Source organism: Mytilus galloprovincialis, chromosome 12, assembly GCF_965363235.1.
Source record: "Mytilus galloprovincialis chromosome 12, xbMytGall1.hap1.1, whole genome shotgun sequence".
Classification (NCBI taxonomy): Eukaryota; Metazoa; Mollusca; class Bivalvia; order Mytilida; family Mytilidae; genus Mytilus; species Mytilus galloprovincialis.
Genome location: NC_134849.1, coordinates 41,770,749 through 41,914,927, shown reverse-complemented (window position 1 = coordinate 41,914,927; position 144,179 = coordinate 41,770,749). Strand labels below are relative to the sequence as shown.

Below are 144,179 nucleotides of genomic sequence, written 5' to 3'. Positions count from 1 at the left end.
AAAGCTAGTTAAAAGCCAAAAACAATTAATAATTAAAAAATCATGCATCACAGACAAGAATCTATTAAAACACATCGTAGGGATTTAGTCCTTTAACGCCATGGACAGTCAAGAACGACATGACTTGTGCAATTGTTCATCTATTCGCTGGTCCTTCGGTCGGTCGTTATTTGGTCTGTCCATCAGGTCGTCCGTTCGTCAGTCCGTATCAGGAGAAAATTTATCTTTACTGTAAAACATGTACATAAAACTATCGAGGTGTGATATCATTGTCAATGAGACAATTATGCACCAGAGTTTAGTGTAGTAAATGTAAGCAGTTAAAGGTCACTATACGACCTTCATCACAAAAAGTGAAAATGTCTCATGTCACTTTTTTGAGCAAAGAAACCGGTTCCGGGAAAGATCTTTAAAATAAATCACGACGGACAATGGACGAAAAGTAAATGATAAGAAAATTTCACACAAACCACTTTGTCGGCTGACATAATAGAAATGAATAAAAATAAACATACAAGTACTTTGTTGTGTGTGGTAAAACAGGTGTCACAACTGTTTCGGAGAATTTCGAAATTATAAGATTAAAAACAATAACTTTCACCAAAGTAAGGATGAAAGACCCTCTCTAATCATAAAATTTGTTGAAATTAGTTCATCTAATTAAAATAAATTAAAACTTGTATTCATAATTTGCATCAATCTACGAAATCCGCATCTCCCGATGATTCATTAGTATGACATAACAAATGTTTTTATTAAAAATGTGTGCTTATTACATTATACCAACTAGTTACAAGATGTATTTAAAGTAAGTGGTTAATACAATGTATGGCGTTAAGATATTTCAGTTCATTTCAATTAATTATAACTTCAAACAGAGGAAGCCTATTAGTACACAGGCGGTTGGGGAATGGGTCCCCTTTTTGTGTTTATTTAAAAAAAAATCTATCAAAGCATTTAAACTTTGTAATTTCTAGCTGGTTGAGTAATTAGCTCTTAAATGTGCAATTATTATATTATAACTGTTTTAAATCAACTTTATCATTACAACTAATCTTTTGTCCGTCTTCTAAAATGCTGAACAGAAGGAATAGATTATTTATCAAACTGAATATGAATATGACGCTAAATATAATCAAATAAAAAGTTCATAATGAAATATGAACCATATACTGAGAATATTAAATGTAATTACCTGGGTCTTTTTGTCTTGATCAATTGACGTATTTGAAACTTATAGACAACTGGATTTTCTGTGAATATAAATTGTTTTAAGTATCTCGATTAACAGAGGAAAAGTTTCAGATTGATCTTTAATATAGATATTAGTGTTGTCAACGGTTAACCGTTCGAACGACCGAATACCGAATACCAAAAACCGCTAACCGGTTAACCGGACTTTTGTTCAATTTGAATAGATTTGATATAAATTTGTATTGAAATCATTTAATCGTTGTTTTCTTTAAAAAATGTCGTCGAGGTAATTAATTTGACGAATCAATTGTCCAGTATATTGATTGGTATTGTTAAAAATCCAAAAATATTAATTTAATTAGAACTTGTCTCTCAGCTCGGGGCAAGATATTAAGGAAACATAATTAGTTTCATGTTTTTTAACAGTAATTTTTAATAAGTAATACGATTAAATGTTACGATTTACTTCATTATTTGATATATTTGATCTTATATTGTGTAGACCTACATCTGAGTGTGCAATCTCCGTCGTGCAAGTCTTTGTCATACTTTAAACTAAATGGTAACTCAAAAACTGTAAAAAGCAAACCAACGTGAATGTAATCAATGTATACATACTTGATGGTACGAATATCAGGATTAATCAATTTTAATTGAAACACCTCACATTATTTTCAGAGACAACAAGACATAATAGTAGAATCATCGGTTTCAGGCATATTCAATTCTGCGAGATCAAGACGGGTTTTTTTTTTATTTTTCAATTTGAAGTTAGTACAAACGCCATAGTTGATACCGTGTATGTGATTATTTAAAGTCAAACTTCGACAGGAATCTTCACAGACAAGCCTTATAAAACCAAAAGGCCAAACTTCAATTCATCGTATTATAAAAACGTAGATATAGTACGTGGATGGAATGTAGTCAAATTGACACTCGGTCGAACGATTATACGAGTAACCGGTTAGGCAAACGTGTACGATTCGACAACACTAATAGATATATACATTTATTCGGCATTTATAGTATACCCATTGTAGTTCGAAAGACACTTCTTTAACATGTTTAAGGAAAATCATTCTTAAATGTGCAACACAATAACACAATGGTATCAAATTAATTCATGGATCAGTTATACTTCTTATCAAAGCATGTGTCCAGAAAACATGGAGTAATCGGCACCAAAAATCGATCCGGAATCTCGTGGATGTTGTAGATTTATCGTGTCACCTTTCTGTAGTTCCAGTATTACTTGGAGTGTTCCAGCAACGCCATGTGTCTTTGCACAATGAGCCCGAGCAATAATATGTCCATTCTTCATTAAGTCTATTGCAAGCCACATGTCACCATTTGTAATGAAATTTGCAGAAAACTCATATACACCCGTCTGTGGTGAATTAAAAATGCCAGTGTTGACGTCGTAACCATTTCCAATATTGGTTACTACGTTTGGAAATTTTAGCACGTCATTTCTCCCAAGGTTTTGAGTTGTCTTTAATGTTGCAAAGAAAGCTGGCTTCATTTCTGAAAGTGAAAAAAAAAACACAATGATATTTATCATAGCTTTACGTGTGTTAGCATTTTGATAGTCCTTCTAGTATTTATTGATACAATAACCAGACATTAATAAACACGGTCATTATTAAAAGCTCTTACATTTACTATAATACTTCCCGTGTATTCATTGATAATGAATCGATTAAGTACTATCCTATGATCACAATTAATGCCTCCTATTTTCGTTGTCGTCATAGTAAACTTTTAATCAGAGAGTTTTATTATTAACGTTTATTTCTACGTGTTGTTGTGGTGAAAATGAAAGAAGGGAGTTGAATTAATCTTTTGTATGCTTTATTCTTACTGTAAGTGGCTAGGCCTGGTGCCAAATGGTAATATCTACAGTTTTCGAAATATATTTTGCCTTGTCTATACAAGAAAGTATGTGTTTTGGCAAAATCATTCAACTGGGATCGATTAGTGTCCTGTTTCTAAATTTCAAGTAGATTCTGGCACTTATACTAAAAATTGCAAAATTCACCCCAAAAAATACAGAAATCGTTAACAGGATATATAAATTTGAGACAAAACATTATAGAAAACAAATAAAGGAAACTTATTTTGGTCTGTAACCTTCTAACTGTTAGAATCTGGCTTAGGCCAAAAAAGTAAGTGTGTTAATTGTACCCCTAACTACCCTAATTTTTATCCCCTACCCAAAAGTTTGTTTGGCCGTTTTTTTAATAAGCACCGTTAAAGTCACAATGTTGCTCCTATAGATTCAATGTAAAAAAAGATCCCACCTACCTAATTTGTCATTTTTATACATTTTTGTTTGGCCTTATCAAAATCAATGAAACCACGTGCAAAGAACAAATAAGGACATGAAACGTTTTAATGCTACGTCTTTCAAACGGGAAAACATGCAATAAAATTGAGAATAGAATAGAAATGGTGAATGTGTCAAGGGGACCATAACCCGACCGCATAGCAGAAAACCGCCGAAGTCCATTAATGGGTCTTCAATAACAGCGAGAAAATCCCGCGTTGTCTACCTGTCATTCAATCAACAATCAAACTCACCAAACATACAATGCTTACAATTGTGTACGCATGACATGCAATTCGTCTACAATAGACTGACGCCAAAATATATTAAAATAATAAACTTAAGTACAAAGTTGAAAAGAATTGAGGACCAAACATTCAGCAGATTATGTCAAATTAAGATAATATAATCTCTTTCCTGGGTAGAAAAACACATTCAAAGTTTTATAAAGCGCGGGTTGTGATACCATTTGAGGCGAATTCAATCCATTTGTTACAAATAAACGTGTAATAAAGACGTACTAGACCCAACTTAAAAAATTTTGGCCGAATACAGCTACCGGAACCCATTGCTTTGGTAAAATATTTTAAGTTTAAAAAAAAAAATGTTTTACACTTTTGTTGACTTTATCATGTTTATACTGAAGTCTCAAGCAGATTAAAACTCTTCTTGTGTTAACTTTTTGAAAATTATTATAACAACCGATTAGCGAAAGTGTCGTCGGTTGCGAAAGCATCGTCTGACAAAATATTCGATCCATGACTTTATATTATATAAAAATAAATCCTATGTGACTCTGAAAAAAAAAAGAACGACGTATACACCTTGATCATTATGAAACTTAGTTTACTAAGAAACTTAGTTTATGCTGGAAAATCATTGTATATCAATAAATGGGAAACGCATTAAGATAAGTTATGGTTAGGTGTAATGAATATAATTTTTTATACAAAAGAAAATACACACACTAGGAACTTTCTTCAATTACAGAACAAATGCTTTAAGTTACATACGTTTTCGTTCATGAACCTCCTCTATTATTCGTTTAATATCGTCCGTGATATTTAAAGTCACATTTTGTCTTACTTCGTCAACATAAAGTTTAACATCTTTCTCAATCTTTAATGATTTGAAAACATCTTCAAGTTTCGTTTTAACTAGATTCGCCATTTTTGTTTCTAAAGCTGTGTTGACATACTCTTTGACGTGTGCATCAGCTTTTGACAGGTCGATCATCGCTACAAGAGGTGCGTTTTGGTTATCAAGCAATGGTGCTGTCATTTTGTTGTTACATGCTTTTGTTAGACATGAACCGTCGTCTCTGCATACAACAGAAATGACAAATCCAGCTAGACTGAAAAGTAAAATGGCGTTCATTTTCTCGTTTAAAATTTTGCTACGTGCTGTTAGTTCTAAATCCAAGTGCAAAGTGATTATAAATTATATCACATTTTTCTGAAGTGGTCGGAAATACATACATCCGAAATTTGCGTGATATGAGGTAATGTAAACACACTTCTTGTGGGTAAATACTTTTTAATAATTCATATTTTATGAAGGAAATCACACCCTTATACAAAAACTGAAATCAAATGAATGAAGATTCGAATGTATATAATTTTTTTTTAATAAAGATAAAAAGATACACAATACATAGATGCAGTAAAATAAATAAGACAACGTCAGATTGATTGCCATATTGTTGTTTTGATTGATAAGTGTTCGTTGGCAAGTATTTCATGTAGGACTGTCTTTCTATTTACACAAAATTTGATATGTACATATTTAACGCGTATCTTTGTAAATATTTTTACGAAACGCTTATTTAGTTTAGTTTAAACATATTTTATTTGCTGAATTAAAGCAAAATGGATTAGACACAAGTAAATCATACTTATGAAGTCTTCTCCATAATACAATATAAAGTTACAATAATAGTATAATATAATGGACATGCATATAAAACAAACAGTTTATACAATATAATACTAGCTTTCATAGGTAAACAAAGAGGAGAGAAAGTAAAAAGAGAAAAAGAAAGTTTGAAAAATCGTATAATTCTGTGACGATGACTTGTGAATTTATGACAACGATGACGTTCCGTGTCAGTAATAATAACGCTCTATCAAGGCATAAGAAATCTGTTTGACCTTTTTATGAAATTTTGAACATGTTTGAAAATTTGAATATTTTGTTCGTTCGAATGTTCCAAGTGTCCGCAAATTAATAGTTTTGTATCTAAGACAAAGTTTTCAGATAGCCAGTTAAGGTTATGGAATAAGGTTTTTCTACATAGTGTGTAATTTGGGCAAACGAAGAAGTAATGGTAGACATCCTCAATATCGGACCCACAATGGCAAGAAGGATCATTTATAATGTTAGCTCTAAATAGGTCATTGTTTAAGAATGAAGCGAAACATCGCAATTGCGTTAAGATAATATTTAATTTCCTTGGGCCGTACAAATAAAACGTTTCAATTTTGCATAATAGACTTTCGTTTTTTAATTCTTTCTTCAATTTAGAAATAGAGTCGACACTGCGAATTTTTGGATCAAGTTTATTCCATTCACGTGTAGTAGAGGGAATAAACGATTCAGTAGTAAGGGAAAGTCTACAAAATGGAACAATAATATCATGACCATTTCTCAACGGGTAGTTGGTTGTACTTTGTACACAAGGAGGTACAAGATTACATAGATATTATGAATGTTATAGATAAACTCATCATAGATACCAGAATTTAAATTTTGTACGTCTCATCTACAATAGACTCATCAGTGACGCTCGAATAAAAAAAAGTTAAGACGGTCAAATAAAGTACAAGGCGAAATGCTTTTTTCGAACTTTGATCGAAAGACCTTTTACAAATGACATTTATTCAATGTTATTCAATGTTAAGGGAATGACAACATTTGTGTCATCTGTTCCGCAAAGTTGTTGATCCAACGTTAACTCGTATTCTGTGAGACTCTACATTTTTGCACTTGTACTTCGACAATTTTTATGAAACCTTATATGAATGATATAGATAAACTCATCATAGATACCAGAATTTAAATTTTGTACGTCTCGTCTACAATAGACTCATCAGTGACGCTCGAATAAAAAAAGTTAAAACGGCCAAATAAAGTACAAAGTTGAACAATATCGAGGACCCACAATCCCTAAAATTTTCACTTTGTTTTGCCTATTTGTAAAGCTTGGCTGTAGAAAGAAAAGATGTTGATTCTACTGCCATTTTTAAGAAATCACCTGTGAGTTGCTTCTCTCAAAAAATGATGCCCGCGGCAATCTTTATTTTGTTTGGCCAATGTAAAAAAAAATTCCAAAATTGCATCGCAGATTGTTCGGAAACGGTAGAGGACAGCTGATTGGAAGATTTGATATAGTCGAGCATTGCATATTGTCCGCATTTATGAACTTACCTTGGAGTTTGGTGTTTTTGTTAAGACGTTTTTACTAGGAAAGACGTATGTTCTAATTAAAAATTATCAAAACTCTTCTCTTCTGCAACTAAAAGGTGAAATGTTTTTGGTAGTTTGAGGACATAGAAGGCAATACAAACAGCAGCTTTTGTCATAATTGAATTTCTTTTGATAAATAAAGTTAATTTGTCTGGTTAGCGATCCAGGTTTATTCTAGTTTGATCATATTCCCTTTCTATAAACCGCTTTTGTCTTTTGGTAGCCTGTACTTGTTGACAATGTACGATAGTCGATACCCGATGTATGTTAGTTTTAAATAAGAAGATGTGGTACGAGTGCCATTGAGACAACTCTCAATCCAATGCATAATGAATAAAAAGTTAACAATTTTAGGTCAAAGTACGGCATTTAACGTGGAGCCTTGGCACACACCAAACAGCAAGCTATAAAGGGCCCCAAAATGACTAGTGTGAATTCGAAACAATTTAAACAGGAAAACCACCGGTCTAATCTATATAAAAAACGAGTAACAAGAAACACTTATGAACCACACCAACAAACGACAACCACTGAACAACAGGCTCCGGACTTAGGATAGAGGAGTAACAACGCAGCGGGTTTAAGCGTTTAACAGGCGCCAACCTTCACCCCAACCAGTAGTGTAACATTACAACATAAAAAGACACACTATAAAATATCAATTAAAATGTCTTAACTCATGAGTCAATCAAAAAGAGATTTAAACAAAAACAAGTAAACATACAACGAACAAGTTTAATCTATGACACAATATACATACAATATTAATGAAAAAGAGATGTGGGAACCGTGTCAAAAAGACAACTCTAACCTGGGACAAAATGGCATTAAACAACGTACACAGGTAAATAATTTTGCTGTTAGGAGAACGGATTACAATTTTTTTTAAAATAATTTGTTGTTCACAGTATGAGTACAGAAGTGAAAATTTATCGTCATACTAAATATTTATCAAACGTGGTACATATTTAAACAACGAGTTATAACAAACAATAAGTAAACTGTGAATAACATAAATGCATTAAAAATTGTGTCATCAGGTCAAATTAACACGAACGTACGATTTGAGAGTACTTGCAATTACTGAAAGCTAGTTAAAAGCGAAAAACAATTAATAATAAAAAATCATGCATAAGGGACAAGAATCAATTTAAACACATCCCAGGGATTTAGTCCTTTTTTAGTTTAGTTTAAACATATTTATTTATAGTGGATTGGGAAACAAGTTTTGCAACTTATATTAATCCCTTTCCACTTTGCGGGTGCGAGTGCTGCCTTGTAGCGGCATTAGCCTGCTCTTTTTCGAAATCTACAAGGGTGTCTTTAACGTGCAAGAGATATGGCTCTCTCTTAACACGGGTCAGCCATTTATCGTCCCCTTCCGACGGACTATCATCGTTTCCTCAAGACCATACTCGCAAATGGTGTCAAGGGAGAGCCGAAAATTCAGTCCCTGAAATTTTCATCCCAGACGGGAATCGAACCAGGAACCTTTGTGTTAGTAGTCCGATTCACTAACCACTACACCACGTCTTTAGTCCTTTAACGCCATGGACAGTCAAGAACGACATGACTTGTGCAATTGTTCATCTTTTCGCTGGTCCTTCGGTCGGTCGTTATTTGGTCTGTCCATCAGGTCGTCCGTTCGTCAGTCCGTATCAGGCGAAAATTTATCTTTGCTGTACATCATGTACAACATGTACATTAAACTATCGCGATGTGATATCATTGTCAATGAGACAATTATGCACCAGAGTTTAGTGTAGTAAATGTAAGCAGTTAAAGGTCACTATACAACCTTCATCACAAAAAGTCTCATGTCACTTTTTTGAGCAAAGAAACCGATTACGGAGGAGATCTTTAAAAAAAATCACGACGGACAATGGACGAAAAGGAAATGATAAGAAAATTTCACACAAACCACTTCGTCGGCTGACATAATAGAAATGAATAAAAAATAAACCTACAAGTACTTTGTTGTATGTGGTAAAACAGGTGTCACAACTGTTTCGGAGAATTTCGAAATAATAAGATTAAAAACAATAACTTTCACTGAAGTAAGGATGAAAGACTCTCTCTAATCATAAAATAGAATACAAGAATGATGAATGCGACATTATGCAAATTTCAGAGAATTTAATCAATATAACAGTGTTACACACAGTTATATGCAAATCAATACTTATATTATAGCCCTTGAGAAATAGCATAGCATAGTACTTATTTGAATGCCATCATCCAATCGAATTTGAAATAAATGACACCACCCAGATATGACTGTTTTTTCTTGGTTTACTTTTAGATATTGTACATTTTTTTGGTTGAAAACACAATTTTACGATACAAGGGATGATTTTTGCTTTCGCATTTCAAACTTTCCATTTCTATGTAGCAGCGATTGTATATGCTGTATATATCTTCAAGATGATACAATGTACATGTACTAGTGCTTTTGTAACCTTTTATCATCAATTACTCATTTTGAAGATTGTATCCTTAATACGATCATTCTATGTAATTCAGTACTTGTATTCATAATTTGCATCAATCTATGATATCCGCATCTCCCGATGATTCATTGGTATGACATTACAAATGTTTTTATTAAAAATGTGTGCTTATTACATTATACCAACTAGTTACAAGATGTATTCAAAGTAAGTGGTTAATACAATGTATGGCGTTAAGATATTTCAGTTCATTTCAATTAATTATCACTTCAAACAGATGAAGCTTATTAGTACACAGGCGGTTGGGGAATGGACCCCCTTTTTTGTTTATTTTTAAAAAATTCTATCAAGCATTTAAAATTTGTAATTTCTAGCTTGTTGAGTGATTGAACATACAAACCATCTACCAGAAAAAAAAGAAAAAAAAAAACAAAAACAAAAACGAAAAGGTATGTATTTTTGGAGTTGATAAATTATCTGATTTATTGGAAAATTTGAAATAAACGGGGAGGATCTATTCCCAATGCGACTGTATATTAGTACATGACATTATCAACACAATATATTACATTACCTGCGATAATTCTTCAGAAAAGCATGCATTATATATGAATATTAAAAAAAAGTGTTTGTTTTTTAGCACATAAGTCCTCCGATAATCATGTGAATATATTGATAAACAAGATTTAGCCAAAATTTCACAGATCATTGACATTTTCAGCGCTAAGTAGATGAACTAATTTCAACAAAGATGGATGTCTTTAATAAAATGTTTTAATATACTGCCTCATTTTACGCTTGTAAGAGCGAAGGCATTTTTCTAACCAATTTTCTTTACAAATATTATTCATTGACAAATAATTAGCTCTTAAATGTACAACAATAATATTATTACTGTTTTAAATCAACTTTATCATAACAACTAATCTTTTGTCCGTCTTCTAAAATGCTGAACAGAAGGAATAGATTATTTATCAAACTGAATATGAATATGACGCTAAATATAATCTAATAAAAAGTTCATAATGAAATATGAGCAATATACTTAGAATATTAATGTAATTACGTTGGTCTTTTTGTCTTGATCAATTGACGTATTTGAAACTTATAGACAACTGGATTTTCTGTGAATATAAATTGTTTTAAGTATCTCGATTAACAGAGGAAAAGTTTCAGATTGATCTTTAATATAGATATATACATTTATTCGGCATTAATAGTATACCAATTGTAGTGCGAAAGACACTTCTTTAACATGTTTAAGGAAAATCATTCTTAAGGTTTGTTCGAAAAAAGTTTAAAGTCAAAATGACAAAATGATAAAATGCTTTAGAGTAAGTCAACAGCAGGTCTAAATAAAAACAGAATATGATCAAATATATCCGCAACCTCAGTTTTCAAACAATTCCATAACTCATCAAATGAAAAATTACAGTTAAATCATGCCAGTACCAATGCGTTATATTATAGGCAATGACAATAAAATAAATGTGCAACACAATAACACAATGGTATCAAATTAATTCATGGATCAGTTATACTTCTTATCAAAGCATGTGTCCAGAAAACATGGAGTAATCGGCACCGTAAATCGATCCGGAATTTCGCGGATGTTTTAGATATATCGTGTCATTTTTCAGAAGTTCCAGTATTACTTGCAGTGTTCCAGCAACGCCATGTGTCTTTGCACAATGACCCCGAGCTATCAAATGCTCATTCTTCATTAAGTTTATTTCTAACCAGTTGTCCCCATTTGAAATGAAATTTGCAGAGAACTCATATACACCCGTCTTTGGGGCTCTAAAAATTCCCGTGTTGACGTCATAACCACTTCCAATATTGGTTACTACGTTTGTAAATTTTAACACGGCATTTCTTCCAAGGTTTTGATTGGCCTTTAACGTTACAAAGAAAGCAGGCTTCATTTCTGAAAGAGAAAAAAGACACCTTGTTATATCATAGCTTTAGGTGTGTTAGCATTTTGATAGTCCTTCTTGTTCTTTATTGATATAACATTTGTATAATTACCAAAACTTTACCAGCACGGTCATTATTAAAGCTCTTAAATTTTACTAAACATGTACTTTAAATAGTTCTCGTGTATTCATATATGATGAATCGATTGGATACTGGCCTAAGATCACAATTAATGACCCCTATTTTCGTTGTCCATATAGTACCCTTTAATCATAGTGTATTATTTCTAATTTTTTTTTTTTTTTTTTTTTTTATTAATTTCTACGTTTTTATTGGCTGTATAAGAAAGAAGTGATTTAAAATAAACTTGTGTATGCTTTATTTAAACTGTTCAGTGGTTAGGCCCGTTGCAAAACGGTAATATTGTTTTGCCTTGTCTGCACCAGTAAGGATGTGTAATGGCTTAATTAGTCAACTGAGTCAGTGTCCTTTTTATATAGTATACAAATGTCCGGCGTCCGTCCGTCTGTCCGTCTGTCCGGCGTACACATGCCACACCGTAATTTGAGAACAACTTATCAAAATTTCATGAAACTTAACATATTTGTTTCTGATGACGGTCAAACGATCTGTATACGTTTTGGTGAAAATCAGATTTAAACTTTTTGAGGTACGGCACTTTGTAACTAAAACAGGGGTGTGTTTATTTCACATGTCGCGCCGTATCTCAAAAACGATTTATGAATATTGTTTAAAACTTCACACACTTCTAAGTTATATTAATTTAAAGATATGTATACTTTTTGATGATGATTCAAAATTTTATTTTAGAGTTATTGAGTTTTTTGTAAAAAAAAAAGGGGGGGGGGGGGTTCACATGTCGCGCCGTATCGCACAAACCATTAATGAATATTGCATAAAACTTCACACACTTGTTAGTTATATTAATTTGAAGATCTATATACTCTCAAAAACGATTTATGAATATTGTTTAAAACTTCACACACTTCTAATTATATTAATTTAAAGATATGTATACTTTTTGATGATGATTCAAAATTTTATTTTAGAGTTATTGAGTTTTTTGTAAAAAAAAGGGGGGTTCACATGTCGCACCGTATCTCAGAAACCATTTATGAATATTGCATAAAACTTCACACACTTGTTAGTTATATTAATTTGAAGATCTGTATACTTTTTCGTGAGGATTCCTTATTTTAATTTAGAGTTATTGAGTTTTTTTGTTAAAACAGATGAGGGGGGGGGGGGATTTCACATGTCGCGCCGTATCTCAGATACTATTTATGAATATTGCATAAAACTTCACACACACTTGTTAGTTATTTTAATCTAATGATCTGTATACTTTTCGTGATGATTCTTTTTTTTTTTTTAGTTATTGAATTTTTATTGAGCTTTTTGGTTAAAAAACATATAAAATATGTTCTGAGCAAATTTTTTTCTGTCTCTTATACAAACTTCCTATTGAGCAGGAATAAGGAATGAGTCAGGATATACTTCCTGTAAAACCCCAGTGTTATTTTTTAAGTTTTTTATCACAAGACGACGGGCGTATCTTGGTGCAGCTGTTTATTCTAAATTTCGGATCTATTTTGGGACTTGTACTAAACATTGCACATCCCATACAATTGGCAGAAACCAGTAATGGGATTTTCAAAATGTGACACAACGTAATTAATAACAAATAGAGAAAATTTATTTGTCTAAAGCCTTCTTAATGGTAGATTCGGGCTTATCGAAATGAATGAAACCACGTTCGATGAAAAGCTAAAACACAATGATGAAACGGATCAGAATTAAATACATCAAATACAGATCAAAACAAATAAGGATATGAATTCCGGTTATGACCGATACTATCACAATATATCATCTGATATTCTTCAATGATCATGTCATAATTCTGAAATTTTATCCCAAAACCAATTTGAGAATAAGCTTCGTTCCTGGTCATTTACGTTTTTGGGAGATGATTATTTGGTCAATAAATAGACAATACTAGTGTATTTACTTGACATAATCACGGTATAAGAATACGGCTTTGTAACTGGGAAAATGTGATGAATTTTCTACGTTTCATGCCGACACCTTATATTGTTATTATGTCAATTAATAATTAAACTCACCATCGGTATTATGCTTACAATTTTGCACACAAGACACGCGTGTCATCTACAAAGGACTCACAAGTGACGCTTGAATATAAAAAAAATAAAAGGTTATATAAAGTACGAAGTTAAAGAGCATCGAGGACCCAAGATTCTGAAGGTTATGTCAAATAAGGATAAGGTATACAATTGAGAATGGAAATGGGGAATGTGTCAAAGAGACAACAACCCAACCATGGAAAAAACAACAACAGAAGGTCACCAATATGGAATCTCTTTCGGGGGAAGAAATCAAGAAAAAAAGTTTTCTTAACAGTTAACTTATAATTATTTCCATATCAATGATAGTTCTAGTCAACACAGCAGGACTGACTACTGGGGTGGTGAAACCATCGGATCGGAGAGGAAACATCTACCAGCAGTGGCATTGATCCAGTGATTGTAAATAAACTCATCATAGATACCAGACCCAACTTCCGAAAGGCTTTGCCAAATACAGCTATGGTAACCTATTTTTTGGGGTAGAATATTCTTAGTATTTCGAAAAATACGTTTTACACTATTCTTGACTTTATACTGCAATCTCAAACAGTTTTATACCCCTTTTTATAGGTTAACCTTAGAAAACGCCTCTCAGTTTGCCAGAGTGAAATTGTCATATTTTAAAATTCGATGTTAAAAACATGCAACTCATGCTGTTGGAAGAACAAGTGCAGCGGATTTCAGATCAGAATATCAACAAAAAGAAATAAATATCACGAAATTAAACAACTTTATCAAATAATAAAAAAGAAGAAAATATATTCTTGTATGATTGTTGTAAGGAAAAATGTGGATAAACGGGTTTGTGTCAGTGACCGCCTAGCGGAAGTGTATACATTTCATTATAAATTTCAAAGTGGTAGGCGTGGCCTAACGAATTATACGATCAGTGACTTTATATCACACAAAATTAAACAGTCAACGCATTTTGCCTCTCAAATAAAACAAATGAAGTATACACCGTGGTCATAAAAATATGCAGTAAGAAAGTTAGTTAATACTGGAAATTCACTGTATATCAATAGTTGGGAAAACATCTTAGATAATTTTTTTTTCTAATATAGGATTTCGCTATATTTTTTTTTAAATGAACCTTATCAAATACTTAGAAGAAAAATGAAATAAAAACATGGGGTCACCGTTCATTTAAGCTCACAATCTGCCTCAGGAAAAAGCATACATTTTTGTTAATGTCCTTTTTTTCTGTTGAGCTAATAGGAGAAATAGAGGTAATATCGAAATAAAAAAGATAACCTTATTACAGAAATCGCTTAAATTTTACAATTATTTAGTTTATGTTCAGCTTATTTGAAAACAATAATAAAAAATATAGGTCACCGATGAGTTAAAAAAGATATTTCAAATTTAATGCCAAAAAATGGCATTTTTGTACCAAAGGGAGATAATTTGGAGCTTTTTCAATGATTTAAACATTTTTAAAGGCATCTGGGACCAAACCGAATCGTTTTGTTGGGTTGATTTTTGTACCATATAATTAAGTAATAACTAATAATGTAATAAATAAAATTTGTAATTTAAAAATAAAGGTTTAATTTTTTGCTGTAATTTTTGTACCCACGAGCCACCTTAACTTATTGTTATGTGTATATAACTTTGTACAAAAAATTCAAAATAAGAAATATTTATTTAAATATCAAGACAAAAAAACTTTAAATTACATACGTTTCCCCTGTAGAACCTCCTCTATGATTAGTTTAATATCGTCCGTGATGTTTAATGTCACATTTTGTTTAACTTCGTCAACATAAAGTTTAACATCTTCCTCAAGCTTTAATGATTTGAAAACATCTTCAAGTTTGGTTTTAACGAGATTTGTCATTTTTGTTTCTATAGCTCTGTTGACATATTCTTTGACGTGTTCGTCAGCTTTCGACAGGTCGATCATCGCTACAAGAGGTGCGTTTTGATTATCAAGCAATCGCGCTGTCATTTTGTTGTAACATGATTCTGTTTGACATGAACTGTCGTCTCTGCATAAAACAGAAGTGACAAATCCAGCAATATGGAAAAGTAAAATGACGTTCATTTTCTCGTTTGATATTAGCTGTGTCTTTTAAGTTTTAAGTTCGAATGCTGGTTATAAATTAAATCATCTTTATAAGAAGTGGTTGAAAATGTATAAGTATTTACATCCGATCTTTCCGAAATCAGAAAATAATGTAAACAAACCTCTTGTATCTAAATACGCATTAATAATTTACGTAATATAAAAATCATACTGTCATACACGAACGGATAACGAATAAATTGTGATAAAGATGGATAAATAAAAAATTTAATGATTACAGAACAAATAGATATTCAATAAATAGATGCTGCAGCAAGTGAAATAAATAAGACAAAATCAGTTGATTGCTTGATTATTGCTTTGATTGATTAATATCCATTGGCAAATATTTCATGTTTTTTAGAACACTAGGAAATCAGTATTTATATTTTAAAGGTTAGAAAAGTAAATAGGAATGTCTGTCTCTTTACCTAAAGTTTGATTTGTACATATCTCACGATTTATCTACTGATGGTACGATCTCATTTGTTTAAGAGCATTTTTGCAATTCTATTGACGAAAAATGTAATTCGATACCCCATGTTGTAAGAATGCCAATTTGTTTTCACGTCAAGGTACTCTCTCAGGTAATAACTTAAATAGGAGGTACGTAGTGCGCTTGCTGCAGATTAATTATGGCCACTATATTTCCCGTGCCAATAAAACATCCCAACCTTCATCCGGGTCGAAACATTTGTGTAAAACCTTCATGTATTTAACCTAGTTCTAATTATGCTTGAAGTGTTCTCGATTAACCTTTAATCATTTTGAAAAACTAATCAGTATTGATTATCTATATCTTAAACGTTAGAGAAGTAGATAGGACTGTCCTTTTTTACACACATTTTGATGTGTTCATATCTCTCATTTATGTACTGATGTTACGATTACATTTGTTTAAGAGTATCTTTGTAGTTGTATTGACGAAACGCGTAATTAAATACCTCATGCTGTACGAATGCCATTTTCTTCGCGTTAAGGTACTCCCTAAGGCATTAACAAACGAAAAGCTTTATTTAATGTTATGGTTATAGGATATAATGAATTATATAAATTGAATGCATTTTGTTTGTCTTTTATACAGTAAAACTAAACGCGTTGATTGTGTGCACATTTTAGCATGACGCGCTTCCACAAAATGTGCTTCAGGCAACACTTATACGCCGCACAAAAAAAGCTGAGATTCTTTTATAAAATCTAAAACAAACGAATCATTTTTTATATTATTAGAAAAAAAGGCGAAATAACAAGAACATTCAAACTGATAAGTCGAAAACATACTATAGAAAACATGGCGAAAAATGATTTTTCACCGGAAGTGACATTGAAGAAAACTAATATTGCTCATTATCCCCTCATTCCATAAACAGGTAGCTGTATCTATGTATTTTTTTTTTTATTCGTGTAAAATAACATACCTTCTAAAACCAGAAGCTCATATTTTCGCCGAGATTTTCTGATCGAATATGATAATTATGATAGATCATTAATTGTTTTCTGAACATTTAGTTATTTTTACGCATATTTTTTTCTTGTTTATTTAATTTTTTTTGCAAGATCTTACTCACATATTTCGGTACATGATATCAAACTGTTAATACGCTTTAAGAATCAGCACTTCTTAATGAAAAACTTTTAATTGTAAGAGGTATCTTCCAAAACACTGTTCCTATTCTTTTTATTACCCCTCTACAACCATGACAGATATTGACAATTTGGTGACCCGAATAAATCGCCACAGCCTTAGGGTGTCACACTTACCAGTAGTTTTGACTGAAGCGATCACGAGGTTCCATATGAGAATAATGTACCTTTATGTATATGACATAAGTGAATTGAAATTTTTAACTCGTAAATTGATTATTATAGAGACCTAGATCTTTTGATTTGGGACTGTTCGTCCACAAAAAAAAAATAATAATATTTTCGCTAGTTATATTTAGTGCTCAGAAACCTATCGATAGAATGTTTACACAAATGTTATTTGCAACAAATCGTTTGTGAAAAAAATAGAATTGGAAGGAAAGGGTTACCTCTAATCCCAGGATATTTAAATTAAACTTAATGACGATTTTACTCATAAACCATACAAAGCAAATTTTTATGGTCTTTCGATCGGAGATAACTGCAGTATAAACTTGAATTGAGAACAAGACCTTTCCAAAAATTGAAACTGAAAAAATGTTTTAAAATGTGGAGATGTAGATATAAGCTCATTAAGACAGTAAACCCCAAAACACAAAGATACTCCAGCAAAAATCTGAAATATGTAGATATATGAAGTTGTAATATGATTGCTAATGAGACAACATTCCACCACCGTTCAAATGAAACGACGGATATAAGCAGTTTAAGGTAATCGTACAACCTTTACCAACGAGAAAAACCCATACCATATAGAAGGCTCCGACATGAAAATATGAAATAATTCAATCGAGGAAACTAATGCCCTAATTTTGACAAAACAATACGAAAATCAAATATGAAAGATTGAACCGACGACATCCACTAAACTACAGTCTCCTGGCTTGGGACAGGCATATAAAGAATAAGGTGATGTTAAACATTTTTGAAGGCACCGTCCCTCCTCTTACTTGAGACAGTGGTGTAACAGAACAACATAAAAACAACCTATAAAAGTCAGTTCAAATGTGCTTAATTAATCCGACCGATAAAAAGCAGAAAATCACAGATCAGACGTTACAGGGTATTTATACATCTCTCATAGATCAGACGTTACAGGGTAATTATACATCTCTCACAGATCGGACGTTACAGGATATTTATACATCTCCCACAGATCAGACGTAACAGGGTATTTATACATCTCTCACAGATCAGACGTTACAGGGGTAAATTCAGTAAAAAATCTCCCATTGACTTTAATACTAATCTATGTATGGAAATAAATTTATACCTGATTTACCTTTAGAAATTAGAAACTTTCATATATCATTCATGAAAGTACAAATGTAGCCCTATCTTTTGCAACAATAAAAACATAGGATCATGCGGCATTTTTGGGCATTCACATGGCCTTGTTTACAAACAATGTAGATTCGCACTGAATTCCTATACTGACCCCCATTACTTTTCAACCCTGTAGGAAAAAAATTAGTACATTCAGCATTTATTTTTTTTCAACTCTAGTTTTGATCCATCTACCAAAAGATATTTATTACAAACATTATCTACCAATTAGAAGAGCACATGACTTCAGTTTTGTACAGAAAGCTCTCCCCCCAAATGGGCGGTCCCTGATGACGTATATTTTTTACTTCTTTTCCCACTTTTTTTGTAATAAACATGTACTGTATCCAATTTTTAAGTTCCAGTTTCAATACAACTTTCATAAATGCTGAATTTGTAAAGATAGAGCAAAATTTATACTACAGCCCATACTGCGGCCAATGTATATTTGGTATATAAAGTTGCACATTGACTGTTTTTAAAAAAATTGTGTAAAATACTATGTTTTATAAATATGAATTGTTTTCTGTGTTTACTTTGACCAGTATTGCAAGTATATCTAAAAACTAAAGTGTTGGTGTACTCTTAGTTAAATTTTTCCTAATATGGAAGTTTTTGATTAAATACCATGAAAAGACCACACAAAGACTTTTCAAAGGCTTTTTAAAGCAGTTTCATACCAAATAAAACAATAATTATGTTTCATTATACTAAATCTGTGTTTTAATTACTTGTAAAGTTCACAAAATGTCATTGACAATCACTCTGCAGAAATTCCTGTTACCCCAACATCAGAATGGGTTCTTCGCCAAAACTAGACGACCAGAACTGAAGTAGAAAAAAGTGCCAAATATGAAAAAATAAGACTAGATATGACAAATGTATGACCAAACTTTGCATTTGGAAGATTAAAGTAACAATTTAGAATATTTAAAAGCAATTATTTAACATAAAAATCCAATTACAAAATTTCAACACTAGTTTCATAGATGAAGGACATGTAATCATGAAAAGTTGTCTAGTATATCTTTTAAATAAAGAAACACAATGCGTTATGTAAAAATAAATGAATACCTTCATGCGGTCAGATTACTTGAGTGTTAAAATACTAGAAAAGTGCTTATTTACCACTTGTTCTACAACTTAACAAGGGGAACACAGCTAAAAAAAAAACACTATGTCAAAGGGAGGTGATGCATTTTTTTCATATAATTTTATACATTATGAGGAGAAATATGTGCAAAATGTGATGTAAATTGTGAGAATATTTATGCCTTTCATTGATATCATAACTCTCAAGTGTAATTTCTATTGTTTCTCTCAATCTGGACACAAAAACTGTTTTTTACCATATACCCCATGCTTCTCTCACGGGACACTCAGTGCATCCTGGATAGCCGCAGTTAAAGATAGAAATTTGTGTAAAAAACAGCTTCAAATGGTTCCAAAATCCGTCCATTACATTAACATTTACAGGAAATGAGTTTTGTGATTATTGTGTGGCCTTGGACAAGTGCAGTGAAAGAGTGCATATTTTCCTATAGGGGTTAATTCAGTAAATAATCTCCCATTGACTTTAATACTAATCTATGTATGGAAATAAATTTATACCTGATTTACCTTTAGAAATTAGAAACTTTCATATATCCTTCATGAAAGTACAAATGTAGCCCTATCTTTTGCAACAATAAAAACATAGGAGCATGCGGCATTTTTGGGCATTCACATGGCCTTGTTTACAAACAATGTAGATTCGCACTGAATTCCTATACTGACCCCCATTACTTTTCAACCCTGTAGGAAAAAAATTAGTACATTCAGCATTTATTTTTTATTTTTTTTCAACTCTAGTTTTGATCCATCTACCAAAAAATATTTATTACAAACATTATCTACCAATTAGAAGAGCACATACATGACTTCTGTTTTGTACAGAAAGCTCTCCCCCAAATGGGCGGTCCTTGATGACGTATATTTATTTACTGAATTTACCCCTACAGGGTATTTATACATCTCTCACAACAAACAAGACACACAGTACAGATCTAAGAGTACTCGCAGTTACTGACAGTTTTCAAGCTTCAAATCAAACAATATTAGTGTGACCATATTTCATGAAAATACTAGTATTTGAATTATATCCATTTCCAATGTTGGTTTTCATACCTGTAAACACTAGGATGGTGTTGTGGTAAATGCTTTGTGTAGCTTCTAAGGTTACGAAAAAGGCAGATTTTTCTTAAACAAAACATGTTAAAAGATCATAACAATGTCAATAAATACATGTTAACCTAATAAAAAAGTAAAACCATGAATCGTAAAACATGCAAATATGTGTTTGTATTACCTAATACAAGACAAAAGAAAAAGAATAGAAAAGATAAGACGATGACATGTTTTTTTAGATGTTTTATATTTGGTTTGTGTATTAACTTAATTGGTGTTATAGCTTAAGTTCCCTAACGCTACCAAAAGTTTTCATAATTTATATATCGAAACATGGTAAAATCAGCTCCCTTTTTTATGCTTGCTATGAATAATGGCTAAGATATTTAGTGCCTTTCTCATACACGACAACATTCAATTTGAGAAATTGTAACTCTCTTGGAAGTCTGCAAAACCAGCAGTTAGAAAATATATATTATGATATTTTTACCTCACATGAAATATTTGATTTCAGGCGGATAATTTTAAACCTCATGTACATAGTGTTTGTAATATATTGAAGAACATATTTTCTGTGATTGACCTAATTGACATCTCGTTTACCGTTTTGGCGATATTTTTTACCCATTTCGTTTTTGTTATGAGGTCCTCGTCCTAGTGGTCAAAACAAACTCAATGTCTTGTAAATCATATTTGCTGTTTATCCATTTAAGTATAATTACATTATTAGTACAAATGAGAACAACTGGGCTAACATTTTAAGAGTGAAAACACCAGTTAGGAGTCGATTGGTAATTGTATTCATTTGTAGATCTTGTGCTACTGAGTACTTTTACTGTTCACAATTTCGGTCTCTCTACTGCATTTTCAAAATAAAAAGCAATACCAATAACATGAATAAGATTTGGGAAATACATTTTTCTTTAATAAACCTAACAATTACAACGAGGATTCAACTGACGATTTTGGAAAATAAGAAATGGTAACTGACTATAAAAATATCCTGTAACAAATCATTTCAAACAAGAGGCTGCCAAACTACAGAAAACTTGGTTATCAATTCAGAAAAGGCTTGTACCAAGTAAGGAATATGGCAGTTGTTTTTCACTTGTTCTGTTGATTAAGGTGTAATACCACCAAATCATGGTACGTCACATCCGGTTGTATACGAAAGTAGGCCTAAAAAAATATTCCCTTGAATTTGACAGTGTTAGAAAATTAACCCTGCATTTCAATGCACTTAAATTTTTCTGAGTCATAAACATGTATGCGTGGTGTCTGAAAGCATCATTCTTTTTTTATTTGATGGTCTTATAAAATATTTTGGAACGTTAAGGTTACATAGTTACCAAAGCAGGTAACCAGTAAATAACAGTGTAAAATTTAGGTTGTTTACTTCCGGTGATGGTTTCTTTCTTATATGCAATGAAATGTAGTGTGAAATTTTCACTGTAACTCTGGAAAGGATTAAAATTTATACATGCAAAGTATTTCTTTGGTTGAAATAAAGGTAAATCTGTACAATTTTTTTAAAAGTGCCAATTTAACAAAGACTAATATGGAAAAATCAATGGTGGTATTACACCTATTTAGGGAAACTACATGTGCACTCGTGACCTTATTGTACTTTCATTTTTAAAAATTATTACTAAACCAGTTCATACATTGTAAACATGGACTATTCAGAATGGATTGAGACACAGAAAGCACGTTTGAGGTAAAATTGCCTTGAAATGGGGGTTGATGGGTGTTTGCTAAGTCAAATGGGTGGACTGATGAAGCTGTATTCAGTTTACTGTGTCAAATTTTAAATCACCCTTACAGTTTTGTTTATACAACATGTGAATTTTCATTTCAGTGTTAACCATGTTCTGAAGAGCATTATGTTAAAATTTATATGTGAATTGGTCTGCAGATGACACTTCAGCATTAAAGTATGTATCAACTAATGTCATGTTTTTTTTGGTTTTGGCCGCAAAAGTTTACAATTTGCCATTGTGCCGTCGGCATTTTGCACTGACAATAAATCATCTTAACACTTATTTGCCCTGGATTTATACACATCAGAATCCAGTCTCACATACTTAAACTTTATAATGCTTACCAATTTATGTTTGTTACCAGCATTCAAAGGGACATAACCCTTTTTAAAAACATTTTGAGGTATTTTTTTATTACTCTTTCTCCCCATTTTCTAATGTATAATACAAGAAAGTGGATTGTTTGTGTAAATCTATTAGAAATCTACTGTTATGAGTAAATAAAAAGACTTTGATACAAGTAACAATAAATGATTGACTGAAAGGGAAGCGTTATTTGTCACACTAAGGGAACAGACCAAAAACTCAAGTTACACATAAGGGCTTATAGAAACTTCCGTGTAGACTGTTAACATTTATAGAGACAGTTTTTCAGCTAAAACACTTTAATTATTGATTTAACATTACATTTATTTCATTTTTTTGGGAAAATAATCACATTTGTTTTATTTTTTAGACAAAAAATATCAAGTTTTGATGAAAAAAGAAGGAAGAAGGAAAAATGGACCAAAACAGACCAAAACAGACCTTCAAATGAACTCTAAAAGGTGCAATAAAATTGTTTATCATCTTAAAGTTGTCTTTTGTATTCTATTTAATTGTTTGAATGCATAGATCATGAGTATATTATCAGATATTAGTCAACACTGCATTTTATAATGATACACTGAAATTAGGATTTTTCGAAGAAATTAGCCTAACAGCATGAAAACTAGTAGAACAAAAAATACCCCGATTTTGTTTTTTGTCCATGGATTTATGAGTTTGAACAGCGGTATACTACTGTTGCCTTTATTTAGACTGAAATTGCCTTACATTATAGTGATTTTCTCTGAAACTATAGCTCTGACTGAGACAAAACTTGACAGTTATGCTTGAAATAACTTGCAATTGGAGAGAAAAAATTACATTAAGCTTATTTGACGTTTAAGTGTTCTTTAGGTGTAATACCACCAAATCATGGTACGTCACATCCTGTTGTATACGAAAGTAGACCTAAAAAAATATTCCCTTGAATTTGACAGTTGTAGAAAATTAACCCTGCATTTTAATGCATCTAAATTTTTCTGAGTCATAAACATGTATGTTGGTTGTTTGAAAGCATCATTCTTTTTTTATTTGATGGTCTTATAAAATATTTTGTAACGTTAAGGTTACATAGTTACCAAAGCAGGTAACCAGTAAATAACAGTGTAAAATTTGGGTTGTTTACTTCCGGTGATGGTTACTTTCTTATATGCAATGAAATGTAGTGTGATATTTTCACTGTAGCACTGAGCACTGGAAAGGATTAAACTTTATACATGCAAAGTATTTCTTCGGTTGAAATAAAGGTAAATACTGTACAATTTTTTTAAAAGTGCCAATTTAACAAAGACTGATAGGGAAAAATCAATGGTGGTATTACACCTTAAGAGTGTTTGAGTTTGTCAGTTTTTATGGACTTCCCCTTTTTTAATTTGCTTTGAAGTTCGGTATTTTGTTAAACTGTTTGTCAAATATCAAAATTTGAAAAGCAATATGTGAACACTTACCAAGTTATCGAACAGAAACAGCTGGTGCTGACCGACACATTGCCCTCCTTACCGCAATGCTATCCCGACTTAATCACTGGATTTTCATTAAAACTAACCCTTGATCTAATTGAATTACAAGATAACGATTCTATGTTTTGTTATCATTTATAAGTGGATGACTATTTCTTTTGAATTTGATTCATTCGGTGCCTAAATCCTGAAATTTGATGAAACCTAGTGGAATTTAGCCTAAGGAATTAAGCAATAATTTCTCCATAGTTGAATAACAATGAAATTAAAAAGATTGTTAAAAATTGCATCTGAAGACTACTTTTAGAAAATGTACTGGTAATTTTTTTACTAAGGATTGATTGATTGGGATTTGCATTAACACCCAGTGGCAACACTGTCATATATATATTCAAGACAAATATTAAAGACGCTGTAAAGAAAACTTATTAAAAGTCTAAAATACACAGAGTTTTAGCCCTTTGCAATAGAATATTTTTACCTTTCGATTCAAATCTATTTGGCTTAATTCATCTTGTATCGTACATTCCAAAGTTCTCCTTCGTTTATCATCTTCGAGAAAATTTCAATTACATGAATGCGCAGATCTTTTGGTAAAAAAAACAATATAAAAACTGTTTGCATGAGAAAAAGATATATATGAGAGTACTACATTTACAGTAAATTTAGGAGTTGTAAGTGCAGGGGTGTAGAAATATTATTGACGATTTGCACCATTCCTCTGCTTTATTAATCACTTAAAACTCCTAAATTGTATTGTGATTTTGACTTTTTGTTCTTATTGTTTTATCTCTTTTTTGCTCTTTATCTACTATCGCTTTTTCCTCAATAATGTTAACCTGTAGAAATAACACTTATAAAAGTCCACTGATGATTTTGCAATGTTGACTTTACATGTATATCTGAGGATTAATGCTATATATGAATCTCACGGCATTGTAGCTTCCAAAATTATAGCTGAATGAACAAAACTTGATTAGAATTGTAAATTGAGACCCCAAAAACAAGAGGCGGAAGATACCAAAGAGATATTCAAAACTCATCAGCCAATAGAAACTTAGAACACAAAACTCATCAGCCAATATAAACTTAGAAACAAAACTCATCAGCCAATATAAACTTAGAACACAAAACTCATCAGCCAATAGAAACTTAGAACACAATTAAACAGAGGTTTGCTAATATTTGAATGACAGTTAGGGTCATTTTTATTTATTTGTAGATATTAAAACACGGGTGAAAGACACAGATGAATCAATTAACATCAAACAATTGAAGACAGACAGTCACATCAGTGGCAAAAAATGACAAATATATTTTTTTGTGACGGTTTAATGAACAATTTATTATCCTTTTTAAGTAACCCTTTTTCTAAAAGACATATAATATTACATAAACCAGTAAAGGTGACATATTGAATACACGTAAAAATTGAAAACGATGCGTCAATCCTTGATAGCAACATACTAAGTACATCATGGACATCTATTACATGTAAGCTGGAAAAAAAATTAAGTCAGTATTGCATACAGATAGATCGCATGCAATACGAGGATCATCCATGCAGGGTTGTTTTTTTAGCAGTTGTTCCAATTGTTGAAGCATTTGTTACAAATGTTGTGGCAGTTGTTTCAATTGTTGTAGCAGTTTTTCCAATTGTTGAAGTAGTTGTTCCAATCGTTGAAGCAGATGTTCCAATTGTTGAAGTTGTTGTTTTCCTTGCTGTAGTAGTATGCATAGGAGCTGGAGTCGTCGCTGCTGAAACGATACATCGTGAATATAATAGTGTTCATTTTTGTTCATATATCGATATTTTTTTTATATCGGCAAAAGGAACAACAACTGGGTATTTTTTTTTGGTAGACAGATTTAGAAAGGACCGAAATAACACCATGCTTGTTGCAATATTTGTCAAACATGGCAGAGAGGGACGAAATAACAACATGCTTGTAGCACTTTGTTTTATTCAAATAGTTTAAGATAGGAAAACAATTCTTTTGAAAGATAACACTTGCTTGCTCAGAGTGAGCTCATGTGAAAATGTGTAAAATGTTTAGTGATTTTCTATTAATTTATTGGAAAACGTTTTTAAATGTATATATATAGGTTTTTTTTATAGATTTCTCTGCTTTAGCTTCATCCGCACACCTACTGTATGTTCTTGTGATAATTACTATACACTATTTTTCTTAGAAAGGATGGTATTCATGAATTTTGAAGGATGTGAGCTAACTTTGTTGACTACGAAAATGGTTGTCATGGTCAAAATAAATGCGACGTCATTATCGTCTAATCAATCTCCCATGCAGAGTTATCGGTCCTTGCTCTCTCTCTCAATAGAGCGAGGACCGATAACTCTGCATGGGAGATTGGTCGTCTAATCTGTAATTTAAATGATTGTGTCTTATTCCGGATGGTGCAATTTTGTTGATTGGAAATTATCATGCAGGAAGATGCAAAAAGTAAAACCACAAAAATACTGAACTCCGAGGAAAATTCAAAACGGAAAGTCCCTTATCAAATGATAAAATCAAAAGCTAAAACACATCAAACGAATGGATAACAACTGTCATATTCCTGACTTGGTACAGGCATTTTTTTTATGTAGAAAATGGTGGATTGAACCTGGTTTTATAGCTAGCTAAACCTCTCAATTGTATGACAGTCGCATCAAATTTCATTATATTGACAACGATGCGTGAACAAAACAAACAGACATAATATGATTTTTGTTATAATCTAAATCACTAAAAAACAAACAAATATGTAACACAGAAGCACAAAATGGTATATAGACCAAGCATATAAGCAAAAATTAAGACAAGAATACACAAATATACCATAGTACAATAACACAATGACGGGATGTTTAAGACAGCAACCATTTAATTTTCGGGGGAGAAGGGGGGGGGGGGGGGCTATGGAATTTTTTTTGGAAAAAAAGTTTGTTTCCAGTTTTTGGAGCAAAAAATAATTTGTTTTTGACCCTGAGAAAAAAAAATTGTTTGTTTCACTCTCAGCTGCCACTTTATGTAAATTGAAAGAAAAAAAATGTTTTCGACTCTATTCGCCAAAAAAAATAGATTGTTTTTCGCCAACAAAAGTTGTCCGGAAAAAAAATCCATACCCCCCCTCGGTAATCTAATGTCGTATTAATTATATACCTGATAAAAAAAGCTTATAAAACATTTATAAATCATTGCAGCGTCGATGCAATTGTTCACATGGTCAGCGTGTTGGATAATTAAAACTTAGCTATAAATAAAGGCAACAGCAGTATACCGGTGTTCAAAAGTCATAGATCGATTGAGACAAACAAATCCGGATTACAAACTAAAACCGCGGAAACGCATCAACTATAAGAAAAAAACAAGAAACATACATGGAAACGAACTATTTGATGACAACTGCCATATTCCTGACTTTGGTCGGGACATTTTAAGAAAAGTACGGTGGTAGGAACCTGGTTTAATAGCTAGCCAAACCTCCCTCTTTATGACAATGTTAAAAAGTAATGGCTAGAATGACAACACTACGTGACAGAAACACGACACAAGCACACGCAAGAACATTCATAACAGAGAAACGCACAAACAAATAATATAATAGTCAACACAACATGCAAACCACATTTCCTATATAAGGAAATGCCTATACCAAGTCAGGAATATGGCACTTGTATTCCATTTGTTCGATGTGTTTGAGCTTTGGTATTTTTGTTATTTTAATATTTAATCAATTAAACCATGTAAAGGAGACAGCTTTTAAAAAAATTTTGTGAACCTATAACCGAAACTGATTGATATTTTCAATTGCTAGTTTGAATGGACCTCATGTACCCGAATCGCTTTTCTGAATCAAACTTGTCATTTGGTCTCTAGTGGAGAATTGTCTCATTGGCAATCCAACAACATCTTCTTTTTTATAATCATCAATTACTTTCATACTTTAACATTTAAAACCTATGTTGTAAATAGAAGTATAAACGTTTTTCATAAAATCATCACTGAGCTTCATGTTTGAAGAATATCGTAATTCATCCAATTTTATGTAGGAAGCTGGAACCTTATTTTCTTCATGCTTAAAATCTATTCACATTTATATATCTTAATTTTAGTTCATTAAAACATATATGCATGGTTTTCATATTCACAAAATAGAGAGTTTTGAAAGAGGATAAGATATATGATGAGTTTCTTCTGTCTTGTATTTTGTTTTAGAACAATTTTGTAAACGAAAACAAAATTGTAAGGTTATGTTCACAAATGTTATAACTCACCACCATTGTTTCCTCCATAAACTTCACCACCTCCTGAAACAAGAGTTCCGACTCCTAACGTCATACTTCTACCACCTAAATCTAATGAAATTGAAAACAAACTTATTCTAGATAACATGAGAGACAAGAAGTTCTAATGCGGAAAAAATATCTCAGCAGCAGCGATCAAATGCAAATATAAGTATGAAGTTTACGAGCATGGATGAAAAAAATCTACAGACGTCCAAACTAATCTCATTTGGGCATAAGGGTAAGAAAACATATCATTGGATATTTCTTTTATTTTTATGAAGAGTACTGACAATTTGCTGTGATGGCCCCGGAACGTAACATCCATCAGTAGCGGTTGTGGACCCAGCAGTTGTAAAACATTGCCAGGCTATTATTTGTAGTCACCATGGGCACAATAAAAATGAAAGAAGCCCAACGTTTTAATTACTACTCATGCAAAACATTTCTTTGAATGGTCATGGAGTATTTGAACTTGGAATAATTATCATTGCATTTTATTGAAATTTTTAGTAAAAGTTTTTTTTACATAGTTTATTAAAATGGTGTAAGCTGGTGGTCAATTTATACACTAAAACATTCCTTCGGACTTTATTCATTTTGTGTCTGAGTCAATCAATATACACCTCAAGGAACGTATTTTATTTACACACGAAACATTCTGTACCCAGATCATACATGTTTACAAATTGTTTAATGAATGGCTATTATTTATTTTGAATTTATTGAACCATAAATTTAATTTTTGACTCTTCACATTGAATATTCCGCGAAGCGGATTATGTAAAATGTGAAGAGTCAAAAAATAATTTTATGGTTCAATAAATTCAAAATAAATTATTGCCATTCATTATAAATAAATATCTATCAAAAATAAGGCTCAAAGAACTTTTTATATTACTTATATTAACAATAACAACGTACACACATGGAACCGTCCATACTGTTTTTGCGTGTTTTCGTTTTAAATTGTTTCTCATTTTGTCACGATGGTTCTCTTTATCGCTTTTCTTTAGGTAATGAGGCTTTGTCATTAGTGACGACTGTACAGTGACCTGTAGATGCTTTTACCCTCGTCGTGTGGTCTACGGTGATTAGTTTCATTATCAATAATACTACATCTCCTCATATTTATATTCATTATCTGTTTAAACATATAACAAAAAAAATGTTTACATTCTAGGCTTCAAATACAAATGTAGGATATACGTCAATTGGAGAGAAAATCAAAGACATAAATAACTCCAAACAAATCTAGAAAGATAGAGCCTTGAACAATTAAAAACAAAAATTCAAAGTTTGCCTTTTACCTTCAATCTACAGAAATAACGAGAAAAGTCAATCTCTATATATACAAAGTTACTGAATCTCCAACTCAAAGTATTGTTTTGTATTGATTGTGAGTCACATGATTCACATAAATTATGAAAATAATTTTGCGTGATGATAAATCAATCTGAAAGAGCTCTACGTGCGATAAACCATACACATTTTGTAGATAACACATACCACATTGTCCGCCAAACGATGCACAGTTATCTGTTACCCAAGAGTCGAATTTCAGGTCTATACACACGGCACGGCCGTACTTGTTACAATTCTGTATTTTGTCATGGCAACCTGTGGGAAACATTTTGCTGATATATGTATACACGAGTTGAAATAAGTTAAAACGATAAGAAAATATAAACTAACTGTGCACCACTTATTGTAGACCTGTTTTTGTATTGCTATGAGTTACAATTTATGACAAAAATCAGCAAAGACCCATCTGATGCACAAATTTAATAATACTTTTATATATTTGGATGATATTTTGGCTCTCAATAATGACGACTTCAGTATGTATACTAAGGAAATTTATCCTGTTGAACTTACTTTTAATAAAGCTAATACTAACAATGACCACTGACCTTTCCTCGATATTGATATCTATATCATTAACGGAAAGCTTAATACTAAAATTTATGATAAAAGAGATGATTTCTCATTTCCTATCGTTAATTATCCATTTTTAGATGGTGACGTTCCCTTGTCACCATCTTACGGTGTTTATATATCTCAACTTGTACGATTCGCTCGTGTATGTAACAATGTTTTAGATTTTAACGAGAGAAATTTATGTATTACTGAAATATTATTACACCAGGGTTTTCGATATCACAAACTAGTCAAAACATTTAGTAAATTTTATCATCGGTATAAGGACATCATTCGTAAATATAGCTCAACATGTAGACTTTTTATACGTTCAGGTATTTCACATCCAATTTTTTATGGAAATATTCTTTATAAAGCACAAAAATTGTCAGTATTCACCTCAGAAGCTAACAAAACCTTTAAAGGATATGATATCAGAGAATAGCTTAGGGATGGTAATTGTTGGTGGAGATATGAATGATACGCTATCAATTATTGACAGAAAAAAATACAGCACAAATAAAAAAACACAAAAACCAGTTAACAGTTTAAAAAATCTAATTAAAACACTAAAGTTGATAGACATTTGGAGAGAGACACATAGTAACAATACACAATTTACATGGAGACGCAAAAACAATATAAATGAAGCCTCTCGCATAGATCTCTTTCTTATATGCCCAGAAATAAGATCACATATATACTCAGCAGATATAAGACCTGCACTTATATCTCACACAGACCACCAAGCTATATCACTAAAGTTGAAAGGGAGATCACAATCAAAAGGAAAAGGATATTTTAAAATTAATAACAGCATTTTGGATAATATTGAATATAAAAACATAATAAATGGCCTAATTCATAAATATAAAAACAATCCAAAACTTACCAAAAATATTGGACACCATTGGGACTTATTCAAAATTCAGGTCAAAGAATACACCATTGAATACTGTAAAAGAAAAGCAAAACAGAATATAAGTGAAATACATGTATTGGAAAATAAAATTAAAAAATTAAATGAAAACATTAATAAACATTGTAAAGATGAGGTAATAAAGCATTTTCATGAAGAATTAATTAACAATGAGAATAAATTAAAGAAAATATATGAAATAAAAACAAAAGGAGCTCAAATCAGGTCACGAATTCAATGGGTAGAAGAAGGGGAAAAAAATACTAAATTCTTTTTAGGTTTAGAAAAAGCTAGACAAACAAGAAAAACTATAACTGCACTAAGAGATAAAGAAGGAGTGATACAAACTGACTCATCCAAAATTTTACAATTAGAGACAGAATTCTATAAAGATATTTATAAAAGTACAAATCCAGATATAAAATCTATAAATGATTATATTAATGATACAAATATTGATCATAAATTAACAACACAAGAGAGTGATATTATGGAAGGAAAATTAACTATAGATGAATGTACAGATTCACTATTTAAGATGAAATTGAACAAAGCACCTGGAATTGATGGTTTAAGCGTAGAATTTTATAGAACATTTTGGGAAGAATTAAAAGAATTCATTGTATCCACATTTAATTTTTCATATAAAAAAGGGGAGTTAACAACTTCTCAGAAATTAGGAGTTATCTCTCTTATCCATAAAAAAAATGATTCACTGAGTTTAGATAACTATAGACCAATTACTTTATTAAATATTGATACAAAATTAATAGCATATTCATTAGCTCAGCGCATTAAAAATGTCTTACCAAAAATTATCCATGAAGATCAAAATGGGTATGTTAAAAATAGATATATAGGTTATAATATTAGACAGATCCAGGATATAATTGATTATGCAGAAAAATTTAATATAGAAGGAGCATTATTATTTTTAGACTTTTCAAAAGCATTCGACTCTTTAGAATGGGATTTCATGTTCTCAGCATTAAAAAAATTTGGCTTTCAAGATTCTATGCTCAAATGGATAAAAACTATGTATACAGATATTAAAAGCTCAGTGATCAATAATGGGTGGATATCTGAACCCCTCAACATTTTACGAGGGATTAGACAAGGATGTCCGTGCAGTGCTTTAATTTTCGTTATTGCTGTCGAGATATTAGCATGTAGAATAAGACAAGACAATAATATTAAAGGATTTGAAATCAAAATAGATGGGAAAACACATTCTTTAAAAATCAGTCAACTTGCAGATGACACCACACTTTTTTTAAAAACAAAACAAGACATTTCAAAAGTATTAAACATGATTGAAATTTTTGGCACTTTGTCAGGGCTTAAATTAAACAGATCAAAAACAGAAGGAATTTGGTTAGGAAAACACAAACATTGCAAAGAAAAATATGAAAATATCAACTTTACAAACAAACCAGTGAAATGTTTAGGAATTTTTTTCGGTTGTAACAAAAATGAATGCCAAAAACTAAATGCAGAAAAACAAATAGAAAAGTCTGAAAATATCATAAAAAATTGGGAGAAAAGACATTTAACAATGATCGGTAAAATAACAGTTATCAAATCATTGATCATACCAAACATTACCTTTTTAGCGTCTGTTTCACATATTGAAAAAGAATATATTGTTAAATTTAAAAAAATTATCTATAATTTTTTATGGAAAAGCAAAAGAGAAAAGGTTAAACGCACAGTACTAAGTTTTTGTGAACTAGATGGGGGTTTAAAAATGATTAACATAGATAAATATATAGAATCTATCAAAATTGGGTGGATCAAAAGGTTAATTAATGGAGATTTAAAAAATTGGAAAATTATTCCACTTTTTATTTTAATAAGTTTGGAAAATATTTCCTTATCTTTCACATGAATATTGATAACACTGACTCTATTCCAGAGTTAAAGGAGCTGCCAAAATTTTATTTCAACATTGTAAAAGCATGGATAAATAATAAAAAAAGTACAACAGCCAAAAAACTTTAGATCTATACGTCAAGAAGTTATTTGGGGAAATCGTTTCTTAAAGATAAAAAATAAATGCCTTTTATTCCAAAACTGGATAAATAGTAATTTTATCTTTATTAATGACATCATTGATGAAAATGGTAATATAGAAGAAAATTTTATTTTACAAAAGCTTAAAATAAAAAGTAACTGGATGTCAGAATTTTACCAATTAAAGAAAGCTTTTCCAAGAGAATGGTTAAAGATTTTAAAACAGGAAAACTCAAAGAAAACTAAAGTAAAAACGCCCTATGCAATACATATTATTGATAATTGCAATAAAAAAGAAAAATTAGAAAATGTAGATACCAGAAAAATTTATAATATATTAATTGAGAATGAAATTGAAATACCTGTTGGTTTTTATAAATGGAAGACAAAGCTTAACCTTGTATACATTAAGAGTCTTTCATGTAATATGTTAAAGTTTGTTCATTATTTTTTAAAAGATAATAAATACAAAGTGTTCCGTTGGAAATTGCTACACTTTATTTTACCTTGTAAAGTTTTATTGAAAAAGTGGAAGATATGCGATATTTCAAATTGTCATTATTGCAACACCACAGAGGATTATGATCACATGTTTCTAACATGTCACTATCTTGATAATTTCTGGAGAAAAGTAAAAACACTCTTAGAAAAACTGAATATTAATAATAATATTCTAACATTAAAAAATTTAGTTTGGGGTTATAAAATAAATGATGAACAATACTATGAAATTAATTATTTGATTACAATTATAATGTTTTGTATATACAAGGCAAACTATATGTCTGAACAGAAAACAAAATCTTTAGATGTATATACTGTATTTAAAACAGAATTCATGTACAGCTACAAAATGCAGGCAACTAGTAAACATACTAAGAATAAATGTCTACTTGATAAAGTTGTCAAATTGTTGTAATAATTTTTATGTTTGCAAATGTATAATCTAGCAAAAAATAAGAATAGAAAAAGATAAATAATTTAAAACGTCCAGATCAGGAACTGATTTCGAGAAATAATTTCACCTTTCACCGATAAGCGTGGAGATAACGGTATTGCTCTCCACTTTTTTTATCGTTAAAAAAAATGGGAAAAAAATTAATTACATTCTATTTTTATCAGAATCGATACACATATATTGTAATATTTGTTTATACATACCTGTGAATTGCTTATATTAATCATAAATCATTATTAAAACTGGTATTTCCAAACCAGGAAGAGATATCAATTCAATAATAGGAAACCGATAACGGCAAGTGTGAATTATTTCCGGAAACTTTTTATTTCTAAACAGACTAGATATACATATTGATAAATTAGAATTTCATATATAATTATTTATTTTACGGTTGAAAATGAATTATATACACTATAGTCTAGATAAATTGTACTTTATCATTGTTACACAGAGAGAAATGATATTAAAATGCAGGTACTCTTCACTAGGAGGCTGGACTAGTGGAGTCAATTGTTAACAGCAAGCAATATATTGTTGAATAAAAAAAAAAAAATAAAAAAAAAAAAAAACAAAACCTTTAAATAGACTTATTAAGAAGGGATATAGTTACGATACTGTTGTCAGGTCATAAAAGATTGCATATTTTGGCGTTAATATTGATTCACTTATAGGGTCTTTCCATCGGAACTAAACACATTTATTTAAAAACCAGTTGTTGGCATGACACGGGTTATGTTCTTCTCATATATGTTATGATGGGGTTGTGCCTGATATTCATATGATGAAGACATAATCTTTCAAACAGTTTAATTGAAGTCTGAAGCTGGCATGTCAGTTAACTGCTAGTAGTCTGTTGTTATTTATGTATTATTTTCATTTTGTTTATTTTCTTTGATTACATCTTCTGACATCAGACTCGGACTTCTCTTGAAATGAATTTTTATGCGTTTACTTTTCTACATTGGCTAGAGGGATATGGGGAGGGTTGAGATCTCATACACATGTTTAACCCCGCCGCATGTTTGCGCCTGTCCCAGGTCAGGAGCCTCTGGCCTTTGTTAGTCTTGTATTATTTTTAACCTAAGTTTCTTGTGTACAATTTGGAGTTTAGTATGGCGTTTATTATCACTGAACTAGTATATATATTTGTTTAGGGGCCAGCTGAAGGATGCCTCCGGGTGCGGGAATATCTCGTTGCATTGAAGACCTGTTGGTGACCTTTTGCTGTTGTCTGTTTTATGGTCGGGTTGTTGTCTCTTTGACACATTCCCCATTTCCATTCTCAATTTTAAAAATATGATTAAAATGTACTGTCGTTTGAAAACTTTAATAACCTCACATTAGTCGTACCAATTTACAACTAAACCACAAACAATATATATTTTTTAGACTAAACTAGATATCATTGAGATGGAAGCCATCTCTGTGGGCCCCGCTGTGAATAATGTGTTGTAAAAAAATTTGAACTTTACCATTGGACATGGGGTTGTCAACTGAAACCAAAGTTTTTGGAACTTGACCTTTCACCTAGGAAGTTTTACGTACATTATGACACACCCTCTGGTGTTGGTTAATATACATGTCAAGTATAAACTTGGAAATCATTACGGTTCTCAAGATATAAGCGGACACAATCTTTACCATAGGACATGGGTTAGTCAACTAAAACCAAATTTTAACCTTGACCTTTGACTTAGGAAGTTGCACATACATTATGACACACCCTCTGGTGATGGTCAATATACATGTCAAATATAAACTTTGAAATCATAACGGTTCTCTAGATATAGAGCGGACACAATTTGTTACGGACGGACAGGGTTGTCAACTGAAACCACAGTTTTTGACCTTGAACTTTGACCTAGGAAGTTGTACATACATTATGACACACCCTCTGGTGTTGGTTAATAAACTTGTCAAGTATAAACTTTGAAATCAAAAACTTACCAAAATTACTCTATACTAAACGCTGTTTTCTATTTGAAATGTCAGAAAGATGATGATAAAATACTGATGCTGGTTATTTTCTTGTTTGGCGCGAAATATGTTTACTCCTATTGCTTGACGTAACAAAATGTGTATAGAATTAAATTTAACTAAAGTTCGGCGAAAATAAAAGTAAATATGCAGAAGCATGACAATACATTAATGAAAAAAATGTGTATATATTTCTGTAAAAGAATATAATTTTACTTTACCAGTATACTTCACTTAGAATTACTTTTGAGCGCAAGCAAATCTCTGTTCGTGAATCGGTTGAACCTCGGTTGAACCCGGTGTCGAAGTTTAACATATTAACGGACATTTTTGCGTTGCTTTACATCAACGAGGCTAAAGCTTTTCAACCAATCAGGGAATGTGTAGTTGGGGCATATATCTATTGTTACTGCAGGTTTTGACATATTTAAATCGGAATTATAAAAAAATGGAATGTTGTTAGAAGTTATAAAACAAAAAAATGATGAACACTTGAGCATTTTTAGCAAAAGATAAATTGGATCGGGGGGCTGTGTATTCACATTATTTGTACAACTCTCCTTATTCTCGGGAAGCGTGTGCTTTACATCGAGGCTTGTGTTGCTTTAGATCGACGCCGAAGTAGTTCAACCAATCGGGGAATGTTTATTTAGGTTTGTGAATTTTATGGATCACCTCAGTAGTTCAACCAATCAGCGGATTGGGAATATCTATTTTTAAAGCATTTTTTTTAACACTTAAATAGGAATTAAAGAAAAATGGATTTTTTTTTAGAAAAATACAAAACAGAAAATGATGAACACTTTTGGCAAAAGATAAATTGGATCGGGGTTCTGTGTATTCACATTATTTGTAGAACACTCCTTACTGATGGTAAAACATGGTCTTTTCCGAGACCTAAATGGTTCGCGATAATTAATATTTTTATATATAGTATAGTAACAAATCCATAAACCTTAAACATTTGAAATTACGATTTGCTGATTTAAAGGTATTTAATGCTCGGACTACTTTTATATATGTTCACATCGATTTAAGAAACATGAGGTGTATAACATTTTTTATAATTAGACATGTCAACAGGTTATTTTTGTTCCTTTATATTCTAAAGAGAGATTCATTTAAAAAGGGAACATTTGTTCAATTTGTTATTCCATGATAATAAATTGAACTCTCTATTTTTTATATCCATTATAGATGAAATCTCTAAGCTGTAGAATGTTTCCAGTCTAATGAATATTGATATATATTAAGGTCTTGCGAGGTCGTATTTCCATTCGACTTTTGCCTAGTATAATTTCTTACGAATTTTACATAGTCTTATTTCTATGTGAGGAATGATAACCGTAGACAAATTTCATCGATGATTATAAATTTGTATAAACTCAAAACGTGTATTTCATTTACCAACATTAACCGTACCCTGTCCATAAGTCGCTGCAAAACAATTGCATTCCATAATTTGATTATTATTTTTAATTGATTACTGTCACTATTGTTGTGTCAAGATGTGGTTTGTAGTGTTTATAATGTTACATGACCTGCATAATATCCGATTTCAAATGTTTAGATTTTTGTTTGATTGTCTGTCCGTACATGATACTATCGAATAATGTAAATAGATATAAGAAGATGTGGTATGAGAGCCAATGAAACAACTCTCCATCCAAGTCACAATTTATAAAAGTTAACCATTATAGGTCAAAGTACGGCCTTTTACAATGAGACGGCTCACACCAAACAGCACGCTCTAAAGGGCCCCAAAAATGACTAGTTCAAACCATTCAAAAAGGGAAAACATACTTTTGCGTAATAATTTACATGATAGTTCAATCTAAAACACCTTCACGAGAGCTGAATTATTCACATTTTTAAAAATATCAAATACCACATTTTCCACAAAACGATGCATAGTTATCTATTACGCAAGGGGCATATGTCGGGTCCATACATACAGCACGGCCGTAGTCATGACAGTTCTGTAATTGTCCTGGCAACTTGTGTAATAAATTCGTTTTATACAAGATCTATAATAAATTTAAAACGATAAAATCAATTATAAAAAAACTCAACAAAGAGTAAATGTATCATAATTTGCAAACTTTTGAAATTTCAAAAAAGGTGACAAACTTTCCTTCAGATTAACAAACAATACATTTTTTAAACTGATACAAATAAATTAATAACATATGAAAGTTAGAATTTGCTAATATGAAAGCATTTCATATTAAAGTAACACTATAACATTCTCTCAACGAAAAAACAAACAAAACCAAACTGATGTTAACAGTAATAGATACAACGTCCTTCCCTATGCCTATATCACCCTGCTGACTCGCTCCGTAATTCACGTATCACGACTTTGAGACGACAGCAGGCATTATCAGTGACGTCACAATGTCTGAGGAGAAGTTATCAGCGACGTCAAAATGTGTGAGGAGACGTTTTCACGCTTGCTTTCGTCAAGCTTAAAACTGTCTTTGGGAGGGGGAAGAAACCAGTTATAGAACGATAAGCAGATAATCGGGTTTTCGCCGTATAGATATCGCTGCGCTCACTGACCAACAAGGTTTACAGTGTTGCTCGCGGCTGATATTTTACGATATCAATTTGTAGAAAACCCGATAATTTGGTAATGATAGATGCAGTTTAAACCGTTTTTATTATTTCAAATTTTAAAGGACAAATCTCTTCTTTGTAATGTAAAGCAAAAATCTCGTTAAATGTAACTCTTAGTTCAATCCATTATTTCAAAATAACAAATTGAACCAACTTTATTAACATCATAATAGACGATCCCTCCCAGATGCGGAATGGATCGAGTCTAGCGAATAATGTGATTATCATGTCATGCGTGGTTATTTCTATTTTTAAGGTTCCTTGCATTGGAATTTTGCATGGTCACATTTGTAATTGAAGAGAATTTTTAGTAATCTAATTTGAGATTTTTGGTTATTAATTATCGATGATGTAAATTGTGTATAAACCCATAGTACACTTAACACCATTGATAGAACCCTGTTCAGAAGATGCTAAAAGAACAAATCACAGTTTTGAATTATAATCTTAATCAGTATAAAACAGACAAATATGTCAATAAAGAAAAACTAAATGGCATATAGACAAAAAGCTTAAACAAACCTAAAAGACAGGAATTCAAAAAATGACCATAGCAAAAAAACACAATGTAGGTATGAGTAAATATCCAGTCAAGCCAAAAGGATATTACTAAAAATGAACTAAAGGTTCAAAATATACAAAGATAAATAAAAAGTACACTATAACACGTAATAAGGTTAAAACCAAGTTCAGTACCTAGAACCTGTTCTTCAAGACCATCATGTATTATTTGTGAAGTTGATACAGAATATTTATCAACAAGGTTCTGATATCTTCTGATGAATATTAGAAAAAAGACGAGACGTTCTTTGACATAACCCTGGTTTATCAACTTTCTGCTCAGACGCTGGTGACGTTTTATAAACATGCTGATAAGACGAAGGGTTCCTCATGTGGACCAGGAACAGCTAATCCTACCGGATCACCTCAGTTTGTAAAATTGTTCGTCCTTTCATTCCCTTTCGATTTTTAAAAATATTGAATATGTCATTCGAGAGTTGCGAAATTTTGACCCTTCAATGAAAGGCATTTTTCCATAAATCTCGCACTAAATCCTGGATTCCTGAATTGATTTCCCCAAACAAAAATCAAGAAAACCGTTTCGGACGCATGCAACTTATAACGTGTTGTTTTAATTTTTTACAGCACTGAGTCGATACCTCTGCTGGAGGACTACAACATAAACGGTACCAATTTTTCTGCACCAGATGCGCATTTCGACAATCAATGTCTCTTCAGTGATTCTCGAGGCCAAAATATCAGTCCCCGAGGGTATCATCAGCTCAGTAATCAGTACTTCCTTACTGACATGATTTATAACAAACTTTCTAAAATTGCCAGTTTATAAATTTTGAATTATAAAGAAACTTAAGTTTCAACTCCCTCAGGCAAAGTTCCTCCACGTTGTTGGTCCTTATACATCCTTGGCTCACAAATATTCGGATTTGTGCGTTCCTGATGAAGATAAATCTAGAAAAGCGCTTCGGACGCATGGAATTTATAACGTGTTGTTTTTATTTTTTACGTTTTTGTGGGGATTGATGAAAGGAAGCTCCCTTTTTTTTTAATTTTTTTTTTCGGTTTGTCGTTAAGGAGTTAAGGAACTTTGACTCTAACATTTAAGATAATTATTCACAAATTACACACCTTTTCCAGTATTCCTGGATAGATCTTTGCTAACTGAATATATTGATGTCATGTACACGATAAACTTTACCTTCAGTAAGTAACTTCTTTCAAGCACCTGTAGTATCGAATTTTAGTCTTTTTATGTATGGCTGATCGTTTGAGAAAATAAAGATCACTTCAGTTACACTATGCTAAGTTTCTAAGTCAGCCAATGAGTGAATATATATTACTTCATGCAATATCACTTAAAGGAACTAGTTGTTTTTATTTTTTACGTTATTGTGGGGATTGATGAAAGGAAGCTCCCTTATTTTTTTTAATTTTTTTTATTTTTCTGGTTGGTCGTTAAGGAGTTAAGGAACTGTGACTCTTACATTTAAGATAATTATTCACAAATTACACACCTTTTCCAGTATTTCTGGATAGATTTTCTCCAAACTTTACTTTATTGTTGGGATTGATGAACGGAAGCTACCTTTTAATTTATTGAACTTTCTGGTTTGTCACTCCAGAGATATGAGACTTACGTAATTGTTGGAATTGATGTACAATCTCAATATGCAGTATAAAAACGTATCATTTGTCTTCCTTTGACAAATCAGTTTTGAATCTCCCCTTAAAACCTTCAGCCTCTTGATTTATATTTCCTAAAACTGTTCAATTCCGTTAAAAAATAATAAGCGATCTGCATTTTGAATATATAATTATTGTGAAATTTAATGTATATCCCGTCTTACAATTCATCTATTGTTGACCCTATTTTCTTTTGATTATTTTCGGAATTATTATAAAGTAATGAATTAACAACAGTTGGAATATATTTTAGGAATACATGCGTGCTTGTCGGCAACGGTTCATTTACATTGTCCATTGATCAACTGAAGGACAGGTTTTCATGATAGTTATTACAAACACTTGTTTGATGTCGATATTTTTGTGTTGTTTTCATTTTATTATCTCGATCAAATGTTTTATTTTGCAGTAAGTCCGTGACTCGATAGACTCTAAACATAACATTTAGTCATTTAGTCATAGACAGCAAAACAAGCTAGACATTTCAACTGTGCACACTTGTTTTGCTGTTGGATTGGTGTCTCAATTATGTACATGTATATCGTGTGTAATATCTCTTGTACGATAATTATATATCTTTGGTTGCCAATTTTTTGTATCATATGAGCGATCCTAACCGAGGTAAAACAAGAAAAAAGCTTCGAACACAACACATTTGTAAAGTGTTATTTTATTTTTTTAAATTTTATTAACTTAACATGAATGTTATTGATTGCTGTTTCCAAACGATGATAAACTACTGCTACAAGAATATTTTTTTTCTTTTTTATAGGTTCTTCGTTTCTACGACGTACTTAAGGAAACCTTATATTACAATCACAATGTCATGAGAAATGTAAATCAATCTTTGCTATCTGAATATATTGATGTCCATATGCTTGGTGAAATTCTAGAATCTTGAGACTTGAAACGACATTTATTCCCGACATTGTTGCTAATTTTGTACCATAAAGACCTATCAATGCTCCTCTGATTTTGTCGAAACGAACCAAAGTTGTAGTGTCTGATTTAACATGTACACGATAAACTTTACCTTCAGTAAGTAACTTCTTTCAAGCACCTGTAGTATCGAATTTTAGTCTTTTTATGTATGGCTGATCGTTTGAGAAAATAAAGATCACTTCAGTTACACTATGCTAAGTTTCTAGGTCAGCCAATGAGTGAATATATATTACTTCATGCAATATCACTTAAAGGAACTAGTTGAACATTTTTTTAACAGCGCAGCTGTAGAATTAGATTCAAAAGAACAGAATGTCATACATCAGGTGCATTGTTTATCAAAAAGAAAGTTAAAAGCAAACTGTATTAAAAAAAAAATGTCACAGACAGATATTTATTCAAAGATACGACAAATTTACAATTCACTATTTCGGGACACTATCTTGATCTGCATACAAAATATTTTGACCTTTTTCATATTTTACATCATACTTCTTTACTTCACTATCGAGGTAAAATATTATATGAATAAATTATACAGCGGACTTCAAACGCTAACTAGTACATGTTGTAAGTAATCATTTAAAATGTATTCTACCGGAAACTTGTGGTTGCATTTGTTTATTTAATTGCACTGCCGATTAAAAGACAAACATTTTTACAAGTCAAAATATTGGATCATTCATTCAAAATAATATACCTGTCATGAACTAGTCAGATACGTAAACATTGTTAGTAGTATATCATCAGATGTGCTGGTGCAATCAATGGTGCAGCACACCGACGCAAATAATTGTGTGCTTGAATGTTATTTGTATATATTAAATGCTTAATTAATTAGACGATCTTTCTTAGGAGGACAAACGATACTGTTCACAATAAATACATTAATTATACGCCTTATATATAATTACACGTACGTATTATAGAATACAAATACAATTCACGTATCAAGGAATCGACCATTTAATATTGGGGGAGGAGGGGGTGGATTTTACCGGATTGATCATTTTGTTTTAACTTTTGTACACATTTGTTTCATGCATTTTGTGTTGCAGAATATTCAATTTCATTCTGTCTTGTGCAAAGTTACTTAAGTGTTCTTACCAAATTTGGTCATAATTTCCATATATGGTCATAGGGTATTGTGGTCGCTTTCCATATATGGAATTCATCATATGGTAGTCCAAGAGGCATAATCCAACATCTGGTGCTTCCGTTTTGATATATAACCCTTCATACTAGAATTGGCAAAGATCTACGTGAGTCATACTGTTCATATGACGTCAGCGCCTTAGCGCCTTGCGTTTTTGTGGTTGCATAAAACATCATAACGAACAGAAAAAATACTTCTCAAATTTTCATACGTACATCATGGTATTGTCATGTAGTGAGTCATTTCCTGATCTTGCATCCTGATGATTCATGAAGTGAGTCATGCCCCGATCTTGCATCCTGATGACTCATGGTCGCACCTCGTCATGACCTTCCTTACTTCCGCTGACGACATTAGGGCTAGTATATGCCCATATATCATATTGGGGGCGGGGCATGGGCATATGACGTCAGCGCCCTAGCGCTCTGCGTTTTTGGGGGGACTAAAACTGATCCGTCCCTACTACTGTCAGCTATAAAAGTCCCCGATATGACAATGTAAAAAAATTCAACCACTGAAATACAGGCTCCTATACAATATATTTTCTTTTGATGGGATAGATTTCTTGTCCTTTTATATATTTAATTGGGCCGTTTTTTTTTTTTTTTTTTTTTATTTTTGTTTGGATTGTTTTACACAAGTAATTTGTGGGTCATTAATAGCTTACTTTTCAGCATTGGACCTATGACTGCTTACTTTTCTAAATCATGTCTTTGTTGGAAAGATGTCTCATTTGGCACTCATACCTCATCTTCTCATTTCTATATACAAAGCACGTTTTAGAAAAAAAATAATAGGTAATATGGCACCCACTATGATCCAGAGACTTTTAATATTGCAGATATTTTACATAAAAAAATTATGTCAACAGGACAGCAGCCGAACGATAAAAAAACCTCTGAGGTATATTTTGTGATAAAATTAGCAACAAACGGATATTATCGATGGATGAAACTATAAAAAATGTATTGAGCTATATACCGTACCCGCTCAGTGGCGGATCCAGGGGGCGGGGGTTCCGGGGATGGACCCCCTTTTTTTGGACGATCAGTGCATTTGGATGGGGACCCCTCCCCTTTTGTCCAGGGTTAGGACCCCCCTTTTTTAAATGACTGGACCCGCCCCTGCCGCTTTCATAACACTTCTTTTTAACATACTGAATATTATGATGTTCTTACTATTAGTTCAGGTCCTGATAAAAAAAAAATACACATTCAGTACAGAAATAAGTGTTTCAATGAAAGTTTCGTGTTTTTCTAGGCAGAAATGATTTTGCAATGACATCATACATGTTTAAAAGAGTTCAAATGATTTTCTTACTGGACAGTGGTCACTTCATTGGATAGTTCACTGTGTCATGTCGTGAAATTAATGCAGGTTCAATTCATAACAATGCACAAAACCGGTTCAACTACTTTTGCAAGGCGAAAAAGAAAGTCGAATCGTGAAGCCAATAAACAATATTTTTTTAATCATTTTACATTAAATATATTTGCAGAATAAAAACTTTGGTAATGAGAGTCCCAGACAATATATTAATTGACTGTTTTCCCACTAATTCCACGTGCTTTAAGTATTAGTTTACTCGTAGTAGCCCACAATGCATTGTAGTTCATTGAGTCGATTGGTCAGTTTTTCAAGGCCATATCGGCCTTGTGTTTTGGAAATTAGTATGCAAATATATTCTGACGTCAGAAAATCTAGAGTTCTCGACCTGTTTAACATCATCACAACGTATGTTTATTCTATGTATTCAATCGTTAACAATAAAATTGAGAATGGAAATGGGGAATGTGTCAAAGAGACAACAACCCGACCAAATAAAAAACAACAGCAGAGGGTCACCAACAGGTCTTCAATGTAGCGAGAAATTCCCGCACCCGGAGGCGTCCTTCAGCTGGCCCCTAAACAAATATATACTAGTCCAGTGATAATGAACGCCATACTAATTTCCAAATTGTACACAAGAAACTAAAATTGAAATAATACAAGACTAACAAAGGCCAGAGGCTCCTGACTTGGGACAGGCGCAAAAATGCGGCGGGGTTAAACATGTTTGTGAGATCTCAACCCTCCCCCTATACCTCTAACCAATGTAGAAAAGTAAACGCATAACAATACGCACATTAAAATTCAGTTCAAGAGAAGTCCGAGTCTGATGTCAGAAGATGTAACCAAAGAAAATAAACAAAATGACAATAATACATAAATAACAACAGACTACTAGAAGTTAACTGACATGCCAGCTCCAGGCTTCAATTAAACTGACTGAAAGATTATGATTTCATCATATGAACGTCAGGCACAATAAATGCATGCTTTAGAAAAGAGGCAAATACGAATAGGAGAATCGAAAAAATGAATAGACATCAAAATAAAAATGGCAAAAAACGAAAAAGACATGATTACAAACAAAAATCGACAAAAACTAAAGACTGAGCAACAATAATCTAACCAATAACCGGTGTTATCTTGGGTGCTCTTGAAGGGTAGGCAAACCTTGTGCCATACTCATTTCATTTAAAGACAAATCCTTCTATTCATATCTACCAATAATATCTTCTTTATATTTTATTTTTACTTTAGGCTAGGTAAAAGCTTTAAAATAAGCAAATAAAAAAATGGGTTCACCGACCTCGTTTTCGATTTAAAACGCCATCTTTTTCACGGAATTTGGAAATTGGGACTTCTAGTCAATAGCAGTGTAATATTTTTTTAAAAGTCCGTATCCAATAAAAACTTGTCTGTTTTGTTCACCTAGTTGTTAATACAAACTATTTTAATAATATCACCATTTTCTGAGTGGAAAATAATAATGAAAAGTTGCTATAATAGTTTTCCCGCCTTTTTTATTGTAAAATACCCATAAAAAAATAAGTTTAAAAAAATTGACCAATAATTTCTCCATGAGTCTTCAATAGCATATGCATTGTTTATATCTAAACAAAATAAGGAAATAAAAAGATGGGGTCACCGTAATGGAAAAAGAGATATTTCTAAAAAGGGGTTAACAATTTAAATTGGCGGAACACAAATTAATAAATGCAGAAGCATATAATTATCTAATGAACCAAATATTTCCTCAATCATTACATATTCCTGAGACTTCTACTTCTACTACCCTGTTATTTGGAATAAAGATCCATGCAGCTGCAACGAGGCCCGTACTGACAGTAAGCAAACTAATCCATATCAGCCAAAATTTCCCCAAACCATTTCCTCTACCACTTTGCGTATTGCTCATCTCCTGGACAGCTCTATTCTGATTGTTCCTGGGTGAACAATGACCGATTCTCCGGCGATACCGGATATCTGACAAAGTCTCCGTGCGAACATCATAGAGAGTGTCATTGGCAGGCGAACTACCTAACCCAGAATCGGCTGGGGAAAATAGTTGATTTCAATAAAAGCAATTCTACCTTACCTGAGAGCGCATTGGAGCCTGAGTTGATGTGTTAATTGTCCTTCCTGGTGTCTCCATAGTTTAATCACTAGCAAATTCATTGAAGTCACACACAGTAAATCCCACCGCTGCAACCAATGAGACGAAAAGTTATTGACAAACTTAACTAAAGTGCGTATCCGTGTGTTTGTGCTGTGTTGTTCGGTGTATAAGTTTCAGGTCGTGCCTTTCACTCGTACACGGACGACAAATGCCAATGATACACTTTGACATGATTAGCCTAGAAATCTATTGGTAGCGTGATTAAGGAAATCCTGGTCACATGAATAAATAAATGGATCCTGGTATAGTCTGAACAGTCTTGCTAGTGAACATAAAAACAAAGTCGATTAAAAGTTCAATATTGTATTATTCAAAATCCAAAGCAACAGTAATAAAGTTTACAACTGTAGGCTCAACAATACTGTGGCATAATCTTAAATCTCCTACGTACACTTCTCTCGTACACAAAATCGTAACTCCCCTCTCTACAGCTATTTCTCTCTTTTATACCACTCTATTTGCCCTAGTAGATCGATTACAAATATGGTTTAATGACTCCTAACAAAGAAATAATCAACCGGAGCTATGGCAACCGGAGCCCGGAGCAGAGATCAACCGAAGCCAGGAGCTGATGTCAACTGGAGCCTGGAGCTAAGGTCAACCGGAGCCCCGAGAAGAGGTCAACCAGAGCACCTGTATAACCAGAGTAACAGGGCATCAGATCTTGAGCACCAGATTAACATGATTAATTTGACATTTAACAAATAAACTCTTATTGAGGGCGATAAAAATAGATTGCAATGAATGTCTACCTTCGTAAACTTCTTGTACTAGAAGAAAGAATAAAATATATAGATTCATTGTAAGATAGACATTCATGTCTGACAGGTCCTGTTGACGTTGACCTTAATTGCATTGTTCATTGACCATATTTTATTTTGCACGACTAGATATGTTTTAAATATACTCGTAATAGATAACAGACTTAACATTTTGTAAGCAAGGCCCAGATAAAGTACGAAGTAGAAGGGCATTCTTAAACCAAAATTTCGAAAGGTAAGGTTATCTATATTTCTGTGGTAGAAAATCCGTATTATTTCTTAAATAAACCAGGTGAAATATTTCAGCATGATTGTATATTTATACATCTGAATGGCCTGAATGGCCATTACAGAATAGAGAATATGGACCGAAAATGCAGAAAAAAGCCCCCCACTCCAAAAAGGAAACGCAACAGTGACAAGTGGGAAGAAACGAAGAAAAAAAAATATTGGGGTGCTAAAATATAGAAAATAGAGGAAAATGTGGAAAATTTATAAGGAATAAAGAAAATTGGCTAAGAAAATAAAGAATACAAAATTGAGGGCCTATATCTAGACCCTCATTAAGTTTTATGATAAAGTAAGAATTCTTAAATAAGCGAAATTATTTTTGTTGCTGTTAATGAAACAGTTGGATCAGAATAAAATGTTTAGTTCATTTATTTGGAATTAAAAGTAATACACTAGTTAAATTGTACACAATTAAATGCTGTGTAAAATCTTCCTTCACTCGAAAATAGTTAATAGTGCCTCGGACAATCTTTGGTTTGTAAGTTAATTGGTTTAATTATCACACCAACAACCTCCTTCAAATTATTTGTCATTACTATTAATATTACCACATATATTCGTTGCTCTCCGTTTTCAAATGAAATAAACACCTTATACATTTCGTTTATTCAAATAAACGCATTTATGGATTTGCTTTCATCGAGAAAGCGCAAACGTGAACTTGTGAAAGCAAGTGATACGTAAAAACGCTGCAATGTCAGGAACAGCAATAACAAAAAGGACATACACCGAATAAACAATTTCACCTAAGGTCAACTTGGCTTGAGAGAGTTGGTACCGTCGTTTTAATAATAACTTCTTGATTTATGAACTGGTATTTTACATTTTAAAGTATAATTGTTTATGTTCTAAATGAATCAAGAATCTCTCTTTTTTTAACAGGATTTTTGATTTTACGACACACATAAAAGAACACTGCAAAATAAGTACACTGTCATAAGGAAAGATAATCCTTCGTTAATATCTGAAAGTCTTATTCCCAGAAGACGAAATAGTTGTTGACCAGGTACCATACATGACTATCAAATCGAATGCTCCCCTGGTTATTTCAAAACGAACTACTGTTGTGGTGTCTGATTTAATTTGTCCACAAAGAAAATTACTTTCAATAAGTAATTTCCTTCAAGCACCAATTGGAATGGTTTTTAATTTCATCGTGTATGGCTGTTTGTCTGAGAATATTAAAGAGCACCTTATTTTACACTTTGCTAAGTTTCTCTGTCGGCCAATGAGTGATTATATATTAGTTCGAGGTATATTAATCAAAGGAACTAGTTGGACATTTTTGGACAGCGCCGTCGAAGATTTGGATTTAGAAGAACAGATTTTTATGGAACAGGTTTAGCAAATGTCAGACGAAGAATATCAAGCAAACTGTAATAAAAAAAAAGTAATCGAAAACATCTTATCGTGCATTTTCTGTTTTGTTTAAGTTTTCATGAGCATCAGTTTCAAACCATCATATATGGCTACCTTCGTAAGCTTCTTGTAGTAGCGAGCACATTAAGACCCTGTTTTCCAATCAATTGTACACTATTGAGGCTATATGAGCTTCTGTCAACCCTTTGCGTCCGTCGTCCGCCCGTCTGTTGTCCGTTATTTTTCTTGAAAATCTTCTCTTCTGAAACTGCTTAATGGATTGATATCAAAGTTTTTCTTTTTCATCTAGTTTATCCACTATGAAATTTGTGTTTTTCATCGAGGTTGATCAACCAACATGGCCACCAATATCAGTCACGACGGAAGCATTTCAACATCGACAATGATTACTTGCGGAGCACTTAAGACCACCACGGTTTTAGATAGGGTCATGTTGCTCATGATAAGTCAAACACGTTTTTGACTCTTCTCCTTTTCTGTTTTGCCATGGTATTGTCGTTTTTTTCTTCGACGTATGCTTTTATTTCTCCAGTTCGTGGTAGTTTGAATTAATTCTGGTTGCCTCACTCTGCACTACATTCTTGATTTTTGATTTGTTTTTGTCTTGAATACACAAGAAATATTTGCTACTGATCGTTAAGCAAACAAAAATAAAGCAATTAACATGGTCTCAAAACAAAACATAAGAAACAATCCATGTTTAAAAAAATCATCCTGAACATTAATAAAATATTTGTCACTGGACGTTACACAAAACAAAAGAAAATCAACAATTAAATAATCGTGTTATAACATGAACTTTAATATACAATTATTATGGCCTGCTTAAGCTAGTTTTATGTTAGATCTCAAACCTATCCGTTTTACTAGTTGAAGAACAAAAATAACACAAAAACCACATAAAAGATTGTTAAGGTAGTATGGTTGTCTTTCGCCATCTTGCATTGTAAAATAGCATAGCACCTAAGGTCCAGATTTTCGATTAAGGTAGATCACAAATATATACTTTTTGAGACAGAATTTTTTCATAATTTGCCAAAATGAAGATTTTATTATGCTCTTTTCAAAAATTTAATAAAAAGTATGGGTCACCGTGATATTTTTCAAGCTATGGGTCGTTGAAAATTGCCAAAATTTGGTTAGTTTGTTCATGAAAAAACACAATAGTGTGCATAAAAAAGATTCTATGAAATAGAATTTTGAAATGAATTGTGAGAAGAAAGGTTTCATAATATGTTTTAAGAAAATAAAAAGTAAACATGGTGTCACAGAACTTGTTTTCTTGCTACAAGTAAAAATAAAAAAATTCCTATTAGCCCAGTATAAATTTTGTACTAAAAGAGTTATTTCCCCTTAAATGGCTCATTTGAAAATAATAATTTTTATACCAAATATTTGTTAAAATATTTTGAATAATACGATTAATTAACAATTTGTCTTCAAATAGAAAAAACAGTCTAACCATTGAATTGCAAATCTGTCTCCAAATTTGCAGATTTAGGCAAATAATTAGACTGATTTTGTACTGCGATTGTGCAATCCAAGATGACGGTATACCATGAATCTACCTTAAGTCAACAAATTTTGATGAGGAACGCAATTAACTAATGTGAATTTGCATTTAAAAGAAAAAATGTGTCGGATTTTAACTTATAATTATTAATATTTTTACAAACATAGGTTATTTTTGCTTGATTTTCAATGTTTATACCTTTTTTTATATTTTTGAACATATCACAGACAAAGTAAGACAAATTCTATCAGTTTAGGCAGTTAAGCTGCATTATGCTTTCACTCTAGGTTTGCTTCCCACCCTACCCCGGGAATTCTGAAATAGGTGTCATTGTCCGTATCTAGCAGGCTGGTAAGTTATGTATAACTAATTTGACACTTTTTCATGCTTTTAGGTCTGGAACAAAACAAATATGTCTACTATAACGGTTACCTTAAATGATAGTCAAACAACCCTAAAATCAATGACGTTAACGTTGCACATTGAAAATAGTGCTCAATGAAGAGTCTTACATTTTGATTTTTATCTTCTGTGCTTTTGATAACGATGTTAAAGATGTGTATGGTTACATTTGCATGATTTGCCAAATTACAAAATGCGCATGAATATCGTTTGGTGGTAATTTTAAACCAGTTGACGAAAAGTAGATTTTAAGGTTCTATTAATGTATTACAAACTTTAAGCTGTGATACCAGGGACATATAATACATAGGGGTGAACGTGTATTGGGAGCGAATGACCCGATACCCAGAAACAGCTATATACATATTTTACATACGTGTCATTTAAAAATTTATTTATATATCGATAACATTCTATTTTGATAATTTCTTTTGTCATAGTTGCTCAACCGTATTACGCTACAAAACATGATCAAGTCTGAATAGCAGCTGCAAGCTTTTGAATACCAAATGTATAGGGAAATATATAGCCCATATGCATTGCATTACCGATATAAATGGATATGATAATCATACTAATGCTTGATGATTGACATGAACATGGAATCACTCCATAAGTTAAAACTTCATGTGCAATAACATGGATGAATCGTACAGATTGTATAAATATCACATACCACATTTTCCACAAAATCGGGTCCATACATACAGCACGGCCATAGTCATTACAATTCTGTAAATTGTCATGACAACCTGGGGAGTATATTATGCTTATACAAGAGTTGTTATAATTTTGAAACGAAATACCAATAAAATAATTATAAAAAAAATACACAACAATTAAATGAATTATTATTTCAAAACTTTTTTTATTCCCAGTAGAGTTTCCAGATTTGGTACGTATCAGCATGCAGATACTGTTGATAGCGTGTGATTTTGTTGCATGGTTTAATTGAATTCCCCTTTTTTATTTTGCATTGGGGTTTTGCATTTTTGTTCTACCTTTTTATCATGTTTTTCTCCGTAATAGACAACATCTCAGATGTAGAATGTATCCAGTCTTACAAAAACTGCATGTTACTATCTGATCTTGCGGTCTGATATAAAGAATGGACTGTTATTACCTATGACGTCACTTTTTGTGGCGTTGGTGTTTTCGTGTGACGGACAGTCCGTAATTTTATTATGCGGTTTTTGTGTACTGTCCTAAATTATTTTACGTGTTCGTTGTTATTCTGTGGTTAACATGTATAAATGTACTATTATGTTGTTTGTTTGTGTATTTCTCTGTCCTGAATGTTCTTGTATTTATTTGTACTGTATTTTATACTTTGAATACATTTTATAGCTCCATAGATTTTATGCTATGGTCCTCTTCTTCCAAATCCACACAAATGGTTAAGCTCAGTCAGTTTACTATAATTAAGTTAACGCGGTTAAAATGGACATTTCTAATATCTACCCGAGTAAACTCGCGTTTACTCCGCGTCCGTTTAGTCAGTAGTAAACGGGCGTTTACTTCAGATTTCACAAGTTTATTTTTACGTGCACTTGTGAAATCTGTAGTAAACGCCCGTTTACTTTAAAAGAGGGACGAAAGATACCAGAAGGATAGTCAAACTCATAGATTGAAAATAAACTGACAACGCCATGGCTAAAAATAAAAAGACAAATAGAAAAATAATAGTACAGAAGACACAACATAGAAAACTAAAGACTAAGCAACACGAACCCCACCAAAAACTGGGGGTGATCTCAGGTGCTCCGGAAGGGTAAGCAGATCCTGCTCCACATGTGGCAACCGTCGTGTTGCTTATGTTATTACAAATTCGGTAAATAGTCTAATTCGGTAGGTCACATTTATGAAAAGGGAAGGGTATTGTAGTTACGACATAAGGAACATATCCGATATCATCTGTGAAACGGTTATTCCGTAACAGTCAACCAACTCGTGATGGCGTCCGTAAAATTTACGAAGGGATGATTTTAACTTCACCATATGGAACTCTTGGTTTAATAGCTTCCTTGTGAGCAGCAATCCTCTATCAAGGAGATCATGATAGGAAATACAAGCCCGGGAATATCGCATCATTTGGATGACATATACTCCGTATGCAGGTGCTGCTGGAATGTTGCTACATAGAAATGGAAAATATAAAGTGCACGTAAAAATAATCTTGTGAAATCTGAAGTAAACGCCCGTTTACTACTGACTAAACGGACGCAGGGTAATCGCGCGTTAACTCGGGTAATCATTAGAAATTTCCGTTTTAACAGCGTTAACGCAATTATAGTAAATTGAAGTTAACTAATGAAATATATGCACGCAGCGTTAATGTGCGTCTACTTTATGTAATGCTTGGTTCACACCCAACTTTACTTGTAAATTATTAATTTATGATGTTTTCTCAGATATTTCATAGTCTTAGTCTTGAACAGAAGTGGGTTTTCCTTAAATAACAGGGCTATTTATAGTTCGGTCAATATCCCTAATGCGCCTTTAATTGAGGAACTCAAAAATTGTGCGTAAACAAACAATCTCTGTGATATTGGACATGTTTCTATTTTTAACAAGTGACTGAGCTTAACCATTTGTGTTGATTTGGAAAGAAGAGGACCATAAAATAAGTGTGTAAAAACTATGGAGCTATAACATGTATTCGAAGTATAAAATGTTCAAATCCGCATCACGAAAGGATTTTCGGGATCTGCTGATTTACGGAAAAATGAATCTCACTTCGTAACCAAAAAAAATACTATTACCGCCTATAGGAAATGAATTACGGATATTGACCCAATTTACAAGATGTATTTTAGAAGTTGTCAGACTGATTTATGCATGATTGCATCTTGTACACCAGAGGTAATTGTGAAAATCAAAGTAGATGTCTTTTATAAATACCTAGTTATCACAGCTTGTTCTAGATTACAATTATCTATAAAGATCAGCACCAATTTTCGCTTTTGAAATGTGTTACTGGCACGGGGCTGGAGCACTTCTTGTAGGCACAATAAAAAAAATGTCTAGATGAGATGAGACGCTGAAAGGCACATGTCATTGACTTGAAAAACGCACTGACTTCTTATATAAACATTTAATATTATAAAATTTCAATTAAACATGACAAAATAAAGACATTGTTATGGTATGATCATTACAGTCTACATACTAAAGAAATAGCATATAATCAAGGAAAATAACACACTTCAAACGAGTATAATTTAATTCATGTGTTTTACACCAATAATTTGATTCATATGTTTTACACCAATAATTTGATTCATATGTTTTACACCAATAATTTGATCGTTAATTATTAGCTGGTCATTAAAATATGCAAATAAACAGACAAACATGTCTTAAGAAAAGCATGGATTGCTTTATTTGAATGTACAGTAGGAAATCACAAGATATTGTCTTCTTGGTGAAAAAGGGGGAGGGTCAAACCTATTAAAAACAAAGTGCTTCACCTATTCATCTATTAAACTACTACTGATCGGTTCTAATAAAAAAAAGGTTTAAATGAAGGTTGATAATCTACAAAGGAGAAGTACCTCCTTTTTTTTTGTGATAAAACTCTCAAGCATTTGATTTTTTCTCTCTCTAATACTCATGTATTTAAATGAAATAATAACACAACCTGAGTAAATTTATTGTCTTATTTCAGTTTTAGACATATCATTCTCAATTTTATATCATTTAAATTTAACCTGAGGAGGCAAATTAAAGCTTTTGAAAATTTCTGAATAACTGGTAAGCATTTTATTTTATTAGGCAAGCTCTAAATTGTTTATTTATGGTATTTATTCATTATGTTAAAAATATGCTGATATTAAAACTGTTGCTATGGTCTTGATATTATATAAAAATGCTTAGTCACTGATCTTTTCTATTCGACATTTCAAGTTAAACCAGAGGCAACTGTTCGTCATGTGCATTTCTCACTGATAAAAGGTTTTCACTGAAATACGTTAAAAAACTTCTTTTTTTTTAAATAGAATTATTTGAAAGGACAAGTTTGGAAAATTTGAACTTTAATTATATGATAAATATTACATCCACATTAGTTTAGAGTGGTTCTATAGTTGAAAATAACAGATTTCCACTAGGAAAAATAATTAAGTATTTTTTTATTTTTTTTTATGAAATCTACTTTTTGGCATAATTTATCAGTCAAAATGCACTTTTAGACATCAGAAAATTTCATTTAATGCTTTAAAAGGGTCTTTGTATTGTAATTGGAGGTTATGATCAGATGTTGTATCCATATAATGACTTGTGAAGGTATACTGGAAGAAATTAATTATACTTACACATATGCATTGTATTCAGAATAGAAAAATATAGCGATAAAAGGGTCAGTGCCTTATTTGGCATATCTTTTTTGGAATTTTGGGTCCTCAATGCTCTGCAAATTTGTTCTTGTTTGGCTTTATAATTATTTTGATCTGAGCGTCACTGATGAGTCTTATGTAGACGAAACGCGCGTCTGGCGTATCAAATTATAAGTCTGGTACCTTTGATAACTATTTACACCACTGGGTAGATGCCACTGCTGGTGGACGTTTCGTCCCCGAGGGTATCACCAGCCCAGTAGTCAGCACTTCGGTGTTGACATGAAGATCAATTATATGGTCATTTTTATAAATTTACTTTTTTTCAAAATTATGAATTATTCGAAATACTAAGGATTTTCTTATCCCAGGCATAGATCACCTTAGCCGTATTTGGCACAACTTTTTGAAATTTTGGGTCCTCACTGCGCTTCAACTTTGTACTTGTTTGGCTTTCTAACTATTTTGATCTGAGCGTCACTGATGAGTCTTATGTAGCCGAAACGCGCGTCTGGCGTATTAAATGATAAGCCTGGGACCTTTAATAACTAATTATAGTGCCGAAACAACTTTATTTTCTTTCAGAAATAGACAAAAATACACAGTTCTATTCAGAAATCCATACTGATGAAGATCACACAAGAATATTCGGAAAAATCAGGACTATGGATTTCAATATGGGTCGATATCCCTAATGAGCCTTTAATGAAGGAACTCAATAGTTGTGCGTAAACAAAATCGCTGTGTAGTGATATTGGACATGTTTCTATTTTTAACGAGTGACTGAGCTTAACCATTTGTGTTGAAGTGGAAAGAAGAGGACCATAGAATAAATGTGTGAAAACTATGGAGCTATTGACTGTATTCAAAATATTGAATTTTCAAATAACTGATTGTGTGAAAAAAGGGATTTTTACCAATAGGAGCCGCATCACAAAGGAAGGAATTTCGTAGATCCCTGTTACCTATCCCATATATCAAAGGATTGACAGTCGAATTAGAATAAGCTATAAAGATCGCGGTTGTATAATAGTTGGCTATATGTCCAGACATGGATAATAGATACACTGAACGGAGCCCATGACAAAACAAAGTACATCACTGTCATTACTTAAACAATAAATGTCTTTTATTCGGACGATTTAAGGATCTTACCCTTTTGTTTAGGGATCCGAATTTTCCTCAATTCTATGACATGCATGTACGCAATTTTCATTATGACCGTATAAATAATTTCCATGAAGACACAAATCAAACCAATCATACCTTATACTAAATGTGGCACATGCGTTATCTGTGTTGTCAGTCGATTCCATGTTTTGGTGAATCCCCATAAATGGTAGCAGACTTACAGAAAACGGAAACAACCAAGTTAAAACAATTAAGACTACTGCGCGGGATCTCGTAACTATCCTGTGATAATGAAGAGGGTATACAATCTTAGCAAATCGTTCAACTGCAACCAACAACACATGTACGATGAACACAAGTGGCACAAAAATCATTACAACTTGATGGGCTAAGCATCATTATCCAATAACGTTAAAATCTGGCAACAAATGATGCATCATTTCCATAGGAGATACAATAAACCCTATTTAAATAAGAAATCACTTGTAGCCAAACTCACAATGATTACATTAGATATTTTCAAAAATTTCTGTTTCGGAGTATGATCTATATGAGAGTTGCATTGGCGGCACACGATGTTGTTCCTAATATAATAAAAGCAATATATATATATACGGTAAACTCTTAGCCATGTTTACTTTTACAGCTTCAACAAATACCCTGATAGACAATTGTTTAGGATGTCAATATGTCAAAATTGTTGGTCTTTATATCATTTCTTTAGGCAGTATTATTCAAATATAAAGTATTACCAACTTCAACATGGTCATCATTAGTTGTAAAGAGTTCTATGATAGTTTCAAATGCATGTTATATATGTTAACATTGCTGTTTACGTTATCAAGAAGCGAACCACTCAATTATGTTATTTGAAAGCATTTATGAACGATAAACTATCTGAATATCATAACACAAATGTCCATGATGATGATAATAAAAGCATTAATATCTCAAATCACGTGACAAATCCTAAATTAGCTACATCAGCAGCTTATTTTTTTTGTATTGGACGTTTTTATTATTGTCTCTAATTTAACCTTTGGCTTACGTAGTATTAATATCAACTGTTATAGTTAATCATATATAAGTAATGAAATACTACTGTATCATGTGAATAGAGGAAATTAACAACATATATGACAACTCATTGAAATTACTTAATCAGAGCCTACCTAACAAAGGAAATGTAGGTAGCGTTAAATATGTAACATCATAAGGTAATAAATAATTGTTAGCATTTTGCAAAGTCATCTACCAACTACTTGATTTCAAACAATCAGACAGCTAAATGTTGGAGAATTTTATTTGTAGGCAAGCCTCGCGTTTTAAATTTGAAAATTTAACTGTCTCGAGTGAATAAATAACGTATCACACTCTATGCAATTGTAAAATTTATATATCTCTATACAGAATTCTGCTTTCTTAAGAAAAAAAAATGAAGCAAAGAGGTTTAATAGATTACTGATTAGATTAGGCAAATAGTCCAAATTTCAAATCGTTATTTCATGATGTATATGAAATGTTTGATTGACTCTGCTAACTAATGTACTAAAATAAATACAAAATACCCCAGCAAGTTATTCTTTCTTGCATTCAAAGTGTTTTTTCCATGTTTATCTTCATTAGGAACAATCAAGAAGGACGATTATCTTACCTCCTATACATTTCTAGGAATATGATTGGTTTAATGCGTCCTCGTGGAAACCGTGATATTCAATATTAGGTTAGTTGAGAGGCGGGGCGTATTCCATACACGGTTAGTAGTGGAGTTACGTCCCTTTATGTTCCATATAAGGTAATAAGGAGGCGGGGCTTATTTCTTACACGGTAAGTAGTGGTGTTACGTCCCTTTAGAAAAACATAACAGTACTGAGAAAAAATCTTAAAGGTTTCAACAGATGAAGAAAGTGATGATAAAGTGAAATAAATTCAGAAAACACATTTAAATCTAATAAGTTGGCATTGTTGGCATCATGTTAATGCTAACTGTATTGAAGACTTGCTCATTTTGATAGGTCACTAGTTTAAATTTTACACGTTAAGATAGTCTGTAAGATAAATTCGTTACATAGTGTGCTAGTGACGTAATACGGTATATATGGGGTCAGTAAATTCCATATGGGGATTCGAGCTTTGCACTCGAATCTACTGACCCCATATATACCGTATAGGGTCACTAGCACACTATGTAACTAATAATATTTGAAACCACATATGTATAAGAACTGAAACAGTTGAAGAGATTTACGACCAACATGGATCCTTTAAATACAATTATTTTAAAAGGTTACCAACACTTTAAGTGGATCATTGAATATTGTTTTTATTGGTATTAATATTGATTTTGTCTCAGTTGATTAAATATTTTTGTTATATACATATACACATTCATGGATCTACAATCTATCGATACCTGTATCTTGGCATTGCACAAGGTCATGTTTTTCTCTGACTGTTTATGACGTCTTAAACTTAATCTATTGGATGTTTAATGTGTACTGATTGATAATTTAGTCTTATATGCATGATTTTTTTTATACGTTGTTAGTGGCTTTGAACTAGCTGTCAGTAACTGCGAGTACTCTCAGATCTGTACTAAGTGTCTGTTTGTTGTTAGGATATACAACTACCCGGCCACGTCCACTCTGTGTAGTATTTGTATTTATATCCATCTGATGAGTTAAGCCTTTTTCAACTGATTTTTATAGTTCGATCTTTACGACACCATTGTCCTAGGTAAAGAGGGGGGGGGGGGGTGGTGTTGGGATCCCACTAACATGTTTTACCCCGCCACATTCCGTATGTATATGCCTGTTCCAAGTTGGGAGCCTGTATTTCAGTGGTTGTCGTTTGTTGATTTGTTACATATTTGTTTTTCGCTCATTTTTTGTTAATAAATTAGGCTGTAGTTTTCTCGTTTGAATTGTTTTACATTGTCGTTTTAGGGTCTTTTATAGCTGACTATGCCATATGCGGTATGGGCTTTGCTCATTGTTAAAGGCACTATGGTGACCTATAGTTGTTAATTTCTGTGTCATTTGGTCTCTTGTGGAGAGTTGTCTTTATTGGCAATCATACCACATCTTCTTTTTTATACTTACATTTGTCAATTCCATCTAAGGTCAACTTTGCATTAGGGAGTTGAAATTTTAGTTTCTTTACAATTTAAAAATTTAAAAACGGACGGTTTAAGAATAGTTTGTTATGAATCATCTTAGTTCCGAATTACAGACTACTGATATAATGATATCCTCGGGGATTTACGTCACGTTATGAGATTAACAATCAACATACATATACACTGGTTATTGATAAAAAAACTGTTACAGTCCTCAATTGGTGAAGAATTTTTCATTTGATCCCTAATCATTTCGGGAAAACAAAAGCTCAATCACATCAAATGAATGGATAACAACTATCACATTCCTGACTTGGCACAGACATTTTCTTATGTAGAAAATAGTTGATTAAACTTGGTTAATAGATAGAAAACATCTCACTTGTATGCCAGTCGCATCAAATTCCATTTTATTGACAACGATGTGTGAACAAAACAATCAAACATAATAGGTTAAAATGCTAGAAATAGGGGTACAACAGTCAACATTGTGTTATAATCTTAATTACTATATAAACAAACAAATATTTTACAAAGAAGCATAAAAGGCATAGATTTAAAGCACACTAAGAAAAATATAAGACAAGAATACAACAATTTTCAATAGCACAACAAAACAATGCTGAGATGAAAGTAGAGAATTGAACCAACTTTTGTAGCGAGCTAATACGCAGTCAATTTGATTTTATTCATTAAGATAATAAAAGGATTGAGCAACATGCACAGCCTATAAAAGCTCTCTCTATATTGCATGTACTAGACATTTGCATTCAGGTATCGTAGATCAAATTTATTCGTTCATTGTGTGTTAATATGCGTTTTTTGATTGAGTTAAGCCTACCAATTGATATTTTATAGTGTGTTTTTCTATGTTGTGAAGTTATACTATTGTTTCAGAAAAGGGAGAAGCTTTGGTACCATTAAAACGTTTAATCCCGCTGCAAATGTTTGCACTTGTCCTAAGTCAGGAGTCTGATGTACAGTAGTTGTCGTTTGATGATGTAGTTCATACGTGTTTCTCGTTTCTCGTTTTTATAGAGATTAGACCGTTGTTTTTTTCCGTTTGAATGGTTTTACATAACTAATCTTTGCGGCCCTCTATAGCTTGCTGTTCGGTGTGAGCCTAGGCTCCGTGTTGAAGGCCATACCTTGACCTATAATGGTTTACTTTTATAAATTGTTATTTGGATTGAGAGCTGTCTCATTGGCACTCATATCACATATTCCTATATCTATATACAAGGTATAATTCAATTATTAACAACTGTATAATATAATTTTGTGGAACATGCATGGTACTTTGAGCACATACTAGCAAATATGTACCGATTATCAGGTTATCTGCATGTTGATATCGTAAAATATCAGCTGCGAGACATAATATGAAGCTTTTTGTCGAGTGAGCGTAGCGAACGAGATCAAACAGCCTTCATATAATGTCAAGCAGCTGATATTTTACAATATCAATATGCAGATAATCTGATAATCGATTTATCGGGCTATATTTGCGTGATTCAGAAGTGTTTTCTTTGTTTCACCAGGACACAAAAGATGACTTGATAAGTTCGGGTCAAAGTTATTAACGTCGGGTCAAACATTATGACGTCGCTGATATGTCCGGGTCAAAGTTATTAAGGCCGGGTCAACGTATTTGACGTCACAAAGACATGATACGGAATAATATTAAGAGCTGAACAAAGTGATATAGACAGTGGGACGACCGATAAATGTTTACATTGTTACTTACTAAATGTAAAGTATATTTTAATACATGTATAGGCAATTAATCATCATTTGTTCAAGTACCTTGAAACATGTAAATATCCTTTAAAAGTCATTCAACATATATATATATATGTCTTGGAAGAGACACTAAATAAAGGCAACAGTAGTATACCGCTGTTCAAACTCATAAATCCATGGACAAAAAACAAAATCGGGGTAACAAACTAAAACTGACGGAAACGCATACATATAAGAGGAGAACAACGACACAACACTACAATGTAACTAACACACACAGAAACGGACCAAGCATCAGACAAAATCCCACGAGAATAACAAATATAACATCAAAACCAAATACATGAATTTGGGATAGACAAGTACCGTGACACGTCTTATCGGCTTGCTTTGCGGAATACATGAACTAATGTTGAAGTGGAGGAAAACAATATAAAAAATGAAAATAACACTGAATAAAATTGCAGAAATTATGGATATCGTATACAAATATTATCTTCGATTGCGGAATATGTGATAATCTTTTTTTTGCTACAAAGCAATCATGGGACGTTATAGTAAACAAAGTACAAACTTATGAATGGACTCGTCGTATACAGAATGACAATAACTTTTCTCGTTTTAGAAATATTCACCTCTCAGTCAAAGTCCCCGAATTATATAGATCAATGTGCTTGATTTCAAGATATTAGTCATTGAAATTTTGGCGGGAAAATGTTCTCTCTTGATTTTTCATAGCTTTGTCATTGACAAGTTCTCAAAAACTATTAAAAAATAACAAAGATTTTATAAGACTTTTACAGATGGCTTATAATTTTACATGTAAATGATTTATAAAAAGAAAAATGAGGGTCAATGGGTAAAATTTTCTAAGGCCTTCAAATTGATAAAACCAGAGGATTCCGAATATCTGACAAAAATCCCCAAACATGACAGGCGAACATACTTAAAGAGAGCACACCATGTTCTACAAAAGGCATTGCATTTAAAGCCCTTGTTCTGACCGATATTATTCAGATTGTTTAACTTGTCACTGTACAGTCTTGTAAATTGGCATAAATTCCAATTTGTAGTAAAAGATTTTGGACCAAGAACACTTTGCCAAAACACAATGCACCATTGCGCAACTACTGTTTGTCGCTATGTTTTTTTACCTTATGTTGTATTTTATTTTTTGATAAGGTTTTCAAATGTTTATTTCTTTTCACGCATTTCTAAAAATTGAACGTTTATTTTACTTATCTCAAATATTACATGTTACAGTTAGGTATTCATCACATTCGCACGAAACTTTATTCATTACCCCTTTCAAAACTTCATTCTCTGTTTAATTTATGTTTGGAATCCACTGTTACAAACCCTCATTCAAACCAATACAAACTTCAAGCTATAATTTCGGATATTGCAAGTCACAGACTTTTCAAGCCAGTTCGCATTGGAAAAGATGAAAAAGAGAAAAGATTTTTTCTAAATCTTTCCTTTGCCAACAAAGGTCTCGATGGCGTCAACCTAGGCAATATCCTTCATCATAAATTAGTTCAATCGAAAATACCTCCTTATTTCAAAGACCAGTCTGTACCAATAATTTCTTATACATATACCAAATCTATTGCAACTAAAATTTTCAATTACAAACGCGTTTTGCAGAATCTCGATATTGACGACTTCAAGTCTAAACCTCCTGATTGCACTTGTGCTAGTTCCCAATTCATATATAATCCAGCTGGCCACGTTATTACCGGTGACCTTAACATTGTTAATAACACTTCTCTACGAAATGTGTTATCGAAAGGTCCGAAATATCGTGAGCCTAAATCCATCAATTGGAAATACAACTTTAAAATTTTGATGGACTCAGTCAAGGATTATGCCAGGCAGTGGGCTAAACGTGAAAAGGAAGACGTAGACACTCTATCCGAATGGATTAAGGCAGTGAGGTCGTTAATACAAATCAGAATCAAGAAACTGAATGGGTCCATCAATGCCCATGCTACGTCAATCTTTAAAGACCCAAATGTTGCTAAACACTTATCCGACCTCCATGATAAATATGTTGTTGTCCCCGCAGACAAAGCCCCAAATAACATCGTTTTTGTCTGTAAAAGTCACTACATTAATTGCTTGATAAACGAATTAGGTATAGACAATTCACTTGGAAACTCAACATATACCCTCACGACACTTACCAAAGAGGAAATCCTGGATAATCATAGGTCTGTTCTTTGTTCCTTTGGTATTTCAACCAAAGATGAAAAACTGGATCTTCCATCACTGTATTGGATACCTAAACTACATAAGTGTCCTTACAAATAACGGTATATTGCTGGGTCTTCCAAGTGCTCCACGAAACATCTTTCTAAATTATTAACATCTATTTTATCAGCAATCAAAGACGGGCTTCAAAGTTATTGTGAAACTGCCTATTCTAGAGGTGGCGTGAATCAGATGCGGATACTTAAAAATTCCAAAGATCTTTTAGAGTACATACAATCTAACTCTCTTTCATCTTGTAACAGTATTAAAACATTTAACTTTTCTACTTTTTACACAAGTATTCCACATTCCAAACTCAAAGACAAATTGAAAGAGTTGGTATTACTTTGCTTCATAAAAAAGAATGGCCAACGTAGATACAAGTATCTTGTCTTAGGGAGGGATAAATCATACTTTGTAAAGAATCACTCTGATTCAAACAAAAAATTCTCTGAAACCGATATTATCAAGATGCTTGATTTCTTGATTGACAACATATTTGTAACGTTCGGAGGACGTGTTTTTCAACAGACTGTCGGCATCCCAATGGGAACAAACTGTGCCCCTCTACTTGCCGACTTGTTTCTTTATTATTATGAGGCTGACTTCATGCAGGAACTTCTTAGGAAGAAAGATAAGAAGTTAGCAATATCCTTTAACTCTACTTTCCGCTATATAGCATGTATAGATGACGTTCTTTCATTTATTAATTCAAAATTTGGTGACTATGTGGAACGCATCTATCCCATCGAATTGGAGATAAAGGATACTACAGATACAGTTAAGTCAGCTTCATATCTTGACTTACATTTAGAAATTGACAATGAGGGTCGGTTGAAAACAAAACTTTACGACAAAAGAGATGATTTCAGCTTTCCAATTGAGAACTTTCCATTTCTAAGTAGCAACATTCCAGCAGCACCTGCATACGGGGTATATATCTCCCAATTGATACGATATTCCCGTGCTTGCATTTCCTATCATGATTTTCTTGATAGAGGGTTACTGCTCACAAGGAAGCTATTAAACCAAGAGTTCCAAATGGTGAAGTTGAAATCATCCCTTCGTAAATTTTACGGACGCCATCACGAGTTGGTTGACCGTTATGGAATAACTGTTTCACAAATGATATCGGATATGTTCCTTACGTCGTAACTACAATCCCCTTCCCTTTCATGAATGTGACCTACCGAATTAGACTATTTACCGGATTTGTAATCACATAAGCAACACGACGGGTGCCACATGTGGAGCAGGATCTGCTTACCCTTCCGGAGCACCTGAGATCACCCCTAGTTTTTGGTGGGGTTCGTGTTGGTTATTCTTTAGTTTTCTATGTTGTGTCATGTGTACTATTGTTTTTCTGTTTGTCTTTTTCATTTTTAGCCATGGCGTTGTCAGTTTGTTTTAGATTTATGAGTTTGACTGTCCCTTTGGTATCTTTCGTCCCTCTTTTGGTATATATAGAAAAACTAAAACACTTATTCAAGCGCTTACAGATGAAAGCTTATATATATTTATACGTATGATTGTATAGAAGATATCTTTATTAAATTTCTCTGTTTTTATGTGTCAAAACCAAACCACCTATATGAACAATGCTTCAAGCAACAAGCTTTTCATTTCCACAACTAAAGATTCTTTTATTATAATATACATGCATACAGTTATAGCATAAAATTGTCCATAACAGTATTCGATTCAAAAATAATATATATTCATACAAAAGTAGTGCTTTGCTATACTTAACTTGTTTTCAAGTAGGCCGTTCATATTCAAAAGCTTATTTTGGTTTTTGATTTTATAAATTAAAGTATAAAATAGACAGTATCAATTAGATAAATATATAAGCACCAAGCGTACTAATGGTTCCAATTTTGGCAAATCTTATATATGTAAACGATTGCTTGGCGTGCTATATATATCTATTGTTTCAACTTCGTTCTTATCGAGGCTGTAAAACATAGAAAAATATCCAATTACCGTTTATATGGTATGATAGCTAATGAGTTTAAGAAGCTGCGTACGTGATGTTGAAAAGAAATACCTGCATTCAAAGGTATGCAAGTTTCATTATCTCTCTGTTAACAAATTTCCGTTCATTATTGAAATCGCTTGCGTGGAAATGATATTTTAATGAGGATGTAACGGGAAATATTTTGTAAAATACGTCAATACAATAAAGAAATATATAACCTTGGGTTTGAGTATATGTCTATTTTAGACCGGTCGTTGGCTTCATATGTTTTTTATAAAGATTTTAATGTGGTTTGCTGACATGATTATGTTATAACAAACCTCCTTTTAGAAAAAAAAAATATTTGACTGTGTGTTTTCTGGTTGAAAAGTATGTTATTTCAAATGCATGAGGTATACGATTTGTGTCGTTCGTAAAGAAGTAACTCCCTACCCGACCGAAGCAACAAAACTCATCTCCGCTTTCACAACTTTTTGGAATTTTGGATCCTCAATGCTCTTCAACTTTGTACTTGTTTGGCTTTATAAATATTTTGATTCTAGCGTCACTGATGAGTCTTATGTAGACGAAACGCGCGTGTGGCGTACTAAATTATAATCCTGGTACCTTTGATAACTAGATTTATATTAGTTAATACTTTTGTTTTTGTGCTCATGTTTTGATGTCAATTCTTTTTCTTTTTATCATTTTCGCAATAGCTATTCTGTCTGGATCATAACGAGAACAAAAAACTATTAATAACAATGTATTCTCGAGATTTTATGAATATATATATAAAAACACCTAGGCAATCAAGGAAGTCTTAAAATCCCTATTAATTAATATGGATATTTATATAACATATTTTTAAAACGTGTGATAATTTCAAAACCTTTTATAATAACAAATATCAAGAATAGATGAAGCAAAAAGCAGAATAACATTTCAAAACACAGGCATTTTCAATTAAAAATCTCTACAATGTTGTTATTTCCGGTTAAACAATATGAAGACATTTTTAATGAATTTGTGAACATACTGTTTGACATTAAAAGGTAATAAGAAAATAATGCCTTCAGGAACCTCAATTGAAGTACTTTGCTTACGTAAATACTTCAAACTGACAGGATATTTTTAAAAGTGATTAATTGGATGTGACATTTGTAATGCATCCTGTTGAATATTCTTTCACCCTCATGGATCAGAATTAAAGACCATATAAAATGTAATTTTGCAACGTAGATGAGGAATCCTTGTCTGCAACGTGTAAAACTATGGTTCGTCATGACACAAAACAAACAGGAATCTTAAACTTATCACTATCTTCGATATCCGTATCCTTATAAGAATGACGTTTTCTCTGACACTCCCAACACTTACGGAAAATATTCATTAGATACTTGTGTGAAATCAAACACTAAATTTGTAATTCAAAACTAAGTGATTTAATGACAGGAATATCTGTATAGTTACCATTCAATCAATTTCCCAGAAATATAGCAGACTTAATTATAGCATGAAACACAGTCAACGGTAATACAATAGAAAACAACCATGGTTTACAGTACGATTCCCTATATGCATGTAGCTTATGTCGTACTTGGGATATCGTCTTGTTCAACTAACGGACTGCTTGTTTGGATTATATTTCGTAAACGACGTCTTCGCACGAATAGTAACATTATCATTGCCAGTCTGTCAATCAGTGATTTCTTATTAGGAGCAACAATAGCACCTGTAGAAGTAGTCCATACTCTACAGAAAAACTTTACTATTGTTGGTTATGGATGCTTAGCACATCAAGTCGTGATGATATATATACCACTTGTATCTATACTTCATTTACTGGTAGTTGCATTGGAACGATTTGTAAAAATTATGTATCCGCTTCGTTATGTTATCATTATAACAAGTAATAAAGTAGCCGTATTGATTGTTCTTGCTTGGACTGTTCCACTTTGTGTGTCTGTAGTACCCTTTACAACTTCGGACGTGTTTTCCACAGGAAATTCCTCTGACCAATCATGCTCTACGCTTGATCTACTTTCCTGTCCTTACCTTGCATTTGTGTTCACAGTTATTGGCGTTACCTGTATAATTATTACTTTCTTGTATGGAATTATATTGAAAATAGCCTGTCGTCATGCAAAAGAAATTCGATGTAGGAACTTTCGAATATGTAAACAGAAGGGAACTAACAATATACGTGAGTTAAGAATTGTCGGTGTATTAATAGTAACTGTTGGTTATTTCATAGTATCATGGACACCTTTTACTATTGCTGTTATTGAACAATGCATATCTTCCGGATATCCGGTCTTCTGGTATCCTGTCGTGTTTCTTGCTTATTTCAATTCTACAGTTAATCCGATGATATACGGAATAGGAAATAGGGATCTCAGAATGTCATTGATGGAGTTATGTTTTGGTAGGAAGCATGCACAAGTCCCTAGTTATGTTACCAAAATAACAACAATTGCACAATACGGGGATTCCGTTGTGGAAACAGCTTTTTAAGTTTGTTATAATTAAGGTGATATTGCAGGTATACTAGTACTTAATAATGTTGGATGACATGATGAAGATAACGTTAGAAGCATATTTGTTTATTGTTTTGCTGTGCTTAAATTTTAACCCCAACCTAATACACTAGGGATCAAGATGCTTAGATTTTATGTTTATAGAACAAAAACGAATTACAAGAAAGTGAAGAAATAAAAACATTATTTAAAGACACTAAATGTCGAATGTAAGTTTACTCTAAAGCTGATGATTTTTTATAGACCTAATTGATCGACTATTTTTATTTTTTATATTGTTTATATTCACTAAATAAGCTAACCACTGTATATGAAGCTATAATAAAATAATTGGAAAGGAGAAAAAATATATATCGACTTTTAAATACTGAAAGATTTTTGAAAAAAAACAATTATGGAAGATATCCCAAACAACTATTCCTGAATATTGGCGCTTGAATTTGGATGGAAGGATAATAATGTGACTGTTTTGTGAGCACTTAACCCAATCTTTCCAAAGAAGGTGGTGTGATAACACAGCGCGCACAAGAATAAATAAGGGGAAAAGTGCTTACCTCATCAGACATGTACAGAACACATACCCCATTAACCATGCTAACGACACGTGCAACGTACTAACTTAATATGCTTGTTTTTTGTAAATTTATTTTATTCATTGTTTCTAAAGATGATATATGTAATAAAGTAAATTTAGCTTGGATGCTTTACATGATGGTCTTAAACCATAGAAATTATACGAATGCCTGTTCCGAATGATCTCATTATAGATATCAGAATGTACGCCAGACTTATCTAAAAAGGATTCATCAGTGACACATGAGTTAAAAATGTTAAAAAGGCCGTACGAGTTGAAGAACTCGGAACAGGTTTACTTTTTCACACAATTGGTGTACTAGTACATCGAATCCATCAAGATTTAATTATATTGACTAAGAGTAAGTTATCGATCCTATTCAAAATTGTACATTGGTGATTAATTCATCGATTAAATTTGTACCTTCTTTCGGCGGAATAATTTTTTCATGCTTTATTAATGACAATGTAAGAGAGGTTGAACATACAAAATAAACATTCAAACTCAATAGTCGAATATAACCTAACAATGTCATGCCATGGCAAAAAAAGGGACAATAAAAACAAACAAAAAAACAATCCATAACATTCATCTGATAGTAAATATATATTTTTTACGGAGGTGAATATAAGCACCTTATGGTCATCACCGTACGGCATTCAACAATAATATAAACCTACACATTAGAGTTGAGGCTAAAAACACAAATACCAATTCATACATATTACATTATTGCTTGAAATAATGTTTCTTTCATCTACGGTCGTGTCTTGATTCCCCGTCACTCTCTTGACGTAATACCGCCCTGTTAATTCTCGCGTCAAGATATTTGTTTGAAAGGACACACATTCGAAGGGAGACAGAACATGAAGGTGGGATATTTATGATGCAACATAAAAAGGACACATTTATGAGTGGCGAATATAGATCTGAGACTGGACATAGATCTGAGGTTAACGTATAAAACTATGTTCGTCCGTTTCCGTTTAAACGTAAATATAAAAAAGAAGATGTGGTATGATTGCCAATGAGACAACTGTCCACAAGAGACCAACATGACACAGACATTAACAACTATAGGTAAGTTAAGATACTAAGTACTATGTAATTGAACATCACTGATATCAACACTAAAATTAGCACCAAAAGGTTAGAAAGTGTGTACGAGTTTATGATCTGAATATTTCTTACAGACAACATGATTAAATAGTAATACTGTCATACGTCACGAAAGGTATTTGCAATAAAGGTGGTCGACTTTAACAAGACCTTGCCAGAATAAACATTGTTGGTAGATTTATAAAATTTATATATGTTTCCACAATATGTCAGGTGAACATGTTAAACTGATGTATCCGAAGCTTTAATTATTTATTTTATTAAACCTAAAAGTAAATTTACTCGCTAAAGCCCAATAGGATGTTTATAAGAACGGTTTACCTTGATGTAACTAAATTGATCAGTCTTTCGTATCAAGTAAGGGTCAATAGCCGGATAGCATTTCAGCAATAATTGCCCCTCTAGCATATAGCATGCGTGCATAGATGTTAACTTTAACGTAAAGTGAATGTTTTAATATTTAGTCTCAAATCATGCCATTGCATTGAGTTTCAAGACAATTGAAGATTTGCAAATCATTGAGTAAACTTAGTTTCAATTTATAGTTTAAGACTTCATGCAGGTGTGTTTTATAAACAACCAGGCACATTAAAAATTTAATTTTCTCTATAATTAGCTGTTAATTTCTGTTATGATTGTTAAAAACAGACAGATAGCCATCAAATTTACCAGGCTTGTTTGCAGAACTATGTTGTGTAATATGTTATAATTGTCGTAACTGCAAACTTATCTCCTTCCACCGAGACCTGAATAAATACACACATCACCAGATTTTTACTTACACGAGAAACACGAATGGTGCCATTTGCAGAGAAAGATCTGCTTACCATTCTAGAGCACCGAAGAACATCCCCATTTTTTGTGGAGCTAGTGTTGCTCGGTCTTTGCTTTTCTAAGTTGCTTTGTGTACTGTTGTTTGTTAGTCTTTGTGTTTATGAATTGGAATGTCCTTTTTTATCCTTTGCCTATTTATTCACGTAAGAACTTTAAGATCGACCTAACTTATAACACTAAAATTTTAAATTTGTTTACCTAAATGCCTTTTGACTTCGTCCCAATTCGTAATCGACTTTATATAAAACACCAGTCTGATAAGACCTTTACAATATCATGAATATCCGGACTGTTGGGTCTTTGAACGCCATGTTGGCTACCTGGATATCTTTACTTAGTATTTGTTCCTCAGGTAAATATATATACATGTATATACTAATTTTGCATTGAACAGAAATGATACCATCCACAACAAATAATTGTAATCACGCGTAATCGTTCGGTCAAGATTAAGTAATTCGTCAAATGTTTTTTTTTTCAATTCTCACATATGCCATCTCCAGTGTAGTACTATATAGAATTAAGCTTTGTAATGTTTCACTATGTAACATGTGAAAGAAGATTTACATTATCTAATAACCTTTGCATGTTCACATTGTCTTAAAATAAACTGTAATTATAAATACAGGTCATTCACGTCAGTTTGCAAAACATGTTTTCCTCCTCAAATATCGGATCACGAAAAAAGTAAAGCTCGATGTTTGTTTTGTGAAAGGAAGAACTAAAATATGTTAGTATCTTTATGCAGAGCGTTAGCAATATACACTTTTATTTATCTTGTTACCACTTTTTTCTATTAAATGCAATGTAAAAATATGGCGTTTTGGCGTATTACATCTTTTATAGTACATATTAAGGCCTGCAACAATAACAAAATCGTATTCCATATCGTAATCAACAATAGATCCTTGAATACAAAAAAAAACCTATTAAAACAAGAAAACAAACGATATGCGTTTTGAAGAAGCTTTCCAAGACGCTGGGAGGTCAAATATGGTTGTAGCGCTCAAAACTTGTTTGGACAATTCTCCTTTGTAAACAAATTGATTACTGTTATATTCATTATCCTCTTGGACATTCATAATGCATGGTATTGGTTAGAACTATTACTAGATAAAACATATACATCCTTGTTTGATTGAAGCCTTCTTAACTACTAACTTATGTTAACCAGTGTTTGCTGGAACATGGAGTAATCCTAATTGCGCTCCTGGTAGAAACACCATTGTTCATCTTTTTGAATGGAAATGGTCAGATATTGCAGCAGAATGCGAGAAATTCCTGGGACCATATGGTTATTGCGGAGTACAGGTAAGCCTAGGCCTTAAAAAACACAAGATTATAACAAAGGCACCAAAAGTTGTTTCAGAAGTCTTTGAATTTTAGAACATCATTTCTGAAAGAATCATTTAGTTTCAGGAAGTTGCAATTGGTCATAGCAAATTTGATATAAAAAAAAAACGCCTTTTAAGATTAAAGGCACAGCATTTGCAGAATATTATCAGACAAACGATCTTTTATGTAATACAGTGAAACCTGTAAAAATCGAACCCCGATGAAACCGAACAATTTTTAAAGTCCCATCAAATTTCTATATTATTTAAAAGGGCACTAGCTGTCAAATTCATGTTCACCGATTTAAATCAAATTCTGATATTTGATGTATAACAATGTAAAATATTTATCCAAACTATTAAAAGTCTCAAATAACAATTAACAAGGCACTGACATGAACATACGTATCTTTCGTGTGTATTTTAGTCTAGACGTCATCTAATCAATTATCGAGTTGACCTCTCTAATCATCTGATGACCATATAAGCGATGTAAACATAAATATAGATATAAATAGATTAAGCAAACTCGTGTCGTTGAATTATTATAGGTCTATTAAATTTCATATTATAGATGAAAAATAAATGTTTATCATCGTTTGTATCTGTATAAAAATGATTTTCTGTGGATCGAATCAGTGATAAAAAAATTTACCTTTGTTTCACTTTCAATGTTGACGATTATTTTCCTTTAAATAATTTTACACGTACCATTTAAGTGTTATCGATCTCAAGCCAAGGGGTTAAATTGATGTTCACATGAATACGGATTCAATGAGGTCCAATTATTCACTTGCAAGTGAATTATTCATATTCAATGGTTTTTTTTAAAGTTATTTTGACAAAATTGAACCATACTGGCTGCTAAAAGGGAATTATTGTTTCATTATTTGCATTTCATTATTGATTGAGCCCAAAAAATAATATATTAGATTTTTTTTATATATCTCGAAGCTAGTGCTCCTTTAACGTTATTTGAACATGAAAAAAAACCACCAAACGATTCCTACTAATTACGAAATCCGAACGCTTTTTAAAGGCCCGTTAGTGATTGTGTATAAAGCATTACCTGTCAAAATCGATCGATAGCAATTAAAACAATGCTAATATTTAAATGATTTGCATGACTGGTTATACATTCACAGGCTGGCAGACGATCCTCGAGAGTATCATGATTGTAAATAAAACTAATTGTAATGCCATGTTGTAGGGTTTGTCTGTTACTGATTTTCATATAATTATCTTTATATTTACATACAAATTTGGCTTCGAAGAGAGGTTTTATTTGATGTGTTAGTTTTTTTATAATTATGTTTTTATAGTGACAATTACTACTGAGGATTTGTTTGGCAGTAGATTATCATAACGTTTCGTTCAATTTGGAATATATTTATTATCAACAATAGTAATATTTATTATCAAATATAGTAATATTTATTATCAAAAATAGTAATATTTATTATCAAAAATAGTAATATTTATTATCAAAAATAGTTATATTTATTCAATAATAATAATAATAATAATAATAATAATAATAATAATAATAATAATAATAATAATAATAATAGCAATAATAATAGCAATAATAATAATAATAATACTATAATAATAATAATAATATAATAATAATAATAATAATAATGATAATAATAATACTAAATTTTTTTAACAACTATGATTATAATTTGAACAATTTTAATTTATTGATAACTAGTTATAATGATAATAATTCAAATATAGAAAGATAGCTACATGCTACTGGGGATAACATAACAGTTTTTTTTTCGAATTTTGATCTTTTCTGTCAGTGTTCAAGTAGAGATAGTCTGTATGTATGAATTAAAATATACCGTCTAACCTTTTGGAACTAATTTTAGTATTGATGTAATGTATGTTCCTTTAAATAAGCCCTATTCAACTGATCAACTGAAATCATCAGAAGGAACAAAAGTTTTACATTAGATAAAATTCAATACATCTTTAAGTTCTAATTTTATGAATAGAAATAAAAAAACGTTAACTCACGATCAAAAAAGAATGACGGTATATAGCTACCACATCACCTAAATAAATTGAATTATAAAGGTAACAGAACAGTGACAAGTGCTAACACTGATTGCTGAGCCAACTTAGGAAACATAATGTTTTTATAAATTGATTTCTGTTAAAAGAGATGAAAGATACCAGAGGGACATTCAAACTCGTCAGTCCTAACCAACCAATAGCATGACAAAAAAATAAGAAAAACGACAGTACACAAATACAACATACAAAAACTAAAAACTGAACAACACGGAACACCAAACACCCATTGGGTGATCTCAGGTGATCCAGAACTGTATGCAGATCCTGCTCCACCTTGTGCAAGGTCGTGTTTCTCATGTTAGTATAAACCCAACGATATTTCGTATTTTCTAAGTTACGTTCGAGGAAAAGAGGACGGAATTACGGTGTAGAAAATTCGAACATATTCGTCGTATTCTTTGAAACAGAAATTTTATTTATGAATAATTTCAACTAAAGGTACACTTAACAACTGTTCTTACTGTCTTTAGATCTGCTTTGATTGGATCGGATGGCCAAACCTATTTTAAATAAACTTCTAGTTTGTTCTCTTGTGCTGTAATACCACTGTACGGGCAGAATTTGAAAGTTATAATACAACTATATTCTTTAGAAGTCTGACCGAAGAAAGGAGTCTGTTATTTATTTTTGTCTTTGATAAAAGTCCTTCTATTGTTTTTTTTTTTAATTATTGTTCTAATTGGGACTTTCCAATGTTGTCATGTCAGGGTTAACTACCCCTAGATGTCTCTCGTAAATTGATATGCCATTATACGATGATACCGCATCTTTTTTTATTATGCCAACAGCTTGTACATTAAACCTTATACACAAGCTATAGATCAAATAACAAAAAATACCTAACTCCATGAATAGTTTCAGAACGAAACTTCCCATATCAATGAAAATGGAGAAATAAAAAGCTCAAAAACACCAAACGAAAACAAAAGCTGTTATATTCCTGACTTGGTATAGGCAGTCTGTATGTAGAAAATGTGGATTAAACTTAGTCATTTTAGTTTCACAACTCGCTAGTTGTCCAGTTTTTACTGGTGAATCATTTGAAAAGACAGTCAATTAATAGCTGTTTTGTAAGAATTTTAATTTGATCGAAATGTATTATATTTAATTTTATTCTAAGATTAAAACACCTGATCTTAACGTATTGTATAACTACCCTGTTAACACTAAAACATGTGAATTTGTTAGTTTGAATCTCGCACCACTCATATCTTAGTTGACTAGGATTATAAATTCTCCTACCAAAAGTCGAATGTTCTTTCCGAACATTTCGGCTTCTTTAAAAAAAAAAAGACTTACCGCAAAGAATTAACACAATAGTGGTGAAATTGACGATAAACACCAATATGTCAATTAATCAATCTTTACGTTTTGTTATATTCTAATAATGTATTAGGTTTCTCCGCCAAACGAGAACCGTGTTGTGACGTCACCAAATCGACCATGGTGGGAAAGATATCAACCTGTCAGTTATAAATTAATCACCAGAAGTGGTAACGAGGCTCAGTTCACTGATATGGTACAAAGATGTAATAAAGCTAATGTGAGGTGAGAAATTTATCAAGCATATTGTAACAGCAATCCTTTTTCATTCATACACTCTTGTATAGTATCATTAGAACGCCTCTTGACTTTGTCGTTTGTAATTACAAATTTAGTTTGATATGAATGATACAGAAACCGTCAAACAGAAAAGAGGTCAACACACGGTATCGTTTCTTAACTGTATTATATATGTTACTTCAGATTTTCTTCAATTGATCGTGTTTTTAAAAAATAAATTCTTAATCAATGACTTATTGATAACATGGATGGATATGTTATTTTAACTACAGATCTTACACTAGATACAAGCTTGCATGTCGTATTTAAAGGCTAGTTGATTTCTGAAATATTTCTTAAAATGATGGTTTGACTATTTCCATACAAATTCTCAAAGAAATATACATATCACTGAAGTAGCATGCATTCATTTTGTGTGCCTTTTACGTTGTTTATTTCTTCTTTGTTGAAAAATAGCAAACGTTTTCAGATATATCATGTTCTTTAAGTTCTGTATGAGCAAACTATAACGAAATCAATATATCAAAATTTTCTCTAGGATTTATGTTGACGCTGTAATAAACCACATGACAGGAGCCGGTGGGCATGGAACAGGAACAGGTGGGTCCCACTGGAATGGTGGTGCCATGAGTTACCCAGGCGTTCCTTTTTCATCGTGGGATTTCAACGGAAACAGGGAATGCCATTCTGGAGATTTGAATATCCATAACTATGGAAACAAAGAGGAAGTACGAAACTGCCGTCTGGTGTCCTTGACAGACTTAAAACTAGGAAAAGAATATGTAAGAAGCAAGATAGCAGAGTATATGAACCACCTTATCTCCATAGGTGTTGCTGGTTTCCGGATGGATGCTGCTAAACACATGTGGCCCGGTGACCTACAAGCTATATATGGAAAGCTGCATGGCTTAAATTCAAAGTATTTCCCTGGTTCTCCGAGACCATTCATATTCCAAGAAGTAATTGATATGGGTGGAGAAGCTATCAGTGCTTCGGAATACACAGGATTTGCACGTGTTACGAATTTCATCTATGGAATTAAACTTGCACAAGTTTTCAGGAGACAGAATGCGGCAAAATATTTAAGGAATTGGGGTCGACCCTGGAATATGCCAAGTAGCAATGATGTTGTCGTATTCATTGATAACCATGACAACCAGAGAGGTCATGGTGGAGGAGGTGGGTTAAACTAAAATGTATATTTATTATCCATTACGAACTGATAGCATTTTTTAGTCAAATACACACGTTAAACCTGGAGTCAAATACACATGTTAAACCTGTAGTCAAATACACACGTTAAACCTGTAGTCAAATACACACGTTAAACTTGTAGTCAAATACTCACTTAGAACCTGGTGAAAATTTGGAGAAAACATATTGTCTGAATGTACTTTAGGCCTGGTTTTGTCTGGAACAGATTTGTCATTAGGTCTACGGCAGTGACAGAAGAACAAAGATATGTCTGGTCTATGAAAAGTGGAATTAATAATGCTTGTTTGCTTGCAATTTTATTTAGTAGTCCGATGTTAACTAATTGCTTTTTAATAGTGTCAAATTCAAGAATACTGTCAAGATTCAATACATACTAAACAATATATATTGAAAAAAAAAATGCAAGTAGGCGGAAAGAACATGCCATTAAATCAGACTACTTTCCATAAAAATCTGAGGACAACCATGTGAACAATTTGAAGTCACAAAACCACATAAACGATGAGTAAATCCCATATTGGAAACCCATGTTTGACAATAATTCGGAATGTTTGATTAAAAAAAAATACGAATGGCCTGATTAATACTTGATGAATACATGTAAATCAATAAGTAATAAAATCATAAGCAATATTTTTATGTGTCATGCTTTAAGCTGTTTCAGTTATATTATGTTCAGACGAATAAAATTTATAATTAACGGAAAGCTAACTACTATATGGGCTGTTTCGAAAGAGGCAAGTAAAAGCGGCTGTAAAAGGAAGAAATTTAAAACTATACCAATGGTACTAATTTTTTTTCAGGAGGTGTACTGACACATAGCGACCCTAAAAGATATAAAATGGCAACTGCTTTTATGTTGGCACATCCTTATGGTTTCACAAGAGTGATGAGCAGTTTCAGTTTTGGCAGGTCATTTTTATTATCTATTTATGGTGTTTCATTATTCAATCTGTATTAGAATATAATAATACAAAAAGGTAGGATTGTGTACTTTAATACATAGACTACCCTTGGTAACAGTTTCATAAATATAATAAAATGTACTGATTAGACTATCTTTTTATTATTGTATTTGATAACATAGAGGAGGTCAAACTAAGTCAATGACTTCAAACTAACCCCTAAAGCAAAATCCAAATAATAAAATTTAAAAAAAAACAAACACAGGACATGGCTAGATACCATTTGAGCTTTGGTGTCGAGGAAAAACGCTGAAAGATAATTTGTTCACAGAACTTCATTTTCTAAGTGGAAAATAAAAGTTACAACAACTAATTGTAATTTATCTGGTATAATGTTCTATCGAGAAGGTAATCCTTATTTCAGTTCCATACATTTTTTAATTAACCGATTTATTTTTTTCAAAAATAAATTCAAGTCTCACACATATAATTCATCTTTGTCTCACGCATTAATAAACATTGTTGCAAACTCATAAATCGAAAATAAACTGACAAATTCATGGCTAAAAAAACAAAAACAGACACACATGAAAAAAATGCTGCATAAATATAACATAGAACAATACAAACTATTATTTATTGACAATTTCTTAAAAGATAGGTTAAATAAATTATGTCAACATGAAGCCATTATACATATTTTAGTTTATAAGGTCTTGAATGCCAATACTTATCATTCGTTTGTAAACAGTTGTCATATCCGAAACATGTGTTTATTTCCTTATCCTGTACAAGTGAATAGAATATATGCCAATTATAAGGTACCCAATCAGAATCGATATTGGTTAAGTAATGATTTCAACATGAATAAAAAAAAACTAATGGCTTCGCTTAGAAAAAATATACGTCATATGCAAGCAGACATATGTTTCCTTCTTAGTTTCAAACACGATGTCACAAGAAGGGCAAATGAAACCGTTCCTTTATAAGATTAAAGTCATCATCACGAATAGATTGACCGATACTGTGTCATTGTCTTGACTCGCTAGTTACAAGTTTTAGGGATATCATATATAATAGACCTCACACCTCGTCTTTAGCCGATTGTGTTCCTTTCCAAATTGTGTTTTTTTAATGAGTTTGGTTTTTATGGCATGTGATGCATACATATCTTAGAACGCTTACCCTGACGAAGCAACTTTTCTCTGTCATTTCCGAGTTCTTGCGACTTTACTTTTTTTTTTTATTTTTTATCTTTATTTGTGCATTCCTAGTCAATTTACGTGATTCGGACATATGTTATCCCTAGTCATTTTCTGAGATATGGAAATAATTCATTTTTTAGAAAACAAATGATGTGTGTTAAATGTAAATAACATGATCAAAATATTTACACTGTTATTTGTTTGTGTTTATTTTGATTTTATGACAACCCGAACTATAGCCCCATACCTTGTTGATATTGTCTATGATAAAAATTCTTACGCAAATGATTCAATCAATAAAATGTTCAAATATATTTTATAGTTCCGACGACGGACCTCCTCATAATGGAGATATGTCTACAAAGAGTGTTAACTTGGGAACGAAAACGATATGTGGCAATGGCTGGGTATGTTATGATTAAATTTTGATAAAATACTGTTAACCAACTTATTTTTGCGAGTAGAAAAATTATTGCGAATATGTAAAACTAAAACCTTTCCTTGTTAAGCTACATCAAGTAAAGAAGAAACTAGATAGCCGCGTAGTGAACTAGAAAGGAAAACACGCTGAACAAAGTTTCCGCGAAAATAAGTTAGTTTACAATAATAAAACTATGGCTACAAACTCATAAGAAATAACAGATTTATAGTTGAGCTATTACATGTATGTATATATTTAAGAAAACAACAACATCTTAACAGTTCATAAAAAAAGGGCACCATTGGTATTGGTCATCTCATTATTACGTAAAATTCAGGACCTCCCGAAGAAAACACAATTAATGTGACATGGCGCTTCAAGTACAATATGGTCTGTTTTACCGATATACGAGTTGTCAATACCGTTCTACTATATCATTAAAGACTTAACCATATACATGTAAAGGTTTATTTTACGTAAGAAATACAATGTTGAAAAGGAAGATTGTTCAAGATGTATGTATATACATTGTACGACAATTGGTTCTGATGGTATCTTTTATAATCATCGAGATCAAATGATAACTATTCCGCACTGTTATTAGTGTTTATTGGCTATGCAATTATTGCTGATATAACAAAAGGTATGTTTCGATTTGAATACAAAACAAATTGCTTGTATACATATTCATACAGGAAAAGTTTGTTTTGTAAATCTATAAACAAAGGAAAACAAACTACTGTTTTTTCGTCGCTTCTGAAATCTTCTATGAAAGAAATACGTTATCAACCAATGTATTGCTAACAGAATGCACCACAAAATGAAGAGGAAAATGTAACTTTCTGGTCAACAGATTGTAAAAGATAAATTTTAAAGTATAAATAAATGTTGTTTTTTTTTTAAATAAGAAAACTGCAGTTGTTATTAAACAGTTGCCTTCAAACCATGCAACCATCGATTTTTTTACAGGTGTGCGAGCATAGATGGCGTCAAATATTTAACATGGTGGCATTCAGAAATGTTGTAATGGGAACCAATATGCAACATTGGTGGGATAATGGAAACTACCAAATAGCATTTTCTCGAGGAAATAAAGGATTTATTGCGATAAATTTGGAAACGTCTGACATTAATAGAAACTTACAAACTGGACTCCCACAAGGCACTTACTGTGATGTCATATCCGGAAGTTATGATGGTAGCAAATGCACTGGTAAAGAAGTACATGTAAATGGAGATGGAAGTGCTCATTTCAATATTAGGAGTAATTCAGATGACCCAATGATGGCGATACATATAGGTATGTTTTTCTATGTTGTGATGTTTCAATATTGTTTCAGATAAAGGTGACGTTTGGTACCTATTTAAACGTTTAACCCTACTGCATTTATTCGCACCTGTTTTAAGTGAAGAATCTGATGTTGAGTTGTTGTCGTTTGTTTATGTGATTTATAACTGCTTCTCGTTTTTCGTTTTTATACATACATGTAGCTTAGACCATTGGTTTTCTCGTTTAAATGGATTTACACTAGTCATTTTTTTGGGACGCTGTTTAGCTTGTTGTTCGATATGACCTAAGGCTCAGTGTTGAATACCCTAATTTCACCTATAATGGTTTAATTTTGAGACTTGGATGAAGAGTTGTCTTATTGGCACTCATACCACATCTTCTTTTATCTAGGAACCTGTAAAGAAATAGGTTTATGTACATTAAGTTATATCATGTTAAGAAAAGTAAAAGGGAGACAGAAGATAAGAAAGGGATATTTAAACCCATTATTCAAAGAGAAATTGAAAAAGCCATGCTAAAAAAAATCCCCTTCAAAGGGCAATAGACACACATTAATTTTGTACCAAAAAAAACAAAACAATATAACAACGAAATGCAAAACAAACCCGAAGCAAAACCGGGAATGGTCTCCGGTGTTCCGGAAATGATTAGTCAGTCTCGTTCCACATGTGAAACACGTCAGGTTGCTCTTTCTCATTCATTTGCATAATGTAGATACATATAAGCTTAAGCTATTTATTTATATGTTGCATGATATCTTTACAGTATTCAGTACTTTCAATTGAATAAGCAAGGACATAGCTGAATGGAGTCAAAATATCTGAATAATTTTCGTTATTTTTTTTCAGGTGCTAAAAAAGGCAGTCAGAGAAAAGTTACAACGTAAAACAACACGCATTTCTAATCCTCACACTGATAATCACACGATAAATTGTAATCAATTGATCCAGTATAACATTTGATAATATATCTTTAAATAAATGTAAAAGTTGTATACAGAAACAAAAAATATTGTTTTGTTTTTTCTTATCCGGATGAAAAACAGACGAGGTGTTTGATTCCGAATGGTCAATTAATAGTTATCAAAGGATTATAATCTAATAAGCCAGACGCGCGCTTCGTCTACATAAGACTCATCACTGACGCTCAGATCAAAATACTTATAAAGCCAAACAAGTACAAAGTTTGAAAGCAATGAGGACCCAAAATTCCAAAATTTTGTGCCAAATACGGCTAAGGTTATCTATTCCTGGGACAAGAAAATCCTTAGTTTTTCGAAAAAAAAGTTTTGTTTAATAACGGTAAATTTTTCAATCCTTAAAAAAAACTAATACAAGCCAGAATATTTTTTTTCTTAATTGCGTCGACCTTTTGCAAAAGGCATTTACTCAATATTAAGGAAAAGACAACATTTGTTTCATCTATTGCGAAATTCATGTTTTGATCCCAGGTCAACATTTTTGTAAATTCTGAGATCTCTCATTTTTGTTATTGTATTAAGACAATATTGAATAAAACCTTATATGAATTATAAAGATAATCTTAAAATAGATACAAGGACTTATATTGTGTATGCCTGACGCGCGCCTCGTCTACACACGACTCATCACTGACACCCGAATCCGAAAAAAACCATTGTGTTTTAATTTTCAGAAGTTCATTATCAAAGCATTTGTTATTTCTGAATATTTGAAGGTAAGAAAAGACTGTTCTTTTTGTGAATATATATGGTTTAAATTATCTCAATTAACAGAAGAAATGTTTCGGAAGTATCTTGAGTAAAGACATATACATTTATTCGTCATAAGGTGTGTTCGAAAAAACGTTATAAGTAAAAATGACCAAATACTTAAAATTAAGTCAACAGAAGGTCTAGATAGAATCAACAAATGATCAAATGTGTCTGGGACAACAATAACATGTTTCATAAGATAAAATAGAAATACAGCAAATACGATGTGTCATTTAATCATGCCAGTACCGAAGCGTTAATTTCTAGGCGGTTAAATCAAATATATTCGCAACACAATGTTGTTGGATGAATTCATGGATCAGTCATACTTTTTGTCAAAGCATATGTCCAGAAAACATGGAATAATCGTTACCATAAATCGATCCGGAATCTCGTGAATGTTGTAGATATATTGTGTCACCTTTCTGTAGTGTCAGTATTACTTGGAGTGTTCCAGCAACGCCATGTGTCTTTGCACAATGAGCCCGAGCAATAACATGTCCATTCTTCATTAAGTTTATTTCAAGCCACATGTCACCATTTGAAATGAAATTTGCGGAAAACTCATATACACCCGTCTTTGGTGAATTAAAAATGCCAGTGTTGACGTCATAACCATTTCCAATATTGGTTACTACGTTTGGAAATTTTAGCACGTCATTTCTCCCAAGGTTTTGAGTTGTCTTTAATGTTGCAAAGAAAGCTGGCTTGATTTCTGAAAGTGAAAAAAAAACCACAATGATATTTATCATAGCTTTACGTGTGTTAGCATTTTGATAGTCCTTCTAGTATTTATTGATACAATAACCAGACATTAATAAACACTGTCATTATTAAAAGCTCTTACATTTACTATACATACTTCTCGTGTATTCATTTATAATGAATCGATTAGGTACTATCCTATGATCACAATTAGTGCCTCCTTTTTTTGTTGTCGTCATAGTAAACTTTTAATCAGAGTGTTTTATTTCTTAAATCTTTAACTTTCCCTTTTTCGTTTATTTCTACGTTTTGTTGTGGTGAAAATGAAAGAAGTGAGTTAAATTAAACTTTTGTATGCTTTATTTTAACTGTCTAGTGGCTAGGTCTAGTGCAAAATGGTATTATGTACAGTTTTCGAGATATATTTTGCCTTGTCTATACAAGTAAATAAAATGGAAAATGGAAATGGGGAATGTGTCAAAGAGACAACAACCGGACCACAGAAAAAAACAACAGCAGAAGGTCACAACAGGTCTTCAATGTAGCGACAAATTCCCGCACCCGGAGGCGTCGTTCAGCTGGCCCCTAAACAAATATATACTAGTTCAGTGATAATGAACGCCATACTAATTTCCAAATTGTACACAAGAAACTAAAATTAAAATAATACAAGACTAACAAAGGCCAGAGGCTCATGACTTGGGACAGGCGCAAACATGCGGCGGGATAAAACATGTTTATGAGATCTCAACCCTCCCCCTATACCTCTAGCCAATGTAGAAAAGTAAATGCATAACAATACGCACATTTAAAATACAATTCAAGAGAAGTCCGAGTCTGATGTCAGAAGATGTAACCAAAGAAAATAAACAAAATGACAATAATACATAAATAACAACAGACTACTAGCAGTTAAGTGACATGCCAGCTCCAGACTTCAATTAAACTGATTGGAAAAATTATGATTTCATCATATGAATATCAGGCACAATCCTTCCCGTTAGGGGTTTAGTATCATACCATCATAACATATATGAGAAGAACATAACCCGTGTCATGCCAACAACTGGTTTTTGCGTTGAAAATGGTATGTGTTTGGCAAAATTATTCAACTGGATCGATCAGAATCCTGTTTCTAAATTTCACGTAGATTCTGGCACTTATACTAAAAATTGCAAAATTCCAAAACAAATGCAGAAATCGTTAACAGGATATATTAATTTGAGACAAAACTAATTTTGGTCTGTAACCTTTTAACTGGTAGAATCTGGCTGAGGCCAAAAAAGTATGTGTATTTACTGTACCCCTACCTGGCCATAATTTTTATCCCCTACCAAAAGGTTTGTTTGGCCGTTTTTGATTAAGCACTGTTAAAGTCACAATGTTGCTCCTATAGACTCAATGTAAAAAAAAAGATCCCTACCTACCTACCCTGTTTTTTAAGCATGGGATAGAAAACACAATTGATAATTGAAAAAGAACCGAATGACGTATACACCGTGATCATAATAAAATTTAGTAATAAACTTAGTTTATGCTGGAAATTCATTGTATATCAATAAATGGGAAACACATTAAGATAAGTTATGGTTAGGTGTAATGAATATATTTTTTTACACAAAAAAAATACACACACTAGGAACTTTCTTCCATTCAGAAAAAAATGCTTTAAGTTACATACGTTTCCGTTCACGAACCTCCTCTGTGATTCGTTTAATATCGTCCGTGATGTTTAAAGTCACATTTTGTCTTACTTCGTCAACATAAAGTTTAACATCTTCCTCAATCTTTAATAATTTGAAAACATGTAGGGCTGTCTTTCTATTTACACAAAATTTGATATGTACATATTTAACGCGTACCTTTGTAAATATTTTCACGAAACGTTTATTTCAATACCTCGTGATAAAAGATTTGGATTTTTGTTGCTATGTAAAGGTAGTCCATCAGGCAATAACTTAAATAGGAGTACTTAATTCGATTGTTGCAAAGAAACAATGGTTAGATAAATAAGGCCGTTAGTTTTCTCGTTTGAACTGTTTTACATTGTCATTCCGAGGCCTTTTATCGCTGACTATGCGGTATGGGCTTTGCTCATTGTTGAAAAGCCGTACGGGGACCTACAGTTGTTAATTTGTGTGTCATTTTTTGGTCTCTTGTGGAGAGATGTCTCATTTGCAATCATATCACATCTTCTTTTTTATAAGATGACTACTGTATGTTGAGACTTCAACAAAGTGAGAGAGTTAGCGCTATAAAACCAGGTTTAATCCATCATTTTCTACATTTTAAAATGCCTGTACCAAGTCAGGTATTTGACAGTTCTTGTCCATTCGTTTTTAATGTGTTTTGTCGTTTGATTTTGCTATGTGATTATGGACTTTCCGATTGGATTTTCCTCTGAGTTCAGTATTTTTGTGATTTTACTTTTTTCAGTGCTAATGAAACTTCACACCCTTCATCCAGGTCGAACCATGATGTATATAACCTCGTTCTGATTATGCATGAAGTGTTCTCTATTAACCGTTCATCGGCTGGAAAAACTGATCAATACTGAATATCCATATCTTAAACGTTAGACAGAGAGAAAGATTCATTTTCTTTTACTCAATATGGTATCTAACCTAGTTCTGAGTATACATGAAGTTGTCTCGTATAGCTTTTCATCAACAACAAAAACTGTTTGAATTTAATTTTAGGAAAAAGACGGCATTGATGAAAATGGCTTCCGCTATTACCGTATTCTGCCACAAAAGTAGTGTATACACCTAATCGCTATTTATTCCATTCCGGTTAAGTTCTAAAATTACACAACTTTTTCATCCAGTATAAGCTATCTGGGACCCTGTTTAAACAATTGACCATGCACAATATTTTTTAATGAGGCCTGTTTAAACTACCGTAAATATTTCAAACAAAATATTTTTTTACTTCAATATTAATTTTAATTTCGAAAAAAGTGGATCATACTCTATAAAAGTTTCTTGGTGATCGCTTTCTAAAGTTTTTCCTCCCTCAGCTCTCTACTGAAAAACCTCTATTTTCGGCCGCTGGACCCAAACAGGAAGTTGTATAAATGACATATCCGGATTGGACTAAATAGCGATAAGGTGTATTGATGTATTAGTCTTTATGAATATAAAATACATGCAATACACATGTAATCAGAAATATTTCTCTTTATTTGTATAACCAAATATTTCTGTGATTTAAAAAATAAATATGTTTTGAATACCTCAATTGCTTACGTTTATAATTATGAATACATCAGAATGTGCATTCCTGCATAACGATAAACATTGTCTGCTTATTTTTAATTTGATTGATTTTTTTTTATGTACAATAGCAGAAACATCAAGGATTATTGTGAAATAATGTTTTTATGCTATTAATTACATTAAAACTGTTAAAAAATTCTCAAACGGTTTATAAATGTCTTTTTCGAACATTCGAAAACGAAACGCAGGGTCTGCTTACCCTTTCGGAGCACCTGAGATCACCCCCGATTTTCAGTTGGGTTCGTGTTGCATAGTCTTTAGTTCTCTATGTTGTGTTTCTTGTACTATTATGTGTTCGTTTGTCTTCATTTGTTATGCCTTGGCGTTGTCAGTTTATTTCCGATCTATGAGTTTGACTGTCCCTCTGGTATCTTTCACACTTCCCTTTTCTGTTAATGTTAATGTCAATGTCTTTAGGTTTCTTTTTCTTGTCCCAAAAAAGTAAAATCACAAAAATACAGAACTTGAGGAAAATCAATTCGGAAAGTCCATAATCACATCGCAAAATCAAATAACAAAACGCATCAAAAAAGAATGGACAAGAACTGTCATATTCCTGACTTGGTACTTTTCAAATGTAGAAAATGGTGGATTAAACCTGGTTTTATAGCGCTAACCCTGTCACTTTGTTGACAGTCATTATAACGGAATTTTTGCTTTCCTTTTATTAGATCAAATGTATTTATAATGAAGGCCAGCCACTTTAATAATGATAATTATAATTCGTACTTTTCTACGATGACAATCGCCAGGCAACCCCCAATTACATTTAATTCCTCCTTGAAATTCAATATTTATGACTACACGTGATCCTGATTAAAAAGACATAACAACTCTAGAACAAAAACAGAAAACTTGACATAATGTTGTAATTATAGGATATCATGTAATTTTAAAACATTGATGGAATTTTGTTTGTATTTTAAACTGTAAAACTTGAATTGTTTATTGTATGCGATTGTGCCCACATGTTTAGTCTGACGCGCTACCGCAAAATGTGTTCAAGTAAACACTTATACATCGCACATAAAATATAAAACAAGCATTTGATTTGGGTTTTTTTTAAATATAGAGCAAACGAATCTTTTTTATAATATCTAAAATAATTAAGACATAAGTCGAAAACAAACAAACAATGTGTCTATCCCCAGTATTGAGCATGTAATAAAGTGGTTGTCGTTGGTTCGTGTTTGTCATTTTTGTTTCTTGTGCATTTTCTTGTAAAACATTAGGCTGTAAATTTTCACAAATGAATCGTTTCAATTTTTTTTTTATGTTGGGTCGTTTATAGCCGACCATACCGTATGGGGTTTTCTCATTGTTGAGGGCCATAATGTTGCCTATAATTGCTTATATATGTTTCATTGAATGTTGATGGTTATTATTCTCATATATAACTATACAACCTTATTCTTATTATACAGAAATATTATGGCCACAAAAAAAACTACAAAAAATACCCAAAAAACACGCAAATACAACATGTACAATAGCTTGTAAACCACAACATATGAAACAAAGAATAAAAAACTCGTACCACATCACAATCCGGAAAGATCCCGGTTTTGTCTGGGAGGGTAGAATTCTAAATCAGTATCTCAAACTATATTACAATATAGATGTTTCAAAAAAGTTCGGGAAAAACAGTCAACTTTCGGGCACGTAAATTTGAAAGTAGTCAAAATAGTTAAAACCTTTTTATTATATGCTGGAGATGGACTAAAAATGTGACAAACAATACAAATTTGATAAATATAAACGATGTCAGCGATCTAACGGCAAGGATTAAGTTCGGGAATCCAGGAAGGTCAATTTCTTTATTTATAGATAGCAGAAAAATTGCATCGAATTAGTTCCCTTTTTGTTTCTTATGATGGGTTGTAAAATTTTCTCTGAGTCGTTCAAATCACTCGAAACTAGGTGAAACATGCACAAAATTGATAGATTATATTATAGATATAAAAAATTGAATATTTTAATCAACCAAAAAAAAAAGGTATCGGTATCAAATGCCTAAGCGCCTAAGATGATATTGTATAAGGTGACATATAAACTCGTATAAACTAAAACTATACGTTATTTAATATTAACACATGCATGAGTACATCACGGACATCTATTACATGTAAGCTGACAAAATATTTTTAAGTCAGTATTGCATACAGATATATCGCATGCAAGACGTGGATCATCCAAGCAGGGTTGTTTTTTAGCAGTTATTCCATTAATTGTTGAAGTAGTTGTTCCCATCGTTGAAATAGTTGTTCCAATTGTTGAAGCAGTTGTTCCCACTGTTGAAGTAGTTGTTCCAATCGTTGAAGCAGTTGTTCCTACTGTTGAAGTAGCTTTTCTAATTGTTGAAGCAGATATTCCCATTGTTGAAGGAGTTGTTTTACTTGATGTAGTAGTCTTCTTTGAAACTGGGGTAGTTATTGCTGAAATGATACATTGTTATTATAACAGGGTATATTTTTGTTCATGTATAATTGATTGATTTCTTTTTTAAATTGGTAAAGGGAACAACACCTCCTCAGTATTTCTTATTTTTGGAGACAGAACTAGAAAGGATCGACTAGCACAATGCTTAATGCAAAATTTGTCAAACAGGTTTAGAGAGGATCTTTGTGGCACTTTTTTTGTCAAATATTTTACGTGTTACTAGTTTATCAATGAAGGAATTATGTCAGAATATGCGTTTCCGTGTGCAAGTCGAAACAGCGAAGCCACATTCATCGGGATTTTTTTGCAAAAAACCCTATTAACATAGATTCACGGGAAAAAGGTTGATGTCAGTATTTGCATTACTTGAGGACAAGTAGATTCTCGAACTGTGTACATATAAAGAATAACAACGTACGGATGAACCATCATCTATAAGACGGACCCAAAGAAGACATTTTTGGAAGAGCTCCGTGTTGAAGGCAGTACCTGGGGCTGTACCTTGACCTATAATCGTTTACTTTTATAAATTGTTACTTCGATGGAGAGTTGTCTCATTGGTTCTCACATCACATCTCCCTATATCTATATATGTGCAAGATTAGCCACGTAATGCTGGAATAGAACGCACATTTGACATATGTTACAGCGCGTGTTAAACATGTGACTAATGTTAATTCAAACATACGTTTTACCGCCCTAAATCACGAATACTAATGCATGCTTTTAAAAAGATGTTCAATGAACTATATCATCCCTTAGTAATTTTTACAGACACCATCACAAATTTGTTTATGACAACGGATATGCTTTCATTATCCTAACAGTAATTCCGTTCCACCTTCCTTTGAATTAAAATTATTACCGTGTTTGTACTCACATGAGCAACATAACAGAGGCCACGTACGGAGCAGTATGTGTACCCAGCTTCCGTTTAATATGTTCATATCTTTAACCATGGGGTTATTATCTATTTTTACTTATGATTTTAAATGTTAGTTTTGCAACTTTTGCGTCTTTTAATATTTAATCTTCAGAAACTATTCATTAATACTACATTTGTACTAATTTGAAAGGTTAGTACTCCATTCGTGCGTTTAGTCTACATATATATTACTAAATTTATTTCACTTGACTGAGCGGAGTTTAACCGGTTCGCTCATAATAAACGAGTCCATCTATAGGTAGGTGTTTTTAGAATAAACTCATCAATGAAGTGTCCAGTCATACTTTTGTAAATTCCTTTGATGACACTGATAGGTGATTAAAAATCATTTATAATTATAACGGCAATCATCATTATCACACACATCTTCAAATAGACTGTCCTTATGCAAATTAAAACGTTAGCTCCGCCCAATCAGTTGAAATAACATTGGTAATATCAGCACTGAAAACCAATATATACGGTTTGTGCCAATCACTGCTATGTCAGTCTGAAGGGGGTGTTTGGATATACGCCTGAGGCGGCCTATAGTTACCCATAGGTACCTATGGTTTGATATTTTATACACAAAATATCAAACCATAGGTACCTATTGGTAACCATAGGATGCCTCAGGCGTATATCCAAACACACCCTATGTCTATTAGAAGAAGACGTCAGTGTTCGAAAATTTAAACAGTTTGTATAACCGTAAATTTACAGAAATAAAACATATCAATGCCATTTGATATATACACTTAAGGCAGCAACCATTTGATTTAAAAAAAAAACCATAGCCCAACCGAAACTATAACGACTACGTTGGAAAAACTTGATTGTAACCGGTGTTCATAATCAACGCAAAAACATGTTATAATAAGTATTGATTGCTTCTTTCAGTGATTTCATTGTGAAGTAAAAGAGCTTAATTTAAAAATGTGCATACGGTTTTCAAAACCCATAAATATGTAGACTAAACGCACATACGGAGTACTAACATTTCAGCCTTGTGTGAATGAATAATTTACAAAAGAAGCAATTCATTTTTAGCTCACCTGGGCCGAAGGGCCATGTGAGCTTTTCTCATCACTTTGCGTCCGTCGTCCGTCGTCGTCGTCGTCGTCTGTAAACTTTTACAAACATCTTCTCCTCTGAAACTACTGGGTAAAATTAAACCAAACTTGGCCACAATCATTATAGGGGTATCTTGTTTAAAAAATGTGTCCGGTGACCCGACCGACCAACCAAGAAGGCCGCCATGGCTAAAAATAGAACATAGGGGTAAAATGCAGTTTTTGGCTTATAACTCAAAAACCAAAGCATTTAGAGCAAATCTGACATGGATAAAATTGTTTATCAGGTCAAGATCTATCTGCCCTGAAATTTTCAGATGAATCGGACAACCTGTAGTTGGGTTGCTGCTCTTGAATTGGTAATTTTAAGGAAATTTTGCTGTTATGGTTGTTATTTTGAATATTATTATAGATAGAGATAAACTGTAAACTGCAATAATGTTCAGCAAAGTAAGATTTACAAACAAGTCAACATAATCGAAATGGTCAGTTGACTCCTTTAGGAGTTATTGTCCTTTATAGTAAATTTTTAACCATTTTTCGTAAATCATAGTAATCTTTTATAAAAACTTCTCCTCTGAAACTACTCGGCCAAATTAATCCAAACTTGGCCACAATCATCTTTTGGATATCTAGTTTTAAAAATGTGTCCCGTGACCCGGCCAAACAACCAAGATGGCCGCCATGGCTAAAATAGAACATTGGGGCAAAATGCAGTTTTTGGCTTATAACTGAAAAACCAAAGTATTTAGAGCAAATCTGACATTGATTAAAATTGTTTATCAGGCCAAGATCTATCTATCTTGAAATTTTCAGATGAATCGGACAACCCGTTGTTGGGTTTCTGCCCCTGAATTGGTAATTTTAAGGAAATTTTGCTGTTTTTGTTATTATATATCTTGAATATTTTTATAGATAGAGATAAACTGTAAACAGCAATTATGTACAACAAAGTAAGACCTAAAATTAAGTCAACATGACCAAATTGGTCAATTGACCCCCTAAGGAGTTATTGTCCTTTATAGCCATTTTTAAACAATTTTCATAAAATATGTAAATTTTACTAACATTTTCCACTGAAACTACTGAGCCAAGTTCATTATAGATAGAGATAATTGTAAGCAGCAAGAATTTTCAGTAAAGTAAGATGTACAAACGCATAACCATCACCAAAACACAATTTTATCATGAATCCATCTGCTTCCTTTGTTTAATAGTCACATAGACCAAGGTGAGCGACACAGGCTCTTTAGAGCCTCTAGTTCTAATAGGTATGTATCGAAAGGTAAATATATATAACAACTTATTTTCAGTACCAGTTATTGTAACTTGTACATTGCTCCCAGCTATTGTTCCGGTTCCAGATCCACTTGGTCCTACATACCTTTCAGTGTAATAAGATCCACCAGCTAAAATTTACAAATTTGAATAATAGTAGTTAATATAAAAAAGAAGATGTTGTATGATTGCCAATGAGACAACTATCCACAAAAGACCAAAATGACACAGACATTAACTATAGGTCACCGTACGGCCTTCAACAATGAGCAAAGCCAATACCGCATAGTCAGCTATAAAAGGCCCCGATAAGACAATGTAAAACAATTCAAACGAGAAAACTAACGGCCTTATTTATGTAAAAAAAAATGAACGAAAAACAAATATGTAACACATAAACAAACGACAACCACTGAATTACAGGCTCCTGACTTGGGACAGGCACATACATAAATAATGTGGCGGGGTTAAACATGTTAACGGGATCCTTACCCTCCCACTAACTTGGGACAGTGGTATAACATTACAACATAAGAACGAACTATAAAAATCAGTTGAAAAAGGCTTAACTCATCAGCTGGATGATTTTGTTGATTTTGTTGTGTATTTGAGGTAATATGAGACAGTTGAACCTATGAAAAAGGATGTTCACAAAATTTTCAAAATAAAATAAAAAGCAGGCTAATGCCGCTACAAGGCAGCACTCGTACACGAAAAGATGAAAGGGATTAATATATGTTGAAGTAACTTGTTTTCCAATCCACTATACATAAATATGATTAAAAATAAAATGGATATTGATTTTTTTTTCCAAACCAAAATGCATTTACTCATTTCTTTCTTTAAATTGTACAAATTATGACTTTATAAAATACAAAAAAAAAAAAAAAAAAAAAAAAAAAAAACATGAACTATCATTAAAACAAATATTCGTCATTTTTTAAATACCATACATTAAAGACTACTAAGCTGAATGCTGGACAATATCTTTATCACTTTAAAGGAAAATAGTGTTTGCTATACAGTCTTATGTTGAAAATAGTTATCAAAGGTACCAGGATTAAAAAGTTCTAGACTTATTCTAATGTACATTGATTTATTTTTATTTGTGTACTATAAGAGAGAAATGTGTCCTAAAAAAATCGGTCATTCATGAAAACCTAAAAAGAAAACTAATCAGACAGTAAGAAAGAAAAAAGTATTCTTGTTTAAACTAAATTTCTAACGTTAAAATCATCCTTTTGTAAATTTTGCAGACGCCATCACGAGAAAGTTGAACGTTACGGAATATCCGTTTCACTGAAAATGTCGGATATATTCCGTACCCTTTTCACGATTAAAACCTACCAAATAAGTCTGTTTGTCGGGTTTGTGATAACATGAGCAACATGACAGGTGCCACATGTGGAGCACTATCTGTTTACCCTTCCGGAAATAATCCCAAGTTTTTTGGTGTGGTTCGTGTTGCTTAGTCTTTAGTTTTCTATCTTGTGTCTTGTGAACCATTTGTGTATGTTGTGCCTTGTGTACTTCTGTTCGTCGTTTTCGTTTTTAGCCATAGAGTTAGCATTTTTTTTTCGATCTATGAGATTGAATATCCTCTGGTATCTTACGCCTCTCTTTTATATTGATATGCTGTGATTTTTTTATTTTTTTTATTTTTACAAATCAGATTCACTATCACAAATCACCATGACATAACTTCTGTCTATTTTTATCCTGTTCTAGTTTCACATTACTTACAACATAAGCACGTTCTTGCACAATTATCTTTGACCCATTCTGTATATTTCGGATTAGTACATGTCTGAATTGCATAACTGGCACAGTCGCCTCTTTTATCAACGCAGCCTACTGCGAAAAGGGTTGCCATCGTCAGATGAATAAATAGCGACTATGAGAACAACAGTAGTTTATCAATTATCTAGACTCGTATATCTGTATGGAATATATGCATAACAAGAGAAAAACTATATATATATATATATATATATATATATATATATATATATATATATATATATATATATATATATATATATATATATATATAATAAAATTTCTTTTAGGGAGCCCGTTAATTTAAATACGATCAATGTGAACTTCTTAAATCTTTTGATATGCATATATTTTCGGTACTTATACATCTTCGGATTTCAAATGTTTGGCTTTGAGCGTTCCTGATGAAGGTAAATCCAGAAAAGCGCTTCGGACGCAATAAATTATTAAACGTGTTGTTTTATATTTTGTCATGTTTGTTAAGACTATCATTTAACAATCCTAATGAGTTTTCGAATGTTATTTTATTGATACCAGAATACGTTTTGTTTTTAACCGACTAAATCCTTAATAGATACTGCATGATAATTCATTTATTTTTCGTGGGTACCAAATTTTATTAATTATTAGTTTTTATATAATTTCGTGGTTTTGCAATATATGCACACAAAGTCTGTAGGAACTCTGTAACATATTAAACAACGAAGCCCATGGAAATTGGTATCCAACAAATAGTAATTAATCATACGTTATGTAAATAAGCTCATCAAAGATACTAGGATTAACATTTTGTATTTCCGCGAGACGCGCCTTTCGTGTTCCAGTGTCGCTTAATAAATCTATTATCCGACACTGTCAATAAAATGTATGTTTATCATGATTTTATACTGCAGCCCTGCTACTTGCGTAGTAACATTGCATCGACCGTATATTCAAATGTGATATAGTCACTGACCGCATATATCGCCTTGTTTATGACGTTGCCAATGTTTTTCCGTCGTATGTTATTTATGACGTCAATAAAACATACAGGTTCGTGGAAATTTTACGTTGTCCGCTCAAAATGAAAAAAAATGATGGTTTTTACCCTTAATATTTCATTTGAAACAGTTGTAGCAGTATATGAAGAATAGCCATGCATTGTCTCGAAACATAAATTTTTATTTGTGCTCGTAATTGGATACAAATGCTGGGCAAAGCCGCGCTTTCTACCTGTTACTTAGCCTTATACAAATAAAATTTATATTTCGAAACAATGAATGGTTACAAGGTCATGGTTTTCTCAAACTGTGTGACGTATTCTTGTAGATCTGTTAGATATGTACTGATTGAATGTCTACATTGGTTACATCTTCTGACATCAGATTCTGACTTCTCTTGTTTACTTTTCTGCATTGGCTAGAGGTATAGGGGAGGGTTGAGATCTCACAAACATGTTTAACCCCGCCGCATTTTTGCGCCTGTCCCAAGTCAGGAGCCTCTGGCCTTTATTAGTCTGTATTATTTTAACTTTTAGTTTCTTGTGTATTTGGAGTTTAGTATGGCGTTCATTATCACAGAACTAGTGTATGTTTGTTTAGGGGCCAGCTGAGGAACGCTTCCGGGTGCGGGAATTTCTCGTTGCATTGAAGACCTGTTGGTGACCTTCTGCTGTTGTCTGCTCTATGGTCGGGTTGTTGTGTCTTTGGCACATTCCCTATTTCCATTCTCAATTTAATTGATATTTAGGATTCAATAAAAAGTCAATACCAGTTATTGTTCCAGATCCACCGGTTCCTGTCATTGTTCCAGTTCCACTTGATCCTACATACCTGCCAGTGTAATAAGATCCACAAGCTAAAATTTATAAATTGCCACATTTGCTATACATTCATATTGCTAAGGAAGTTCTCTACTCAGTTTCAAAGTAACAAACGTTTCATAATACTAGTATAGTGATAGAGGTTTAATAAAGGAACCAACGAATCCATAGAGGGTTTAATAAAGGAACCAAAGAAGCCAATATATATATATATATATATATCCAATATATATATATATATATATATAGGTCAATGTGCTTGTTTTCGAGATATTAGCCATTGAAATTTCGGCGGTAAAATGTTCTCTCTTGACTTTTCATAGCTTTATGTTTGACAAGTTGTAGTTCTTAAAAACTATTAAAAAATAACAAAGACTTTTACAGATGGCTTATAACTATGCATAAAAAAGATTTATAAAAAGAAAAATTGGGTCAATGGAAAATTTGTTTTAGGCATTCAAATGGATAAAAAACAGAGTATTCCAGAAAATCTGACAAAAATCCCAAAACATGACAAGCGACCATCCTTAAGACTATGTGAACTGTACTAATAAATATCTTTTGATTTTGATTTTTTTTTTTACTTTTCTTAAGTGTTATTGATTTTTGTTCCATGAATTTCCAATGTCAGTGGGGACTTCGCTAGATAAAAAGTTAATCTCGAGATGCAAATATATAAACTTCTGGTATGGATTTCCTTTTTTCCGTTTTTTTACAAATTAGATTAATAATCATAAAATAACATAACCTCTATTCATTTTCAACTTGTTCCTGTTTCACATACTCACAACATAAGCACGTTCTTGCACAATTATTTTTGACCCATCCTGTATATCTGGTATCAGTACATGTACCTTCACGTGCATACTCGGTACATTTACCTTGTTTATCGATGCAAGCTACTGCAAAAACCATTTTGGTTTTTAATTAAGATCTAATCATGCTAATACAGCAAACCATCAACAAATTGATGATGGTATCTTGCAATTGTGTTCTTTTTTAACCATTTACTGAATGATGAAGAACACTTCCTATTTGATTGTAAAATTAACAAAACAACTAAGAGATAATCTTTTTGAAAATTGTTTACTTTAAATTAGCTTTTCATAATAATGTCTCTTACCCAAGAGCAAAACGGTTTTTTTTTAAAAGCTATAAACTTCTAAAACATAGAACATGTTTACAATATTTGCTCCTTTATAACTTAGTAATTAGAACTGAGGGCAGAAACCTAATAATTATTTCCTTGATTTCTTATAGCATGAATAAAATTGTTATTCTTTGCATTATAATGTTTGTTTTGGTTTTTATTTTGTCACAATTGAAGTAAAAAATGCTTAGTTGACAATACAAATACTATCAAATTTTGCTGTAATGAATATCTTTAATATATATATATTCAATAGAGAAATAATGAATTGCCTAAATGTTATTAGGAATAAGTCCTGAAGATAATCTTTAACATTTGATTTGTTTATCAATCAATGTTGAATGCAGATCAGTTTATCTAAGTATAAACAATTTTGATTTTAGAAAAATAATTTGAGAACACCTTTTCAATAGAAAAGGCAGGCATTCTGAAAGTTTGCATTACATTAGAAGATGATATTCATTTATTCTTCACTTGCCAAGAAATACATCAAAAAATTAACTTAAATTGATAAAATTATTCAAAAGGTAAGACAGACAATAAGGAGACATTTTTGGTTTATTAAGCTTTTATGTTCAACTTGTTTTATTATTTGATTTTATATTTGAATTTCTTGTCATAATCACAGTAAAGTTTTATCTTTTAAATAAGCAACAGGGGTATAGTGATGAACATATAGAGCCATCATAGTGATTCATATTTTTTAGGACCACCATTAGTAAGATAATGTCACCGGTAGTACTGTATGTACGTGCGATTTGAATTTTTATAAATTATTTTATAGATACAATACTGATGTTTAGAGTTGAGCTTTACTTGTGAGAGTCGTATTGCAAGTAAAACGGCATATGAAATATTATTTTGTCTTTTTATTTTTTAGCCATGAAGTTGTCAGTTTATTATCGATCTATGACTTTGAATGTCCTTCTGGTATTTTTCGCCCCTCATTTATTATTTGTTTTTTTGTAAAGCCCGTTAATTTAGATACGCTACATATGATCTTTAAAGGTTATCAAATAACCACCCAAGTGGGTTTTGTATTATTATCTTATGGATACGATACAATATACATTTTGTTTTGATTGACTTAATCCTACTTGATACTGTTGATTTATTAATTTCGTTGTTACCTATTTCAATTCTTTGTATTTTCGTGGATATATCATTCCGTGGTTTTGCAAAATCTGAACACAAAACCTATAGAATTTTAGTCATACATTGAAATTTTAAAGGAGTAGGTCCGGTAAGGACCGATTTTGGCCTCAAATTTCAGGTTCATCTGACGAAAGATTTTTTGTTCATCCTCAACCTTTATATATGTTATGTATTATCATCAAATACAACTTACATTTCAATATTAAGGATGAACACGAATGCGGGCACTTTCGTTTTGCACAGAAATCGTCTAGAATTTAACTAAAATGCTAGAATTGTGAAGATTTCAGTAATATGACTTAATGGTGCTAGTACCCGATATATGTGCATTGTATTGTCAAAACCAGCCCATATTTATGCAGCTGAAGCATTTAACTAGCCTATAAATAACTAAAAGTTAACATTTTAACAATTTTATACAACTGTTATATTTTGGGGCCAAAAAGGGGTCTTACTGGACCTACTCCTTTGTGGTTCGCCTGTCCCAACGAAACTCATGAATATTTGTATTTACTGTCAAGTAATGAATCCACAGTATGTAAATAAATTTATCATAGATTTTAGGATTGACATTATGTATTTGCCCCACTATGCAATACTATGTTCGTACAGCATGGCATTATACAAGGTCATGCTTTTCTCAGACTGTGTGTGACGTTTTTGTTGTAGGTAAGTTTTGTTCTTATTGAATGTCTATACATTGATATTTTGGATTCAATAAAAAGCAAGTAAAAAAGTCAATACCGGACGTTGTTACGGATCCACCAGTTCCTGTTATGGTTCCAGATCCACTTTGGCCTACATACCTGCCAGTGTAATAAGATCCACCGGCTACAATTTACAAAGAAGTAGGGGTCAATAAGGCTTTTCTTTGATTTTCATCAAAATTTAGGTATATATTTTATTTGCATAGTATGTACACACACAAGAAACAACTTTATAATTGCTAAAATTTTGTCAATATATATACACATATTAGTAAATTGTTGTCCTGTGCAACACAACTGAATTGAAATCGTATCAATTAAAATAATAATTCTTAATTTTAAGTGTTGTTACATTGTAAATAAGGCTACAATAAACCAAAAAATGATTGTGAATTTATCCAAATATCATTAGTCCTTGAAAGCAAATACAATGTACGATTCTGTTTTGCAATAATTTGTTGGGCAAAGTGTATAGTTAGCAAAAGGAATTTGCTAAGATTTTACAATATTCTCAAGGTGCACAGATGTTGATTATCTGTTGTGAGTTTTCTGATTGAACTTACAACACAAGCAAAATGTTAGCTACTAATTTACTTGATACTTGATCTTGTTTTAGATATTTACAAATAAGTCATATTAATTGCCAATTTTCTAAATGTTTCGTGTAATTATACATGTAACGCAGGTCTACAAGGTTGACATGGCTATCTACTGCCAACTTTTCCGAGAGATGAATACTGTGGAGCAGGATCTGCTTACCCTTCCGGAGCACCTGAGATCACCCCTAGTTTTTGGTGGGGTTCGTGTTGTTTATTCTTTAGTTTTCTATGTTGTGTCGTGTGTACTATTGTTTTTCTGTTTGTCTTTTTTATTTTTAGCCATGGCGTTGTCAGTTTGTTTTAGATTTATGAGTTTGACCGTCCCTTTGGTATCTTTCGTCCCTCTTTTATTACCACTGGGTCGATGTCTCTGCTGGTGGACATTTTGTCCCCGAGGACATCATCCGCCCAGTAGCAAAACTACAATTGCATGAACTTACGAAGATTAAACAGGAAACTGGCTCGGACGTCGCCCAGTATAAAAAGGTCCGAAGCAGACGTCACCATGGACACGGTGTCGTCTGATACGGCAGGTGTCCCCTCATCACCAGACATGACAAATATCTCAAACACGACTCATTCAGATCATCGTCCTAGTGACAATAGCAATATTACACATATACAGCCATGTTCAGTTCTCCTTAAAGACATTTTGGTGTTTGATGACACAGTACAACACTGTCGCATTTCAAAATGTGAGACTAAAGGCTGCAAAACTTGTGCTATTTTAATTACAGATGCTGAATTCACTAGCAATTTGACCAAGAAGTCATATTTTACCAGAAGTTACGATGATCTGAATTGTAAATCGATAAATGTCGTCTACGGATTAGAGTGCAACCTTTGCGGATTGGTATACGTCGGTGAAACGAAAGGAAGGCTTAACAAACGTATGTGCGGTCATAGATCAGACATTAACCTTAATGCTAACGACATTCTATACCAGCATTTCAATCAGCCCGATCATTCCATCGTTTCTATGACAGTTCGCATTATCGAAAAGATATACCATAGCTCTAACAATCCTAATCTTTCAACGACTCTCCGTAGACAAAAAGAAGACTATTGGATTAGACAATTGGGAACTGCAACACCTTATGGCTGCAATGACAAAATTGATGGTATAGGTATTCTATCTAGTCCTTCGTGTAACTCGGTGAATGTGATGAATATTTTCAACTCGACTCCTCGACGTAGACGCAGTCATGGTCATCGTCATTATACATCACCTTCTCTGCATGATGTCTCTATTAATGACTTGCTGCCATTCATACAAAAGCCGTTAGGTATTCATCACATTCGCACGAAACTTTATTCATTACCCCTTTCAAAACTTCATTCTCTGTTTAATTTATGTTTGGAATCCACTGTTACAAACCCTCATTCAAACCAATACAAACTTGAAGCTATAATTTCGGATATTGCAAGTCACAGACTTTTCAGGCCAGTTCGCATTGGAAAAGATGAAAAAGAGAAAAGATCTTTTCTTAATCTGTCCTTTGCCAACAAAGGTCTCGATGGCGTCAACCTAGGCAATATCCTTCATCATAAATTAGTGCAATCGAAAATACCTCCTTATTTCAAAGACCAGTCTGTACCAATAATTTCTTATACCTATACCAAACCTATTGCAACTAAAATTTTCAATTACAAACGCGTTTTGCAGGATCTCGATATTGACGACTTCAAGTCTAAACCTCCTGATTGCACTTGTGCTAGTTCCAAATTCACATATAATCCTGCTGGCCACGTTATAACCGGTGACCTTAACATTGTTAATAACACTTCTCTACGAAATGTGTTATCGAAAGGTCCCAAATATCGTGAGCCAAAATCCATCAATTGGAAATACAACTTTAAAATTTTGATGGATTCAGTCGAGGATTATGCCAGGCAATGGGCTAAGCGCGAGAAGGAAGACGTAGACACTCTTTCCGAATGGATTAAGGCAGTGAGGTCGTTGATACAAATCAGAATTAAGAAACTGAATGGGTCTATCAATGCCCATGCTACGTCAATCTTTAAAGACCCAAATGTTGCAAAACACCTATCCGACCTCCATGACAAATATGTTGTTGTCCCCGCAGATAAAGCCCCAAATAACATCGTTTTAGTGTGTAAAAGTCACTACATCAACTGCTTGATAAACGAATTAGGTATTGACAATTCACTTGGAAACTCAACATATACCCTCACGACACTTACCAAAGAGGAAATCCTGGATAATCATAGGTCTGTTCTATGTTCCTTTGGAATTTCAACCAAAGATGAAGAACTGGATCTTCCATCACTGTATTGGATACCTAAACTACATAAGTGTCCTTACAAGCAACGGTATATTGCTGGGTCTTCCAATGGCTCCACGAAACCTCTTTCGAAATTATTAACATCTATTTTATCAGCAATCAAAGACGGGCTTCAAAGTTATTGTGAAACTGCCTATTCTAGAGGTGGCGTGAATCAGATGTGGATACTTAAAAATTCAAAAGATCTTTTAGAGTACATACAATCTAACTCTCTTTCATCTTGTAACAGTATTAAAACATTTGACTTTTCTACCCTGTACACAAGTATTCCACATTCCAAACTAAAAGACAAATTAAAAGAGTTGGTATTACTTTGCTTCATAAAAAAGAATGGCCAACGTAGATACAAGTATCTTGTCTTAGGGAGGGATAAATCCTACTTTGTAAAGAATCACTCTGATTCAAACAAAAAATTCTCTGAAACTGATATTATCAAGATGCTTGATTTCTTGATTGACAACATATTTGTTACGTTCGGAGGACGTGTTTTTCAACAGACTGTCGGCATTCCAATGGGAACAAACTGTGCCCCTCTACTCGCCGACTTGTTTCTTTATTATTATGAGGCTGACTTCATGCAGGAACTTCTTAGGAAGAAAGATAAGAAGTTAGCAATATCCTTTAACTCTACTTTCCGCTATATAGATGATGTTCTTTCACTAAACAATTCAAAATTTGGTGACTATGTGGAACGCATCTATCCAATCGAACTAGAGATAAAGGAAACTACAGATACAGTTAAGTCGGCTTCATATCTTGACTTACATCTAGAAATTGACAATGAAGGTCGGTTGAAAACAAAACGTTACGACAAAAGAGATGATTTCAGCTTTCCAATTGTGAACTTTCCATTTCTAAGTAGCAACATTCCAGCAGCACCTGCATACGGGGTATATATCTCCCAATTGATACGATATTCCCGTGCTTGCATTTCCTATCATGATTTTCTTGATAGAGGTTTGCTGCTCACAAGGAAGTTATTAAACCAAGAATTCCAAATGGTGAAGTTGAAATCACCCCTTCGTAAATTTTACGGACGCCATCACGAGTTGGTTGACCGTTATGGAATAACCGTTTCACAAATGATATCGGATATGTTCCTTACGTCGTAACTACAATCCCCTTCCCTTTCATGAATATGACCTACCGAATTAGACTATTTACCGGATTTGTAATCACATAAGCAACACGACGGGTGCCACATGTGGAGCAGGATCTGCTTACCCTTCCGGAGCACCTGAGATCACCCCTAGTTTTTGGTGGGGTTCGTGTTGTTTATTCTTTAGTTTTCTATGTTGTGTCGTGTGTACTATTGTTTTTCTGTTTGTCTTTTTTATTTTTAGCCATGGCGTTGTCAGTTTGTTTTAGATTTATGAGTTTGACCGTCCCTTTGGTATCTTTCGTCCCTCTTTTACAACATAGACAGAATCTTGCACAATTTAGTTTGACCCATGCCATATATCTAGGATCAGTACATGTTCCTCTAAGGCCATATTCGGAACAGTTTGGTATTTTGTCGACACACGTGACTGAAAAAAGTCGTTTATAATTATAAAGACTTGCCTTTGTCAGACAGATGAATTGCGATTATAAGAAGAATAGTAGTGTATCAGTTGTCAAGACTCATAAGTCTGTTTGGAATATGTTCATACATGTACCAAGAGAAAAAAATCAAAGGAAATAGAATGAATTCAGAAAAGAGCTACATGTAGAACGGATGCTTCGACTGAGTTATTTTGTTTCATATTTTAGTAAAACTAGACGCAGTAAAAAAAATCTGACGATTGTATACATAATGTAGACGGTTAATTTTCATATTCAATAACTATTTTGGTATTTAAGATACACTATAGCAAACCATTTGTTCCGTGAGTTGAAACACACACAACACACAGGTCAACAAATAAAAAATAGTAACAAACGCGAACGTGTCCCATTTTTAGAAAGGGGTTCCATTGGTCCCTTCTGTTGGCGTGTATGTTTCCCTTCCATTTGCCCCTATATGAAATGACATCTTATATTTCAATGAACTTACGAATTTTGAAGAATACATCTATTTGATTCAGGCATATACACTAAAGAGCTGACAACGGAGCAGTGTCATCAACCCGGTGATTGATTGAATTAATGAAAATACACGGGTTATCAATTGGTACGCCAGCCTCGCGTTTTGTCTCCATAAGACTTACCAGTGACGATCGATCGCAAAGTATAACTTTCTACAGTCCAAATCAAAACAAAATTGAAGAACTATACATATAGAGGTTTTTGTGAAATTATATTTAACAAAACCTGACTAAGATAGAAACGCTTATTGTTTTTTAAATTGTTTTTTTTTATTGGGACTATTTATACTCCGCTTACAAAAGCAAATTAAAAGTATTTGTTTTCCAATACCGGTGATTGTTCCTTTTCCAGTACCCCCAGTCAATAATACAGTTCCACCGGTTCCTGTTATAGATCCAGTTCCGGTTACTATCATTGATCCAGTTCCGGTTCCGGTCATTGATCCAGTTCCGGTAACTATCATTGATCCAGTTCCGGTTCCGGTCATTGATCCACTTACAGTTCCTGTCATTGATCCAGTTCCGCTTGATCCTACATATTTTCCAGTGTAATAAGAACCACCAGCTAAAATTGACAGATTGCAATAATTGTAATAATCTCACATTGTTCAGTATGATTAACTAATTAGACATGTTTGTGATCGATAACTTAATTGAATATTGTATTGGTTTTTCTTCTTTTTTTTTTGTTGTTTACTTTTAACCAATGATACCGATTTGATTTGCAATGCTAAGTTTTGGGGGATTAACAACAGAATGTGTGATAATGACTGCGTCTATTGTTCTAGGTTTTTTTTTATCGATGCACTTTTATACGGAAAATTTGTATTTTTCTGTTTTTCCCTGTATTATGCAACATAATGTGATTTGAGAAGATTTTCAAATTATATATATATGCTAATTATCTAATATTCATGACCTTGTGTTCGTATTTTCATAATTTAATGAACTTTTATTTACAGAATTGTGTAAAAGACGGACGAAAGATACCAAAGGGACAGTCAAACTCATCAATTTAAAACAAACTGACAACGTCATGGCTAAAAATAAAAAAAGACAAACAAATAACAGCACACACGACACAACATAGAAAACTAAAGAATAAACAACACGAACCCCACAAAAAAACTAGGGGTGATCTCAGGTGCTCCGGTAGGGTAAGAAGATCCTGCTCCACATGCGGCACCCGTCGTGTTGCTTATGTGATAACAAATCCGGTAAATAGTCTAATTCGGTAGGTCACATTCATGAAAGGGAAGGGGATTGTAGTTACAACGTAAGGAACATATCCGATATCATTTGTGAAGCGGTTATTCCATAACGGTCAACCAACTCGTGATGGCGTCCGTAAAGTGTAATTTAGACTACAAAATTATTTACATTCTTACAAATACGTCATAAATGTGCATGTTTCGTGTAATAATACAAAAAAATATAGTAATGCATTTCGAACTCGTCTCAGTTTCATATAATTACAACATAAACAGGTTCTTGCACAATAATCTTTGACCCATACTGTATACAGAATTTATTTAGAATCAGTACATGTTCCACAACGAGCATACTTGGCACAGTTTGTTCTTTTGTCGACACAAGTTACTGAAAAAAATATCGCATTAATTATATACCTGATACAAAACTTATGATTCATCGAGTTAAATGTTGATTCAAAACAAACGTTATTGCATCTTCGATGCAATTGTTGACCTGGTCAGCGTGTTGGATAATTAAAACTTATCTATAAATAGAGATAACAGCAGTATACCGGAGTTCAAAAGAACAACAGGAACATTGTACTTTGTACAGGCCATTTTAAAATACATGGTGAACATTGGTTTTTATTTTGTTGCCAACCTCCCGCTTTATGACAATGTAAAGCAATATTGGCTAGAATGACAACACTATTTGACAGAAACACAACACAAACAAATAATATAATAGCCAACACAACATTTAAAACCTATGTTTTAAATATAAGTATACACGTTCTTTATAAAACCGTGACTGAGCGTCATGTTTGAAGAATACTAGTAAAACCTTCAACACGGAGCTTTGACTAACACCAAACAGCCAGCTATAAAGGGCACAACATAATACTTGTGTAAAAAACATTCAAACGGGAAAACCAACGGTCTCATCTACATAAAACGAGAAACGAGAAACCCTTATGAACCACATAAACAGACGACAACCACTATACATCAGATTCCTGACTTAGAACAGGTGGAAACAATTGCAACGGGTTTAAACGTTTTAATAGTACCAAACCTTCTCCCTTTTCTGAAACAGTAGTATAACATCAGAAGATAGAAATGCACACTTTAAAATATTAATTGAAAGGATTAACTCAATGCATGGTTTAAACAGTTATTCACAAAATAGAATTTTTGAAAGATGATAAGATATATGATGAGTTTCTTCAATCTTGAATTTTGTTTTAAAAAAATTTAGTAAACGAAACAATCTTTTTTAAGGTTACAAAATGTATGTTCACAAATGATAAAACTCTACACCATTGTGTCCTCCATTAACTACTCCTTAAAGAAGAGTTCCGACTCCTAATGGGATACTTACACCAACTTAATAAAATGTCAATAAAAACAAACCTACTGCGGATTCATTTATTATTCATAGTTGGATACAAATTTTCGTTGTTTCCATGGGTTCAGGTGAACCACGAATTCAAATGTTCATCGAAGGTTAATTTTTACATGTTTTATATAAGTATTAGGTCGTATGCAGACTTTGGCAAAACCACGAAATTACATATCTACGAAAAGGCAAATGAAGCACCCATCAGTAGCGAGTGTGGACCCAGCAGTTTTTAAACTCATCAAAATTGTCTGACTACTATACTTATATTGGTGTTCACTATGAGAACAATAAAAACAAAAGAAGCCTACGGTTTTTATCAATACTTAACCAAGAGTCGTATGTCGGGTCTATACACATGGCACGGCCATAGCCTTTACAATTATATATGTTATCATGGCAATCTGTGGGAAACATTTTGCTGATATATGTATACGAGTTGAAATAAGTTAAAACTATAAGAAATTATCAACAAAAATATGATTTAAACGTATCCATTTGAAAAACCTTCACATGAGCTATACCCTTATCTATCACTTACCACATTTTCCGCAAAATAGCGCACAGTTATTTGCCACCCAATATTCATATGTCGGCTCCACACATACAGCATGGCCATAGTCATGACAGTTCTGTATATTGTTCTTGCAACCTATGTACATGATGCAATAAAATGTCTTATACAAGATATGTGATAAAGTCTTGACGATCAGTACAATTAATGAAAATTCAACAAAAAAGTAAACGTATCATAATTTGCAACTTTTGAAATATCAAATAAGGTGAAACAATTTCCTTCAGATTTACAAATGATATCATTCTCTCCTCGAAAACCACCGAAAACAAACTAATGTCACAACGTTTTCCATCGGATAAACTGTAGATTAATTTCAAACCTGTGTTATTTTTACAAATTATTTCAAAGGACACATCTCTTCCTTATAATGTGTAGCGAAAGGCTTGTTAAATGTAAATCTTAGCTAAATCGATGTAAGATGTTTTTCGTAAAAAAGAATGGTAGTAAAGAAAGTAAATGAACGACGTTAATAAGTAACAATGTTTGATTAAATTAAAGAATGCAAAGTATTCACACACGCGTGGTATCATATATGATAACATATATTTCTAGCAATTAAAGATAAACTTGCACAGTAATTACATGTATTAATATAATATAGTGTTACACCTGCTTCTCTCATCATTAACATGATTAAATCATTATCCATAAGGATCATATTATTTTATGCTCAAACGCCATCTGTTAATGTTTTCTAAACGATTCAATTCTTAACGTTTTAAATTGTATTGTTATAATAATATAACAGGGTCTGATAAATTAGAAATGAATTGCACATTTTTAGCTTGGTTTTGCCATTATCAGAGGAGCGTAAAGGGAGGGTATCTGCACAGAAGAACGCGAAATGCCATTTTACGATGAACGAACAATCAAAACTTTCCAGCACGTTGATATTTTAACCGATTTCACGAAACACGGTGAATAACAAACTTTTTCACGACTGCACGTGAAATAAAAATGGCAAAACACGTTGCACGAAAATAACCCTTTACCACCCTCTTATCAATTTCAGAGAAATAATTTTATATAGTAAATCTTCTTGCTACAATTATTTGCGAAGGTTGCTTGAAGGCAAAATCTGATACACACAATCAATTGAAACATTTTACTACTTATGCATTAATTATATTTGGTTTTTAGATTAAAGAAAAACATAAAACATACATCATACAGCATCATCCATTTTGAGAATTGCTGGTAGAAAATTAGTTCTTAAAAAGAAACATTCTCAATCTGGAAATAATGGAAACTTATTATACTACTTTTAACATGAATAAAGATAGATGCATTTGAACTCCCCCCCCCCCCTTATTTTAATATAATGCAAACGGTTATATTTCTGCTTACGTTGTAAAGGATGAAAGATCTTAGTAAACTATTTTGATCATACAAACATGTACCTCTTCACATTTGGGTTGCTCACCCTGGAGGCCCCTCATGGGGGGGGGGGGGGGGGTCCTAGTAATCACATAATCACCATTTTTTTGCCAATATAATCACATAATCATTAAATATTTGCTTATCTTTAGTAATCAAATAATCATAAACTAAAAATACAGTCCTAGGTAATCAAATAATCATGAAATATTTGGCTTAATAATCAAATAATCATTAAAAAAACGGCCAAGTAATCACATAATTAAAAACCCCATGAGGGCCCTCACCCTGTTTTGATTCATTAACGGAACAATAAACAACTGTTTCGATCATGAATTATTCACAAAATTTCTAAAGTTTAAATTTTCATTAACAAATTTAGCTTTCTATGTGTCACGAATACAATATCCGATTAAGAAACCAACTAATTATACCTCATATCTGCTTTGACATTATATGGGTCTCATTTCGAATGAAAAGAGATAAAGAACCTGCTCAAATGTTGGAAAACGAGCTTTTATGAGTAACGGAAGTCTTAAATGAAATGAAAAAAGTGTGCTATTGGGCAGAATATTAACCTTGTATCGTAGGAAAGAAACAAGGAGTCAGAACATCTGACAAATATCCTCAAAGGAATTCGGATGCTCGACCATAATCATTGTTGAACTCGTGTTTGTCGTCTTTAGATTTGTTTTTTTGTGTTTTGCTGACTGTTTTATCTTCTTTTTGTATTATCTTTTTTGTTCTGCAAACACATATTTAATGTATCTTCTACCTGTTAGTTTTTTAATTCCACCTAGCTATCTCCTTGCTATTTACGACTTCTTAACGATAATAAAAGATAATAAATACAAATATATTCATTTTCATCTGTGACACCCGTTGGAAATATTGAATGAGATTTAAACAATTATGTATTTACATGAATAAAAAGATGAAGTTACTAGCATCCTCTCTCTCCCTTCACTAAATGTTAGTTATTGGTATTTGTCTAGTTAGTCTGTTTCTTAGGCTATTTGTTTTGTTTCAATTTGTATATATTTATGTCTCCTAGACATTTTTTGATTTTTGCCATTGTATTGTCAGTTTGTATTTGACTTTCGAGTTCATATTTACACTTGTTTCTATTGGTCTCTCTTTTTTTTGACTATTTTGTTTTATTGCAAACAAGTTTTGAAATGACAAAAGTATGAGAAAAACAGAAATGATAGTTTCTTAACCTTTTCGCCGTTATATAAGTAACACGTTTTGATAAAATGACTGACCTGATTGTCGTTTATGTATGTGTCCTATCGTTTTTAACGCTCCGAATTTGATAGCCGTAGTCAATCCTGCCATTAATAGGAAAAAACAATAGTTCATATTGATCTGCAGAGATTGATGTATCTTTATATAAGAATGAATGAAAAGAAGGTAGAAGGTTATTGCCCCAGAAAATATTGTGACAGTTTACCTATATTCTCTTATCTATCTAACGATATCGACATTATCATGATTCAATTTAACTGGATCGGTTTATATTGCAACCAGAAAACAGATAGTTACACAGACTCATATCTAACTCCCCATACATTTGTAAATTTGTAAATAGTCTCATATTTATGATTGGATGTTAAATTTTTCTACCAATTGAGATATACTCAATTACTACAGCTAATGTAGGACGTTAATAATCCTTTAAGTAAAGCAAATTGGCAAATAAGTAACCACAGTTTATGTAGGATGTAAAAATCTTTACCAACAAGGTGAACTCAATGACCACAGCTTATAAAGGACATTATAGTTATCAAAGGTACCATGATTATAATTTAATACGCCAGACACACGTTTCTTCTACATAAGACTCATCAGTGACGCTTAGATCAAAACATGAATAAAGCAAAACAAGTACAAAGTTGAAGAGCATTAATGACCCAAATTTCCAAAAAGTTATGTCAAATACGGCTTAGGTAATTTATTCCTGGAATAAGAAAATCCTTAGTTTTTCAAAAAAAATAAAAGATTTGTGATATTCAAGTCAACACCGAAGTGTTGACTACCGGGCTGCTGATACCAACGGGGACGAAACGTGCACCAACAGGTACCAGAATTATAATTTAATCAGCAAGACGCGCGTTTTGTCTACATAAGACTCACAGAAGACGCTCAGATCAAATAACCCAAAAATTGTGCCAAATACTGATTAGGTAATCTATTAGTTATACAAAGCTAATGTAGTATTTTTACAATTCTACCAAATATGCCCATCTTATGTAGGACGTTTCAGTGGTAGATCCAGAACTTTTCATTAGGAGGAAAAGGGCGCTGGCTGACCTAAAGGGGAGGGGCTCCAGTCATGCTTCAGTGATTCCCTATATAACCAACCATTGCTTTCCACGAAAGGGGGTACGCCCACCCCTTTTGGATCCGCCTATCCGTTTATACATCTTCGAACGGAGCTAAACTTCAAATCCATCACCACAGCTTATGTATGACGTTTTTTAAACTTCTACAACCTACGCAAAAAGTAAAATCATTTACCTCATCTTATGTTGGATGTTAATACCTCTACGGATGAAGCTAAACGTAAACTCCACCACCAAAGCTTACGTAGGACTTGTATACTTCTATAACATAAGCAGAGGTGAAGTCAATGACCTCATTTTATGTAGGATGTTAATACCACTAGCAACAGATCTAAAGGTGAAATCAACCACCACAGCTTTTTCTTTTCTATCAAATATGCTGAAGTTGTAAACCACCACCCCATCTTATGCAGGATGTTATTTCATCTACCAATGAAGCTAAATGTAAACTCCATCACCAGATCTTATGTAGAACGTTTATGCTCCTAAAACCTAAGCAAAAGGTTAAATCAATTACCTCATCATGTATGATTTGTATACTTCTACCAACCGAGCTGAAGGTGAACTCTATCATTGCAGTATATTTAGTTATATGACGTTTTTATTTCAAATAGTTGCGCTAAAGGTAAAATCTATTACTTCATCTTTTGTAGGGCATTCATACTTTTTCGAGTTGAGCTAAAGGTGTACTGCATCTCCACAGCTTGTGTATAACGCTAATACCCAAGTAAAAGGTAAAGTTAATTACCACAGCTTATCAATGATGTTAATACCTCTTGCAATGAAACAACAGGTGAGCTCAACTACCACATCTTATGAAGGACTTTAGTATTTCTTCTAAATATTGTCGAAAGTTTAAATCTCTACAAAATTTTATGTTGGCTGTTTAAACCTCTATTAATAAAGCTAAAGGTGGACACAGCTACCAAAGCTTTTGTAGGACTTTTGTTATTCTACCGAATGTGTTGAAGATGTAATCCACCACCACATCTTATGAAGCAGGTTATACGTCTTCAACCATGTCAACTAAGCTAAAGGTCAACTCCATCGCCGAAGCATATTTAGTTATATGACGTTTATACTTCAACCAACTGAGCTAAACAAATACTCAATTACCACAACTTTTGTAGGACGTTATAACTTTTACCATTTAAGCTAACGGTGTACTGCATCTCTACAGCTTTTTAGGACGATTATACATATATATATATGTTATATTTGTTATTCTCGTGGTGTTTTGTCTGATGCTTGGTCCGTTTCTGTGTGTGTTACGTTTCGGTGTTATGTCGTTGTTCTCCTCTTATATTTAATGCGTTTCCCTCGGTTTTAGTTTGTTACCCCGATTTTGTTTTTTGTCCATGGATTTATGAGTTTTGAACAGCGGTATACTACTGTTGCCTTTATTTATACTTCTACTAATAAGTTTTAGGTATAATCCTTAACCACAGATTATATGTTTTTTTTTACAATTGGCACTGGCAACGGTTACGTGCACGATATGGAAATGTAACAATACTAAAAAATGTATTGTTACATTAGGGACTAAATCTAAGAATGCAGGGTTGGTTAAAGAACCATTAATTACGAATGTAACAATAAAATGTTACATGTCTTGCATTGTGTTATAGTTACATTAGTAATTTACTGCATTGCAATGTACGATTGGACTAATAAAATGTATTAGAATAAAACTTGAATTTTTCAATTTATTATTAACAATATTACATACGGTACCCCATTTTTTTATTCTTTTATTTACAATGACAGTTTCTACAAATCAAGTATTTTGATATTTATTTGTCATGTTTTAGTTCTACACATTTTTGGTAAAACCTCCTCCAAGCAGCCATCACAAACCAGTGATTTGGCAATGTGCACATCTGCATTGCATACTGTACAATTCTATTCTACACTATCCTTTTTTGAAGTTGGAGAAACTTTTAATGTCCGCCATATACTTTGGTTGAAAAATATTTATATTTTTGTCCAATATTTTTGTTAAAAGCATGTGGAGTTGTTTTATGTTCTTTTTGATTGCATTGCCGTGCATTACTGGTTTTATGTTCACCTCTGATTTCAATATACAACTTAGCATAGCTGAAAAATAAAAGTTACAAATGCAAGTCAATAGTGAAAGCACTTGATGTTGACTTTTGCCGATAGGTTGCCTCAATATTAACTGTCCCAAACTTTTGTAAAGTTATTTACCTTCTTCTGGTTTTCATTTGGTCGTCTTTTGAGAAAGTCAAGATATCTTAAATAATATAATTTTATTACTAATATCATCTAGCATGTCTAGTATTTATTAACTACAGAAGGTTAAAATTTAATGAATCTAGCGTTCATTGCAGTCTTTAATGTAACAATAACTCAATGTACCCGTAGACACAAATATTATGTTACATTCGTAATTAATTGGTTGCTTACATAACCCTGTATTCCACCAATAACATGAATAAGTCTCCAATGTAATAATAATAATTTTATTAGTGTTATATTTCCATGTAACTGTAGCCAGTGCATTTACAATTCTCCAAACTATTTAAGCTAAAGTTGTAATCTACAACTAAAGCTTATGTAGGTCATTTATTGTACTACCATGTCAGACATATTCTTAACATTTTTATCAACTGAGCACCATAAGACATTGCTTTTAATATGTATCCAATAACTACCTATGTATAATATCTAATAAAAGAATGCAAAAATGGGGTATGAAAAATCACTTTGATGGCATATTCTGATGTTGGTTTTATATTGCAATGCTTGTAAAAACAATTTCATTTGTGATAATTGTTGCAAGTGAGATTAAAATTTCCTCTGTGTTTTTTTAGCTAAGAATATAAAAGTTTTGTAATCCTTTTTTCTTACACATTTTATTATACAGATCTTTCTTCTTTTTACATGTTTAAGCAAAATAAAATTGAAACAGTGACTCAAAGAAATTGTCTTGTCAATTTTCTTTACTTTCCTTTAGTTCCAATGTGAGTAATTTTATTTTGGTAACAAGTTCAAAAAGCACCACTCTACCATCAATAAAAATTGCCATGCTTGTAAGGACAATTTCATTTGTGATAATTGTTACAAGTGAGATTTTAATATCTGCTGCCTTTATTAGCTCTAAATATAATGATTTTGTAATCCTTTTTCTGTACATATTCTTACCAGAATAATATATCCAGAAGTTCATTTGAGATGATTGTTGCAAGAGAGATTCAGATTTGCTTTCCTTTGCCTTTATTACATGTATTACCTAAGAATATAATGATTTTTTAATCCTTTTTTTTGTACACATCCTAACCAGAACAAAATATCCAGAAGTTCATTCCTATGTTCAGCTTTCATTATGTCAAATATTTGAGTGTACTGTATATGTGAACGCATATGTTCTATATCTTCAGATCTTTTTATAGCCATAAAATGTTTGTTTGAAAGCTGGAGGTAGTTGAAGATAACCTGAAAAGTAAATATGTAAGGATTAAAATAAACTATCTCTTAAAGGTTATAAATTTAATATTATAGTTATATAAATGAATTTAAATAAACTTGAGAAAGGAAAAGGGGAATGTGTCGAAGAAACAACAACCACACCAAATAACAAAAATCAGCTGAATCCCACCAAAGGGTCTTCAATACACAGGAGCATCCCGCACCTAGAGGTGTACTTCAGTTCTCTTTAAAGGTAAGAACAATGATTTTATTTTTGATAGCTTAATACACAAGCTGTAGGTAAGCACATATGATGAAATGATTTAAGTGTACTTTACTGAGCATGATTGTATTTTGTGCTAAAAAAAGTTTCCCCCCAAAGAGCACAGATGGTATGTTTGATTTAACTTTTTTTTGTTGCTATCTATTTACAAAGTACCAGATGTCTAATCACAGATTAGGTAATCTGTCAAAAAAAAAATTTAATATGGAGTCAAAAGTAGGTAATATGAAAAAAACACTATTGCATACTATATGACTGTATGTGTATTTTGGAGCTGTCTGTGGACACACTTGCACAAAAACTGATGCTTTTACTTTACAGTTCTTCTATAAAAGCATGCAAAACAAAACTTTAATTGACTTGCTTGCTTTGTTTGTTTGGATGTTTGTAAACAATAGGTAGGCGGAGTTTCAGTCTTTTTAAAATATACTGGCATGTGATTGTACAATAAAAATTAACATACTACAAATTCCATTCCATTTTCAATTTTATGAAGTTCATGTTTATTGGCTCAAATTCATGTATATAGTAAACAGACTGAAACAGACTGCTAACATATATATTGTTTACAAACATCCAAACAAATAGAGCAAGCAAGTTGATCAAAGGTTTGCTTTGCAAGCTTTTATAGAAGAGCTGTAAGGTATATCTTTTCTTTAAAGTTTGTGACAGATATAATGAATGTATACCACTTCATATATCAATGTTAAGGTGGTACCTAACACTACAGGGAGACAACTCTGTAAAATCAGCAGAACGTTTTAATGACGTTGTGTTCTCAAAGGAATATTAAGCTTCTTAGTGATCAAAACAAGTTTTTGTCAAACTGCTATATATCCAGTGTATTTTTTCTGATTAAATGGTTGGTTCAAATTTTTTGAAATTTTTATATTTTTGTCAAAGGTTCAAAGTAAATACTTTATCAAAATTTTATGAAAATTAAACGAGCCAAATTAATTTTAGTAAAGGTGTTAGGTACCACCTTACATTGCAATAGAGGAGCAGAAACCTTTTTTCCTAAGCTACACCAATTCTATAATTTCAGGTACAAAAAAAGATTTATTAACAAATTCAAGCTTAGACATTACCTTTGTTTTCATGCACATGATGCCTAGAATTTCAGGTACAAATATTGAGTTGTGGCATTCAGCAAGCATTTCACATCCAAGCTGAGCTAAAACATCAGGTTGAACTTTACTGTGAATCCATGGTGTCCTTGTTGGCTTTTTGCCATCACTTGTAGTTGTGATATTTTCAATCTAAAAGGATCATGGCAATTAAAAAGTTGCATATATAAAAAAGAAAGATGAGGTATGATTAACAATGAGACAACTCTCCAAAAGAGACCAAATTACACAGAAATTAACGACTACAGGTCACTGTATGGCCTTCAACAATGAGCAAAGCCCATACTGCATGTTTACCAGTCAGGTGCATTTTTTAAATATAATAAATTTAATATAAACAAATTACTTTTTGAAATCATCTATAGACATGATATATATAGAATATGTTTTTGTTTTGCAAATCATTCACTATTTGCATCTTTTTTCATTACAGCTATTTTCCTAATTGCATATAGTTTAACCGTTTGGTTGGCTGGCTTGTTTTGTTTGTATAAATGCATAAATGTTTGCTCAAGCATCTAGCTAATATCATTATACAAGTTGAAATGCCACCTATCTCTTGGTTACAGTAAACAACTTAATAACAATGCTTTTGATCCTTAAATGATGTACATTTCAAACAGTTATGATGAGTTTTTTCAAAGGAGTACTAGGTGGGGTAAGGACTGATTTTGGACTCAAATTTCAGGTTCATCTGATGAAAAATTTTGGACACTTTTCAAATACTTTTAGTGTCTACTTCAGTCGATTCAATTAGTATATGTGAAAGATTTGAACTGATTAAAACCAGATGCTCTGCAGGGCACAGCTTTATACGACCGCAGAGGTTGAACCCTGAACGGTTGGGGCAAGTATGGACACAACATTCAAGCTGGATTCAGCTCTAAATTTGGATTGTGATTAAATAGTTGACACAGCATAGGTTTCTGACACAGAATGATGTGGTCTAATGAACTTAAAATATTTTTTTTGCCTTTGAGCAATTCACTATGCTGTTGAATATTAATCCTCTCAAAAAAATGTTTGAAGATTTTCTTTTTATTTATGAAATCTGAAATGAGAAAAATTTAACCCCCCACCCCCATTTGTTTTCAAATCCCCCTTTCCCTTTTTCCAAAACTGATCTCAATTCAAATTTCTAATGGAGTTGGCAACAATAACTACTCATTTAAATACATCATAAAATATTAAAATGTAAAATAAAGTGCTTGTTATCACTGAATGGTAAAGATTGTTTTAATTTATCAGATTGTAGAAAAAGTGAATACACATTGTATATTGTATAAAACAATGATTTAAGTTGATTCAACTACTATTCTGGACAAAGAAAGATAACTCCAATTGAAATATCAATTATATATCTGTATTGTATAAAACAAAGATTTAAGTTGATTCAACTACTATTCTGGACAAAGAAAGATAACTCCAATTGAAATTGCAATTAGATATTTCTTGCTATTGCGCAATACTGAGTAATTGAAAATATTTGCTGTTGCACAATACTGTGTAATTGAAGATTTCTTGCTATTGCGCACTACTGTGAAATTGAAAATTTCTTGCTATTGCACAATACTGTGCAATTGAAGATTTCTTGCTATTGGTGAATACTGTGCAATTGAAAATTTCTTGCTATTGCACAATACTGTGCAATTGAAGATTTCTTGCTATTGGTGAATACTGTGCAATTGAAAATTTCTTGCTATTGCACAAAACTTAATATAATAATTTTGGATCATGATTTGAACCAACTTGAAAACTGGGCCCATAATGAAAAATCTAAGTACATGTTTAGATTCAGCACATCAAAAAAGCCCAAGAATTCAATTTTTGTTAAAATCAAACTTAGTTTAATTTTGGACCCTTTGGACTTTAATGTAGACCAATTTGATAACGGGACCAAAAATTAAGAATCTACATACACAGTTAGACTTGGCATATCAAAGAACCCCAATTATTCAATTTTTGATGAAATCAAACAAAGTTTAATTTTGGACCCCGATTTGGACCAACTTGAAAACTGGGCCAATAATAAAAAATCTGAGTACATTTTTAGATTCAGCATATCAAAGAACCCCAAGGATTCAATTTTTGTTAAAATCAAACTAAGTTTAATTTTGGACCCTTTGGACCTTAATGTAGACCAATTTGAAAACGGGACCAAAAATTAAGAATCTACATACACAGTTAGATTCGGCATATCAAAGAACCCCAATTATTCAATTTTTGATGAAATCAAACAAAGTTCAATTTTGGACCCTTTGGGCCCCTTATTCCTAAACTGTTGGGACCAAAACTTCTAAAATCAAACCCAACCTTCCCTTTATGGTCATAAACCTTGTGTTTAAATTTCATAGATTTCTATTTACTTATACTAAAGTTATTGCGCGAAAACCAAGAATAATGCTTATTTGGGCCCTTTTTTGGCCCCTAATTCCTAAACTGTAGGAACCAAAACTCCCAAAATCAATCCCAACCTTCCTTTTGTGTTGATAAACCTTGTGTCAACTTTCGTAGATTTCTATTCACTTAAACTTAAGTTATAGTGCGAAAACCAAGAAAATGCTTATTTGGGCCCTTTTTGGCCCCTAATTCCTAAAATGTTGGGACCAAAACTCCCAAAATCAATACCAACCTTCCTTTTGTGGTCATAAACCTTGTGTTAAAATTTCATTGATTTCTATTCACTTTTACTAAAGTTAGAGTGCGAAAACTAAAAGTATTCGGACGACGACGACGATGCAGACGACGACGCCAACGTGATAGCAATATACGACGAAAAATTAAAATTTTTGCGGTCGTATAAAAATTATGAAGCTCAAATTCAAGCTTAAATATGAATAAAGAGCTGAAAGCTCTGAGGAAAAAAAACGCCACTGCCTTATATATTGGGATATTTTTTATGCAAGTCTTGATTTTCACATACCGTAACAAGTTGAACATTGCAACATGTCTCGTAAGCATATAATTGATATTTGTATATGAGTGTGCAAAGTGAAGATGACAACTGACTGTTTTTTTTAATATAAATGAATAGGTCAAGAGTCAAGACTACCTAAATGATCTACAGTATCCAATGACTACTGGCTGTTTTTTGTACAAATAAATAGGTCAAGACTACCTGAATGATCTACAGTATACAATGACTACTGTCTGTTTTTTTTGTACAGATAAATAATAGGTTCAGAATACTGGAATGATAGACAATATTCAATGATAACTAGCTGTTCTTTTGTACTAATAACAACAAATGGAAGTTTTTAACGACCTTGACTGGCTATACAGCCCTTGAACAGTCGGAATTTTGTACTAATAAATAGGTCAAGACTATTTATATGATCTACATACGTACAATATCCAATAACAATAATAATAATAATAATAATAATAATAATAATAATAATAATAATAATAATAATATTAATAATAATAATAAATTCTTTATTTAAAGAGGGTAAACTCAGTTAGTTACAATGACTACTGGCTGTTCTTTTGTACGTACTAAATAAAGACTACCTGAATGATCTAAAGTATTCTAAGTACAAAAATGTAATGTGTATTTTTTTTTCTTGCAATTACATTTTTCTAAATCAAGAATATAGACTACTAGTATCCTTTCAAACCAAATGATTATGAAGAGCCTCTTGTAATAAGCTCTTATATCCCACTAGTCCTATAACATATGCCTTCGCATTCTTATTCATGTTATTCAATTTTTTACATTTTTATACTGATATTTTCCTTTTTTTTTAATTTTTGAATATGAAGTGTGACACATTAATAGTAAAAAAATAATTATCAGAACAGTAAATAGAAATAGTAAATAATGCTCATGAGGTCATATGTTATAGGACTAATTACCCACACACTCATTAAATAAATAAGTTACTAGTGACATACACAAATGTAGTTATTTCTGTTACTTGAAGCAAATTCTATTTCTGTAGATTTACACAATATTGTTATACTTGTTTTATTTCACATTGAAGATTAGACAAATAGGGATACTCCTTATATTTTTTTGTTTCATGTCAGTAAGGTCCCTTTATATGAAACTTGAAACCACTTCTTTGCCATATCGATATTTTATAACAATTCTGCTCATGACCCATATAATTTGATATTCATTCTTTAACCATATATCATAGTAAGCTAGTTTTTTATTTTACACTAATCCACAATCTTTCCTGTTAAATTTTGTCTCCATTTAAGTTTATGCCATTGAACCATCATGGTATTAAACACAATTCCAAGTAATTATGCTGTTATAGTGGTCACCATATATTCAACTTGGGTGGCATTTCAGTTATTGAAATTTGTGTCAGATTGGATAATGAACTAGACCTTTAGGAATTGATCTCATAATTTAATATGGAACTATCGTATGCGACCCCTACCTGGTAACAAAAATAAACATGTCAAGTGGCAAAATTTATGACCAAAGATTACAAGTCAAAAGAGGATTGATAAGTCCCCAAAATGCTTGCCAAACTTGAACTACAACAAGATCTAAAGACAAGGAAGAACAAGGCGTTAAAGCCAAAGTTAGTATTTATGTACAGAGAAGTTGAGGGGCTGATTCACGCTATTGAACCAGATGAATTCCTCTTAAAAGCATGTCCGAAGAGAACCATAACTGCCGAGAAATTCAAAGAATACCACAAAACAATTATTGTGGAAAAGCAAGTAAAAAACAACTCTTACTGTGAGTGTATTGACATTCCGCCAAGTAAAACACCGTACAATATTCAAACTCACTTTAGGGCCTTAATAATAGGGTACAAGTCAAATCGGCACCTGGTCAAGTCGGCACCCATAGAAAAAGTCAAATCGGCACCTGGTTAAATCAACATCTAGTCAAATTAGCACCTATTTAAAGTCAATTAGGCATCCAATAATATATATATAAATAATTCAATCCTTAAAAATGTGAATAAACATGAAAAAAATAGGTTAATATTTCTGGCCAACCCCTTCCTTATCTACCTCTTCTTGGGAAAATACTGTAAAATTTCTGGGCAACCCATTCCTTCTTTTTACTGTTTTTGCTTAAAATACTGTTAAAATATATATTAAACAAATCTAACAAGGGTGACGAATTGACTATATGCCTATTTGACTATACTGGGTGCCGAATTGACCAGGTGCCGATTTAACCAAGTGCCGATTTGACTAGAATTATGATTTATTGATTATGTGAAGTAAAACTAAAACACTGTTGTGCATGCATCAAACGTAGAGAGCTTCAAATCTGTTCTCCCGCCCCAACAATAAAACTGTATTAAAGCCAGCATCGATATTGACAATTTATTCACATGTCATACAGATACAGTCTGTTACAGACTCTACTGTTGTAACCTTGTAAACAAAGATTGAGTCGGATTGCCGTCACTTGATCTGTCTTATAACCAGTCGAAAGTGGACCAACACGGACACATTATATTTTCTTATAAAAAGCCAGTTGTTTGTAAAAAGAAAAGACTATCAACTTTTCCCCAATTAATTATATATCTTTAATGTTTTAACAATGTTTTAGTTTTACTTCACATAATCAATAAAGTTATAAAAATAGATTTATGAGTATCTTAACAACATTGGTTGGTACACTTCGATCTTTTTGGTAATAAGAAGGACTGGAGCATGTAAACTGGTTCCTGGTTGATTACTACACAAAAATGATAATACAAGCAAATTCCAGTTTGTATGTAAAATAGTAAATACGAAACAAAGAGCGGTAGACGGGGAAATGTAATGGAAAGTAAATACGAACCAAAGCGTCATTTTCCAAAAATCTGTCAAATATGTTATAATATGTCACTTTCAAATTGTTTTTGTCAAAAATTAAAGTAGCTGCATACTGTCAACCTTTATTAATGTTACTAGAACAAACCCATGATATCGCGGGTCCATGACTGAATTAAAGTATATAACTATGTGTAAGCCTTATTTAAGTATTGGGATTGTCATCTGATAAAGTCATCCTGATTGTTGCACAGTTTTCTCTGCTTTCAAAATCTTTCTGTATGAACCCATCAACCTGGAACTTTTCAATTATTGGTAATATTAATTATTTGGAAAACAAAAGGTCCTGGAATGGAGTATTTTCTAATCAACAGCATTGTTAGTTATAAAAATAAAGTTGAAATCTTTGATTCCCTGTTTTACGTCATGCCAGCTAACAAATTGAAAACTGTACCTTATTTTAAGACCAGATTTTTAGTATTAGTATTGTCATCTTATAAAGTCTTACTGATTAAAATACTACTATAGGGAACAATTTGACAATGATTGAATTTAGTAGTGTCAACCTTGTGATTATGACCCGTGTATATAACAAAATCCGAAATACACCATTTGGTGGTGGGCCTGTCCGATGTGGAATGTACAGATAAAGTAATAGGTAACAGGTGAATATATTATTGGAAAAGGTATTGGATTCGACCTGGAACTTGTTAATTATTGGCAATATTAATTATGTGGAAAACAAAAGGGTCTGGAGGGGTGTAATTTATAATCAACACCATTGTCCTATATTGGCTATATATATAATTGAATTTTTTTATTTGTCATTTTTACCCCATGACGGCTGACAAATTGGACCTTGTTATTTTAGTATTTTCGATGTATTACTATCAAATTCCACATTACATTTAAATATTAAGAATGAACACAAATGTGGCCACTTCCATTTAAGACGGAAACCGTCTAAAATTTAACTAAAATTATAAATTGTGAAAATTTCAGTAATTTAGCATGACTTTATGATGATAGTACAAGATAAATGTGCATTGTATTGTCAAAAACTGCCTATATTTATGTACATGATCTAACAGAAGTATTCTACATTACAATTACTAGCTGCAAGTTTACATTCAATCAATTTTGTAAAACTGTTTTATTTTGGGGACCAAAAGGAGTCTTACATGACCTACTCCTTTATGCTGCTGCTGTTGTCTCTAAAACAGTTGAAAAATATAATGTTATCTTTTTTTGGGATTGAATGGTGATCCCATAGTCAGCAGTTAGTCACTTAATAAAGGAGGTGATTTAGACAAGTTTCACTTTAAATAGTTTTTCAAAATTTGAATCGAGTTGAAGGTCAAACATTGGCGTTGCACAATTACTTTCTGGCATTGTACATTAATATTAGAGGGAAAAAAGTGTGCAAAAATTAAATAATAGTGTGCAAATAAAGGTTTTTACTAAACTGTTTCTACCCGTTACTGGATAATGTGAACAATATACATACTGTGCATGCTGTAATTGTATCTTCACTTTTACTGATTTCAAAATCTTCAGTGAATTCTGAATTTCTAAATGCTGCAGTTTTAACCTGAAAACAAACATGTCTGGAAAATACAAATAATTTATGTAAATAAACAAATGGTTTTTCATTGTTAATATACATCTCCCTCTCTTACCTCAGAACTTAATGTTAAAGTTGGAAAACCTAGAAAAATAAAACTATTTTTAAATCATAGTTCTTCTAAGCACAAAAGGATAAAAGATTGCGCTAATTTATGAGTGAGAAGGAAAATCAAATTTATTGCATTGGTTGTAGTTGATTAAACAGCAACTCTATACAAAGGAAGATAACTCCAACTTTTAAAGATAACTGAAAAAGACTTCATTAATATTTTGAGAATAGATATAAGATTCCTGCACCTTGCTAAAGTAATGTAATTTTCTTGACAAGTGTATACTTAACATTATTGTGTGCCTTGAATATTTGAGCATATATCAAAGCTATAAATTTCTGGAAATGATCTTGGATAGGATGTAAAGAATGTTAAGATCAATGCACTATATTTTGTGCATCAAAAAGGTAGTGATCAGCCTTGGCAGATTTAGATACCAAGTCAGTAACATAGGGTTTTTATTGCATTTCATGCAATATTTATCCAACAACTAGTCACTAAGACATGAATGTTCTCCACCTACATCCAGGTTGCACACAAACATGGTTAACCCCGCCGCATTTTTGCGCCTGTCCCAAGTCAGGAGCCTCTGGCCTTTGTTTGTCTTGTATTATTTTAACTTTTAGTTTCTTGTGTACAATTTGGAGTTTAGTATGGCGTTCATTATCATTGAACTAGTACATATTTGTTATGGGGCCAGCTAAAGGACGCCTCCGGGTACAGGAATTTCTCTTTGCATTGAACACCTGTTGGTGATTTCTGCTGTTGTCTGCTCTATGGTCGGGTTGTTGTCTCTTTGACACATTCCCCATTTCCATTCTCAATTTTGAGTGATACGTACATTGGTAAACAGTCACGAAAGGCAAAGTCAGTGAGTCATCATTTACACAATAATATAAGATTATGTAAAAATGATGTGTTAAACCAAAAAGAACCAGATGCTCCGCAGGGCGTAGCTTTATACGACCGCAGAGGTTGAATCCTGAACGGTTGGGGCAAGTATGGACACAACATTCAAGCTGGATTCAGCTCTAAATTTGGATTGTGATTAAATAGTTGACACAGCATAGGTTTCTGACACAGAATGAATGTGTTCTAATGAACTTAAAATTTTTGTTTTCTCTTAGAGCAATTCACTATGCTGTTGAATATCAATCCTCTCAAAAAAATGTTTGAAGAAATTTTCTTTTTATTTATGAAATTTCAAATGAGAAAAATTGAACCCAATTTTTTAATCACATCCCCCTTTCCCTTATTCCAAAACTAATCTCAATTAAAATATTCTAATGGAGTTTGCAACAATAACTACTCATTTAAATACATCATAAAATATTAAGATGTAAAAAAAACTGCTTGTTATCACTGAATGGTAAAGATTATTTAAATTTATCAGTTGGTAGTAAAAAGTGTATATACATTGTATATTGTATATAACAAAGATTTAAGTTGATTCTGGACAAAGAAAGATAACTCTAATTAAAAAAAAATTTGCTATTTCACAATATTGTGCAATTAGATATTTCTTGCCATTGCACAATACTGTGCAATTGAAAAGACTTGCTATTGCACAATACTTAATATAATAATTTTAGATCCTGATTTGGACCAACTTGAAAACTGGGCCCATAATCAAAAATCTAAGTACATGTTTAGATTCAGCATATCAAAGAGGCCCAAGAATTCAATTTTTGTTAAAATCAAACTTAGTTTAATTTTGGACCATTTGGACTTTAATGTAGACCAATTTGAAAACAGGACCAAAAATGAAGAATCTACATACACAGTTAAATTTGGCATATCAAAGAACCCCAAGGATTCAATTTTTGATGAAATCAAACAAAGTTTAATTTTGGACCCCGATTTGGACCAACTTGAAAACTGGGCCAATAATCAAGAATCTAAGTACATTTTTAGATTCAACATATCAAAGAACCCAACCGATTCATTTTTTGTCAAAATCAAACTAAGTTGAGAATCTACATATACAGTTAGATTCGGCATATCAAAGAACCCCAATTATTCAATTTTGATGAAATCAAACAAAGTTTAATTTTGGACCCTTTGGGCCCCTTTTTCCTAAACTGTTGGGACCAAAACTCCCAAAATCAATACCAACCTTCCTTTTATGGTCATAAGCCTTGTGTTTAAATTTCATAGATTTGTATTTACTTATACTAACGTTATGGTGCGAAAACAAGAAAAATGCTTATTTGGGTCCCTTTTTGGCCCCTAATTCCTAAACTGTTGGGTCCTTAACTCCCAAAGTCAATACCAACCTTCCTTTTGTGGTCATAAACATTGTGTTTAAATTTCATCGATTTCTATTTACTTAAACTAAAGTTATTGTGCGAAAACCAAGAAAAATGCTTATTTGGGCCCTTTATTGGCCCCTTATTCCTAAACTGTTGAAACCAAAACTCCCAAAATCAATCCCAATCTTTCTTTTGTGGTCATAAACCTTGTGTCAAAATTTCATAGATTTCTATTAACTTAAACTAAAGTTATGGTGCGAAAACCAAGAAAATGCTTATTTGGGCCCTTTTTGGCCCCTAATTCCTAAAATGTTGGGACCAAAACTCCCAAAATCAATACCAACCTTCCTTTTATGGTCATAAACCTTGTGTTAAAATTTCATAGATTTCTATTCACTTTTACTAAAGTTAGAGTGCGAAAACTAAAAGTATTCGGACGACGACGACGACGCCCACGACGACGACGACGCCAACGTGATAGCAATATACGACGAAAATTTTTTCAAAATTTGCGGTCGTATAAAAACTCAATCCTTATACAATTATTAGTGTACCAAAAATCAGCTCCCGATCAATAGGCACTAAAGATTTTTTTCAAACAAAAACAGGATGAGAACAATATTCATGAAAAAAGGCCAACAGGAGATGACACCTAATCTGTAAGTAATCATTTAACAACAATGTATACTAACATATTAAAACTCATGTCTGTGAAACTTGAATTTCAAAGGGATTGAAAGACAGAAATATTGCAATGTTACACTATATATCTATATACCCTGGTTACTAAGAGGCAAAGACAAACTGAAAAGAAATAAAAAAAAAATCAATCATTTCTTACTTCTGCTAACATTATTAATATGTTTCTGCTTGGCATGGATGACTGCTGCCAGTAACGAATGTCAGGAAGACATCCAACTCTTTTATTTCTAATCCATAAGTCAGTTCTAGCTCCTATACCAGGTCTGAAATCATTTCAATTTTGACATGAAATATTCTTATCCATACAAAAACATAGAATGATTTTAAACATGCTTTATATGAATTTCAATTGCTATTTTATAGTATAAATTTCTATTTTGTGATGTTACACTATTGTTTCAGGTATTAAGGGTGAAGGTTGGTACTTATTAAAATCTTTAAACCTGTTGCATTTGTTAGGACCTGTCGTAAGTCAGGAACCTGATGTTCAGTGGTTGTCATTTTTTATATAGATTAGACTGTTGGTTTTCCCCTAGCCTCTGAATGGTTTTACACTAGTAATTTTTGGAGCCCTTTAAAGCTTGCAGTTCAGTGTTAGCGAAGGCTCCATGTTGAAGACCATACTTTGACCTATAATGGTTTACTTTTACAAATTGTGACTTGGAGGGAGAGTTGTCTCACTGTCACTCATACCACATCTTCTTTGCCAATACTAAATAGGTACTCCTAAGATAAAGCAATTACAATTTCAGTGATTCCCAGCAGACTCACAACAGCATTACATTGTGCAAACATTTAACCTCCCAGGGGTGGGTGGGTTACGGTTTTTGATCCCATATTTGATGAAAAAGAATATTCTGGTCAAGCAGATGACAATTTTTTTTCATTCTGAATGCATCGAAAAGAACAATGAAATTTATTCAGGATTTGCACAAAAACAAAAATCTCCGAAAACAAGAATGTGTCCCCTGTACACCAATGCCCCATCCGCACTATTATTTTCTATGTTCCGTGGACCTTGAAAATGGGGTGAAATCTATAATTTGGCATTAAAATTAGAAAGATCATATCATAGTAAACATGTGTACTTAGTTTCAAGTTGATTGGACTTCAACTTCGTCATTAACTACATCGACCAAAAACCTTGACCTGAAGCAGGACAGACAAACACTGACGAACGAACGAAGGAACAGACAAAAACATGGACGGTCGGACCAGAAAAGATAATGCCCATAAATGGGGCATGAAACATAACCCCCCCCTTGAAGTAAAATGGTTGCTCCCTTAAAAACTTACTTACTCTGGACTCAGAAAGCAGATTTCTGTAAACTTCATAAAAAGATAAGTGAATGAGCCTTCTTTAATATGGAGTTGGCTAGTTTTCTTTTTATGTTCAATGTTGTCCAAAGCCTCATTAATCAACAAGTTTAGCAGCTGAATTGCCTGATCTATAAAATCCACCACTTTGCAGTACCATCTTTCAAATAATCTGAATAAAAAAAAATGATAATGGTCAGAACAAATTCTCGCTATACATGCTATAACTGTATAACAAATTGCCTTGCAAATTTGTATGATGCAGCTCTATACATGCTATAACTTCAGGTTTCCCATGTTTACTGTGCCACATGTGCCACATTAACTAAAGATGATATTTTTATGCCATTGTGTTGTGTTTTAATACTGTGCCATCCTTTAAACATGTGAAATGCTATTAGCCACTAAAAATTAAAGTGAAACCAAAATCAAAGGTATTTATTCTACTTAAAGGTGTCATTAATTATGAATGAAACTGATTTACATGAAGTTGACAGAGTATATATATATAGTCACGATATCACAGTAGCATGGGTTCGAATCCCGGCGAGGGAAGAACCAAAAATTTGCGAAAGCAAATTCACAGATCTAACATTGTTGGGTTGATGTTTAGACGAGTTGTATATACAATGATATATACATGTTGTATGGAATGTTACTATATTTAGCATATAGAATTTAACTATGTTACTGTATATATATATTACATGTATTAAGCATGTGTTCAAAATAAAGAAAGCGGTAATTATTCCAGCTGCAGTATAAATTATACTAGAGTATATACATTGATATATACAGCATGTACATGATATATGTATATCATGGTATATGTAACGTATAAAATTTACTCTACATACTCTATATTTTAACACTTAGTGAAGTCATGGACGTGATATCAACATGATACAATGTTATAACAAAGACCAAATTAAAATCTACTTAGCTTGACAATTGACAAAACTAATGACATACATTTTACATACTTGATCCAAGGCTTTGTGTTAAAGACCGTACTTTGAACGTTACATGTATAATGGTTTTTCTTTTACAAATTGTGACTTGGATGTTGAGTTTTCTCATTGGCACTCATGATACATGTAATACATCTTCTTATATACATGTATCTATTGAGTGCAGCAGTTCAAATGACATCCAATATTACAAATGAATTTTGCTCATTGTTGAAGGCCGTACGGTATTAAACCTATAGTTGTTAATGTCTGTGTCATTTTGGTCTTTTGTGGATAGTTGTCTCATTAGCAATCAAACCACATCTTCTTTTTTATAGATGTTTTCAGTTTTTCACAGACATTTAGAAATCTATACTTGAATGGATGTAGATCCAGATTAATTGCCAAACACAGTAAAACTTCTAGTTTGTGAGGTGAGGTCTTAGGAAAGAAAAGTGGACACACAAAAAAAATTTAAATAGCCAAATTATGAAAAGAAAATATGAAATGACAAATGTACCCACACAAGAGACAGATTATTCGGTCTAGGATCCCGCTAACATGTTTAACTCCACCACATTATTTATGTATGTGGCTGTCCTAAGTCAGGAGCCTGTAATTCAGTGGTTGTCGTTTGTTCATGTGTTACATATTTGTTTTTTCATCTTTTTTTTTTTTTTAAATAAGGCTGTTAGTTTTTCTTGTTTGAATTGTTTTACATTGTCTTATCGGGGCCTTTTATAGCTGACTATGCAGTATGGACTTTGCTCATTGTTGAAGGCTGTATGATGACCTATAGTTGTTAATGTCTGTGTCATGTTGGTCTCTTGTGGACAGTTGTCTCATTGGCAATCATACCACATCTTCTTTTTTATATTTGACCTACATGACCTATAATGGTTTACAAATTGTAACTTGGATGGAGAGTTGTCTCATTGGCAATCATACCATATCTTCTTTTTTATATTTGACCTACATGACCTATAATGGTTTACAAATTGTAACTTGGATGGAGAGTTGTCTCATTGGCAATCATACCATATCTTCTTTTTTATATTTGACCTACATGACCTATAATGGTTTACAAATTGTAACTTGGATGGACAGTTGTCTCATTGGCAATCATACCATATCTTCTTTTTTATATTTGACCTACATGACCTATAATGGTTTACAAATTGTAACTTGGAGGGACAGTTGTCTCATTGGCATGCATACCACATCTTCTTTTTTATATTTGACCTACATGACCTATAATGGTTTACAAATTGTAACTTGGATGGAGAGTTGTCTAATTGGCATGCATACCACATCTTCTTTTTTATATTTGACCTACATGACCTATAATGGTTTACAAATTGTAACTTGGATGGAGAGTTGTCTAATTGGCATGCATACCACATCTTCTTTTTTATATTTGACCTACATGACCTATAATGGTTTACAAATTGTAACTTGGATGGAGAGTTGTCTAATTGGCATGCATTCCACATATTCTTTTTTATATTTGACCTACATGACCTATAATGGTTTACAAATTGTAACTTGGATGGAGAGTTGTCTAATTGGCAATCATACCACATCTTCTTTTTTATATTTGACCTACATGACCTATAATGGTTTACAAATTGTAACTTGGATGGAGAGTTGTCTCATTGGCATGCATACCACATCTTCTTTTTTATATTTGACCTACATGACCTATAATGGTTTACAAATTGTAACTTGGATGGAGAGTTGTCTAATTGGCATGCATACCACATCTTCTTTTTTATATTTGACCTACATGACCTATAATGGTTTACAAATTGTAACTTGGATGGAGAGTTGTTTAATTGGCATGAATACCACATCTTCTTTTATTCTTCACTTAATGAAAATACATACTCTCTATTAATTGGTTCTTCATCCAAAAGTTGTGATTCTTCAGATCGTATCTTATTAGCAAACATTCTAACGTGTTTTTTTGCATTGATCAGAGTCTCAATTCCTTTCTCTTGTTCTGGTCTAACTGTTAAATCACACATTTGCCACGTAGTCTCATCAATTGTAAAGTTTAGGCATTCTTTAGTAAATCCAATCAACGAATTGACTATTTTCGGTACATTTTCTAAATCTCGTCTTTTTTTTATAAGGCTAATCAAAGTTTCCATAGGCAAATATTCAGTGGCAAAGAAAATAGACTGTTGGTCAAGATCTTCAATTTTCCATGCTGATGCTGAACATGCTGATGTTGAGCCAGAGGTTTTTTTAGTTAGAGGACCTGCACTATCCTCAGTTGATTCAGAGTCAGATTCTGAACTAGTATATGTTTTACACTGTTTACGCTTCCTTGGTTTTTCAAATGATGACATGATTCTAGAAAAAATATATATGATTTGAACAGCTAACAAAGTTAATGAAGTTCAAACTTTCTGTAATCTAACATGTCTAAAGAAAAAAAGGATTATACATGTAGATTAAAAATTATACTAAACAAATGCTAAACATGCTAAATAAACATTGATAAACATGATAAAAGACAGATTAAAAATGTAATTGAACATGTTGAACAATCATACAATGTTGAAGTGCAAAAAACTGAAGTGTAACATATTTATGTAAATAATGTATGTTAATTAAGGAAATTAAAATTATCATGAGTACAAAAAAAAATGTATGTGCCTGTTCAAAATCTGGTTCCCTTAATTCAGAGGTTGTTGTTGGTGTCTGTCTGTTATATTCATGATATTTGTGTTTTGTTATTTTTCTGTCATAATCTGGCCATTGGATTTCTCTTTCACATTTTTATGTTGGGGTCTTTATAACATGTATAAGTTGACCATACAGAATGGCTTTGCTCATTGTTGAAGGTAATACGGCAAGTACAGTGAAATTCAGTTGCTTACATCTGCATCATTTAGGGTCTGGTGATTAACTGCCTCATTGACAAAGATACATGTAACACATCTCCTTACTTTTTTGTATTGATAGCAGTCAAACCTCATTCAAAGTCATTGCAATATATATTCTCTGACCTATAGATATAATTTGAAAACTCTTAAACATTGAATCATGATAATGGCCAGACAACAATTGCCAGACACCACACCAATTTATATGTCAATCACCCAGATAAATTACCAGACACCACACCAATTTATATGTCAATCACCCAGATAAATTGCCAGACACCACACCAATTTATATGTCAATCACCCAGATAAATTGCCAGACACCACACCAATTTATATGTCAATCACCCAGATGAGACTAGTATACTGCCTTAAAGAACCTGTATGTCTTAAACAAATATAACACAACCTAAAACTTAACTGTTGATATGTTTCGTCTGTGTATAATTTTGATTGTAAAATGCAAATGTTGAAACTGAAATAGTGATACTTTAAACATGTTTTTTCTATGTTGTGGTGATGTTATAATTGTTTCAAAAAAGGGAGAAGGTTTGGTAAAATTGAGAAGGGAAATGGGGAATGTGTTAAAGAGACAACAACCCGACCAAATAAACAAGAGGCTCTCAAGAGCCTGAATCGCTCACCTTAATTCTTTTGGTTAAATCTCTCATCAATGATTATTTTGGCTTTTCAATTTATTTAAATGTTTTTTGGATCGTCCTATTTTCTTCAAAAGCCAAAAAAAATAATAATTTTCTCCTATGTTCTATTTTAGCCATAGGAGCTATGTTTCTTGACATACAAGGAAATAAAATATAAAATTTATACTAGATACTCTGAAACTCATTTAGCCTAAGTTTGGCTGAAATTGATACAGCAGTTTCAAAGGAGAAGATTTTTTAAAGTAAGTCAACATGATGAACAAATTGTGAAAAAAGTCTTTAAAGGGCAATAACTCCTTAAGGGGTCAATTGACAATTTTGGTCAAATTGACTTAATTGTAATTGAAGATCTTACTTTCCTGAACATTATTGCTGTTTACAGTTTATTTCTATCTATAATTATATTCAAGATAATAAACAAAAACAGCAAAATTTCCTTAAAATAATCAATTCAGGGGCAGCAACCCAACAACAGGTTGTCCGATTCATCTGAAAATTTCAGGGCAGATAGAAATTGACCTGATAAACAATATTACCCAACGTCAGATTTGCTCTAAATGCTTTGGTTTTTGAGTTATAAGCCAAAAACTGCATTTGACCCCTATGTTCTATTTTTAGCAATGGCGACCATGTTTGTTGATAGATCATAACTTCGGATACAATTTACAAACTAGATACCCTAAGGAACATTCAGTTAAAGTTTGGAAGTATTTGGCCCAGTAGTTTCAGAGGAGAAGATTTTTGTAAAAGATTACTAAGATTTACGAAAAATGGTTAAAAATTGACTATAAAGGGCAATAACACCTAAAGGGGTCAACTGACCATTTCCGTCATGTTGACTTATTTGTAAATCTTACTTTGCTGAACATTATTCCTGTTTACAGTTTATCTCTATCTATAATATTATTCAAGATAATAACCAAAAACAGCAAAATTTCCTTAAAATTACCAATTCAGGGGCAGCAACCCAACAACAGGTTGTCTGATTCATCTGAAAATTTCAGGGCAGATAGATCTTGACCTGATATACAATATTACCCCCATGTCAGATTTGCTCTAAATGCTTTGGTTTTTGAGTTATAAGCCAAAAACTGCATTTGACCCCTATGTTCTATTTTTAGCAAGGCGACCATGTTTGTTGATAGATCATAACTTCGGATACAATTAACAAACTAGATACCCTAAGGAACATTCAATTAAAGTTTGGAAGTATTTGGCCCAGTAGTTTCAGAGGAGAAGATTTTTGTAAAAGATTACTAAGATTTACGAAAAATGGTTAAAAATTGACTATAAAGGGCAATAACTCCTAAAGGGGTCAACTGACCATTTCCGTCATGTTGACTTATTTGTAAATCTTACTTTGCTGAACATTATTCCTGTTTACAGTTTATCTCTATCTATAATAATAGTCAAGATAATAACCAAAAACAGCAAATTTCCTTAAAATTACCAATTCAGGGGCAGCAACCCAACAACGGGTTGTCTGATTCATCTGAAAATTTCAGGGCAGATAGATCTTGACCTGATAAACAATATTACCCCATGTCAGATTTGCTCTAAATGCTTTGGTTTTTGAGTTATAAGCCAAAAACTGCATTTGACCCCTATGTTCTATTTTTAGCAATGGCGACCATGTTTGTTGATAGATCAAAACTTCGGATACAATTTATAAATAAGATACCCTAAGGAACATTCAGTTAAAGTTTTAAAGTATTTGGCCCAGTAGTTTCAGAGGAGAAGATTCTTGAAATAGTTTACGAAACAGACGATGACAGACGACGACGACAGACGACGGATGACGACGGACGCCAAGTGATGGCATAAGCTCACTTGTCCCTTCGGAACAGGTGAGCTAAAAACAACAGCAGAGGGTCACCAACAGGTCTTCAATGTAGCGAGAAATTCCCGCACCAGGAGGCATCCTTCAGCTGGCCCCTAAACAAATATATACTTGTCCAGTGATAATGAACACCATACTAATTTCCAAATTGTACACAAGAAACTAAAATTAAAATAATACAAGACTAATAAAGGCCAGAGGCTCCTGACTTGGGACAGGCGCAAAAATGCGGCGGGGTTAAACATGTTTGTGAGATCTCAACCCTCCCCCTATACCTCTAACCAATGTAGAAAAGTAAACGCATAACAATACGCACATTAAAATTCAGTTCAAGAGAAGTCCGAGTCTGATGTCAGAAGATGTAAACAAAGAAAATAAACAAAATGACAATAATACATAAATAACAACAGACTACTAGCAGTTAACTGACATGCCAGCTCCAGACTTCAATTAAACTGACTGAAAGATTATGATTTCATCATATGAACATCAGGCACAATCCTTCCCGTTAGGGGTTTAGTATCATACCATCATAACATATATGAGAAGAACATAACCGGTGTCATGCCAACAACTGTTTTTAGAATAAATGTGTTTAGTTCCGATGCAAAGACCTTATCAGTGACTCAATATTAACGCCAAAATATGCAATCTTTAATGAATTGACAACAGTATCGTAATTATATCCCTTCTTAATAAGTCTTTTCAAAGGTTTTGTAAGTTTCTGAGGTGAATACTGACACCTTTGTGCTTTATAAAGAATATTTCCATAAAAAATTGGATGTGAAATACCTGAACGTATTAGAAGTCTGCATGTTGAGCTATATTTACGAATGATGTCTTTATACCGATGATTGGTACCATTAATTCATTTAATCCAGCTGTAAATATTTGCACCTGTCCTAAGTAAGGAATATGATGTACAGTAGTTGTCGTTTGTTTATGTAGTTCATCTCATTTTTATATAGATTAGACCGTTGGGGCCCTTGATAGCTAGCTGTTTGGTGTGAGCCAAGGCTCCATGTTGAAGGCTGTACCGGTACCTTGACCTATAATGGTTTAATTTTATAAATTGCTATTTGGACTGAGAGTTGTCTCATTGGCACTCATACCACAACTTCCTATATCTTTTAACACATAGATTATGCTAATATGAAAAGTCAATGAACCATAACTGAAGGCTCAGGGCCAAATAATTAAAGTTGAAATAAGATAAGCCATGCACATGTGATGCAATGCTAAAAAACTGATTACCAAATATAACTGACAAAATGACTGACTTACATTGTATTATACATGTAAGTTGTTCCCCATAAACTGATCTAATATACCCCTGACTGTAAAGGGCCAACCTGTAGTAAAATCAATATATAATATATATATAAATTCAAGCCCCCCTATATATATATATACATTGTATATCATGTATATGCATGCTATGAATTATTTATCAAATATGTAATTACATGCACTGAGAAAACTATGACTTTGCCATCAGAAACATATTTTCGTTAGCCTAAAATAGAAGGGTGCAGTGTGCTGGGTGTCCTCATCCGCGCCCTTCTGCCCTGATGCCTTTTCCCCCAAAAAAAACTTGTGCCGTTTTGGCAATTTACTGGTAAAATAATTATGACCATGATGACGTCAAGAAAGGCTATTATATGGGGACGAAGTCCCCAATTACGGTAGAAAAATCAATAAAAAAAAAAAAAAAATAATCGGGAAAATTTCCTGAATTTTTCATTCTACTAATGAACTCAAAATCGTTAACTTTTTTTTTCAGATCTATTTCCTGTTCCCGTTTTCCCCGCATTTGCCCAGAAATCTGTCTTGTTTGCATGAGACTTTGAAAAGAAAATTATATGTATCAGTCTTGTAAAATATAAGATTGGAACTCAATACAATTTCATTTTTAATTAAAAACCAATTGTTCAGAGAACCATTGATGGTCTTTCCACCACTTACAACATATTTTGATGTGAAAATATTAAAAATTCAGTTGATATGTCAGTTCCTATGACTTTATGATGTCTAAATATGAATTTGACGCAAAGGTCAAAATCTAGAACGTCCAATTAACCTATGACCTTGACCTCAATTTCAAGGTCATAGACTAAGGATCTCAAACCTAAAGACACTAGTTCCTTAATATGTATGGTTCATGAGTAATATCACTTTACGCATAATTCTAAACATAAGAGTGGGGAAAACTCCCATTTATTGTCTACGCACCCTTTCAACCAAAATTTATAAGTTACGACATGTCGCAACTAACAATTTAGTGAAAATAATTTGTCGATAAGTTATACGGCTTTTGAAAATAAGTGAAAATAAGCCAAAATCAAAATTTATTATATGACCTTGACCTTTGACCTTGACCTTATTTTCATTTTTTTGGACCAAGGATCTCAAATCAAAAGACCCTAGGTCTCTATCACTTATGGTTTACCAGTTAGAAATGCATATTCTTATATCAAACATAAAAGGGGATATAACGAGCAATTTGGAAAAATAAATTTGTCGGTTTCTTATAAGGTTGCGAAGCCTTAGAGATAACAAGGAAAACAGTGTTCGGGGAGATAACTCTTATTTGGGAAAGTATTCGGTTAAGCAGAGTTGGTTTCAAAAGCGTATAAACTGTTCGATATCATATTCCAAAAATCTAAGCGACAGGGGACTTACTGAAATAGGTGATTTTTAAATCACTTATTTGAGTAGAAAAATCGTGGTTTTGTCACAAATTGGAATTTTGTATTTTTTTCCAAATTTTAAACACATAGGTTTAAATAATATCTTTTAATTAGTAAAATTAAAAAAAAAAAACTTTTTGCTTCTTTTAAGTAGAAAGGTTTCTGCCTTTGATGCTATCATTTAGCTGAAAATTCTATTTTAGTTGAAAAAATGCTATAATAATGGCTTTACATAATGAACTGATACTTTCTTAAAAGATTTTTCCCAGCAGTGGGAGTATTTTTCCTGTGAAGTTCAAGGTTTCATCTTTCAAATTATGTAATAAAATTCTACTGTTCGCGATAAAAATTTCACTGTTCGGGGGTGTTGAAATTAGTGGGGGTTATTAAAAGAATGATACTTAAAGAAGTGATTTTTGGGAAGGAAATTGAGGTCTGATACTTAAACAAGTGATTTTTATGTCATTATCCTAGATTCAGTACAAGGTCATCACCTGAAATGACCTGGTCATCCTAGACAACACAGATGTTGGTTCTGATAAGTTTAGAAACATAATTAGTCCCTGGATCATTAGTATTCTATAGTTAAAGCTACAATAAAATTAAATCACTTCTTCCAGTGATTAATTTGTACTACTTAAATAGGTGATTATTAAAGAAAGACAACTCTAACTTCCAACCTTTATGGAAATAATGTTACTTAAATCAGTGATTTAGAAAATCACTTATTTAAGTAAGTCCCCTGACTGGTAATGATTTTTTTATATGGAAATATTTAAATTTGGTTTTAAATGTCAATTTCAACGTCAAATGACAACTTATTGTACGCTGATTCAAAAAATATAAGGTTTCTACACAAGAAGATATAAATAAGGGAGATAATTTTCTACTTCCGGTTCAAAATATGTTACTTCCGGTATTGTCTTATAGTTTACTTGACGCTGATTCCAAAAATATATGGTTTTACATACTTTTACAACAATTTATTACAAAAATTAGCTACTTCCGGTTTACAAAAGGTCACTTCCGGTTAGCTTTTTCAACGTCATATTGCTTGCAACCTAATGCAAAAAGTCTGATAGCTTTAACATGAATACATATGAGGTAAAAGCAAAGGTCAAAATCTAGAACGTTAAATTAACATATGACCTTGAGCTCAATTTCAAGGTCATAAACCAAGGACCTCAAATCAAAAGACTCTAGGTATTTACTTTATATTGTTTATGAGTTATATTACCATACAACTGATATTAGATATAAAAGGGGGGAAAACTCGCATCAAACATCTACTTATCCTTTCGACTAAAATTTATGTGTAACTACATGTCGCGACTAACAATTGTGTGAAAATATTTTGTTGATATCTGATAAGATTTCTAAAAATGAGAGATAACAAGCCAAATTCAAAATTTTGAACATGACCTTGACCTTTGACCTTGACCTAATTTTCATTTTTTTGAACCAAGGACCTTAAATCAAAAGACCCTAGGCCTCTATCACTTATGGTTTACCAGTTAGAAATGCATATTCTAATATCAAACATAAAAGGGGGGAAAACTCTCATATGGAATCTATATACGGCTTCGGTCAAAATAAAACAGAACATCCTGAGGATGTAACGAGCAATTTGGAAAAATAAATTTGTCGGTTTCTTATACTGTTGCGAAGCCTTAGAGATAACAAGAAAAACAGTGTTCGGGGAGATAACTCTTATATGGTAAAGTATTCGGTTTAGCAGAGTTGGTTTCAAAAGCGTATAAACTGTTCGATATCATATTCCAAATTTCTAAGCGACATCTTGCAAAACAAAAAAACAGCGAAGGAAAAAAATTAGGCGGAAGAAAAAAAAAAAAAAAATTAAAAACCAATTGTTCAGAGAACCATTGATGGTCTTTCCACCACTTACAACATATTTTGATGTGAAAATATTAAAAATTCAGTTGATGTGTCAGTTCCTATGACTTTATGATGTCTAAATATGAATTTGGAGCAAAGGTCAAAATCTAGAACGTCCAATTAACCTATGACCTTGACCTCAATTTCAAGGTTATAGACTAAGGATCTCAAACCTAAAGACACTTGTTCCTTAATATGTATGGTTCATGAGTAATATAGCTTTACGCATAATTCTAAACATAAGAGGGGCGAAAACTCCCATTTATTGTCTACGCACCCTTTCAACCAAAATTTATAAGTTACGACATGTCACAACTAACAATTTAGTAAAAATAATTTGTCGATAAGTTATACGGCTTTTGAAAATAAGTGAAAATAAGCCAAAATCAAAATTTTATATGACCTTGACCTTTGACCTTGACCTTATTTTCATTTTTTTGGACCAAGGACCTCAAATCAAAAGATCCTAGGTCTCTATCACTTATGGTTTACCAGTTAGAAATGCAAATTCTTATATCAAACATAAAAGGGGGGATAACTGTCATATGGAATCTATATACGGCTTCGGTCAAAATAAAACAGAACATCCTAAGGATGTAACGAGCAATTTGGAAAAATAAATTTGTCGGTTTCTTATACGGTTGCGAAGCCTTAGAGATAACAAGAAAAACAGTGTTCGGGGAGATAACTCTTATTTGGGAAAGTATTCGGTTAAAACGAGTTGGTTTCAAAAGCGTATAAACTGTTCGATATCATATTCCAAAAATCTAAGCGACATCTTGCGAAACAAAAAAACAGCGAAGGAAACAAATTAGGCGGAAGAAAAAAAAAAAATAATAATCAGAAGAAATCCAATAGGTCTTTCCACGGAAAAGTGGAAAGACCTAATAATAATCAGAAGAAAAGCAATAGGTCTTTCCACGGAAAGTGGAAAGACCTAATAATCAGAAGAAATCCAATAGGTCTTTCCACGGAAAAGTGGAAAGACCTAATAATTGTTTGATTTGAAAAAATGTTACCTGATGGAAGCGTTTCTTTTGTTTACATTGAATATGACGTCATAATTTAAACAACGTCACAGCTAAATCCCTAACCAGGCCTCTACATTAACATTTTTTCTAACTTGTCCCTTCGGACAAGTGGCAAGAAAATCAGCTTGTCCGAACTCTTAACTCACTTGTCCGAATTCATAATTGAAAATCTAACATACTGATGATTTATGCAATAATAACACTTGGGCTTTGATTGTACCTAATAAAAGGAGCATTTTGTAATGTTATATGAATACCGCATCAAAATACATTTCATTATTTCAGAATGAAAGTTTTTTTGCAAGACTGTGTTCTCTGACTCAATGTCACTATCATTTGTCAATCATTAAATCATCATTTCTTCCCAAACCACTACGTTCCCCTATGGACCTATTCATTCTTTAGTAGTGGTATGGGTTAAACCAAGGACGTAAATACACCTGGCCACCTTGAACATGTATATGAGTAAACCTTTTTAATTTATTGATGATGTCAAAACAAGCTTTTACAATTTATTTTGATTTGTATATACATTGATATATATGATCATGAAGTACATACACATAACACTAAAAAATCTGCCTTTTTAGATTTTTTTTTTTTTTTCATCTTAAATTTTTATATCATAGATCTTATCAAATAAAACCTTTTTTAATGTATTGTTATGCATAAAAGCAAAATCAAATGAAACATACTTTAATTTAATATTTTAAAGTTTAGGTAAAACTCCATATGGAGGTGCTCCTAATTCAAGGAAGCTTATACTAAGAAGATACATTAACATTGGTTTCTTTCCCCTTACTTAAATCCCCCTGGTCAATGGCTGCCAGCATGTTCAATACTCCAAATCAGAGACATATTATACAAGTTTTATATGTCTCTGGTTCAATCAATGAATAATTATTTCATTAAGTATGATCAATAAAACAATCATTCATATTTTTGGGAATGTATAAGTCTTGAATTTGATCTATTGTTATCTGACCTTGATTTTTCACTTGTCCCATCGGACAAGTAGTATGGTGAATCTACTTGCCCGACACCTGTGTCCACTTGTCCCGGACAATCGGACAAGCGTTAATGTCGAGCCCTGCTAACCACAGAACCGAAATCTGGAATGTTACGGTATTTCCGTTTCCTTTATTAACATGTTTAAGGTAAGAAAATAATATGGGGACTTATAACAGTAGAAAATTCAATAAAAAAAAATACGGGAAAATTTCCCGAATTTTTCATTGTACTAATATACTCAAAATCGTTCAAATTTTTTTTGTCATGTTTTGAAATCCCTGACCTGTGCAGAAATGTACAATGTACTTCCTTTTTCCGGTCTCGTTTGTATGAAACTTTGAGTAAAATATATATTTATCAGTCTAGTATAAAATAGGAAGTAACGCGCAATACCAATTTCATTTTTAATAATTCCTTGATATGAAAAAACGTTACCTGATGATAGCGTTTCTTTGTTTACATTGCATCTGACGTCATAATTTAAATAACGTCACAACTGAATCCCTAACAACAGAACCAAAATCGGAAATGTTACGGTATTTCCGTTTCTTTTTTTTTAAACAAATATTTAAGTTACAAAAAAATAATTCATACAGACTTCGTCCCCATTTACAGGTAATGCCTGCCTCATATTACATACAGACTTCGTCCCCATTCAAAGGTTATGCCTGCCTCATATTATTTTTCGCCATATGATGAAGTTTCACCAAAGATTTGTGTAGTTTATAATCTAGACTAGACGTCATAATTACTATGACTTTACCACTGCACCGCAAATTATGAAGATCCTTCAATTTGTTTTCCATTTGTACTTTCTTATTCAACCCGATTATGAGTTTTTCAATTATAACAGTTCTATCTGTTTTTACCATAAATTTACTGTAAAACAGACCAAAAATTACCTCAATAAATAAATTTGCTATTATGAGCCGTGTTTCAAAATAAAGGGAACATTAGTAAGGGGGAGGGAAACTAATGATAATGTACTGGGAAGATCTTCCACTTCTTTTCTTTGTATTAGCTTCCTATAGTCAGGAACACCTCTAATAATATAAAGGTATTAGGGTATTAAAGTTCGTGTAGATTTAAAAAAAATTAAAGATAATCGAAAACTAAATCGTATTATTGGTTTACAATGACAATAGCTACATTTGTAAGTAATAACATGAATATGGATATATAAATTTGAACAACTCTTTTATTCTAAAAAATAAAAGGTCAACACAGTCAGTTTTGTCAAGGATTTGAATGTAGTAAACTATACAAATCCTTGGTTTTGTTTACTAACTTACATGTACTATAACACATATTAATTGTTATAAAGTTCACCGCATTTTATTACCGTATCATCCATAGCCAGAAATTAGTAGTGGTTTTGCTAATTAATATTCATAATATGTAAATGAGAATTGTACCACGTGATAGTACTTTGAACTGGACTGGCTTGATAGGCTTGATATCATTAAAATCTTTAAAACACGGATATTTTAAGTTGCCCGTCACAGAGTCCTTATTTACAATCACTTTGATATTTCCGTAAAGTTGTCAGGCGGTCAAAATCAAAACAATGAACGCGAATTTAGTGAATTTTTCGTGTTTTCGTGAGTTTATTCTTCTTGAAATAGTGACATTTTAATTTTACGTGGGAACCTAGAGTTCAACGACTACACATACAAGGTTTGGACTTGCTTATTCTTTGGCAATTCAAGTTTCATATTTCACCCCGGCAACCTGTTTTTGTAATGACCTTGTAAGCCAATTTTCAACACGAAATTTGCAAATTTGACGTTTCAGCCATTTTAATATATAGCCTGTATTTTACACTGCAATGTTAAAAGCCTCTCGCTTCGATTTTTAAAATAGCTCAGGAACCTGTATTTTTGCAACAACAGTCATTATGTTTCGTTTAAATGGTGTATAGTGTTGTGTATATTCATTTTCTGCCCCGGCAACCTGTCTATCACTTAAATTAAAATTAAAACAGACATTTTTTCAAAATTCCCTATCATTTTAATGTAATTTCCGTGACCCGTATCCGATTTCTTTAGTATAATATTCAAATAAGCAAAGTGGCGTTGATTTCTGGATATGCTGTAACAGTTATTATGATTGACAGATCAGCAACTCTCACATGTCTGCGCACGTACTTGTTAATATTGTTAAAAAAATAGTTATAGAAACGTTAAACATTCTCGCCAATTGACGTTTACGGTAATATTTCGTGCATGACGATTAAATGTGACTATCTTTTTGGACGATGAAAACTTCGTATGATTATGACGCAATCAAGTACCCCCCTCCGAAAATGACTTTTACGATAATTATTTGACGGATTACGATACGGAGATTTTGACGAATCACGGTAAAATTTTAACGAATTAGACGGTAATGTTAGCCAAAAATTACCATTGGACGCATGACGGTACTGGGCCTTACTATACTTACTTATTTACATAATAGTTATTGAAAAACTGGTCATTATTGTGAGATATGGACTGCCCACGGGACAGTGGTATATATATTGACTGAGACCGCTGTCGCAGTCAATACCACCGTCCTACGGGCTGTCCATATATCACGATAATGACCAGTTTTTCAATAACTATTATTTTTATTTCATTGAGAAACTATGTTTTAAAAAGAATTCATAAATTCAAATTGTTGACAGTAACCTCGAGATAATGTACGATTTCTTTAGGAAAGAGTGAAGACCGGTCATAGTTTTAGATATCTATATAATAAAATTGAGAATGGAAATGGGGAATGTGTCAAAGAGACAACAACCCGACCAAATAAAAAACAACAGCAGAGGGTCACCAACAGGTCTTCAATGTAGCGAGAAATTCCCGCACCCGGAGGCGTCCTTCAACTGGCCCCTAAACAAATATATACTAGTCCAGTGATAATGAACGCGGCGCCATACTAATTTCCAAATTGTACACAAGAAACTAAAATTAAAATTAAAAACCAATTGTTCAGAGAACAATTGAAGGTCTTTCCACCAGTAAATATCTATTTTGATATTAGCATATTAAAAATCAGTCTAAAATGTCAGTTCCTATGGCTTTATGATGTAAAGATATGAATTTTAAGCAAAGGTCATAATCTAGAACGTCAAATTTACCTATGACCTTGACCTCAATGTCAAGGTCACAAACTGAGGATCTCAAATCAAAAGACCCTAGGTCTCTAATATGTATGGTTAATAAGTTATATCACTTTACCCATAATTTTAGATATGATAGGGGCTAAAACTCCCAGTCATTGTCTACGCACCCTTTCAACCAAAATTATTATGTTACGACATGTCGCAACTAACAATTTAGTAAAAATAATTTGTCGATATCTTATAAGGTTTATGAAAATGAGTGAAAATAAGCCAAAATCAAAATTTAGAATATGACCTTGACCTTTGACCTTGACCTAATTTTCATTTTTTGGACCAAGGATCTCAAATCAAAACACCCTAGGTCTCTATCACTTATGGTTTTCCAGTTTAAAATACATTTCAAAATTTCAAATACAAAAGGGGAAATAACTCTCATATGGAATCTCGATACGGCTTCGGTCAAAATAAAACAGAACATTCTGAGGATGTAACGAGCAATTTGGAAAAATAAATTTGTCGGTTTCTTATACGGTTGCGAAGCCTTAGAGATAACAAGAAAAACAGTGTTCGGGGAGATAACTCTTATATGGTAGAGTATTCGGTTAAGCAGAGTTGGTTTCAAAAGCGTATAAACTGTTCGATATCATATTCCAAATTTCTAAGCGACATCTTGCGAAACAAAAAAACAGCGAAGGAAAAAAATTAGGCGGAAGAAAAAAAAAAAAAAATAATTAAAAACCAATTGTTCAGAGAACAATTGAAGGTCTTTCCACCTTATCGCTCAAGTTATCTTTTCTATAAATAGCAAAAATATCCTGAAATGCATAAATTGGGAAATACAAAATAATCACATTGTTATATTGACCTGAAAAGTATGAAAAGTATGACTTACCAGTACTC

General features: G+C 32.4%; 3 protein-coding genes and 2 long non-coding RNA genes across 9 annotated transcripts; 1 reads left to right on the top strand and 4 right to left on the bottom strand.

The window, feature by feature from the left end:
• Window positions 1–10,809: 10,809 nt before the first annotated feature.
• Window positions 10,810–15,624, bottom strand: LOC143053782 (uncharacterized). Its single transcript, XR_012971446.1, has 2 exons — window positions 15,207–15,624; window positions 10,810–11,362 (listed from the first exon to the last, which is right to left on the bottom strand). It is a non-coding gene; the product is annotated as an uncharacterized LOC143053782 (long non-coding RNA).
• A 55,366-nt stretch (window positions 15,625–70,990) lies between these two features.
• Window positions 70,991–81,796, top strand: LOC143053787 (alpha-amylase-like). Its single transcript, XM_076226570.1, has 8 exons — window positions 70,991–71,117; window positions 71,940–72,076; window positions 75,584–75,735; window positions 76,289–76,929; window positions 77,769–77,877; window positions 79,398–79,482; window positions 80,466–80,796; window positions 81,636–81,796. Exons 1-8 carry the CDS (start codon window positions 71,042–71,044, stop codon window positions 81,671–81,673), a joined length of 1,569 nt encoding a protein of 522 aa, XP_076082685.1. The 5' UTR covers window positions 70,991–71,041; the 3' UTR covers window positions 81,674–81,796.
• A 6,791-nt stretch (window positions 81,797–88,587) lies between these two features.
• On the bottom strand, window positions 88,588–95,998 carry LOC143053785 (uncharacterized). Of its 2 annotated transcripts, none has more exons than XM_076226568.1 (4): window positions 95,746–95,998; window positions 93,961–94,071; window positions 92,256–92,348; window positions 88,588–88,937 (listed from the first exon to the last, which is right to left on the bottom strand). In XM_076226568.1, exons 1-4 carry the CDS (start codon window positions 95,777–95,779, stop codon window positions 88,609–88,611), a joined length of 567 nt encoding a protein of 188 aa, XP_076082683.1. In that variant the 5' UTR covers window positions 95,780–95,998; the 3' UTR covers window positions 88,588–88,608. The 2 variants fall into 2 exon arrangements, with proteins under 2 accessions (XP_076082683.1, XP_076082684.1); XM_076226569.1 differs by having other exon boundaries at window positions 93,961–94,068.
• A 2,479-nt stretch (window positions 95,999–98,477) lies between these two features.
• On the bottom strand, window positions 98,478–104,365 carry LOC143053786 (uncharacterized). The gene is made up of 3 exons (XR_012971450.1): window positions 104,112–104,365; window positions 103,130–103,243; window positions 98,478–98,933 (listed from the first exon to the last, which is right to left on the bottom strand). It is a non-coding gene; the product is annotated as an uncharacterized LOC143053786 (long non-coding RNA).
• Window positions 104,366–106,939: 2,574 nt separating this feature from the next.
• On the bottom strand, window positions 106,940–141,137 carry LOC143053784 (uncharacterized). Of its 4 annotated transcripts, none has more exons than XR_012971449.1 (8): window positions 141,073–141,137; window positions 130,034–130,504; window positions 127,180–127,368; window positions 126,019–126,142; window positions 122,757–122,840; window positions 115,472–115,642; window positions 113,837–114,127; window positions 106,940–107,024 (listed from the first exon to the last, which is right to left on the bottom strand). XR_012971449.1 is itself a non-coding variant. In XM_076226566.1 (7 exons), exons 2-7 carry the CDS (start codon window positions 130,498–130,500, stop codon window positions 113,921–113,923), a joined length of 1,242 nt encoding a protein of 413 aa, XP_076082681.1. In that variant the 5' UTR covers window positions 130,501–130,504; window positions 141,073–141,137; the 3' UTR covers window positions 113,529–113,920. The 4 variants fall into 4 exon arrangements, 2 of the variants coding, with proteins under 2 accessions (XP_076082681.1, XP_076082682.1); XR_012971448.1 differs by lacking the exon at window positions 106,940–107,024 and adding an exon at window positions 112,750–112,768; XM_076226566.1 differs by lacking the exon at window positions 106,940–107,024 and having other exon boundaries at window positions 113,529–114,127.
• Between the last annotated feature and the right edge of the window lie 3,042 nt (window positions 141,138–144,179).

What these genes read in the sequence shown, in the direction of transcription:
- LOC143053784 (XM_076226566.1), bottom strand. Translation starts at nt 130,500, where the DNA reads ATGTCATCATTTGAAAAACCAAGGAAGCGTAAACAGTGTAAAACATAT. An exon ending in GAAGAACCAATTAATAGAGA is followed by an intron (nt 127,369 to 130,033) that starts GTATGTATTTTC and finishes TTTTTTATTCAG; the next exon opens with ATTATTTGAAAGATGGTACT. An exon ending in ATACAATTACAGCATGCACA is followed by an intron (nt 115,643 to 122,756) that starts GTATGTATATTG and finishes TGATCCTTTTAG; the next exon opens with ATTGAAAATATCACAACTAC.
- LOC143053785 (XM_076226568.1), bottom strand. Translation starts at nt 95,779, where the DNA reads ATGACAGGAACCGGTGGATCTGGAACAATAACTG. An exon ending in TGGATCTGGAACAATAACTG is followed by an intron (nt 94,072 to 95,745) that starts GTATTGACTTTT and finishes CCCTTTTCGCAG; the next exon opens with TAGGCTGCGTTGATAAAAGA. An exon ending in TGTACAAGTTACAATAACTG is followed by an intron (nt 88,938 to 92,255) that starts GTACTGAAAATA and finishes GTATCATTTCAG; the next exon opens with CAATAACTACCCCAGTTTCA.
- LOC143053787 (XM_076226570.1), top strand. Translation starts at nt 71,042, where the DNA reads ATGAATATCCGGACTGTTGGGTCTTTGAACGCCATGTTGGCTACCTGG. An exon ending in TGTAATAAAGCTAATGTGAG is followed by an intron (nt 75,736 to 76,288) that starts GTGAGAAATTTA and finishes AATTTTCTCTAG; the next exon opens with GATTTATGTTGACGCTGTAA. An exon ending in CGATATGTGGCAATGGCTGG is followed by an intron (nt 79,483 to 80,465) that starts GTATGTTATGAT and finishes ATTTTTTTACAG; the next exon opens with GTGTGCGAGCATAGATGGCG.